The sequence below is a fragment of the Salvia hispanica genome, chromosome 3 (genome assembly GCF_029641045.1).
Source record: "Salvia hispanica isolate PSC_SH4W2 chromosome 3, Shi_PSC_v1, whole genome shotgun sequence".
Classification (NCBI taxonomy): domain Eukaryota; kingdom Viridiplantae; phylum Streptophyta; class Magnoliopsida; order Lamiales; family Lamiaceae; genus Salvia; species Salvia hispanica.
Window position 1 is genome coordinate 13,602 of NC_142694.1, and position 135,825 is coordinate 149,426.

General features: G+C 37.9%; 21 protein-coding genes, 2 non-coding genes and 3 pseudogenes across 52 annotated transcripts in view; 16 read left to right on the plus strand and 10 right to left on the minus strand.

Moving 5' to 3' along the window:
• Nucleotides 1-1,591: 1,591 nt before the first annotated feature.
• Nucleotides 1,592-5,919, minus strand: LOC125214078 (DEAD-box ATP-dependent RNA helicase 52C-like). The gene is made up of 6 exons (XM_048114955.2): nt 5,136-5,919; nt 4,669-4,752; nt 3,127-3,369; nt 2,722-2,874; nt 2,522-2,638; nt 1,592-2,301 (listed from the first exon to the last, which is right to left on the minus strand). Exons 1-6 carry the CDS (start codon nt 5,571-5,573, stop codon nt 1,798-1,800), a joined length of 1,539 nt encoding a protein of 512 aa, XP_047970912.2. The 5' UTR covers nt 5,574-5,919; the 3' UTR covers nt 1,592-1,797.
• A 1,468-nt stretch (nt 5,920-7,387) lies between these two features.
• Nucleotides 7,388-9,942, minus strand: LOC125213692 (uncharacterized). Of its 3 annotated transcripts, none has more exons than XM_048114371.2 (2): nt 9,419-9,942; nt 7,388-7,625 (listed from the first exon to the last, which is right to left on the minus strand). In XM_048114371.2, the coding sequence occupies exon 1, from the start codon at nt 9,878-9,880 to the stop codon at nt 9,434-9,436; it is 447 nt and encodes a 148-aa protein (XP_047970328.1). In that variant the 5' UTR covers nt 9,881-9,942; the 3' UTR covers nt 7,388-7,625; nt 9,419-9,433. The 3 variants fall into 3 exon arrangements, with proteins under 3 accessions (XP_047970328.1, XP_047970329.1, XP_088924237.1); XM_048114372.2 differs by having other exon boundaries at nt 7,388-7,628; XM_089068111.1 differs by lacking the exon at nt 7,388-7,625 and adding an exon at nt 8,929-9,228.
• A 203-nt stretch (nt 9,943-10,145) lies between these two features.
• On the minus strand, nt 10,146-15,888 carry LOC125213691 (uncharacterized). 2 transcript variants are annotated; one of them, XM_048114368.2, is made up of 7 exons: nt 15,718-15,888; nt 15,512-15,644; nt 14,622-14,725; nt 13,937-14,078; nt 13,718-13,858; nt 10,816-11,760; nt 10,593-10,715 (listed from the first exon to the last, which is right to left on the minus strand). In XM_048114368.2, the coding sequence occupies exons 1-7, from the start codon at nt 15,756-15,758 to the stop codon at nt 10,707-10,709; spliced, it is 1,515 nt and encodes a 504-aa protein (XP_047970325.1). In that variant the 5' UTR covers nt 15,759-15,888; the 3' UTR covers nt 10,593-10,706. The 2 variants fall into 2 exon arrangements, with proteins under 2 accessions (XP_047970323.1, XP_047970325.1); XM_048114366.2 differs by having other exon boundaries at nt 10,146-11,760; nt 15,718-15,887.
• A 466-nt stretch (nt 15,889-16,354) lies between these two features.
• On the minus strand, nt 16,355-38,698 carry LOC125213454 (Zinc finger, C3HC4 type (RING finger) family protein). Its single transcript, XM_048114012.2, has 13 exons — nt 38,188-38,698; nt 36,799-37,525; nt 30,119-36,102; nt 27,481-28,955; nt 26,995-27,258; nt 25,853-26,064; nt 24,826-25,097; nt 21,014-24,059; nt 20,814-20,946; nt 18,545-19,059; nt 17,554-18,453; nt 17,051-17,233; nt 16,355-16,802 (listed from the first exon to the last, which is right to left on the minus strand). The coding sequence occupies exons 1-13, from the start codon at nt 38,520-38,522 to the stop codon at nt 16,605-16,607; spliced, it is 14,244 nt and encodes a 4,747-aa protein (XP_047969969.1). The 5' UTR covers nt 38,523-38,698; the 3' UTR covers nt 16,355-16,604.
• Nucleotides 38,699-40,782: 2,084 nt separating this feature from the next.
• Nucleotides 40,783-44,112, plus strand: LOC125211200 (Transducin/WD40 repeat-like superfamily protein). Of its 3 annotated transcripts, none has more exons than XM_048110914.2 (14): nt 40,783-41,046; nt 41,142-41,204; nt 41,291-41,343; nt 41,652-41,732; nt 41,828-41,901; nt 42,019-42,101; nt 42,307-42,413; nt 42,641-42,769; nt 42,855-42,916; nt 43,005-43,057; nt 43,230-43,314; nt 43,402-43,468; nt 43,548-43,658; nt 43,855-44,112. In XM_048110914.2, the coding sequence occupies exons 1-14, from the start codon at nt 40,874-40,876 to the stop codon at nt 43,938-43,940; spliced, it is 1,227 nt and encodes a 408-aa protein (XP_047966871.1). In that variant the 5' UTR covers nt 40,783-40,873; the 3' UTR covers nt 43,941-44,112. The 3 variants fall into 3 exon arrangements, with proteins under 3 accessions (XP_047966871.1, XP_047966872.1, XP_047966870.1); XM_048110915.2 differs by having other exon boundaries at nt 42,726-42,769; nt 42,869-42,916; XM_048110913.2 differs by having other exon boundaries at nt 40,784-41,046; nt 42,641-42,783; nt 42,869-42,916.
• Nucleotides 44,113-45,748: 1,636 nt separating this feature from the next.
• LOC125213120 (uncharacterized) lies at nt 45,749-49,066 on the plus strand. Its single transcript, XM_048113486.2, has 4 exons — nt 45,749-45,911; nt 46,457-46,681; nt 47,025-47,930; nt 48,186-49,066. Exons 2-4 carry the CDS (start codon nt 46,580-46,582, stop codon nt 48,984-48,986), a joined length of 1,809 nt encoding a protein of 602 aa, XP_047969443.1. The 5' UTR covers nt 45,749-45,911; nt 46,457-46,579; the 3' UTR covers nt 48,987-49,066.
• A 709-nt stretch (nt 49,067-49,775) lies between these two features.
• LOC125213119 (MND1-interacting protein 1-like) lies at nt 49,776-53,663 on the plus strand. The gene is made up of 3 exons (XM_048113485.2): nt 49,776-49,932; nt 50,023-51,783; nt 52,907-53,663. The coding sequence occupies exons 2-3, from the start codon at nt 50,068-50,070 to the stop codon at nt 53,423-53,425; spliced, it is 2,235 nt and encodes a 744-aa protein (XP_047969442.2). The 5' UTR covers nt 49,776-49,932; nt 50,023-50,067; the 3' UTR covers nt 53,426-53,663.
• A 777-nt stretch (nt 53,664-54,440) lies between these two features.
• On the minus strand, nt 54,441-59,188 carry HMA5 (heavy metal atpase 5). Its single transcript, XM_048113484.2, has 5 exons — nt 58,698-59,188; nt 56,020-57,381; nt 55,696-55,950; nt 55,511-55,633; nt 54,441-55,435 (listed from the first exon to the last, which is right to left on the minus strand). Exons 1-5 carry the CDS (start codon nt 58,995-58,997, stop codon nt 54,524-54,526), a joined length of 2,952 nt encoding a protein of 983 aa, XP_047969441.1. The 5' UTR covers nt 58,998-59,188; the 3' UTR covers nt 54,441-54,523.
• Nucleotides 59,189-64,594: 5,406 nt separating this feature from the next.
• LOC125213116 (multiple C2 domain and transmembrane region protein 7) lies at nt 64,595-69,243 on the plus strand. Of its 3 annotated transcripts, none has more exons than XM_048113483.2 (3): nt 64,595-64,787; nt 65,238-65,311; nt 66,024-69,243. In XM_048113483.2, exon 3 carries the CDS (start codon nt 66,094-66,096, stop codon nt 69,106-69,108), a length of 3,015 nt encoding a protein of 1,004 aa, XP_047969440.1. In that variant the 5' UTR covers nt 64,595-64,787; nt 65,238-65,311; nt 66,024-66,093; the 3' UTR covers nt 69,109-69,243. The 3 variants fall into 3 exon arrangements, with proteins under 3 accessions (XP_047969440.1, XP_088925398.1, XP_047969439.1); XM_089069272.1 differs by having other exon boundaries at nt 66,040-69,243; XM_048113482.2 differs by lacking the exon at nt 64,595-64,787 and having other exon boundaries at nt 64,925-65,311; nt 66,040-69,243.
• A 651-nt stretch (nt 69,244-69,894) lies between these two features.
• On the plus strand, nt 69,895-71,535 carry LOC125210897 (xyloglucan-specific galacturonosyltransferase 1-like). The gene is made up of 2 exons (XM_089067033.1): nt 69,895-70,183; nt 70,277-71,535. The coding sequence occupies exons 1-2, from the start codon at nt 69,895-69,897 to the stop codon at nt 71,533-71,535; spliced, it is 1,548 nt and encodes a 515-aa protein (XP_088923159.1).
• A 1,816-nt stretch (nt 71,536-73,351) lies between these two features.
• Nucleotides 73,352-76,600, minus strand: LOC125216059 (AT-hook motif nuclear-localized protein 5-like). The gene is made up of 5 exons (XM_089066322.1): nt 75,565-76,600; nt 75,064-75,131; nt 74,792-74,923; nt 73,995-74,156; nt 73,352-73,905 (listed from the first exon to the last, which is right to left on the minus strand). Exons 1-5 carry the CDS (start codon nt 76,055-76,057, stop codon nt 73,672-73,674), a joined length of 1,089 nt encoding a protein of 362 aa, XP_088922448.1. The 5' UTR covers nt 76,058-76,600; the 3' UTR covers nt 73,352-73,671.
• A 2,438-nt stretch (nt 76,601-79,038) lies between these two features.
• Nucleotides 79,039-85,681, plus strand: LOC125215093 (serine/threonine-protein kinase BSK7-like). Of its 6 annotated transcripts, none has more exons than XM_089067856.1 (12): nt 79,039-79,257; nt 79,430-79,543; nt 79,723-80,151; nt 80,229-80,449; nt 80,648-80,783; nt 81,273-81,406; nt 81,503-81,608; nt 82,790-82,875; nt 83,696-83,884; nt 84,219-84,371; nt 84,802-84,915; nt 85,028-85,681. In XM_089067856.1, the coding sequence occupies exons 3-12, from the start codon at nt 80,070-80,072 to the stop codon at nt 85,271-85,273; spliced, it is 1,467 nt and encodes a 488-aa protein (XP_088923982.1). In that variant the 5' UTR covers nt 79,039-79,257; nt 79,430-79,543; nt 79,723-80,069; the 3' UTR covers nt 85,274-85,681. The 6 variants fall into 6 exon arrangements, with proteins under 6 accessions (XP_088923982.1, XP_088923983.1, XP_047972361.1 ...); XM_089067857.1 differs by having other exon boundaries at nt 79,737-80,151; XM_048116404.2 differs by having other exon boundaries at nt 79,892-80,151.
• A 345-nt stretch (nt 85,682-86,026) lies between these two features.
• Nucleotides 86,027-93,319, minus strand: LOC125215092 (glutamate--cysteine ligase, chloroplastic-like). Of its 2 annotated transcripts, none has more exons than XM_048116403.2 (16): nt 93,167-93,319; nt 92,420-92,766; nt 91,793-91,943; nt 91,451-91,558; nt 91,068-91,160; nt 90,685-90,768; nt 90,495-90,563; nt 90,357-90,427; nt 90,171-90,239; nt 88,986-89,079; nt 88,812-88,901; nt 88,644-88,724; nt 88,339-88,431; nt 87,071-87,151; nt 86,849-86,918; nt 86,027-86,522 (listed from the first exon to the last, which is right to left on the minus strand). In XM_048116403.2, exons 2-16 carry the CDS (start codon nt 92,755-92,757, stop codon nt 86,434-86,436), a joined length of 1,581 nt encoding a protein of 526 aa, XP_047972360.1. In that variant the 5' UTR covers nt 92,758-92,766; nt 93,167-93,319; the 3' UTR covers nt 86,027-86,433. The 2 variants fall into 2 exon arrangements, with proteins under 2 accessions (XP_047972360.1, XP_088923981.1); XM_089067855.1 differs by having other exon boundaries at nt 93,152-93,309.
• Nucleotides 93,320-93,716: 397 nt separating this feature from the next.
• On the minus strand, nt 93,717-95,630 carry LOC125215384 (5-amino-6-(5-phospho-D-ribitylamino)uracil phosphatase, chloroplastic pseudogene; annotated as a pseudogene). Of its 2 annotated transcripts, none has more exons than XR_016136805.1 (2): nt 95,416-95,630; nt 93,717-95,122 (listed from the first exon to the last, which is right to left on the minus strand). The product of XR_016136805.1 is annotated as a 5-amino-6-(5-phospho-D-ribitylamino)uracil phosphatase, chloroplastic pseudogene, transcript variant X2 (transcript). The 2 variants fall into 2 exon arrangements; XR_016136804.1 differs by having other exon boundaries at nt 93,717-95,278.
• A 605-nt stretch (nt 95,631-96,235) lies between these two features.
• Nucleotides 96,236-97,811, plus strand: LOC125212306 (uncharacterized). The gene is made up of 2 exons (XM_048112432.2): nt 96,236-96,542; nt 97,123-97,811. The coding sequence occupies exons 1-2, from the start codon at nt 96,298-96,300 to the stop codon at nt 97,706-97,708; spliced, it is 831 nt and encodes a 276-aa protein (XP_047968389.1). The 5' UTR covers nt 96,236-96,297; the 3' UTR covers nt 97,709-97,811.
• A 1,068-nt stretch (nt 97,812-98,879) lies between these two features.
• LOC125215281 (T-complex protein 1 subunit gamma) lies at nt 98,880-103,835 on the plus strand. Of its 2 annotated transcripts, none has more exons than XM_048116654.2 (13): nt 98,880-99,064; nt 99,445-99,506; nt 99,824-99,896; nt 100,100-100,167; nt 100,270-100,339; nt 100,846-100,914; nt 100,993-101,064; nt 101,193-101,266; nt 101,657-102,319; nt 102,397-102,522; nt 102,848-102,952; nt 103,033-103,107; nt 103,378-103,835. In XM_048116654.2, the coding sequence occupies exons 1-13, from the start codon at nt 99,040-99,042 to the stop codon at nt 103,564-103,566; spliced, it is 1,671 nt and encodes a 556-aa protein (XP_047972611.1). In that variant the 5' UTR covers nt 98,880-99,039; the 3' UTR covers nt 103,567-103,835. The 2 variants fall into 2 exon arrangements, with proteins under 2 accessions (XP_047972611.1, XP_047972612.1); XM_048116655.2 differs by lacking the exon at nt 98,880-99,064 and adding an exon at nt 99,097-99,291.
• A 243-nt stretch (nt 103,836-104,078) lies between these two features.
• On the plus strand, nt 104,079-109,071 carry LOC125215280 (ASI1-immunoprecipitated protein 3-like). 2 transcript variants are annotated; one of them, XM_048116653.2, is made up of 9 exons: nt 104,348-104,472; nt 105,041-105,147; nt 105,354-105,416; nt 106,064-106,783; nt 106,892-107,026; nt 107,492-107,572; nt 107,874-107,933; nt 108,089-108,175; nt 108,558-109,071. In XM_048116653.2, exons 2-9 carry the CDS (start codon nt 105,097-105,099, stop codon nt 108,828-108,830), a joined length of 1,470 nt encoding a protein of 489 aa, XP_047972610.1. In that variant the 5' UTR covers nt 104,348-104,472; nt 105,041-105,096; the 3' UTR covers nt 108,831-109,071. The 2 variants fall into 2 exon arrangements, with proteins under 2 accessions (XP_047972609.1, XP_047972610.1); XM_048116652.2 differs by lacking the exon at nt 105,041-105,147 and having other exon boundaries at nt 104,079-104,472.
• A 2,225-nt stretch (nt 109,072-111,296) lies between these two features.
• LOC125212206 (homoserine kinase-like) lies at nt 111,297-112,452 on the plus strand. The gene has a single exon (XM_048112302.2). It carries the CDS (start codon nt 111,331-111,333, stop codon nt 112,438-112,440), a length of 1,110 nt encoding a protein of 369 aa, XP_047968259.1. The 5' UTR covers nt 111,297-111,330; the 3' UTR covers nt 112,441-112,452.
• A 1,604-nt stretch (nt 112,453-114,056) lies between these two features.
• On the plus strand, nt 114,057-116,462 carry LOC125212205 (uncharacterized; annotated as a pseudogene). Its single transcript, XR_016136733.1, has 2 exons — nt 114,057-115,850; nt 115,931-116,462. The product of XR_016136733.1 is annotated as an uncharacterized LOC125212205 (transcript).
• A 1,008-nt stretch (nt 116,463-117,470) lies between these two features.
• Nucleotides 117,471-117,542, plus strand: TRNAD-GUC (transfer RNA aspartic acid (anticodon GUC)). Its single transcript has one exon. It is a non-coding gene; the product is annotated as a tRNA-Asp (tRNA).
• Nucleotides 117,543-117,600: 58 nt separating this feature from the next.
• TRNAV-CAC (transfer RNA valine (anticodon CAC)) lies at nt 117,601-117,674 on the minus strand. The gene has a single exon. It is a non-coding gene; the product is annotated as a tRNA-Val (tRNA).
• Nucleotides 117,675-118,035: 361 nt separating this feature from the next.
• Nucleotides 118,036-120,847, plus strand: LOC125213809 (uncharacterized). The gene is made up of 5 exons (XM_048114553.2): nt 118,036-118,549; nt 119,031-119,097; nt 119,546-119,594; nt 120,199-120,243; nt 120,509-120,847. The coding sequence occupies exons 1-5, from the start codon at nt 118,310-118,312 to the stop codon at nt 120,573-120,575; spliced, it is 468 nt and encodes a 155-aa protein (XP_047970510.1). The 5' UTR covers nt 118,036-118,309; the 3' UTR covers nt 120,576-120,847.
• LOC125213806 (dynamin-related protein 4C pseudogene) lies at nt 120,598-123,853 on the plus strand (annotated as a pseudogene). Of its 2 annotated transcripts, none has more exons than XR_016137149.1 (2): nt 120,598-120,738; nt 121,728-123,853. The product of XR_016137149.1 is annotated as a dynamin-related protein 4C pseudogene, transcript variant X1 (transcript). The 2 variants fall into 2 exon arrangements; XR_016137150.1 differs by having other exon boundaries at nt 120,600-120,738; nt 121,751-123,853.
• A 2,144-nt stretch (nt 123,854-125,997) lies between these two features.
• LOC125213808 (cycloeucalenol cycloisomerase) lies at nt 125,998-129,913 on the plus strand. Of its 4 annotated transcripts, XM_048114552.2 has the most exons (10): nt 126,005-126,137; nt 126,312-126,336; nt 126,411-126,553; nt 127,077-127,160; nt 127,470-127,511; nt 128,067-128,177; nt 128,255-128,446; nt 128,574-128,671; nt 129,111-129,290; nt 129,565-129,913. In XM_048114552.2, the coding sequence occupies exons 2-10, from the start codon at nt 126,330-126,332 to the stop codon at nt 129,566-129,568; spliced, it is 861 nt and encodes a 286-aa protein (XP_047970509.1). In that variant the 5' UTR covers nt 126,005-126,137; nt 126,312-126,329; the 3' UTR covers nt 129,569-129,913. The 4 variants fall into 4 exon arrangements, with proteins under 4 accessions (XP_047970507.1, XP_047970508.1, XP_047970509.1 ...); XM_048114550.2 differs by lacking the exon at nt 129,565-129,913 and having other exon boundaries at nt 125,998-126,137; nt 126,273-126,336; nt 129,111-129,517; XM_048114551.1 differs by lacking the exon at nt 129,565-129,913 and having other exon boundaries at nt 126,001-126,137; nt 126,289-126,336; nt 129,111-129,517.
• Nucleotides 129,914-130,395: 482 nt separating this feature from the next.
• Nucleotides 130,396-133,974, plus strand: LOC125213807 (transcription factor GLABRA 3-like). 7 transcript variants are annotated; one of them, XM_089068565.1, is made up of 9 exons: nt 130,396-130,692; nt 130,820-130,984; nt 131,420-131,674; nt 131,824-131,920; nt 132,036-132,050; nt 132,141-132,197; nt 132,288-133,112; nt 133,185-133,610; nt 133,730-133,974. In XM_089068565.1, exons 2-9 carry the CDS (start codon nt 130,860-130,862, stop codon nt 133,799-133,801), a joined length of 1,872 nt encoding a protein of 623 aa, XP_088924691.1. In that variant the 5' UTR covers nt 130,396-130,692; nt 130,820-130,859; the 3' UTR covers nt 133,802-133,974. The 7 variants fall into 7 exon arrangements, with proteins under 7 accessions (XP_088924691.1, XP_088924690.1, XP_088924689.1 ...); XM_089068564.1 differs by having other exon boundaries at nt 130,831-130,984; XM_089068563.1 differs by having other exon boundaries at nt 130,396-130,680; nt 130,764-130,984.
• A 433-nt stretch (nt 133,975-134,407) lies between these two features.
• The window catches only part of LOC125210700 (uncharacterized), a 2,348-nt gene continuing 930 nt past the window's right edge, over nt 134,408-135,825 (minus strand). The window contains exons 2-6 of the mRNA XM_048110274.2: nt 135,721-135,825; nt 135,233-135,608; nt 135,017-135,148; nt 134,754-134,929; nt 134,408-134,668 (exon numbers count right to left, since the gene is read on the minus strand). The exon at nt 135,721-135,825 is cut by the window's right edge and continues 146 nt beyond it. Of these exons, the coding sequence (XP_047966231.1) occupies nt 134,545-134,668; nt 134,754-134,929; nt 135,017-135,148; nt 135,233-135,608; nt 135,721-135,825 (913 nt within the window). The 3' untranslated portion in view covers nt 134,408-134,544. The remainder of the gene's footprint in view (nt 134,669-134,753; nt 134,930-135,016; nt 135,149-135,232; nt 135,609-135,720) is intronic.

The following is a 135,825-nucleotide window of genomic DNA, read 5'->3' on the forward strand; positions in this document are numbered from 1 at the left end:
CAGCTGCCTTTGCCGTTTTTCAGAAAAACGACGGAGAGATAATCCAATTTCGAGAATGCCCCACTGTTACCCATGGAATAAGGCTTCCAAATCCTCCTGGAGTGGCCAATTATCACGAGTAACGAGAAAGTTATGGCCCTTTTAAAATTCTAAATAAATCCATAGGCAGCTGCCTTTGCCGTTTTTCAGAAAAACGACGGAGAGATAATCCAATTTCAAGAATGCCCAACTGTTACCCATGGAATAAGGTTTCCAAATCCTCCTGGAGTGGCCAATTATCACGAGTAACGAGAAAGTTATGGCCCTTTTAATATTCTAAATAAATCCATAGGCAGCTGCCTTTGCCGTTTTTCAGAAAAACGACGGAGAGATAATCCAATTTCGAGAATGCCCCACTGTTACCCATGGAATAAGGTTTCCAAATCCTCCTGGAGTGGCCAATTATCACGAGTAACGAGAAAGTTATGGCCCTTTTAATATTCTAAATAAATCCATAGGCAGCTTGCCTTTGCCGTTTTTCAGAAAAACGACGGAGAGATAATCCAATTTCGAGAATGCCCCACTGTTACCCATGGAATAAGGTTTTTAAAGCCTCCTGTATTGGTCAATTATCACGAGTAACGAGAAAGTTACGGCCTTTTTAATATTATAAATAAATCCAAAGACGGCTGTCTTTGGCCGTTTCTAAGAAAAACGACGGAGAGATAATCCAATTTCGAGAATGTCCAACTGTTACCCATGGAATAAGGTTTCCAAAGCCTCCTGTAGTGGTCAATTATCACGAGTAACGAGAAAGTTATGGGCTTTTTAATATTCTAAATAAATTCAAAGGTTATGCCTTGAGCCGTTTCTCAGAAAAACGATGGAGAGATAATCCAATTTCGAGAATGTCCAACTGTTACCCAAGGGATGAGATGGTTAAGATGGAGAGATGCAGGTGATGTCTCTTTGTTATGAGATGAACTGAAAAGTATAGTGGAGCCTATGAATAGTAAAGAGATGGGATAATTAAGAGACGGATAAGAGACAAGGATGCAGATAGCCTTATATGTCTAGTTTGATTTTAGAAAAGATTGTTGTATAGTTATCCCAATCTTTGTTTATATGGAATAGCATTAAATATCATTCTGGCAATAATTATTATTACTACTACTTGCTTAGAACAGGGAAAATAATCTTATATGAATAGGGATAATAATCTTATGTGAATGGAAGGAGACGAGACGATCGAGGAGTGTTTTCTTTCTTTATGTCCAGTTCGGCCTATCGGATGTATTCAATTACCTAGAACAATGCAGAGATTTATATGAGGAACAGTCATAATCATATGATCAAAGCCCAGACTAACCAAAATAGAAAATATTGCGAAGAAACACAAGACACTCAACACAAGTATACATAAATCATATGAGGAACAGTCATAATCATATGATCAAAGCCCAAACTAACCAAAATACAAAATACAGATATTTATATTCATTATGTCAAATGGCCCAACTAAAAATATCGAATTCAAAACTGCAATAAAAATATAACAGAACATTTAAAACACTTTTAAATAGGGACAAAACGGGCCGTATGAAAAGGGAGAAAAAAAAACGATAATCGGATAAAGACACTTCCCTGCCATTGCCTCAAAAACCATAACATAATAGTAAGTAGCACTCCTACATAGTTTGATTCAAAAATCACGTCAAAACATTCAAAAATTCTAGGGAATCTAGACTTGAGCATCTATGCATCTACTTAATTATGTTAATATGAAGTTCATCAAAACAGGGGAAGCAGTGAGGGAATTTAATAATCCCAGCCGCAGGCAGTCACCCCACCATACGAATCAGTAGCATATGGTGAATTCAATGTGGTTGCCCCACCTGATGAAGAGGCAAAATGATCATCGTATGGCGCTTCCATAGAAGTGCCATATTGGCTAGAGCTGTCATCCACAAAGCCGTTGTTTCTGTAATAGTCATGGTTGGATGACCGATTGCTGCCCTCACAAGATCTCTGGGCATATTCAGTGAGCCAAGTGGGGACTTGCTGGCTAGCTTCTTGCATCAATTCAACGAGCTCTTTTGCAATGGGCAAGTTCTTGTCATTAAAGAAGGCTGTTGCAAGACCAGATTTGCCTGCCCGGCCAGTCCGTCCTATCCTGTGAACATAGTCGTCAATGGCTCTAGGCAAGTCGAAGTTTATGACATGAGCAACGTGAGGAATGTCCAGTCCGCGTGCAGCAACGTTTGTTGCTATGAGGATCGGAGTGTAGCCCTGTCTAAATGATCTCAATGCACGCTCTCTCTCCTGAATCCAGGGAAAGCAAATGATGGAAATGACAGAAGATTTCAAGAATCAACAGACATAGTTCAACACTCAACATTCAAGCAGAAAAAATACCTGACCTGCATTTTTTGAATTAGAGGAAACTAAAGATAGGACAAAATTGAGAAACAACGCAGAAAGAGTTGCAGAAATAAGTCAACTCAGAGATATTGAGACCCTATAAGAAGGGAAATAGGCTTACCACTTGCACTTTGTCGCCATGGATAGCAGCGGAGCGGTAACCTTGCCTGCACAACCAACGTTCCAGTGCATCTGCTCCTCTCTTCGTCTCTACAAAGATCAGTGTCAAACCAGCACCCTGGAAGAGGGCAATGTCATATACATAAACAAAGATGATGTATGGAAGCAAGAAATAAGTGCAGCTCAACAGCTGCACATTACCTCAGTGATTTGGGAAGTGAGAAGATTAATCAGATACTCTCGTTTCTTCATGTCAGGGACATATTCAACTCTTTGAATAATGAGAGTGGTGCTAGAACCAACCTTTCCAGCAGCTAGAAATATGTAGTTGGATAGAAAATCTGATGCAAGCCTCTGAAAGAACAAGTTTAAGTGATCAGAACCAAATTAGGTGGAAGAATCATAAAAAAAAAATAATCAATCCTACACTATAAAGCAGTCAAGAGTCTGTCATCCTCCTTTCCATGTTCTAGTACAAATTTATGTCACTTCATTCAAATATTCTTAGTTTATTATAAAGAAACAAGTAGGATTCAGCTTTGCTAGAATGAAAAAAGTCCATGATGCCTACAAAAATCACTCTACAATACATTCTTGTAGACTGACCTTAATTTCAGCTGGAAATGTTGCACTGAAAAGCATAGTCTGCCTTGCACCTGGTGGAGGCATCCCCGACTGCTGAACAATCCTGCGCACTTGGCGTTCAAAGCCCATATGAAGCATCCTGTCAGCTTCATCCAATGCCAAATACTTGACATTCTTAAGGGACACTCGCCTTCTTTCGATCAGGTCTACAAGTCGGCCTGGAGTAGCAACCAAGATGTCCACACCCCTTGCCAGATTTTGCAACTACAACAAGCAAGAATCATAGTTTCACACAATTTAAGAGAGTTCATGAGGTTGAAATTATGTTATAAATCAAGTTCAACTATTATTTTTTGGTCATTCTATAAGATTGATCATTGTACGAATGAAAAGTTGCTATATAGATATGCGTATAATTTATTCCATTTCATGTCGACCAGAGAAATATAATATGGTAATGCCTTTTACATTTGGATCAACAAACAAGAATCATAATCCTACAAAAGTTATTATTGCATGAATGTTACAATTGATATTCCAATTTTTTTCTCATTCTATAAGGTTGGAGATTATTGCATGAATGTTAAGTTGCTATGTACATATGCATGAAACTTATTCAATTTCTTTTCAAGCAACAAAAGTATGATATGATAATGCCTTTGATTTTGAGATGTGGATCAATAAACAAAAAACATAATATATGGAATACTCTAAAAGAGTTGTAATAGTCAACCCACAAGAAATGGAAATATTAGCGTAAATGAGAAGTTTGTATGTAGATATGCTCATATGCATATAATTTATTCCCATTCCATTTCAACCCACAAGAAATACAATATGAAAACGCCTTAGATATTTGGATCAACAAACAAGAATCATAATTCTACCAGAGTTGAGAGAGCTTGTCATGTGTTAGAAATGATGTTATAACTGACTTGTTTCTTCCTTCTTTTTTTGGTCATATATAAGCCTGGCTATCATTGCATGAATGAGTTTGTTATATTGATATACATGTAACTATTCCATTTTATATCAACAAACAAAGATATAATATGATAATGGCATTGAGAAGACTGTTGAAAGATTGGAGATCATCAGCAACAGGTTTGTTGAAAGATTGGAGATCATTGCATGAATGAGAAGTTTCCATGTAGATATATATGCATGTTATTTTAATTCATTTCATTCAATCAAAAAAAACATAGTACTAATATGGTACTGTATGAGATTTGGATTCACCCTACATGTTTAAAACATCAAATATTACCACCATATAATAGTTACATGAACACGTCAAACACTACAATAAACTTATCAGTTTTAAAAATTACAACTAAACAAATTGAAAAACACATTTCAAATAAATAATATAAATACAAATTAAAAATAACAAAAGTAAAGCATGGACTAAATTGATGTGAAACATAAAAATAAATAAAGTGCAAACTGAATCATCTTCGAATTTCAAAATCTCATAGTCGTAGACCAAAAAGAGTTTAGATTTTTTCTGAAAGGCAGACTCTAAGGAACAACTCTCGCAGAGAAATGAATAAGGCTGTAAACCTGTTGAAAAATAGGAGCTCCACCATAAGCAACCACCACTTTGACTCCAGTTTGATACGAAAACTTTTTGGCCTCCTCATCAATCTATAATACATCAAAGCCAAAACAACCAAAATCAAACATGTATTAGTCACTAAAATTTCAAATTGCTCATAAAATTTGAAACGGAATTATATGGAAGCACAAAACCCCAATTTAATAATTCTTGACAGTTTTATAATGTGGCAAAAGGCTATTCAACACTTGCATTATCATTAAAACATGATCTGTTATAACGTGAAATAGGATTTCGGTAAAGTATAGACAAATTTTTGTGAAATGAATTTGGTGAGAACGAAAAAAGCATGAAGGTAGGTAGCAGAATACCGCAATCAATGATCAACAGAGCGAGAGAGGTTTAAATGAAACAGAGACTTATACAGTACTAACATATACTCCAATGTGTGTGTAAAATAGTTGAAGTGGACCTGACAGGACAGCTCCCTAGTGGGAGCCAGAATGAGCGCGACAGGGAAAGCCGTAGCGCCGGCGGAAATACGGCGTATGGTCATCCGCGTCTTATCAACCACAATAGCGTTGATAATAGGGAAACAGAAGGCGGCAGTCTTCCCAGATCCCGTCTGAGCACACGCCATCAAATCCCTACCGATCATGGCGACCGGAATGGCGTGGCTCTGGATAGGGGTCGGCTTCACGTAGTTGCAGCGCCGTATGTTGTCGTTCAAGGACTTGGCCGAGAATCTCATCTCCTGAAATGACGTCACCGGCGGCGGAATGTCCACCCCTTCGGCCTCCACAGGCACGCTGCCTTTCTCTTCTTCGCCAACATCCAGCTCGTCGAACTTGTCTGCGAGATGGGAGGGACCGAAGCCGGGTGCCGGATCGGCGAACCATGGCGAGGACATAGCTGTGTGTTTGAAAAAGAGAGAGAATGGTGTGTTTGAAAAAGAGAGAGAAGGGTGAGTGAGTGTTGTATTTGTGAAATGAAAAGGAAAAGGAGAAGAGAGGGACAGAGGGATGATATATCACAAAAACGGCATGTGTGTTTTAGTGCGTGGAATATGGCCTTGTCGTTATTATTGGGTGAGAGAGAGAAGGGGGTGTGTGTCTGTGTGCGTAGTACGGACCTGGCTACAGAATCACATCACTCGTCATTTTATGGGGAAGAGACGAAGATTGATCCAGATGGGTAAATGAAGAGTTCCAATTCTCCAGCGGGGAAGGATCCCCTGCTGTGGTGAAAACCACAGCAGCCAGATGCTGTGTGCCAAAACGCAAATTTTTAATCACTAAACGGCAGCAAATTTGATATACTATACTATTCCTTTTATCTATTACAGTAATTCATTAATTCCCCACCCGCCCACCAAAATTTATTCTTTAATTAGAATTCTTTTGTTAATCCTTTTAGTTAGTTATTTTATTAATAATATATAGATTTTATTATTTGATGTTCCAACAAAAATATTACTACTACAAGAAAACAAGTGTGTTGTGGTTAACAGAAATGTAGTACTATTTCTTTTTCGTTAATATTTTTATCCTTTTCTATGGAATATTTTTGCTACTTATTTTAGTTTTAACTCACTTTACAGATGAATTTAAAGTATTATTTTACTGCACAAACAAATAAATATATTCTATTAAAAGAATAAAAATAATAAAGAAAATAAGTAAATTTTTGTTAAACTACAGTACACACTTTTTTCTTTTAATATTTTTTTATAGAATACCTTTAATATTTTAATAATAAAATCTACATAAAGTTATATTATTAAAGTAACCTATAACTAAAATTAAAAGGTTTTACAAAAAACATTTAGAAATCCTAATAAAGAAAAATATTGTACGTATCTTTAAAGTATATAAAAATAAGATGTAAATGGATTAATGAATAAAGTTTTGTGGGCGAGGATTAAATGAATTGTACTCCACATCATAATGCTGCCGTTTAGTGAATAAAAATCTGCGTTTAAGCGCACAGCATCTAGTGCTGTGGTTTTCACCACAGCAGGTGATCCTTCCCCTTCTCCAGCAACGTTTCAATTTATTTTCTTTATTCAATTATTCAATGCCTTTCATTTCTTCCTTCACGCAGAATTAATTTTTTTAAGTATACAGAATGGAGTACTTAAAATTAAGAATATCTTGTAATGCCTAGTATTGGGTTTTGACACTAATGGCTTCAGAGCCAAGAAGAGATGATGCTCAACTGGCTGCAGACGAAGAACAAGTGTTGAAATTGGAACTGGAATTAGAGGAAACGGCTCAAAAATTACTCGACTACCGAACCACTCTCCCGGGAAAACTTAGCTCCACCATTTCTTCGCTTCTTCAATCTCAAAGGCCTGTGCTTCCATTTCCGGACTCGGATGCTGGCGTCAGCCAAGGTTAGTGATTTATTCTTTTTGGAGAGATTTATTCATTTATTTTTGGAAAGTTAGAAATAATAAGAATAATGTTTTACTTTTTTGATAAATTACATATAGACATGAATTTGACTGATTCTGGATGCAGGTTTCGGTGCTATTGAAATTTTCATTTTAAAAGATTTATGTTGTCTGGTTTTTATTGGATACTTTTCGGTCACCAAAAATGTATAAATTATCAAGCTGGTAAGTTCAACCAAATACCCTCTTTATCTACAAATTCTAATGCATAGAAGTTGCACATACATACTCCAAAATTCATGTTTAAAATCCACAACTTAATCAACACATTCTACCCAAATCACTCTTTTACCCAAGTAATATAAATGAGTTGAGCAAATCAAGTATACAATAATAATGCAAGACAATCCAATAGTTCACTAGTGTTACCTACCATATATATTAATGTCATTTGAATCCAAACACAGCTTCTACCATATAAAATTTTTAAATGATAAGTTACAGGGTTTTTAAATGACATCACAGCTTATTGGAGAGTGCCAAGGCCCCAAGGCATCCAAATGCTTCCTGCTAAAGAAAAGAAAAGGTTATAATTACAAATAATACTCCCTCCATTTCCTAAAAATAGAACTTTTCTTTCTGGCAAGTTTACTAAAAATAGAAATTTTCCATTTTAGAAAATAGACCCCACAATCCATTAAAACTAATTCCACTGCCTTTTCTCTTCCTGTCTCATACTTTACCCATTTTTTCTTTTCATCTCTCTTACTTTACCAATTTGCACTAAAATCCGGGTGTTTTCAAAGTTTCTATTTTTAGGAAACGGAGGGAGTAAGTGTAACAGATTTGGCAACAAGATGGGCCATCTGAATTTTCCTAATCTTAGAACATCTGGATCTGGAAAGCAAGAAAAAAACTACTCCATAGTTAAGAATTTGAAAAGATGCAGTCACAGCAATGAGTTCTCCAACATTAAGGAGCATCTATAATCTCATTGCATAATGGGTGATGGATTGCAAGGTTGTTAACATTAAGCAGCACCAGCATATATATGCCCATTGCATAACCGAGAAGGATTTTATGCTTGTTACCTTTCACACATCAATCACGAATTAATGAACCGATTAAGCAATAGTTGACAATGACACAGTTAAGCTGGCAAGAAACTTAACATCATCACAACTACTAACATCATAGTAGTAAACATAGAGGAGTGCTTTTGTTGATAACCTTGTGAAATCAAAATTTTGCGCCCATGATTCTGTAACTCTACTCTTACAGTACGTCATCCAGAAACTGTGCGTGAAAGTAACTACAGTATAATGGAGCAATATATAGATTCGGATTCCACAATACATTATTATCATCAGCAAACAATTACCCATGATGCATAAGATTTTTGCAATGGCAGCATATAAGGAGAATCTTAATCATGTATTACTAAAAAACGAGTTTTATGTTTTTCAAGAACAAATTTCTACTCAATTCCCTCTTAAAAGTAGAATTAAAACAAATCAGAATTTTAGTGTGCTTCTCACCAAAGATATCACCACTTCCAATAAATTATTTTCAGTTTCTGCTCCAAAATGTCCAAAACCATCCAAGCATATCAATGACCAGTGTCCAAAGGACAATTCTTTAAAACAACAAAAACACAAAAAAAATTGCTTTATTAAAAATAATAAAGACAAGACTCAAGAGTACGGCTCAAATTTGACCATGGTTATCCTATAACTTGTCTATAATCTCCGGCTGTACAAAAATGTTGGCTACAAGTGTGCACAAAGATGAACATGTGTAAAAAGGTATATATGGAGATCAATCAGCTCATAGCACAATGCATTAATGCAATGTGAGCATCTCACATCCATTAAGAACAAAAGTTGGAATGCTATTTGAAGGGACTCAACTTAAATTTAACAATTTTGGCAATATGAGTACGAATGTCAAAGTAGTTGCTTATACAACTAATGTCTCATTGCATTAGGACTGGAACCCCAACTCGATGGGTTTAGACCCTTTAGGCCACCAGTGTTACATTTAAGTTGAGCACATTGTCAGTTGTGAAACAAATACTAGTAGTAAAGAAGTTTTGCAATCGCCACATCAATCTTTCACCATTTCTCAACATATAGTACTCGAATTATGAATAGCTGCTCGAAGTAAAGACCTGAAAAACAATCAATAACATTCATGCTAGTCGTTGTGAACAACAGATACGGCAACGGCAGGAAAAATAGACTAAATACTTCTGATGCATGTGTCAAAAGAAATTGCTCAATTGAAACTCAATAATAGCAGATATCGATTCTGCTAAATCGAAACTCAATGATACGAACAATAAAGGAGTTAGAGATGACCTAGATTATCTCTCTCTAGGAGGAGGAAGAGCGGCGGCCTTCGCAGGGCGGCGATACGTCGAAATTCTTCGAAGGATACTTGGCGGTGACCATACCAACCTCGAACACCAAATCCTGGCCATTGGATCTGATGCCAGTGATTCCCCACCACTTGAAGAACGCCCTAACGCTGATACCGTCGAGCTCGGCGATCCGATTCCCGTCGATCTTACCAGTAATTCGCTTGGAATAGGAGGCCAAGTAGTTATCCGGAGGCAGCGTGACGCGGCACTTATCGCCAAGCAGTACCGTGAAGGCGCCGGAGGTGTGATTGAGGGTGTAGGAGTCGATGTCGGCGGGGAGAAGGCCGACGGGGAAGCCGTAGTTTATCAATTCGTCGTGGGCAGAGGTGGCTTCGGACGTCGTTGAGGCAGCGGCGAGGAGAGAGAGGCAGAAGATGAGGAGAATTGGAGATGTCGCCATTAATGGAGGCCGGGGTGAGGACGTGTGGTGGTGGTTATTTGACAACGTTGAAGCTGAATATCAAATGCAAAAGGCCAAAGCCCAAAAGCATTATATCTAACTGCCACCTCACTCCTTGAAAATCCAATTTTGTTAAAAAGTCATAAACATATCATTTAATTTTTGAATTAATCTGTGTGATTCATAGTAAGTACTACAGTTAAAGAGGTATAATTAAACGAGCTATTCTACTACCGCGAATCATGTAGATATTAGAATTTGAAACTATTAACGAATCAGAAATCATACCATTTCAAACTCAACACAAACCATACAATCGTACAACTAACATTACAGCACTGATCATAGTTACCAAAGAATTACAGTAAGCAAAACTTCATAAATTTCTATTCAACTTTTTTTGCAATATCTATTTCATGCAAATCCAGTACTCTATACCTAAGTTCACTCTACACATCGAATACTGTTAGCAGTTACAGCTTTCTTGTCCTTGCACGATGAGATTAAAAGTTAAGAACACTTCCTCAAGTTCCATTACCTCTCTTTGTTCATCTACCCTTTAGAGCCGCAAATCTAGCAGCTAGATCATCATAATCAGGTAACTTGGGATGCACATGCGTAGCCTGATTATCGGGCTGGAATGTGTTGGATCGTGCAAAAACCTTCTTTGCTTCTGGTGGAGCAGCTTGTTCAGGAGGAAGAGAAACAGACCTAGCAGGAGTTGGAAATGCTTCAAATTTACTATCATGCATATGCTTGATTTGATCAGAAGATGATTCACCCCCACAAATGATTTGATGAGGAGGCTGGCCCAACATTTTTTTCTTCAACTTTCCTGCATCATAACTTGTTGGTTTCTTGCTGTAATGCATCAACAGTTTATCTATCATTTTTTCTTCATCATCTTTTATGTGGTGCTCATCATCAAACAGTACCTGCAAGCCCTTCCTAGAATGATCCTTTCTCCTGCTACTTGAGCTCTTATTCACTGCCTTAACATCTTCAAGAGTATCAACGGCATTGTTGTTGGATGATGATGATTTATGATGTTTCCTTCGAATTGATCGTGGCTTTGGTAAGGGAATTCTCTCGTCTTGATAATCATGCTCCTTTTCAAGCCCATAACTCTTTACACTGGCAGGAGCAGCATTTTTTTCATTACGGTCACTGTGATCTGATTCTGTATGGGGCCTGCCCGAGCAGTCGTTGACATAAGGATTAGACAGAGAATCCTTAGAACCTCCACTGAGTTTATGTTTATCTTCTTTCAGCTTTACATAAGGAGGGCGAGTGGCACTCTGATTTGGTTTGATGTATGGTGGAGGCAGGCTGTAACTTGAGCAAGATTTCAACCTATCAGAACCTTCATCCACTCCTTTCATCGTTGAGCCCACTGAACCATCGCTACTGGAATACTTAGAAGACAAAATGGCATTTTCAGTTTTACCAAGCTGTTCAACACAACCAGGAAAAAAGTTTGTCTTCTCACTGAATAATGTTGCTACACTTTCTCCTTTCCTTGAATTAGGGATACCATTACTGGCCCTTGAGTATGTACTCTGAGCATTATTACCCAGTATCTTCCCATGAGATGAATTGTTCAATCTTTCTGCCTTAAAGTCTGCATCGCATGTCTCTGTAGGATATGAAGGTTTATTTACAGTTAACATGTGCCTTCCACCATTCAAATTATCATCATCGCCTTGCAAAGTACTCCCTCCATTCTTCAAAACTGACTTTTCTCTATACCTGATTACATCCTTCGTTCTAGAAATTTGATGATCACCTTCATCTCTTCTCCAGATTTTACCTTCTCCACCGCAGCTTTTTAATCTGCTTTTCTCCTCCAGAAGCCCAGGCCTTTGTTTCACTACATCCACCTGAAAAAATGTACATTCAGTAGTCATCATACATGATCCATATTTAAATTGGATGTTTTTTCTGTTGAATTATAAATTATAAAAAACTATTCACATATGCTTGGTAAATGTCACAACAAGTTATAGTCATCTTTGAGGAAAAAAACTTGTCAATCTAACGAATTTGGTAATTCATGTCTCACTAGTATACAGTACACACGACCAAATTTAAGAGGGGGGAATAAAATGCCCAGATTATAGAAAGGGTATTGGTCCCTAAAACCATGAACTTTGGCCAAATTTGGTATTCCCACAAACTTTAAAGTTGGTCTTAAATATCACAAACTAAACGTTACATTCCTATGTGTTATTTCCAAACCCAACACAAATAAGATATATTCAGCGAAAAACTATTCTACGTGGGCAACCGTGAAACATTTATGATATTTTAGACCACTTTTTTAAGTTCAATGGTAAGTAGGATAAAAAGCCACATAGAAAACCACGTTGATTTATTAGTACCAAGCAGGATAAAAAATGAACATAAGTTAGTCGATATGGTGATTGGCCTGCCATTGGAAATAACAAACAACAAACAAAATGTAAAGTTTGTAATATATAAGACCATTTTTAAAGTTCGTTGGAAATACCAAAAATTTGGCAAAAGTTTATGGATTTAGGGACTTATAGAAAATATGCATTAGCATTATCTAAGATGATTTTCACAAGTAGAAATACCAGCTAGGTGGCTTCATTATAGCAGTGAGCTAAAAATATTTTCCAGAAATAAAATCAGAGCTCCCGTGTACAAAAGTAAAACACATAATGCAGGACTGGCCCTTATGCCAACAGATGTTATACTGGGTTACATCAATTTCTTTCTAACTCCATCATAGATGATTAGATGGTCTATATTCTTAGTAAGTTACTGTTTTTCGTTTTGCCTCATTGATAAAGCTAGGAAGAGACTGCAGCATCCTAAAATTATTTTTAATCAGGATAGGTCCCTCTATTCTTAAATTTGGTTTTATTGCGAGCCAGAATCTCGTAAGAACAACTTTAAAGTAGTTGAAACTTGAAAACAATATTACTGACCAAAGGAAAATAATCAGAACTTGCAACGTAAATGCCAAGTACTCCTTCTGTTCCATTAGTGTTGGATCATATTCCTTTTTGAGCCGTTCCATTACAGTTGGGTCATTTTCTATTTTGGCAAAATACAACTCACTTATCTCTCTTACTTTATTCACTCTCCTACTTTATTCTCTCTTCTACTTTATTCTCTCAGAACTCTCCTATTTTATTCTCTCTCATACTTTATTCTCACTCCACTTAACTTATTAAATATTTATTTCTTAATCTCCATGCCAAAAGAAATGCTCCAACACTAATGAACGGAGGGAGTATAAGTTTCTAGACAATCTTAAGTGCTTAGAAGAAACTCTCAACCCAATGTAATACTGATCTGGTAGTCTGGTACTTCTTGCTAAAACCTCCTATTCTAATAATAGCCACACATTTCAAATATTAACAAGTTCAGAAAGATCAAGAAAGGTTGACAGATAATCCAAAAGTCTAGCTTGGGTGCCGAGTTCATCGGACATCAAAATAGCAGTACAGGGCTTCTCTTAATGTAACAGCCTTTGAGGTTACATGACTTACATCATTTCAAGATAACTAAACCACTAGCTTTATATGGTAAAAATAGTAAACAGATCAAAAAATCAGTGACATCCAACATATTTTAATGATGCAGACATAATCCAATAAACAAGATGTTTGAAGATGGCAAATTAAATTCCAAAATTCAATCCTAATGAAAGACTTTTATTAGTGCAGGTATCCTTCAGATTCTACTATTGGCATGCCACCTATAAAACTTCAGAGCTGAAAGAAGTTAAAGAGGTTATGATATGATTTTTTTTCTTTTACATGTTTTCCAATTCTTACAGAACATTATTAATGATTAAAGTTTTACCTGTGAAACCACTGAAGGAGCAGCCATTCTCTGTTCAAATCCCTTGGAGTCCCACTTAATTGAGAACTCTGAAGCTATGTCTTGCAACACCTGCAGTCTCTCTTCTTTTGGAGGAGGCCTCAAAGACATTTTCTCAACAAACTAACAAAAAAGAATCAAAGTTGGAGATTCAATATTATTATGACGACTACAACCTTTTCAACAGAATTAGGGCATTACCTTCTGATTAACAAAGGCTTCTAAACTACCATATTTCTGTTGAAATACATCTCTAAGATCTCGCAGTTCAGGAAAATCAGAGAACCTTGCAGCAGCATACATCAGGGATGCAACAACCTCTCTACATTCTTCAGGACATTCCCTGTAAGTAAGTGCAATATCTTGCTCAGTGATGCAGCATGAAGCCACAGAAGAAGTAAGCCGCATTGCTATAGTCATCATCCATTCCAGATATTGTCAGTGATTAGCAAATAAACACATTTTCGTGGTTACTTAGCATAATCTTATAGACTAGTATAAATATTAAAAATATAGTTTAGCTGAAAACTTGGAAGACTACATGGAATCTAAAACTATAAAGACAAGTGACCACAAATATCATGGATTGAACAGACATCTCAGCTTACGTTTTACAGACAAATATAACATGCAACTGTTTTATGTGCGCTTGATATTCCAATCAATATAGTTTAGTTAAATTCTAAATAGATTGCATCATGTCGTCGATGCCCTAAACATGTTCTTGACTTATTTTAAAATTATAGCACTAGTTATATCATTGCATAAAACAAAATAACTGGTTTGCATGCTTTTGACTAATTTTAACCCAGGAAGCATAATAGCCACCACAGTAAGCAATATTTAAACAAAAAACAAAAGAGTTAACTGTATGTGATATACATACCCTTGTTTCTGCATTCTTGAAAGTTGCTTCAATATATAGTCACAAGATTTCTCAACAAAGTCATAGCATGACAAGAGATTCATTCCAGAAAGAAACTCTTCAGTCTGTTTGACATGTTAAAAAAGTACCAAGATAAGACTAATTTAAAGCATGAACCATAAGCAGCCTGTAGATCGAATACACAGTCACCATGCAGCAAAACTAACTATTACAATATGAAATCGGAATCTAATTACGTCCATGGTTCACATAGTCAATCAAGTTCCATGTAATTAAATTACACTACTATGGAAATCACAGAATGAACCAAAGACAAAAACTATATCTACTTATTTCTGATAGCAGTTCTTCTCTTTGCTTGCAATCTAACTGGTTGTTTCTTGCTACTTGTCACATCCATTTCGAGCCACTAAAGGCACCAAACAGAACTACTGTTGCTAATGTAATGCTTTATGGATTTTAAAAACTTGCTCATCTTCTTGGTAGTCTATCAGTCTAAATTCAATTTCATCTATGCTTCTCGTCACTCCATTTGACAGCATATTCTCGCTTCTCAGGAGACCTAATTTTTGATCAATCACCATCAAACTAGGAGCTCCTCGCAGAATGACTCTTTTGACTTGGGACTCTTTTCACGACGACCATTGCTGGGGTGCTCGAATCAGAAAATAACACATAATTATTGCTAACAAAGGCACATACAGTACACTCACAAGTCACAACTAGCTCATCTACCGAACTAATTAGAATTATTTAGGTAAACATATATGGAAAAAAAGTGTATAAAATAAATATATCTTTCAATAACCCCACACGAAAATCCAGCCAGACGAAGAATGTGCATCCATAGAACAACCAAACAAATGAAAAAATAGAGAAAAATGATGTACCCTCCCATAGGCGTTGATATCAAGGCCATTGGAGAGTAGCTTGGCCAGATCTTCATTAAGGAACCTCTGCTTCGCCTCCGCTCTCCGCCGCACCACCGCGATCCTCGCTCCAGTTGCTTTAATCAGAGATTTGCTGCACACAGCAACATAAATTGAGCTGCGACAACAACACTCAATTTAGAAGAAGAGCAAAGGAGAGATCGTACCATTTGACGCTGAATCCACGGCCCAAAATTCCGTCGAGCATTTTGAATCTGTGATATCAGATATGTTTCCGTTGAAAATAAGGTTGTTCAATTTCAAAAACAGGAGTGAAGTCTAGATGTTTTACTTTTAGTCCAAGAAGATCAGGAAAATGGGTCCGCCATTAGTAATTTTCGTTATTAAAATATGTTAGTTCAAGTTACAAATACAAGTGGTAGAGTATTTGTCTTTTATTAAGCGCATTATTGTTCGGCCCACGAGAATTTTTTATTTAAATACTAAGGCAATTGCTTTGCTCCCCTCTTTGGGCCCCAATCTATCCAGTGTACTAGTGACTCTTGAGGCCAAGCACCCATTGTCATATTACAAATGCTTAAAAGAATTTTCTTAATAAAATGCCCTCAATTATGTTTGCGTTGGGAAATCAGTCTCCATCTATTTTTGGAAAAAAAATAAAAGGAGATTTTTTTATAGGACAGTCCAAAAAGGAAAATGTCCTTAATTTTTATGAGATGGGAGAGTAGTTAATTACTATTTGCTTTTATAATTCAAAACATACTTAATAACGCAAGAATAGTTTAGCCTTTTTTTTTTTTGCTCAACATTTTCTGCCCCAAAATGTAGACAACGATGGCAATGTTTAAACGCTGTAAAACATTAGCTGCACATGCTCTTTATCACCATAAATATAGTTAATGCAATATACAATTTTAACACTATGAATTCTATATGGAGTACAAAATTTTGCAAAAGTCGGCACTGCAAACGCAGCCGCAAGACAAAATCCCCCTAATATTACTTCAAGCAGACGATATGACCACTTAATAGAAGCACATGGAGTATATCATATATTCATACAAGAAGACAGTACCCAATTTAGCTCATTGAATCAAGGTCGAAAGATTCTCATGGTTTTTGATACTTGGAGGCGACAGAATGGACACCTTGAAACTGCAGAGGAGCATGTCCTACACAGTACATGCCCACAAGGAATCAACGAAACATCGACTTCACTGTTTAAACACACCCGGCATGACCATGCTGCCTTTGCTGTATCAGCTTCTTTGGTAGCCATGTCAGACTTTTCCTGCATAGGTAACGCCAAATAATTAAAAAATCAAACTAATGTTACGAAAGTCGAGTGGCATGAAACCTAATAAGTTGTATAACAACACCGATCTATCAATTAGCAGAAGCTACGTGAGAAAGGGAAACCAAATCAATATAGTAAAATACTTCCACTAATCCAACAAATATGACTAAAGAATATAGAAGGGAATGTTGAGTTTTCCCATAATAATGATTGCCATTTTGCAGAGATGGAAAGATAAAAACCTGTTCAAGCAGTAATGCAGCCTGGGATTCTTTAAGTTGTTCTTGCAGTGTTAACGATGTCCGTAATAGTGTCTGCTTTTCAACATCTAGACTGATGCCAGCTGATGAAAGCATCTCATGCACAGCTTGGACGAATTCGGCTGCTGATACTCGACCACGCTGGAGGTCTTGTACAGGCTGTGGCTGCCAGTGATGAACATGACAAGTAAAGAATAAATAAGCAGTCCAAAATCTGAAGTTAAATTATAGAAGCTGGTCCAGACATGAACTACACAATGATTTCATGGTAATGTAAGAAAAAAAATATATGCATTTCAACAAGATGCATCACTTGAGTGTCATGACTGCTTCTCATAGCAGTTTCACCAAGTCAGGGGAAACATCATCAATTATTACATAAGCAACTGCATCCTCCTGAGCAGATTACTCCTAGGAACATAAACTTTTACTGTATTATATATGTTTCCTCTTAACTTAGGTTCTTTATATTCGAGCAACCATACCTGAGAGGAGCTTGTCTTAACCCCCGAACTTTCTGCCTTTTTGTGTTCATAAACCATTTTATCTCCCTCCTGTAAGATAGCTGATGAATCTTCACCACTATAAGAAATATTCTTAAACGAGAATATGTTCGAAGAGATAACGGGCTCGGTAATCCCTGGTGAAATTTCCAGCATAAATCTGTAAAGTGCTTGTCCTGCTGATGGCTTGACATTTTCTGGTACCCTGCCATACTTAAGTCTTTCTCCATTTGAGGACCTCCAAGCCACTATCTCTCCCTTATAGAAAGGTCTTAGAGGATGGAATTGCACCCGAGTAGCATCTTGAGGAAGTATCTCTTTACCAAGAAAAGTCTCAATTCCACCTCCAAACTCTGCACTTCTTGTGTGAAAACAAAGTTTCAGGACATCATGTACTGCAGTCTCGGAGTACTCAGGGCAAAGAAATAAAGATCCGAGTGGTAATGAAACTGGTGAGTCTAGAATGCGACTTATCACTGCAGAAACTAGATCTGTAACGGCTATATAATTTGGTGGTTCAGCAATTAAGACTCGTGTTTTGAACTGATCTATGAAATAGAGGGCCCTATGTTGCAATGTTGCATCCCACTCTGGAAGAACAGAACTCTTAGAAACAAGGGTGATGTTCACAGATTTTGGAAGCAATAAGAAACGGGTGTATAAGCATTTGACGAACTTCAATCTTTCTTCAATAGATACCAAAGTTTTTTGGATAGTCTCAAGGTTTGGCCTACCGTATCCGGGATGGCTACTAACTAAGGTAGTTAGTATTCTCCACACTGTCACCTGGAATGATTCACTCAGTAACTTACGCCGGATGGCAACAAGCGAAATAGAACCGATACACTCCAGTTCACACAAGTCTTCACCATTGTCCAGTTCCTACAGAGGATGGACATCAGACATTGTAAAGTCGGAGATATACATTTTGAATTAACAGGTTTTAAAAAAAAATCTTCAAGAAATTTTGTACCTCTTTTACGACATCTGACAGCCTTTTGATACCTAGGGCCTCAGACACCCTCTCTGGAAGATCTTGGTGAACAAATCTTATTCTGGAAGTGTCAATATGTTTAACATAATGGGAACCACGAGAGTCAATATATACACATGATTTTGCATGGACCAGCCTGCACCCATCATCAGGAACAATTGCTTCAGAATCCCAGTTGGAGATTCCTGGGCTGTTCTTCTCATCACAAATGAAATGTAAAGTTTCCAGCGCAGCACGGAATTCATTTGGATTCAGACGCTGATAACCATAAACTCTTTGAAGATCTGAAAGAAGATTCCTTGCAGAAGCAACAGAAAGTGAGTCTTGAAGGCCCAAATCCCGGAGAATCTTCACATAAGGGAGATATGCCGAAGGGAGCTCAAATGCAAATGGAGAAAGATTTATAGTCAAACGGGCAAAAAGAGAGCTTGCTTTCACGAGGCGGGTACCATTTGCCGCAGGCAAGAAAGCTACTTGCTGCAGCTTTGTGATATCTAACAATGCAATGACAATCAAAATTGATTAAACTGATAGTAATAAGGGATCAAGGAAGTACAAAAGGTTCACAAAATCAGATCATCTCCATATATAAAACAAGGCATTTGCTAGGAAAATCAAATATTTTTGACATAATAGAATAGAACCAGTTCCATAACTGTATATGTAAAAATACTATTCCCTGCATCAACAAAAAGTTTGCCACATGGCGGATGGCATGGGTTTTAATAAGATGGTTGGTAGTGTGTGAGTGGAGCAAGGGTGATACGGACCAAATATCCGATCTACAAATAACAACCGAGGTAGGACCGGATGACGTGCCCCAGACCGAAGAGGAGCAAAGCAACACAGAGGAAGAGGCTCAGCTCGAAGAGGAGCAAAGTGAGACGGAGGAAGAGGCCCAAACAATCGCCAAAGATCGGCCCAGACGCAAGGCTTCTCGACAAGTTGTTGGAAGGATTAGGTTTCCAAATAGAGATGTATTTTAATCAAACCTTGCCTTGTTTACAAGACTTGATATCAAGTCTAGAATAGATTTATTATTTAATTTTATCTTCTAGAATCCATTAATCATCGAGAAATAAAGAATAAAACCTTTTTTTCTAATCCTTCAGCTTTCAAAAACCCTAGCGCTCAAACTAGGTTTCTGTTTTCCTCATATTCCTACAAATCGTATGCTCTTATTTCTGATAGGTAATCAAAGGCCTATCAAGGGGTCCCACTTTAAATGTGTGGTGGATATGGTGAGTTGGCAATTTTTTTTGTGGACAGACTGAAAATGAAATTGATTGTGTTAAGTTTTTCATGGACAGAGGGAGTAATAAACAAACAAGAAAAAAGAAAATAGTTTTTCATGGACTGAGCATCAAGGCTCCTACTAACTACAGACTGTTATCTGTTGGCATCGGTTAGCTGGCCATCATGCTCCTATAACTTAAGTAATTCAGCTACATCATATTTCAAGATATCTTGAAGACTTGAACAAAATATTAGATCAAGTATAAGCACTCATGAAACAAAGAAATGATAAGGGTCTTGAAATACTTATTCCAAGAAATAGACCTAACTTGATCAGTCTTAGGCAACACTATTTCATTTTTCCAACTCTTAAATGTAGCAAACTCTGCAACACATTATCGGCCTTGCATTGAAGTGCTATATCAGCCCCTGGGCCTAGGAAGGTTTCAGACATTTACAATACAGCCATAGAACTGTCAGAAGAGACACAATAGGTTTCATACACTTATCCAGGAAAACGCATTCATAACATATTCTAGCGATTAACTTTCCCCATAACATAGTTCCTCTTTTGGTTACATATCTAGAAGAATCAAGGTCAGCACACAAATTATCCAATAATCAAGCTTATTTTTAAGCATAAAACAGGTTAAGAATACAAGTGTTGCAATTTTTTCATATAACCCAAGTGTTAACATCTCACTCAATGGTTAGATAAGGTCTTTCCCAACTGCAAGAAACATACAAAATCATTGACACATTTGTATTATGCTTATGAACATTTTGAAATATAAGAAGGCACCGGAATGAAACTCTATGAAGTTATTCTTTGTGAAAGGTTCAAAGTAAAGTTGCAGAAGGTCCTTCAAAGCTAAATTGATTCGGTAGTAAAATCTGAGATTACTCTGCATACACATCTTAAACACTAGTTCTAGAATGGACATTGCACACAAATACACATCTTAAACACTAGTCCTAGAATGGACATCTTCCTAGATGGCTTTGAAATTACCTGAAGAAGAGAGGGAGCTCCAAAATTTGTCCAGATACCTCAAAATCTCAAGTGCAGCTTCATCAACTGTTTTAATACCTGATATAGCAGGCCAATGAGCAAGGGTATCCTCACCACCATTTCTTCCAATAACCTGCAAATTTGGGTCAGAAATGTTAATCAAAGTTATAAGTTCAAATCACTATCATGAATATTCATACCTGAAGGTGACTAAGTACACATGAGAAGGCTGGAGGACTAGACAGCTGAAGTGGTCCCCAAGCATACTCAGGGGGTACAACACTCTGTATTGAAAGGATTGGAGCACAACTCCAAGCAAGAGGCCAATCCTTCATCAGTATAGCTTCAGAGTAGGAAGAAAGCACTCTATTCCCACTTCTTTTGCCACCTATATTTGGGAATCCTTTTTCAGCTGGAATACAAGCAATCTTTCCAAGGAGATTGCAGAAGTTGTTTCCATAGAGAACAGCAAAATTAGAGAAAATTGTTTTGACCAAAGTTTCAGCCAACACCCAAATCTCAAAAGATACTTCGTTCTTGGGATTCCAAACACTTAGTTCACTGGGAACCTCTGCATCTTTCATACATTCAACTCCAAGATACTCCACTCTCTTTGCACACTCTAGAATAACATCTGCCTCAGTAGAAGTTCGGAGACCCGCTTTCCGCAAAATCTGAAGCCATCCATCAGAAATGAACCGCTCTCCTGGAAATTTCTCCCTCACACCAGAAAATACGGATGTCAATAAAGCATCACCAGGGTCAAATAGATCTGGGGGTTTACAGAGGTTTTCAGACTGTTCATCAGCTGTTTTGACAAAATTAGAGACTTTCAGCACCTCAATTACAGATGAATCTGATTGAAGATCTTTCCAGTTTGTATACAAATATATCATGATATCCTCCTTCTCAAGCCGAGGTTTATGTTCAAATCCAGGCAATCCAAATTTTATAAGAATCTGTTTATCATCAAATTCTGGAAGTCCAAGTGCTCGAAGTAAAGAACTTTCAGTAGAATCGGCAGACTTAGAAAGACAACTATCTTCAGATGGTTTGAGAAATGTTTTTGAAGAGACCATGCAAAGATCCTCATTTTCCAATTGGGTATATGTCCCACGAACTGTTCTGTAAATGGGAAGATTACGTAGCACTTCAAGTTCTTCCCTTCCATAATCAGAACCACTAGAAGAGAAATCAGAAGAAAATAAACTGAAGAGCTGATCTCGTTCAGATTCTGAAAAGGATGTAAGTTGAGGAAAATACCCAGCTCGTTTAGCTGCTACAAGTTTGGATGATATAGTCCGCCCTAATGACCGCCCCTCTAGTGGCAAACACTTCAATGAAGTAGCACAATCCAGGTAATTAACATCAAAAATGGGAATATTATATTGATTAAGCAGCGAAAACAACCAAGGGTACTTCTCATCTATAATTTTATATGACAACAGATATTCTTCTATTTCATGAGAACAAGAAGAATAGTCAGATTGACCAGCTTCAGGTAGCTCTACTTCAGGAGTAGTATTAGAAATTGCCAAATCCCTAATAGGGGGAGGAACGAAGACAAGATGGCGTTCTCTCACACGACACAAGATTGGGCGGCCAAGAAAAGCAGGAATAATGGGCCAATCAGAAAAAAGAGAGAGGTCTTCGGATGAGCTACCGAAGATTTTCCAGAAAAGTCTTATCCACTCTGGAGAAGGACCTGCTTCACAAGCAGAACTTGCTGATCTTTCCCATGAAAACCAGGGTGCATTTTTTGAGTCAATTACATGATTTGCCCAGTTTTCATGAAAAACAGATGTCATCTGGCTTGAAAGCAAGCGAAGAGAGAATGCTTGAAGTTTTAAGAATGATTGTATAGAGCAGTTAGAAAAAATATTCTGTAGCACTGGTCTCTCCACCACTTCTGCATGAATAAACTTCCCAGCTAAAGAAGTAACCAGAGACTGTTCCTCCTTATTTCCAATATAAACCTCAGTAAACCCCAATTTGATAAGACTGTTTTTTGCAGTTGGGCAAGGTAAACCTTTGATTTCAGAAGATATCTGGAATAGCCGCTGTTCCTCACTTGTACTCGAGCCATGAGGCCCATATATAGTATGTCCAGTCAAAGGGTGCCTGTACGATGAAGAATCTCCTCCCCTGCCTATATCTTCAACAACACCACGTCCAAGATCAAGTAGAGCCCTCCCTAAGCTTGTCATCATTTCAATTGGGTCTCCTCCAGAACCAACAGAAGTGGCAGGGGAAACCCCATGATGCCTACGTCGACTGGTTCCTGGTAAAGCAGATGGATGACCGTCTTCTTTCTGGCTTACAGAACCAAAATCAGGAATCTTCGAGTCCCTTGGAGTGGGGAGTTCATTGGATGCCTCCACAAGTTGGATATCAGATAAACAGTACTCAAGTACATCTATATAGGTGTCAATCGACCAACTGCCAATAGATGGGGATGAAGCCCGGAGAAGGTTCCGGACCATCTTTGGTTTGATTTCTCTTACGGAAAAACCTACCGCCTGGATTTCAGTCACCAGCTCCCACGGGACTGAAAATACAGGATAATGTTCCTTGACAAAAGCACAAACAGTGGCAGGTAGCAAATTCTCACCCACTCCATTTCCAGGTTGTGAGAGAAACATACCATCTGCTGCCTTCACCAAACTTCCAGAATATAACTGCCAAACAGGAAGTTCAACAAGTCGAGAATACAATGGCCTAATTACTTGTTCAATTAGATGTTTCCAGTCTGTCTCAAGAGGGTTAGGAGTTCCATCTTGACCATCTAGATGTTGCTTGAGCAGGTTGTTCTGGCATGACCTAGGCCAGAACGAATACATTTCATCCCTGTAAGATCTTAAACTCAAACTCACAGTGTGGCCTAAATTTGTTTCAAGAATAGAACCCAGAGAGTCTCTCCGTAACTTTTGCATCTCAACTATCAACTTGATATAAGAGTCACGAACACAAGACATCAGCTCTATGTTCCAAGCTTCAATCAACTGACTTCCAGCATCGGATTGCACCCTAAATTCTCCTTTACGCTCATGGGATATGAGAAGATACCGACCCCGATTATGGCGCACAAGAAAAGATCCCACCACTGTTACTGGCATATTTATAATGCTTGATAGAGGAAGAGGGGACATGATGGCATTTGATGGGTGTTCGTCAATAGGCTGACCATTTCGTGATATGTGAGCTGCAACCCCAGCTACAGGTGTGAGGTTGTATGCAAGATACCTCCTGCATATACAAAACATTATCTGTTTAATAGCAAATATAATCGAGGACATGTGATCTCAGTGGAAAATCTATAACTTAAAACACGAACCAGCTTCGAGTACTTTTAAGTACATCCAAAATGAGGCTTATGAAATGCATATTCATGGTTCAGATTTTTAGAAATGTATTAACAGTATCTGAATTTCTAAGTTTGTACCACCATGTATTTGTACTGAGTGCAACAATCTGTTATGAGCGAACCCTGATTAAAACTTCAAATCAAAAGACAATAGTGTTTACATCCATTTACTAATTAAAACAGCAATTATTATCATAACCCTAAAAAATATTAAGATATTTACTTCAGAAATCACTTGCTAATACATGAGAGTGCAGAATCATTCATTTATTAGTATTGCAACAGAAATATCCATGATGCCAAGAATAATTGTTTATGGAGAAGGAAACAGCACAGCATATTAATAAAAGATGTTCGAGAATCAGAGATCAACATGGTCGGGAAAGAAAAGCTAAGGCAACCAAGCAACTCTGCACCAGAGAAAAGGTCAAGAGTAGTATGATTGTAAAAGGTAATAGGTGAAACATATCATTCGAGTTGAGACATACTAAATTGCCACTACCTTCCTCTGCTACTTCTTACACCCATCAAGAAACCACATTTGAATCTATGATGCGGTTAGAGTAGTAAAGCAGATGTAACACAGATGCTTCAGCATGCATGTTTTGCAGAATAAGGATTATTTTAGTTTTTCATCAGTTGACATACCTATCTAGTGCCATATTTCTTGTTTGACCAGAACCCATGCTGAGCACAACGAGCCATCGATCAACAAATCTCATCCCCCCTTTATTCAAGTTTAAGTCCAGAACTTGCAATTTAATTGCAGCAGTAGAGCTTCCAAATATACTTGAGAGTTGGAATTTCTTCCACTTCTTTTCTGAAAATGGATTTCTAGCAACAGCAGACAAAGGATCAATATCAATAGAATAATCAAGGCATGGTTCTGGGCTTCCATCTTCCCATGTTGACAAGGATACCTGCACATTATTACCTTATTTTCAGAAGACTGAAGACATTTGACACTAAATAAATTAACTGTCCGTTACCAATTTTTTATTCAAATTCAACTTAACAATGAATTTTATTCTGCAACAAAGTTCCTTCAGTAATGGCAGTAAGAAAATTTGTAGTTAACAGACTTTTGTGGGACAGGTGTTTCTCTCCTTGGATGCTGTTATAACTTAATCTACTTTGCCGGTATCTTTTTCACAGTAACTTGCATTCAGGAAGGGGTTAATACATCAGTGGACTGATTCGGGCTGTTCCTCTCAAGTTTAAATACCCAGTAACCCTATTGGAAAAGAAATCAGAGCTGAAAATATTCCAGTTTATAATACTTCAGTCACTATTCCTTCTCATGAACCTTTCAGATGTATTTCTGACAAGCAAATATGTAAAATGTTTCAATGAATGTGCCCCATATGATAACAGTTTGATATTTCAATCCCTGAAAGTTCCTATTTCCTTTTCAGCTTCATTATGTAATTCGGTCGTCTAAGGATTTAGTAGCCATTTGTCCTTGGATGAATATTAGATGGTTTAATTTGCTATATCCATCTGGTTAAGTTAGTCTTTCATATCTTAGGACTACCCCCCCCCCACCCTTATCTCAGAGTCTTTCTATCTTCATTTGATGGATATTGTGAGATTTATTTTCTATGGCTACTCTGTCATTCTTATCTTTCTTCACCATATTTATCTCCAAAAACAGGTCAGGTAAAACTGGAATTACCTGCAAAATTGACTTCAGATATAGAATTGGTTTAGAAGCATGCTCCATGAACTTATCAAATATCCTTGTTAGACGAGAGTCAACTCCATCTTCCATGCATTTAGATGAAAGAGGCAGGCGTATAACAGTGGAATCAGCTGCTGACCATGGCATATTTTCATAAATCATCATTGGACTAAACTGGTCACGAAATCTCTCAGTCAATTTGGTACCTATATAAGAAAAGGAATATCACCCTACTCTCTCTTTACAGCACCGAAAGCAGATATGCGACAAAAAAAACACTGAAAACTTGTCTTTATCATAAAAGAATTACAAAATCAGAATGCAATAAAAATTTATTAACTCTTCAATTTTAAATAAGCTCAAAATTATGATAACAGATTCATTACACCCCACAACTGAGCCACACTGCCCTGAATCTCGACACCTTCTCTATATGTTGTACCCGAGTCATCATGAATGAGAAGGAGCTAGTGCTCAAGAAACAATTTTTAAGATGCCCTAAATGACTCTGCCACTTAAACAACAAAAGGAGCTAGGGGTCCAGAAATAAAATCCTAGTCCATAGCAACTAGGGCTTTGGAAACATAATCCCACGCCACCCTTTTAGTCCAAATTTCCAACCCTAAATAACTGAATCAATAAACGAAATTAAAGATAACTATGAAAATAAAATAAAATAAATAGAAGTATCAGGAATGGTCACAGATGAAATGAATGTGAATGAGGATCATGAGGTAGATGAGCTTTGGCTGGTACAAAAGGTTTGTTGGGACAAGGGGGTAGCAATAGCTGGTGGGTGGTGTCAAAACGTGTGTGCAATATAAGAAAAAAAGGGAATCAATCTGACATAGAAGAGAAAATACAATAAAGGAATATACTAACTTGAATTCAGTCATTTCCCAATAGATATTTCTATTAGTCTAACCCTGAACCCCCTGCCCCAACTTAGAAATGGTTTGACCCAAATTATCAATCCATCAGAAAATGGAAATTAATAGAAGAACAAATATAGCGCTAGGCAGCAGCGCATTGCTCTTAACTTATCTAAAATCACAGTATCTAATGGACTTTACATGGGCCATCTAAGCAACTAAACAAAGCAAAAACATGCATGAGGTCACAACTAACGTATATACCTCTCAGGGGAAAAACTTTCGCAGAAGGTGAGTGTGTTGTGGATGTAGCAATTACTACACCCTGAGGATCAAAAATATACAAGAAGCCATCAGATATCACTGATGGCAGATCACTGATGGAGAAACAGCTAAGCAATCCCAACCCATAGTTTACAGTATCACCCCTCAGACTCCATGGTGGAAGAAACTGGAGACTAGCAACTTCATCTCCACTTAAGCTGGCTCCCTCTAAGATTGCCACCAATGCAGGCCCTTGAAATTCAGCTGCATAGGTTCAAACTTAGTCATGTGCATAGAAAAAATAGTCAGAGAAATATATAGCCTGAAAAATCTAATAGCTCAAACCCAAACAAGATAGAAAGGAACCATTAAAGCTGCGTAGAATTTTAGAATCCAGTTTGCTGATACATAATTGCTTGCCACACATCAATTATAGTACTATTTATTGGCATAGATGGATCAAAGTAAAAATTCATAACAGATTACCAAGGTTGTGCTGCAACAGAGACTGGCGTGGATGTTCCCTCTTGTCAAAAATGAGGTGAAGCTTTTTGGCTTTGCAACAATCAGCCAACTCAAGCAAATCAAAAAGAAGAAATTCGTAGTCGCCATGTGATTCCAGTAACTCAAGTATCTTGCTATAAGCCATGCATGGAAAATCTTTAGTCAATTCTTTACTGACTAAAGAAAGAGAGCGAAGTGATTGAATGCCCAATCTGTTGGCAAGTTCAAAGCTGATGGAGGAATGAACAAAGCGTTTACCAGCAAGAGAATTGCTTTCCATCCATGGTGCATCATTATACACAAGATCTGCTGAACCCATAAGCACTCCAGTAGAATCTGGAACCAGTATCAAACCGGGATTTTGTAGTCCAGACCCTTCCACGAAGCTATCTGCAATTGTCTCAAGGACACATTGGACAAAATTCAACTGATCAATTGAGAGGGTGCCACCTTTAACATCATTATGTAGCCGTTTCAGAACTCTAATATAATCTGTAACATCAAAATTATGTCTAACTCCTAATGCTAAGAGCAAATCCTGGAATATTGATAGCTCAGATGGTACCACATAAATGTAAGGACTAAACTTCACAGGTGAATCAAATGCAAGCACATCCGGCGCCACAAAATCATCTCCAATCCAAACCCATTTAACACCAGTCAAGGAAGACTGAAGAAGTGCCAGCTCACCAGACTTCATATAATTTTGCAGCTGTGAATAAATCAATGGTATTTTCTGTCTCAGTTCTGCATCATGATGCAACCTGAGCTCATCATAGGTGTTAGCTAACCCCACTAACTGGGCAGACAAGATATCCACAGGCAGTGGATCCAACCAACCAAGCTTGTGCTGTAGGTATTTAGAACATTCACCATCCAATATATGCAACTTCGCGGACACCACCCACATATGTGATTTGGGCCTGGTAGTAGCTGGTGCTGCTATAGTCTGAACTGAGGCTAACCAGGGAAGAGCCTTGACTGGCGGATCAGAATATACTGGACACCAGCTGATACACCGCAGACCTAACCAAAAATCTTCACCACGCATATCACCAACCAAGTTGTTGGCTATTGAATGAACATTTAAAGACTTAAATAAGGACTCCACTGAACCAGAAATAGACAAGTCCTCTTCATCTCCAGGAGGTGCACTCTCTTGGTATTCTGTAGTATCAGCGGTATGCTCACTCTTTTCTGCATATGACAGTTTCAGTGACAGTGAATTTAAACAAGAAAGCAGCCTCCTCGCAAATAATAATGCCTGAGAGTCCAGAGATTCGTACAACATGGAGACCGACCTGGCACAATCAAGCAATCCAGCTGTATCCAAGGTTTTCTTAAGCCCAAGAGTGACCAAAATTTCCAAGATTTCAGGGTCAGAGAAATTCTCTGAGGGGAAGAAAGCTCCGCTATGGAGAAACAAGTTAAGTTCAGTAACACGGGGATCATAAAGCCTGTGATAAGAATGTGTTAGAATCATTATGTACAGTGTTGGATCAAAATGTTTAGATCACAATACTATGATCTGCAAACAACAATAATGCATCCCATTCTTCCCTACATCATGACCTAGTTCATTGTTTGACCAAATGCAGAGGGTGTCCTTAAGTTCTGGAACACCATCCATAAAATCAAATCAAAACAAAACCTATATAAAGAGTCAGAAGTAGGAAGTTCCATCTATTGCCATTAAAGCAGTCATTTTCAGAAACAAGAAAATCTAGACTTTAAGTATTGCTACTAATATACCTTCTTTCACAACATTCTAGTGACACATTAACCGTGAAATCTTTAGACACTTACTCCTCTAAATGTCAAACAGCAGCATTGGAAAAACTTATATATACTCATTACTCCATATATATTGGGGTGTGATGATATGCTAAAACATCTTTAATATGCTAACTATAACTAAATAGTAGCCATTAGATCATCAAATCAAGGCCGAAGATGATCAAGCCCTGAGTATCAATACTATGAACAAAAAGCATCAATAAGGGTATTAATTATTAATGTCAACTACCAACAAATTAGTTATAGCTAACTATTTTCTGTCTCTTAAAAAATGTCTCAAAACTTTGAATTCATATAACTATATCGATTTAAATTATTTTTTGACACTAATATCTAATTAAAGGTAATTTTATAATGATTCTAGCGATATCCTAATTGCATATTTTCGTGAATTTTAATATACTAGATAAGCAGTTTAATATCAACATAGCTATCATTATATGTCAATATAATCCATGTACCATGTCAATATTAAATTGTGTTGACATACACATGTCATATCATGTCATTGTATTGATATTTTTTTTAATAATTTGAGAGAAAGTTTACATTTTTGGATGAGCTTATTTATTGTGGACACCTCAAAATGGAGGGATGAGACTTTTTTCGTAGACAGGGGGGAGTATAATGTATAAGCCTGATGAAGTTGTCCTACAGATGTAATACTCTGACATTTATAATAGATGAGATTGATTTGTTAAACACATAACATAGATATCTGCAACCACCATTCAACTGAGCCTGGCAAAAATGCAGTCTTTCGAGTCACTACTACCCAAGCATTTAAATAAACCTACAATTAGCAGCACATCAAGAAACATACCTGAACGGCTCTCTCCAAGCTCCTTCAGATGACTGAACAAAAGGAATAGCAGAGAATGCTTCTTTGCAAGTGTTATCCTCCTCAATCAAGGATCTCATATCATGTAAAATATCTAAGAGAAGATCCTTTTGGGCGATGAGTTCAGATATCTGAGGGATTACATAGTTTTCATAGAAATGCAATCTTGATGGTTCTTCAATACCTAAGTATTTCTTCAGGATTGTTCTTTCTTTCTCTGAATCCAATTTCACAAAGTCCTCATCCAAAAAGCACTCCCGTGCAAATTCTGGCTTCAGCCATTTAAGAGATTTTAAAGGTACAAGTTTCCTACTCTTAAACGACTCAAACATAGGTATCTCCTTGATAATATTGACATGAGAGTCGTCCATTAAATCATCAGAAAACCATCTTGACTGAAGAATAAAACTTCTCATCTCATGCAGTCCCCCATCTGTAGCATGACTAAAGAGATGCCCAACACCATTTAGTCCACCGGCGACTGCCATCAGTGCATTTAGAACACCCATTGCTGTCGAATCCTGTACATAAACTTTCAATTGCGGATGTTCAATTGTGAGATCGCGCCTCAGGATTAGGCATCCCGCTCTCTGCAACAACCCTGACATGTTTTCACTCCACCCACCATCTCTGATTACTTTAGAATTTTCAACAAGCTGCATGAGACGACTATCTTCAACTGGCAAAATTGGCCAGTTAGAAAACAATGAAAGATCTTCACAAGATGATCTCAAATAGCTCCACAGTAACGTTATCCATTCCAAACTGGGATGAGCTTCATGGCCAGGAACCCAAGTCACTTCCTTAGCATTATTCCATTCTACAGGAACTAGCCTAGGAAGAATATTTTCAAGGAGTTGACAGGTCAGAAAAGAGAGATTAAATTCTTCGGTTTCAGCAAGACAACATAACTTATCATAGAGATAATCGGAAACTGTGCAGTCTACCAGTTGATGAGGAATAGAGTCCTTCAGAAGACTGTATCCATCTCCCCTGTTTAGATAAATTTGTTCTGCCAGCCCTCTTCTGTCCAGTTTTGTAAATGCGCCACTTGAAAGTGGTATTAATGGTAACCCACACAAACTCTTTGAGGCAACTGGACTTCTAAGATCGAGAAGGCAGTACTCAAGGGTTAAGATCATTGAACTTTTATCTTTGAATTCACGTGTCTTACGAATTAGAAGTGTTCTCAGTAATTGAGGATTCAGGAAATGAAGTGATGGGCAAATTTCCATAAATTTGTTAACTATCTCCTTTGGAACATCAGCCACAGGCAAACCTGCATCAGATAATGCTTCTGCAAGTTCCTGTGATTTTTCAAAATTGTGATCAGGAAAAATTGCTTGCTTGGCCGAAATCCACTGCCCTCCTCGGGCCTTTGTATATAACACGCGAAGACCATTCTCAGAGACAAACTGGTAGAGCTTCTGTACTAGTGAGGTCCAAGGTTCAAACCCTCCAGTTTTTGGCCAAAAAGAGAAGAATAAATCACTTGGGCCAAACTCCAGCGCAACTGTCTCAAGAAGATGACCATAAGCAGGAGCTGCAACTTCTTCAATGAGGTACATGTTCCAGTCTGCACGGATCTTCCCATCCCCTACCATGTCATCACCAAACCATATATCCCTCCGGTTTGAAGACAACTCAAAATAGGCATTTATGTGAACTGGAAGACCAGTGCTGATTGGAAGTGGTAAAAAGCAAAAAGCACGGCCATCAAAATTAGAAGTGGCTTGCATAGATGTTTGAAGGATCTGCAAAATGTCACCAGTATCAGGAAAAGATGAATCGGAAACATCCTCACTACCGCCGCTTCTATTTTCAACCTCAACAGAACTGACAGGTGTTGCTATACAGACCCAGGGAATAAACTTGCACAATTTCTTGTTGGAGGTAGAAAATTTACCCTTCCTGTGGAAATTACCTAAGGATTCACAAGTTAACCACAAGCATGACCTAGAACCTGAAAGGTTCTTCTCAGACACCAAAAGCTTCTGAAATCTCCATGGAACATCCGTTTTGATGGATTTGCTCAACTTGTTAAAAAATTGATCCATAGACAATCTATCCCGTTGGTTCTCATGCATAGAGTTAAATATCTGATGAAATGGACTTTTTTCAATTTCAGGCTCATTAACACAATCTTTGCGAACACAGTGCAGTAATTGCATTTCACTATCAGGCCCTTCTTTAACATAAACAGATATAGTCTTCACATTGCGCAGAAAGAGAAGAGTAGCAGTAACAACCTCCGTGAAGGAAGAAAAGAGTGATAGGACATCAGACGGTTTATAGACCTCTTTTTTTATTTGGCTTCTAGAGGCAGCATTAGTTGTCCTAAGAGCAAAACGGAAAAGAGTGCCTGGAAATGGATGCTGCAGATCACATCCAAAGTGTAGAAATGGTGAAAACTGATCAGGAAACTGCTCCAAAATTTTTCTGCCTGCAAATTTAATCCGGAGCCCAGGGTGGCTTGGAGATATTCCAGGCAAATTGCAGGCATGAGGATCGAACATGACAATATTTTCTCCCGAAACAAAAGTTGGAATATCAGTGAAGTGATAAACGCAATTAAAACCAAGACCAAATCTTCCAATTGCAAATGGTTTCTCTAGTTTACTTTCTTGGCCTATCCGGGAAACAGCATAAAGGTCTTGTGAGGTAAAAACAGAGTCATTGAAACAATACAGTGCTGGGCCTTGCCAATCTCCCATTTCAGGCGAAAGAAGAGATGATGTCCCATAATGAGATTTATCCAATAAAAAGGTCACATTTGAAGCTCCTGCATCTTCAGCATTTTGTACCAGCTCAAAAAGAACTGCAGGCCCATCAGCATACATTTCCAGTATATGTCTTAGTCTGGTTGTCAATGCTTCATGCTGCCCAAATGCTTCAGCAGCCCCAGATAAACTCAAATTCATCGAGTCAGCACTCTCTGCAAGCAAAATCCTTCGAAATGATCTTACCCCAAGCTTTTCAGCAATATCATGAGAAATATTACCGTGAACAAATTTATGAACAGCTTGTTTTGCACCTAAAGACATAGCGGCACTGCCGAGTAATCTGTCAGAGTTATCAGACTCAAGCAACCAGGGTGCATCATTGTAGACTAAATTTGTGGCGTTGACAAGTCTGCCTGATACATCTGGAAGGTATATAATAGTATGATCTTCACAGAAGTGAGCTTCAGCAAGGTGCTGAGCAATAAAAGTAGCAGCAGTAATTTCCTGAGAATCCAAAGGAGTTACTCCCTTCTTAGAGGCCATTCTATTTAATATATTTGCATAATCAGAAGGCTGCAAATATTCCTGAATTCCCAGATCCAGAAACAAGTCACTGAAGGCAGCCAAATCAATAGGGATGACACGGATGTAAGGGGCCAAATGAAGAGGACCATTGAGGACCACCTCATTCGAGGTGGCAAATCCATCTCCGACCCATATCCACCGGCAACCTTCTAGAATGGCCTTTACAATGTCAATTTCATCAGAACTAAGCAAGCGCATCAAGAGAGAATATATCTTTGGCATTGCCAGAGCCAGTTCTTGCCGGAGAATGGGATCAGAGACCATCTCATTATTTTTCCCAAGCTCAAGCAACTGAGCAGCAATTATACTTCCTCCTGGAGGGTTAGACCAACCAAGTTGATAGGATAATGCAGACGAGGAGCATTCTCCATCTAATATCCGCATACTTGCAGAAACAAGCCACAAGTCCGTGTATAGTCTTACAACCTTTGGAGGCGCCACCAAAGATGAAACAATTGGCCACGGTAATGACTTGTATGGAGGAGAGATGAGAACTGGGCACCATGAAATCAACCTGAGCTCATTCCAGAACTTTTCCATGTCTGATTTGAGATGACGGTATTTAAATGCATTCGAAGCTCTTACAAAAATTCTACTGACTGTTCTTTGCTCACCCTCTGACGATTCGGAAAGCCACTTTACTGCATTGACCTCAAGATATGAAAGAAGTATCTTTCCCCTTGAATGAGCTTTTTCTTGATTTATATGCATTAAGCGTTCCACATGACGAGCACTTTGTATGACTGCGTCAAAGGAAGCAGTTGTCTTAAGACCCAGCCCTTGTAACATGTCTAAGACACTTGATTCCTCGAAATCACCAGAAGGAAAACAATCAGAATCTTCTAATAAAGCATACAATTCCTCATTCCTTGGATCATACAGCATGGCAGGACTTTTTAGGGTGCCACTTACAGTTGGCACAAACTCCAGATTTCTCAAATGTTCTCTGAACAATGTATCCTCCATACACAAATGTGGTAGCTCCTGAAGAACTGAAAGCATGATGTTGTTGCGAAGATCACTTTCCAACTGCCCTATTCTATCAAAAACATTCATCATAAAAAACCGTGTCTTCTTCATTCTTTCAATACCATAATATCTCCTTAGCAACTCTTCATCAGTGCTCGAGAAATTAAAGAGAAACTCTCCAGAAAACAGGCACTCTGGACAGTCATTTGGGGGCAAGAATTTATTAGGGTTTACTAAATCAGCATACTTGAAATTTTCAGCAGATTCTCCATCGTAAACTCTATAAATAGGAAGCCACTTGCTACTCTGTATATGAGAATCATCCAATTGCTTTCCAACAAACCATGCAGGATTCAGAAGAAACTGACGGAGCTCATCTTTTTCATCTCCTTCCAGACACTGAAGAAGTTGAGTAATATTATCATTAGAAGACACATCATATATTGCATCCAGAACACCTGCAGCATCAGCATTGTGCACATATTTCATCAGACCAGGGTGTCCAATGCAATAATTGCTGTTCAGTATTTTGCATCCCACCTTGACAAGGATATTTTGTAATTTCTCCGACAATTTTTCCGCATTCAGCAATTTATTTTGCCTTGAAGGCCTATACAAATGCCCAGCAACTGATGGTATTATAGGCCAATCTCCAAAGGCAGATAATTCTTCACATTGTTCATAAAGGTAACGCCAAAAGAGCGAAAACCAAGAGAAACTAGGATGAGAAGAACTGGAACTCGGACTCCAGAGAACCTGAGTTTTATATTTCCATTCTGCAGGTACTAGTTCAGCATATATTTGAATGAACTCATCCACAGTAAGAACAACTACGTTTGCCCCTGAGACATTTGCTATCGATGTAAGTCTGTCATGCAACTTTGTGGGTATACTCCTATCAATAATTCTATTAGAAAATTGTTGAAGAAGCATATATTCCAGCTCATTACAAATAAAATACGTAGTGCCTTCCAAGGATCTGGATAATGATCCAAAATTACCATCAGCCAGTGGAAGAAAAGGCAGGCCAGATGCATGAATACCAACATCTGTGTCAATCAAGTCCTCAAGACAATACTCCAACAGCACAAGTTTCTCTAGTCTGCCAATTACATGTAAATATCTGCACTCTCTCAAATACTGACGCACAGAATCAGGAGTAACAACTTTCTTATCCCGGACCGATTTGCAACTTAAAATCATCTCAAACAGGTCACTAGGCAAAGAAACAATAGGCATCCCAAGCTGGACAAGAACATCATAAATTTCCTTAGTTCCAGAAATCTCCATGTCATGAAAAAATGCTTCCTTAGGTAAAATCCACTTTCCACCTTCAACATCTGAATATAAGACTGGTGAGTCCCAAATACTTTTGTAGATCTGCTCAACTAACAAAGTCCATGGCTCTTCAAACGACCCAATCGGCCACAAAGAATAATAGTCTTTTGTTGAACGGAGGAGTTCTCGTCCACTAAGCAGCAATTTACCAAAACTAGGTGCTACAACGTCTTCCAACAGAAGCCTGTTCCAAATAGAACGAATCTTACCAGATCTGTCCATGTCATCGCCATACCAAATTCCACGTCGATTCGAAGAAACCTCAAAATATCCATTAATTTGAACTCGGAAACCAGTTTTTACCGGCAGTGGAAGAAAACAGAATGCACGCCCAAGTTTTAGAACATCATCCTGTAAAAATTCACATAAAAAGTGTATTCCCTCAGGACAAAGAAGAGTCTCAAAAGTTGGGAAATTTTTTTTGGTGGCGTGTGAACTAGCACTATGTTCATTTCCCCTCTCTTCCAAGGCATATCCAATAACAATTTAAGAAAATCTTTTACAAGCTCGAAGCACAGAATTACATAAAAGTATACATAAGCATAAGCATAAGATGAAGAGGTCAGCACATTAGATCATTGAGGTTCTTACTTCTTTCTTTTTTTTCTTAATTTATATACTTATAAATTCTGGATTAGATATATAAAAAGCCAAAGTTAATCAAAGAGGTATAATGAAAATGAGCAAGCCACGAAACAAAAGTACAATCTATCTCTTGTAACTTTTGTACATAAAGTCATAAACTGGAAATTTAAAACTCTTTGGTCTTCAAAGTTCAGAGAGCGCCAAAGCTAAAATCTGTAACAGCCCAAGGGTTAACTTTACCGACCAAAGAATTCAAGATATTCAGCAAAGGCTGTCACTCACAAAAGTAACAATGCACATGGCTATGTTCATAATTACTAACATCTGGGTATATGCATAATTAGACATATATGAGCAGCTATAAGTGTACTTATAAGGTTGACATAATTAGTGTGCGCAAATGGAATGGTGCAGAGAAGTAGCATAGTGTCATCCAAGGCCTATTGAGTGAGAAGAAATTACATTGAGTGAATCATCTGATATACATGCTGCCACCGATGCCCAAGGCAACAGATGCATGTCATAGTCCTTTGCTGCCTTAGCGGCAAATGTACCAATTCTACTTGATGATGAGGCCATCATTTGCACTATATAGAACTTATGGGCTCTTGTTCTTGGAACATCTCCAATAACAGCTTCACTCAAGAAATCCAATGAGAAAGCACCCATCTCACTATCAAAACCGTGGTTCAGTTTAGAAATTCTTTGAAGTGATTGGCGATGCCACAACACATTTTCATTTGCAGAACTGATAGAGCAAGAGTACATTTTCCTTGGCTCCTGCATCCCTACATCCCACACATACATTTCTATAGACAGAACACATTTAAGAAAAAGTAGGACGAGGATTCCTTCCTCAAAAAGCTGAGCAAACATGGATGATATATCTTCTTCGGGATAGGCTTGCTTTGAGAGCTTACTATTTGCAGCCTGGTCTGCTTCCCTTAAAGGAAAACGAAATAAAGTTCCATGGAAAGGGGTTTTCATGTCACAACCAAAAGCACAATATGGTAAAAACTGATCTGTATACAGTGAGATAGCTGAGGAACTAACATAATCAATTCTCTTCCCAGGATTAGCAGCAGAGACATTGGGAAGATAAACACCTTGAGGGTCAAACAGAACAATGTGTTTGCCGCTTACAAAAGAAGGCAAGTCGGTCAAATGGTATACCGAGTTGAAGCCCACCCTAGAAAAAATATAAGAATTAAACAGAAGTTAACTCCCAAAGATCACCTCTACAAACACCAATAGATCCTGGTAATGCTTCAAACATTGACTCCCTCACCAAATTATGTATATCATAATGCGAATGGGAACGGTGCACACTATAGAATCACAGTCTAATATGATTAGAAAAAACATAAATGCCAATACAATACCTGCATATGTATGATGCATCATTTATATCATTTTAGAAAGTGAAACAAATTAATGAATCAATTTGCTGTTTGCTTAATCTTAAGAAAGGATATAAAGGATCCCAATGATACTAGGTGTGTTTTGAATCCTTCTGGAAAGTTCTTATGCAACTCCTTTGTGTTGCTTTTTCCATCATTTCTATTCAAACCTTAATTCCCCTACCGTACAAAATTAATAGATAAAACCACAATCAGCACACAAGCAAACTATCCATGAGCAAAGTTAACAATTGATGAGCTAGACTATCCATGAAAATTTGATTCTATTTTACTTTCTAAAACTCAATGCTTACGATTCTGAATTCATTCAGCATCACATTCCTTACTCCCAACTTCACATATATGCGATAAACGATAAACACAGACCAAATAAATCACTCCACATGCACGGCCACATTATAAAATAATGCAAAAAAGAGGCAACAATTACCCAAATCGACCGGTCTTCCAGGCCTTGTCATGCTTAGTGCTGCCACCAATCCGCGAAATACTAACGAAGTCCTCGTTAGTGAAAACGGCGTCGTTGTATACGAGCAGTGCAGGCCCTTGCCACTGCGCGAGGGTGGGGGAGAGCAGGGAGTCGACGCCGTGGGTGCGGCGGTCGAGGCAGAGGCGGACGGTGGTGGCGCCGGCGTCATCAGCGTTCTGAATGAGCTCCTTGAGGACGGTGGTGCCCTCCGGGTAGTTGAGCAGAACCTCTCTGATCCTACGCGTCAAATCGACCTTCTGCCCGAAGTCTTCCAGAAGGACCGGCTGCGGTTCCATTTCCCGCCGGCGATGTATCGTCTCTTTGTTCGGTCGATCGATCAGTCAACTGCCGATTGGGATTTCCATGGAGTCGGTGACCAAAAAAAAACGAGTTAGTTACAACCAATGGACAATTTTTCCGAGATGGACTATTTTTTTTCTAGTGGATTGACGTCACTGTTTTCAGCCGGCAAGCAGCGCCTTCGGTAGGTTTCACGCTACATCCCTTAAGGCTTAAGTATTAGTCAAGATATTATTAACATATGATTTAGAAGGAATAATTCTTGTTAATAATTTGTTATATGTAATTTTGTTTTATTATTATTTATATTTAAAAAGATAATAAAATTTAAATTAAATATATTATATATTTAATTTTGAAATAAAATCTTGCAAATCAAACAGTTTCATCCTAAGATGCAAATTGCGAATCCTAACCCCAACCTGGCTCTAACCAGAGGGAACAATACAACATACCATGGACTTGAATTTTGCTATCAAATGGGTTAAGCTTACTAATATATACTCTATCCGTATAAAGATAAAAGTTATAAATAATACTCCCTCTATTTCAACTAAGTTGATACGAATTTTGCTATCAAATGGGTTAATGCAAAGATTGATTCATCATCCTAGATAGTATCCAATCTTACCAAATAAGCTTACTAATATATACCCTATCCGTCTAAAGATAAAGTTATAAATAATATTCCATCTATTCAAACTAAGTTGATATAAAACTTTTGAGCACGGAGATTGAGAAATTGTGTTGGAAAAAAAAAGGAGAATGAATAAAATAGGAGAGATAAAAGAGAATAAACTAGATAATGAATAAATTAAGATTGATTGGAAGTTTTGTTTTTTTGTCATAAAAGGAATACGAATCAACTTAGTTAGGACGTCCCAAAAAGGAATACGACTCAACTTAGTTAGGACATCCCAAAAAGAAATACGACTCAATTTAGTTGGGACGGAGGTAGTACGAGTTTTAATGATAAAGTAAGATAATGTGGTGGGAGACGTGTTAGTGGATTGTGAGGTCTATATTTAGAATGATGTGTAAGGATAGTATTAGTTAAAACTTAAAACTTTACATTTTTATACTTAGTCTAATTTTGGTGGACAATCCAAAATGATAAACTTTTCTATTATTTTTTAGACGGAGCGATTAATTTTTTCTCCTAATAAAAAATGTTTGTGTCATAACTTAAACACTCTCTCCGTCCTAAAAAAATAGACTAGTTTTACTAATTTTTGTCGTCCCCAATGTAAACACTACAACAAAAAAATTGTTAAGGATATTTTATAATATTATTAAGGACGTTAATTTGTGTTTTTAAATATACCATTTGTGTTTCTAAATATACCACCAACGGTTCAAAATGCGTCATTTTCATGTGATACGATCATGGATGTCGTGCATCGAAGTTTTCAAGTGCAGCTGGTTTCAATCAGTACTCGGCCTATCGAGATAACGTTCAAACGCTCTGAAAAGGCCACCAATGTCTTTGTCTTCAAAAGAGCTTCGTGTGAGTATCTTGCACGCTTCGATCAGAGTCTAGTGAAAGGAGTTGTGATCGTTTTACGAAAGCTTCGCATTGCAGAAAGTTGTGACCGGGTGTCAAAAAACAAGCATCCAAGGGTCAGAAGTATCACCCGCACATGTGACTTTTAGCCGACAAACGCCACCCGATCGGGTGTCAAAACATAGACATTCAGGGGTCAGCGGGTGACTCGCCGCCAATAAAGGCCACCCGACCGGGTGTCACACGTTTTTGCTAGTTTTGTAGGTCCTTTTATTGGGATTGAAGCCTTAACTATAAATATCACTTTAATTCATTTTATAGTTGGTTGATTGATAAATTGTGTATCTGTTTAAGAGAGTTCTTCTCCACTGAGGGTTTATCAATTCCTCTGTTCTTCCTTTCGGGTTAATCTTGGGTTTATGGATCTCAACATACACTGATCTATATCATTGTGTCCTAATTAAAATTAGAGGACGCAAATGGAAGTTTTCTAAAAAAACAAATGATTAAGTTAATTTGTCTATAACGTATGAACCTTTCTTTTGCATTATAATTATTGTTACTTTTATAACTTTTATGAGAAAAATAAATAAAAAAATGTAAGAGGAATATCTCTTGTAATCCTCACTCCATATGTATTAAACTTATTATTTCTAACTTAACTATGTTTGTATGAGGAAATAAAATTTGAGGCCAATTAAACCCTAACTATTTTTAATTAATGTTAAAGCTAATTTACCGCTGGTAGCAACATAGACTCAGAATTTACGCTCAAATCTTCAAGTAGGCCTAAGCTGCAAAACTAAGTGTCCAGTAGCCGCATCCTGCAGCGGCGGAGGATTAATGGCTGACGAAGCGCCGGAGCAGACGCCTATTAGTCCGGAATGCGCGGAAGACGTTGTCAGCAACTGGCCGGCGGTTCAGTACGACGTCTCTCCCTACAAAACCTACCATTTCTTCCATCAGTTCAGAACTAACGAATCCAACCCCAACAATTTTCTCAAAGGCGTCAAATGGTAATCCTCCTTCCAAAACTTTGTAATTTTGTTGAATTTGGCGGCTTCGCACTTAACATTTCCTTGGGGCACTTTATGGTTTCTTCTATTGGTAGGTCGCCGGATGGTTCGTGCTTCCTGACTTGTAATGAAGACAATACCCTCCGAGTTTTCAGTTTGTAAGCTTATTGGCTAATGTTGTCTTCTGTTTTCTTTGGAAAGCTGCTAAATTTTATTTCCTTTTTTCTTCTATCTTTTTTGTTAGACCTTATAATGACATTGGAGATCCTGATGCTCCAACATCCACGCCTGATTCTGGTAATGTGCTTATCTTGATCGTAAGAAATTTCTGAAAGTTATGTTGGTAATTTTGTGCAATAGTGTCCTGGTTTCTAAATTATGGTTTATAGAGAAGGAATGTAGCTTGCTGAGTGAGAATAATGAAAGTTTAAACTTAGAGGTTGTTTATTTGTTCAATTGTAGAAGTTTTTACTTCAGTTCAATTTTACAATTTGTCGTACTTTTGGATACTTGATGATGGAGCTCACATTCTCTTGATGATCTTTCAATCCAAGGATTTTGCATTCCTGGGGCAAACCTCCCTAATGCATTCAGTTTACTTGCAGATTCATACGGACCAAATGTTGTTGTGAGTGAAGGAGAATCTGCATATGACTATTGCTGGTACCCATACATGTCTGCTTCAAGTACATCTTCACGACATGCTCTTGTTATTCCATTATATTATATTTTCGAATGTGTCAGTCACCATATTCAGCATATTGATTGTTTGGTATTCCAGATCCAGATCTATGTGTATTCGCAACATCTACTCGGGACCATCCTATTCATCTTTGGGATGCTAATTCTGGACAGGTGTGTTCTAGTGGTTGTATATATAATTGTTTGTGTTTTTTTTATCAGAGTTATGCCTTTTATGTATGTTTGTGTGTAGATAACAATAAACAAGTATTGTCGAATTGTGAATATCAGCTACGCTGCACATATCGCGCCTATGATGCTATGGATGAGATCACTGCAGCCTTTTCAATTGGCTTCAACCCTGGTGGAAACAAGTAAGCACAAACTATAAGGGGATGATATTTGATTCCAATTTAATCACTAGTTAGGTAGTAATAGCATTTCCATTGGGATCCTATGCTTGCCTTGTCTTTGTTGGTTTTAAGTATTTTTCTTATGATAGTCCTATGTCTTTCAGGAACTTCCATTTTTTACACATGTAGCTATATTGTATTTTCAAGATATTGTTATTCTCATCAGGATATTTGCTGGATACAACAAAGCTATCAGAATATTTGATGTTCATCGCCCTGGGAGAGATTTTGAACAACACTCAACTGTCTTAGGAAACAAAGAAGGCCAATCAGGTGATTTTACCTAATTTACAGATTGATGGAACTTTGGAATGCATTGCACCAACTTTGGTTGACCCTTCAGTACACTTTTATTTCACTTTATGAGCTCGAGTCTTTGATATGTTATTTGTTGCGATCTATTTGTGTTTAACGGAGCTGTAGCTATGTGGTGTTGTGCATTAAATAAATTTACTTTCAGTGGGATTTATTCTACCTAGCTTGTTTCATCTTATGGTCAGGTATTATATCTTCTATTGCTTTCTCCCCCACTTCTTCTGGTATGCTGGCTGCGGGTTCTTACAACCAGACTACTGCTATATATAGAGAAGACAATATGGAACTGTTGTATGTGTTGCATGGCCAAGAAGGTGGGGTTACACAAGTAAGTTGGTAGAGCCAGCTTCTGTCGTGTCATGTTTCCTTGAGTTCCTAGAAATGCTAAATCATTCAAAGCATGTATCTGCCAGGTTCAGTTTTCTAAGGATGGAAACTATCTGTACACTGGGGGACGGAAGGTAGAGTGCCACCTCTTTTAACCGCATACTAAATTACTAATTCAAAATTAGATGGGCCTTTGATGGATGTTTTCTCAAATAATTGCAGGATCCACATGTCATATGCTGGGATATTCGCAAAACTGTTGATATTGTCTACAAGTAGGTTTCCTACTCCTCTCTAAGTCCTCATACTAAAATTGGGCATTTCACTGCAGAACACTATGGGCATCATTAATATCACAAGTCCAGCTGTTGCACTGGTCTGGTCTTGAGTTAATTTTCTTTCACTGTTCTTTTATTCGTTACTAACTTCTCTTCTGTATCTGGTTAGACTTTATCGATCAACTGAAGGCACAAATCAGAGAATACAATTTGATATTGAGCCTCTTGGTCGATATCTTGGAACTGGTGGCCAGGTACCTTTTTAGCTTCCAGATATCTTTCCAGGCAATTGATTCAACAACAGTTAGGCCTCTAATTTTGTGCTTGTTCTTTTTATCAAGGATGGTCTGGTACATATCTATGATCTTCAGACTGGGGAGTGGGTATCAAGCTTTCAAGCCGCACTAGGTTCAGCCATATCCTCTTGATCACAAATTATATTTCACCTTTTTGTACTCCATTAATTAATAATCTCTTCATTGCGTAGACACTGTGAATGGGTTTGGTTTCCACCCCTTTCTACCAATGGCAGCCACTTCATCAGGACACCGCCGTTATATAGCTATTGATGACTCCGAAGAGGATAAAACTTTGAGCGGTAATAAATATCTTGATGACTATGAATGATGCAAAGCTGTACCTGTTCTACAATCTACATTTCCAGACAGTCATATTTCAATGCATTCACTTCTTTTCAGTGTTTCAGTGTCTTTGCAGCTTAATTGATATGATGAGTTATTTTGTCTCTGTTTTCACATATACGTTGCCAATATCTTTGGGGTTTGTTATGTTAGGTGATGAAAATTGTGTGTCGATATGGAGCTTTTACTCTTCTGGAGGTGGTGGTGCAGTTGAAGGTGTTGCTGATGTTTCAAACTGATCCTACCGGGATCTCTTATTGCTCGACTATGGAAGAATGGAGCTACTTCATAACTTTATTGTAACATCACATCCTCTCTTTGCATCTTTGTTTATGCAAAAAATTATTCAGTTTCTAAAATGAACTCGACTATGGAAGAATGGAGCTACTTCATAACTTTATTGTAACATCACATCCTCTCTTTGCATCTTTGTTTATGCAAAAAATTATTCAGTTTCTAAAATGAACGAATTCATCTCCGACAGATGAGCAGAAAGCGATTGGATTGGATGATAAAAAATTCCAGATCAGATTAAGCTATTTCAAGAGGAGTGTCCTTCATAAAAGAAACAAAACAGCACCTGAAATTTCTTTGTCAATGCTGCTTAATTTGATGTAGTCTTTCAATTGTTATAGTGATCTTAGGCCATGTTTGGTCTGGGATTACAGATGGCAAGGAAAAATGGTTCGAGCATTATGAGTCCTTTGAATAAGATTCCTAACGACTTAAATATCAAGATTTTAAATTTTATAGATTTAATAATCATAATAATAACAATAATTTTGATAGCATAATATTGTTTTTTTAATAAAATATTAATTACAAATAATTATAATAATATATTGTTTTATTTATTATTGTAATGATAATTCAAATAATTTAAATAAGATTTTCTAATTTATTAGTGTATATTATTATAATCATAAGTAAATATATAGTTATAATTATTTATTGATTTTATAGTTGAATTAAATTTATAATTTCAAAATTGCATTAAGGCTTTGTTGATTAATTATTAGTAAAATAGTAATAATATTACTCCATTATTTATTATATGATACAAAATTTAAATAATTATACTATCATTATTTAATAAGATAATAATTATAATAACAATTATAAATATAATAATAATAACAATTATAAAAAAAATAATAATAATAATAGTAGTAGTAGTAGTAGTAGTTGTAGTAGTATAAGATTATACTCCACTCTATTAAAAACCTTAATATGTAAGAATCCAGAAACTAGCAAAAGAATACCTGATTCAGAATCCTGAAAAGTTATACACTCCCCGTCCACGAAAAATAGACCACATTTGCGATTTTTTTATCCACGAAAAGTAGACAAGTTTGAAAAAGGACCCCAAACTTGCTACCTAACACAATTAAACAATACTAATAATACGGACTCCACTTTTTACTTTTTTCCCTTTTATCTTACTTTACCAATTTCACATTAAAACCCATGTCATTCACAATGTGGTCTATTTTTCGTGGACGGATGGAGTACTATTTTCATGTTTATGTGAGTGGAATGAGTTAGTGGAAAGTGAGATCTATCTATCATTTATAGTAAAAAAGTGAATCAAAACTCCTAATGACGAACGAACGAAAAATGGTAAACCGGGACTCCTAATGGCGGACGGAGGGAGTAGAAAAAAGGGTAAAAATATGTTTGGAAAGTGGATTTTTTTTTTTAATTAATTTTAGTAAAATTTTTATTTTTCAAAATAAAAAAATTAAAATCAAACAGTCATAATACGACTCCAAACACCAGTGTGCCACGTGGGGTGCGCTAGCTCGCCAACTCCCTCTCTCCGGCGAACCTCCACGAGACGAGCTGCCTGCAACATTGTCTCGCCAAGTCATGCACGAGACGTGTTGCGAATGCCCTAATGGTGTTAGAAGGGAGTATAGGTTAAAAACAGCATAAAAAAACAAAAAGAAAATGAAGAATGACGTGGCAGGCTGTGTTCCCATAAAAATGCTGACTATATTTAATGGGGTTCCCTTAAATTTAAATAGCAGCCTCAGAGCAGCACACGCTGTTACAAAATCTCCATATTCTTGATAATATTGTGTGGATAAGATTGCTTTCTTGCATCTGCGACTGCAACTCTAGTGAGATCTCTCTCTCTCTACCATACAAATGTACAACACTCTGTTTTCACGTCCGTATTTTCACTTCCATGCAAATTGCATCTTCAGGTACACCTCTCACACACAACCTTCAGTCGTCAAGAATTGACTTATCTTTTTTCTTTCTTGCATTTCTTGGCTCTTGCGATGCAGCTAAATTTCTGGGGTTTCTGTTTATTGATGAATTAATGCTTGCTCAGTCCAGATTCTCATTTGCATAATATATCCCCTCGTGTGGCAACCATTAAAAGTATGAACAGTTGTTTATATGATGGATTTGATAAAAAATCAAGCTAATTCGTTGTTTATTTGATGGATTGATCACAGTCATTATTAAGCTCGACATGTCATCTTCCTAGTAAACAATAACGATTGGGAGTGTGAATTTTGCTACAAACCGAATGGTGCTAATATTCAGGCATTTATAGGCAATTAATCCCTATATGAATCCTCCTGATCATTCACATTGTGAAAGCATCAGTGGGATTAGCCTAACTGCTTTCCTTCGACTTTGGGGAGGAGTAGTTATTTTTAGATGCAAGTGATTCCATTAAAGGAGAATTTATCCCTGTCGTCAAGAGTTCTTTGATCAGCAATGGCTTGTTTCTTTGTAGGATTTCTCCAAAATGAGAACCATCTTTTACTAGGATGCTATGGCATGTACAACTACAAGGAACTAGCATGCAAAATCAGCCAGAAAGGGTTGCCCATTTTCTTTCGGTAGTCAGATATAACTGATGGGCGACTATAGTAAAGAAAGTATTCAGTCAATGGCAGTTGGAAAGCAGCAAAATGAGGCGATGACGGGCAGCGCCAAAGCCAGGCCATCAAACAAGACAGTAATATTTCATTTCACAAACTACTTATCTCATTGAAACTCTTTGTTCGTTATTTATGCTATGCAAACTTTAACTTGTGTTAGTCTTGTGGAAGGGTTGGGGCAGATCTAAAAACTTTATCATTTGCAGCAACAACTCTAGTTTATCTACAATCTCTTTAGTCTTGTTATAAAATCAGAGACGGATTTTGTGGGAATTTGGATGGATGCCTAAAAATCGTTTGAACTTAGAGAGGTTTGGAAATAGGATCCATTGAATTGATAAACTAGTAAAACTCATTCATCCCTTTGAATGAAGCTATATTGTTTTGACATATTTCATCCAGTATGTGTTGCTTTTGCAGGGGCCTCATACCAAAGAGAAGCAAAATCGTTCTTTTTCAGCTCCTATAAGTTCACATAATGAATCTCTCTGCCTGTCCTGCTTGAGTAATAACAGTTGCCAAACAGTTCGCTCAAGAACTAAGTTGATGAATGTTCTGATAGAGAGAGGAAAGCCTCGCGAAGTCCATGCCATTTTCAAAGCTTTAATCGAAGAGGGACACAAGCCCACTCTTGTAACATACACTACTCTTTTGGCTGCTCTCACGCTGCTAAAACATTTCAAGTCCATTACTTCTCTCCTTTCCAAGATAGAACACGATGGACTTAAACCCGACTCAATATTCTTCAATGCAATGATCAACGCTTTCTCTGAATCTGGAAATATGAAGGAGGCGATAAAAATATTCAAGAAAATGAAAGAGAAAGGGTGTAAGCCAACAACCAGCACCTTCAACACTTTGATTAAAGGATACGGAATTATAGGTAAGCCTGAAGAATCTCTGAAACTATTGGATTCCATGTTACAAGAGCATGTGAAACCCAATGACAGGACATACAATATTCTTGTACGAGCTTGGTGTAACAAGGGTGATATAGAAGAAGCATGGAATATTGTGCAGAGAATGATTTCAGCTGGACTTAAAGCTGATGCTGTGACATTCAACACCATTGCAAAAGCCTATGCCAAAAAAGGTGAAACTAGCAGAGCTGAAGCTATGATTATCCAGATGCAAAATGCAAAGCTGCAACCGAATGAGCGAAGTTGTGGCATTGTCGTGAATGGCTACTGCAAGGAAGGAAACATGACTGATGCTTTGAGATTTTTGTACAGAATGAAGGATCTCAGAGTGCATCCAAACCTTGTTATTTTTAACTCACTTATCAACGGATTTCTGGAAAACAATGACCCTAGTGGGGTTGATGAGGTAATGTATTTCTATGTTTTGTTTTACCATAGATGTTCCTATTATAGAAACATTTTGCATGATTACTCCACCAGTGGAAAACATAGATTCTTCATAAAGTATATGTCTAATGTGTGGATATCATGGGCGTTTCTGTGATGTTTTATTAGATATAGTTGCTCTATTAAGTTGACATCATTTAAGCAATGGGTATGCTGCATTATCTGTCTAACCTTTACTTTTGATCTTATGGAATTCTGTAATGTTCTGTGACAGATGTTGTCATTGATGGAAGAATTCGGTGTAAAACCTGACGTTGTAACATTCAGCACCATCATGGATGCCTGGAGTTCCACTGGACTTATGGACAAGTGCCAAGAAATATTCGATGACATGGCTAAGGCGGGAATAGAACCAGACATCCATGTATACAGCATCCTAGCAAAAGGCTATGTGCGTGCTGGGGAACCCGACAAGGCAGAGGGACTCCTGACATCCATGGTGAAATCGGGGGTTTATCCTAATGAAGTAATCTTCACTACAATCATAAGTGGATGGTGTAGCGCTGGAAAAATGCAACATGCTCTCAGAATGTATGAGAAGATGTGTGAAATGGACGTCTCTCCAAACTTGAAGACTTTCGACACTCTCATATGGGGATATGGAGAAGCGAAACAGCCATGGAAAGCAGAGGAGTTCCTCCAAGTTATGGAGGAGAAAGGCGTTCCTCCTCCGGAGAAAACAATACTACTCGTTGCTGACGCGTGGCGATCCATCGGATTCTTGAGCGAGGCTAAGAGGATCACCTATGCATCAAATGGTAGCAGCAAGCTTAAGATCCCTCTTGAGCAGAATGGTTCTCATTCGAGTAATCTGGGAGAAACACTCGTAAGCCATCGAAACGGGACAGTTGCTGCTGCTGGCCTGAAATCATCAAGATATTCTTGTAGATGCCTACTGATCAATCCTGTTTTTCTTCCTAAGGTGAAATTGTCGGCGGTATGGAAGATGCAGGTACAGTTCCAAGGGCTAGATGCAAATTGTAGGTACACGAGTTCATGTAAACTAGTATTCTAAAATGCCATACATCAAATTCAAGACGTGCATTTTATGTTGTAAAAATTGCATTTATAAAAGTTCACAAGTTCACTTGATTATGTTGGTAGTTTGTGTTTATCTTGTACTAATTCTTTCAACGGCAAAATCAACTAGTTGGAGTTTCATTAATTATTTTTTCAATGCCTGCATCAATCTTTTGGTAGTTTGTGTTTATCTTTTACTAATAGAAAAATTCCAGAAAAAAGGGACTCAATTTGCAGGTCTTTCGGAATTTGAGATTAAATTCGCAAATCTTTCAATCTATTAATATAGCGAAATTTTTTTCACTCATGGAAAATAACAAATCCAAAGTTAAGTTCGTGATATTATTTGCCGATGATCTAAAATTGGGACAAAACCTCAAATGTTATGTTACCAAAAAATTACTCTAATTTTTATTAAAATTTCATACCACAATAAGTATAATATTTTATGGATCTGAGTGAATAGATAAAAGTTAATATTCAGTTGAAATTTAAAAAAATTAATACTCCTTCCGTTCCAATTTGGCAGTTTCAATTTTTTATTTTATTCTGTCCCATTTTAACAGTCCTAATTAGAATATTTCATAAATGTTATTAGACCAAACATTCTACTTATATTTTATTATAAAATAAATATGTAAAAGTGAGACATTCCACTATTTTTTCACTAATTTTTCTTTATACATCTTGAAACACGAGCCAAACTCAAATAGGACTCTGTGGAATAAAGTGAGTAAACTCAAAAAAACGAATCTTTTTAGGAATCCTTACTCGACCCGAACCCGTCTCATTCGGATTATGACCCGTATCCGGCAAAGAGCCCACTCATTTTGGCAGCTGCTACAAATTCCATTTCTCCTAAAGCATACCTTCTCCACCACTACCGCCAAGCAAGAAATCTCTAGCACACTAATTTTGATCGCCGGAATAATCGTTTTACGGTAAGTCTCTGCCGCCAGATTCTCGGTTTTTTACGTACACGTATCCGTGTCTCTATTATTATTTATTTATTTATTTCCGCTTTATTGTAGGGTTATAGTCGCTGGTTGATTTTATTGATTGAGGGATTTCGTGTGATGGGCTGTACTGTTAGAGAGAAACATATCCGTACTAATCGGAGGACCCGATCGGTTAAGGCCGAATCGGATCATTCCAGCACCATTAACACAAATGGTAATGTAGATAAATCTGGGAATTTGCAAGCGGGGATTAGACCTAAAAATTACCACATGGCTCTGAATGCTCTGAAGCAGAGCCCGATGTTGATGCCAGCTGCAAATGCGAGCTCTGTGTTTGAGGATAATGGGTGGGGTTACTGCACAGAGGAACAATTGGAGGAGATACTGCTGAAGAATTTGGAGTTTTTGTATAGTGAGGCGATAAATAAGCTTGTTGCATTGGGTTATGATGAGGAGGTGGCACTGAGAGCGATTTTAAGGAACGGGCATTGTTATGGTGGGATGGATGTTTTGACAAACATTTTGCATAATTCTTTGGCTTATCTGAATAGTGGTGGCAGTAATGAGGGGAATGGTGATGAGCCTGAGCCTGAGCCCTCATTTGTGGACTTGAGGCAGCTGGAGGAGTATTCACTTGCTGGAATGGTTTGTTTGTTGCAACAAGTGAAGCCCCATCTGACCAAGGGTGATGCTATGTGGTGTTTGCTTATGAGTGATCTCCATGTTGGCCGTGCCAGTGTGATGGAAATTCCAGTTTTGCCATCCCCCAGTGGAGGTGGGAGCAGTAGTATTAATACTGTCATTGGGAGTGGGATTGAGGGTGTCTCCGCAAGTGGTGGTGGGAGCCCAGAGGGAGTTATTAGTAATGGGGGACCTGTTGGTGTTGCACCTGCACTCTGTAGGTTTCATGGTGGCTGGGGATTTGGGAATGGTGGAACATCAGAGTTTCCAATGCACGGAATGAACGGATTTTTGTCTTATGCATCAGAAATGGCTTTGCAGAGAGAGATTGAGTGTCCAAAGAGATTTAACCTCAGTCCATCAATGAAGAACCTATTGAAAAGAAATGTTGCTATGTTTGCTGCAGGATTTAGGGCAAATTCTATACAGTTTCACAGCCAATCACAGGCCTGCCCCAGTTCTTTATCTGGTGGGAATACATCTGGTGGGTGTGGTACGACACCTGCAGTTGCAGTTGGGGACAGTGATGAATCCCAGTATGCAAAGAATCAAGATGTAGTTAACTCAGTGATGAGCAAGTTTCAGGACTTGAATCTTGATGAGAATAATGAACAAGTGTCATTGGATCAAAAAGATGAAATGATCCTTAGTTTGATCCATCAGATAAAGGACTTAGAGAAACAGGTGAAGGAACGTAAAGAGTGGGCTCACCAGAAGGCAATGCAAGCTGCAAGAAAGCTCAGTCATGATTTGACCGAGCTGAAGATGTTGAGAATGGAGAGAGAGGAAACTCAGCGCCTGAAAAAGGGAAAGCAGACCCTTGAAGACACCACCCTGAAGAGGCTGACTGAGATGGAGAATGCTCTAAGGATGGCTAGCGGTCAAGTTGATCGTGCAAATGCTGCTGTTAGGAAGCTTGAGACCGAGAATGCAGAAATTAGAGCAGAGATGGAAGCATCGAAATTAAGTGCATCTGAATCGGTCACAACCTGTTTGGAAGTTGCAAAGAGGGAAAAAAAGTGCCTTAAGAGGCTTCTAGCATGGGAGAAGCAGAAAACTAAGATGCAGGAAGATATTACTGCAGAGAAACAGAAGATCTCAGAGTTACATCAGGAATTGGCTCAGATTGAGGTAGCCACAAAGGAAGCAGAGGTATGCATAGTGAAAAGAGCTTTTCTAAAAATCAATCTCTATCCATATTATTTCTTCATACAGGAAAGCTGGCAAATTGTTATAGCATTTGATTTCCCTAAGCGTGCTACATGACAATAGGTGATGTTGAATATCCATATACCATATGTAATGATTTGATCATGCTCGGTGCACCTATATCCACTGAGAAATATTACTAACATATTCACATACAGATTTCTCCATATGCATATTAGTAGCATACTAGCATATATTCATGGGTACGTGTGACACTGTGTGCAGACATATTCTTATATGCTAAAACTATGTAATTTTACTTTGCTATCGGACTCTTTGGGAGAAAGACTCTTGGCACCCATATTGAGAACATTTATGAGTCTCAGGGTCATGCATCTTGCCTTTTAGGATCTTAGTGTGATCTAATTAGAAATTGACATTGCTGCTAGAATTCTATCATAAAACCGACAACTTTTTCTTGGAGTTAAGTCTTCAATTCTTTTCCTGGAGCAATCGATCTGGTGAAGATATATGTTGTTTGATTATGTATTCTATGGTCTATATAGCCCTGCAGTATTAAGATATTGTTTCTTCTATGATTATCTTATAATTGTTTTACTAGGGATGGCACTGAATGTCATAATTGAAATCCATTACATTGCCTGTAATGTATTAGCAATATTTTTAATGATGTCTTTGATGTAAAACTAAATGGTTCTGCATGCTTCAGTTTTACTTAGCTTACATTATGTTGCATTTTATGCTAAATTCAAATCTTCTGCTATATGTTGGGCTATGCCTATTACATCTTCATTGTTTAACTCCATACATGTTTCTTTCTTCAACTATGCAGTTAGCTGACTTGTTTAAGGAAAGTTTTTTTTGGAATGGGTTGGTTTCTGATTTTACCAAATATAACTCCATACATGTTTCTTTCTGCATTAAAGTGAATAATCATCTATGTGGTTAGCTAACTTGTTTAAGGAAAGCTCCTTTTTCGGAATGGGTTGGTTTCTGATCTTCTCTTACCTAGAAATGCTGTAACTTGTTACCCCATTTACTGTAAACTTGGGCTTATTAAAGTTAGTAGCAAATAATTTTGTGTGTTTGAACTTCCATATGAAAGGCAAAGTGGAGGCAGGAGCAGAAGGCTAAAGAACTAGTTGTCACACAGTTGGAGGAAGAGCGACGCCTTAAAGAAGCTTCTGAGTATAATAACAAAAGGAAGCTTGAGGCTCTGCGGCTAAAGATAGAGATAGATTTCCAGCGCCACAAAGATGATCTCCAGCGCCTTGAGCAAGAATATGCTCGCCTTAAAGAATCGGCACAATTAACCGAGGTAGAAAGTCAGGCCAATGGTTTATGGACAGAAAACTCTAATGGTGTAAATTCCCGAGGAGAAGCCCTTGCAAGGTTGCTGCATGAACTCGATCAATTTGAAGACTCTTCAGAAAAGGAGGTCAGCTGTGATAGGGAATGCATGATTTGCATGAAAGATGAAGTTTCTGTCGTTTTTCTTCCTTGCGCCCATCAAGTGATATGTGCAAACTGTAACGACAACTATGGGAAGAAAGGTAAAGCTACATGCCCATATTGCTGCGTTCCAATTGAACAAAGGATTCGAGTTTTTGGTGCAAGCGCATAGATGCAATACCAAATGTGTCATGCTGAGGGAGCTCTCTAAAGGAACACCTATGCGCATCTTTAATTTAAGCTGGTATATGAGCTTTACTGGTTTTCTTCCCAGAGATCTGTGTATAAATAAATAGCATACTCTTATGCGGCTTGTGCATTTGCTACATGATACTCTCCCACCTTATGTGGGAAGCAGACTATTATGAGCTCTGCAATTTGCAGCTAATACATGTTTTTTTTAAACGTTAGATCAATACCTCAAATATTTAAACTTTTTCCAAATTCTTTGCTTAGTTAATTTTACTAGAATATTCATTATTGTTATAGGATTGGTGTTGTTGGGTATAACTAATGAATGCAGTTTTACTAGGATTGTTATTTTGTACAGTATTTATGTGCTACCGCTATCCAAACATCTTCATTCAATCTTTTTTTGTGCTTATCACATGCATTCCAACTGGATCTTTTTCAGGACCGAATTTGTGTACAAAAGATTTATCTGCTTAAATTCTTTTTATGGAGTATATAAAAACTTTCTTTTGCAGCGTCACAAATTATAGTTGTTAGAAACAAAACAACTACTCTAGCTCAATGAATATCTAAAGTCAAGTGCAAAAACCAAATTTAGGTATTTACACTATTACTTGTACAAAAGTATCATGACTTCCTATGAATAAAAGCTATCGCTCTTTGATTGGTGTTAAGTTTGCTCTTCCGATGGTTTCAAGGCGCGAAATATGCTATGTACATTAATGCGATACATAATCATATTATGATTTACAAATATGTTGCTCATATGTTAACATCAACCTACTTATATGTGTTGCCCGATGTTATACTCATCTATAAGTGTACAAACGTAAAATATCGTGAAAATTTGTGCATGCCAATAATAGAATATTCACAATTGTATATAGTAGCTCATTTTGCTAATTTGGGTAAGTGAATTTGGGACACATCACCCACACCTCTTCCACTATGCCTTATTAACTTATTCCACTTACTTTTCTTCATAATTCTTAAAATATACCAAGTCAAAACGTAACATTATATCAAGGATGCAAATACTAATTTACAACATAAGACACCAGTAGAATCTAAGATAGAGTTACAAATTAGGTGTTTGTTGCATTGCGAGAGCATCAAGAACCTTTGGCCTCTTATAGTTCTTCAACAACAGAGAGCTGCAAACCACGCTAACTGATGAGGCCGCCATAGCGGCGCCAGCCAGCCACGGCGGCAGGCGGAACCTAGTCCAAGGGAAGAGCGCCCCTGCCGCAAGCGGAATCCCTAGAGTGTTGTACCCTAATGCCCATATATAATTAAGCCTAATTCTCCAAAACGTTTTCCTGGAAAGATCTATAGCAGTTATAACATCCTCGAGGTTGCTCTTCATCAACACCACGTCCGCAGCCTCGATCGCAATATCTGTGCCCGCACCAATCGCCACCCCCACGTCTGCTGCCACCAGCGCTGGTGAGTCGTTTATTCCGTCACCCACCATGGCCACCACATTGCCTGCAGCCTGTAGTTCCTTCACCTTTTGTGCTTTGTCTTGAGGTTTAGCTTGTGCGAAAACAACATCAATTCCCACCTCTTTTGCAATCGCATTCGCAGTTCCCAAATTATCACCTGTCATAATTATACTAGTAATCTTCATCGATTTGAGAATGGAGATGGCTTCTCGGGCCCCCGGTTTCAATGGATCGGACACAAGAAGAATCCCATGCACTTGTCTGTCAAACGATATCAGAATCCCAGTTTGGGCCAATCCTTCGGCTTCCTTGAGTTTCTCTTCAACATCTGTGGTGATATCGACGCTGTGATCCAACATCAAGCTCTTGTTTCCGATCAACACTTGTCTTCCTCGAACCACTGCCTTCACGCCCTGCCCTGTTATGGCCTCAAAGTCGCACGCTTCCGGCCATATCGGGCAGCTGCTTTCTTCTTCATTGTCTTGTTGCCAGCACTTTTTAGCGTACTCGACTATCGCCTTTGCTAATGGATGCTCGCTGTTCACCTAATCAAGAATGTTTATCTGAGAGTACAAATTCTTGACATACTACTCCACTATAATAATACTCCATGTACATACCTCGACAGCAGCAGCAAGAGAAGTAAATTCTTGAATGTTGATGTCTTTCAAGAGATTGGCATTGACTACGACCGGCGCCCCGATTGTGAGAGTTCCTGTCTTGTCGAAGACTACGCAGTTTACCTGTTGAGAAAGTGGAGTCTTGTTAAAAATTCTAAATGAGACATGAATTCTCTTACTCTTACCTTATGAGTGTTCTCCAAAGCATGCCCGCCTTTAATGAGCACGCCTTGGGAAGCACCAACTCCAGTACCAACCATGACTGCAGTTGGAGTCGCCAACCCAAGCGCGCATGGGCACGCTATCACCATCACCGATATCCCAAACTCAAGCGCAAGCTCAAACCCATCCATTGAGCCAGGAATCCAGGATTCAGGATACCCCTTCAGCTTCCCTGCCCAAAACCAACCAAACCACGTGCTTATCGACGCAACTATAACCTGCACCATTCAAATCAATATTATGCCACGCTCAGTGCAGCTAGTGGACTAAAGGTACAATCGACATACCAGGGGGACGAAGAATTTGGAAATGAGATCCGCGAATTTCTGCACTGGAGCTCTGGCTAACTGCGCTGATTCAACCAGCCGCACAATCTGCGCTAGGGCACTCTCCGATCCCACCTTGGTCGCTCTAACGTGAAGGACTCCGTTCGCATTCAGCGTCCCTCCGATCACTGCGTCTCCCTTCCCCTTCGCCACCGGCTTCGACTCTCCGGTGATCATGCTCTCGCTCACATGGCTCCGCCCCCACACAATTACCCCATCACACGCCACTTTAGCACCAGGCACGATCTTCAACACGTCGTTCTTCTGCACCAACCGACTATCAATCTCCTCCTCCTCCCCCTCCGCCGTCATCAGGGTCGCCGTCTCCGGCGACAAATCCATCAGCTTCTCTATCGCCTCCGACGTCTTCCCCTTCGCCACAACCTCCAGATACTTCCCCAACAGAATGAACGAGATCAGCATCGCGCTTGTCTCGAAGAAATCCGTTGATTCAAAATCATCCGAACTCGCAGATCTGATGGCCGAATAAACCGAATACAAGTAAGCAGCGTTCGTCCCCAACGCGATCAAAACGTCCATATTCGCGGCTCTCCGCTTCAAAGCTTTGTACGCGCCGACATAGAACCGCCGGCCGATGATGAACTGCACCGGCGTCGTCAGAGCCCACCGCACAACCGTCCCCACGGTGAGCATATTTACGATTTTGCCCTCCAACACGCGATTCACGCCAGGGACGTACATTAACACCATGGACGTGAGGAACACAGGAAGCGTGAAGAATAAGCTCCATAGAAAAGACGTGTAGTATGCTTTGATTTCAATTTGGCGATCAGCCTCTCTTCCTCCCTTTCCGGAGAAGATGGTCACCTTCACATCCTCAAACGACTCAATCGTTTTAATAAAGTCTCGAGGCCCTACGAGATCGGGCTCGTAGGAAATCGAGAGCTTGCTGAGCTCAGCGTCGAAGGTCACCTCTTCGACGCCTTGCAGAGCCCCGAGGGACTTGCCGATGAGGGTATGATCAGGGAGGCCGTCGAGGTGGAGGTGCACAGTACACCTGTCCTCGCCGGTGGTGAGGAGGACGCCCTCGAAGCCGGTGTCGTGGACAAGTTGGAGGATCTGGGCGCAGTCGACAAGGCGTGGGTCGTAGTGGACTTGGAGGTGGTGGGTGGAAGTGGAAGCTTGTGCGACGCCGTGTAGGGATGATAAGTAGTATTGGAGGGTGATGGAGCAGGAGATGCAGTTGAGGTTGTTTATGAGGATTCGACAGATGAGATGGCGGTTGCCGTTGTTTCTGGAATCTTCTCGTATCAATGTGGCTTGGAATCCTGCGTCTTCTATTGCTTCACGGATCTCTTCTTCCTGCATTTCATAAATAAATTAAATCTTGTTTTTCTACCACCATCAAACATTTTCTCCATTCTTAACTAATCTACAAAACTTACACTTGCCTAGCAACGCACGCACACCATATTCTTGCTATTTACTGTATCATTATCAACCTCCACATTATTACTACTACTATTATTATTATTTAGTAGCATTAGTTAATGTTTTCAATATCCCGAAATGATAATCATTTATAAAATGTATATGCATTGATTAATTTTAGTACTAGTATTTATAAGCATGTTATATGGGCTGGTAATTGAAAAACTATTAGTATAAGTTAAAACGAGGGAAAATGTATTGCATGGAAAAAATCTATGTAATTCGAATAAAGTATCTAGCTTCATATAAAAAATAGCATACTAGAGTAAAGTATATATATATTTTTTTTATCAAAGATAAACACCCATATAACAAACCATAAATTGTAATGTAGACTAAGTTAATATGAATATGGAATCAATAACCCAAACTCCAACTTTATCATAACGCCAAAAATTAATATAAATGTGGTGAATCATTGACGATTTAATCAACGCTACATTATACTTCCATAATGTAGTACTCATCAGTTTTTTTTATCTCACCGGGTTAAAGTGAAGAAATTTGAAGTGAACTTGACGACGCCAGATATCGTTGTGGACAGCACAATTTTAATTGGAATTCTTAGTGTCATAACTTTTTAGAAGAATAAAAAAATACGAATCTGTTAAAGAAAAATAGTAGTAAGAAATAGAATTTGGTACTCGAATTTACGATATCCTATTTATGTAATTTAGAGAATCAGTGCATATTTACTTTTCTTATCTTTATATTTTTTTACCTTATCTTTATATTTTTTTTATCAATACTCTATGTATGGCATAAGTGTATGATTATGTTGTCTTATGGAGTAACAAACAAATCATAACACTACGTGTCTACGTGATATCCAGCTACTAGAAAATTATACTACCACAATTAAGATTCCTGTTAGTAACTATATATATAGAGCATAATATTACCAAAACATATTCATATATTACCTTAAAGGCCAAACAAAATTAAACAATTAGCATCATGGAGTAATATGTTATACGTATAATACACTAGTCTAATAGGAGACGTAGAAAGAAAAAAGTTATTAGAGTATTATGATAGAAGATCGAAACTTTAATCCTTTTTCAATCAACACATAGTTATAACAAGGCTATTGATGCATATGCGTTAAAAGTTATAAACCCTATCAATTTTTAATCTAATAAGCAACGAGGTGTATGTTTCAAATCTGAGTGATAAAACAAACTTACATTGACAAAAGCGGGGCAAAACACGACAAGCGAACGGTGGTTCAAGGCATCAACGGCGGCTTCCTTGATCCCGGGGAGGCGCTTGACGGCCTTCTCGACTGAGGCAGCACAGGCGGAGCACGTCATGCCGGTGACGGAGAAGAGGGCCTTCGCCTCCAAACCCTCCATGCATTTTTCTTCGTCCGATGAGAAGCTCGTGCTCTTAGGGTAACTCGGCATCGATGGATACAGCGGCTGTGCCGACAAGCTCCCGTTTTCATTTCTTATGCATGCCGTTGACAGCAGCAGCTTCCCCGCCATCTCTCTCTCTCTGCAGAGTATATGTATTCTCTCCTCACTTAGACCTATAGTTCTATTTTTATAGTTAAAATGTCGAAAACTTAATTAAAGATTATGTTTTTGGAAAAAAAGTAATGGTCCTGGTTGAATTGCGTTTTAAATCAGAATCATGTTTTGAGGAATCGGTGTAGAATCACTTTGGGTTAAAGTGTTTGGTTTGGAGCATAGAATATTAGTTAAATTACTTTATAGAGGAACACTATCATTTTTATAGAAATTATTAGTGTTCTTCTTTGAAAAAGATATCTATATATATATATATATCTTAAGCTGCAAACTTTAATCCATTATGTAAAGTGGATAATAAGTTTAAAACAGGCCTTTGCAATTGCAGTTTGAAAAAATTGTGTCAAAATTGAATCTTTTAAAGTATTCAGTGATCGATACTAGTATATTTGCATTTAAATTTATATACAGTAGTAGTAGTATTTAAAGCCAACCTAGAATTGAATTTGATTAGGGGTTGTTTTTAGTGCAATTGATTAATTTTCACACAAGTAACTCTTATCTGATGCATATAGTATTACGTATATCGATGAGCTAGATGATATAGTAGTGAGAATAAATCAGTCGAATTTCTGAAGGTTCGAAGACAAAAAGAAATTATTGAGGTTTTCTGCTTAGACTTTTCTGTAGTTTATGATTCCGTTTGAGATTCAACATCCATATATATTTATATGGACAAGACAACACACAGAACCCCCATGATTATCGCTCTCCATGCATATAAAATATCATCTTTTCTGCTATGAGTTGTTGAGATCTGGATTTTGACATTTTGTTTTTCCATACATTTCCTTTTCTATTTTATGACTGAATCTCCATTTTTATTTTGGATTTTATAAGTTTGGAAGTTTCAATTTTGGATAGATTGCGTCTTTCGTGAATCTCTTGAATTCAGTGCTTTAAGTAATAAATTTAGCATAGATTAAAGTGTTTAAATTAATGAATTAAAAATAGATTGGTTAGGGTTACGTTGTCAAAATGAGTCCTAGGTTTGTGAAGTAATAGAAGATATTTGAGTGAGCCTATATTGTTTCTATCTAAATAGTACTACTACCAAACTTCATATCACCATATATCCAACTTAAAATATACTACTCCTACTACAATCGATAGTAAAAATATACATATATTTAGCAGAAAAGACCCAATAATCTTAAAGTTTGCTTCTTTTTTGGTTGGTGGGTGGGGGGTGGGTGGGAGGGGAGGGATATTGACAAGAGATTGGGCAATTTATTTCAATTGCTAGATATATATAAAGTTGTTCCTTGGCTTAATTAATCTATTGTGCATTTCTACTTCCCAAAATAACATTGTATTTCAAATATGCCATGAATGATTCTTTCCCTAAAATAATACTCCATGAAGCATATCGTATATAATTTGTCTTTCGGATAAGTGTATAGAGATGATAACAAAATTGAAAACAATACATCGAAGAAAGAAGAATGGGAGAGATTGAGGTTGCAGTTTATATCAGCATAAAGTTGTGGTGGCCACCAATAACACTTTATGATTAATCATGCACCTTAATATTAATTTTACTAAAAAGTTCAATTATTGGTCACACTCTAGAATTTATTTTTGGACAAGTATGATAGTGCTTGTCATTGTAATTATGCAACGAATTGGACCACGAGTGATACCAATATACATAGAGGCAATTAAAATTTGGGAATAAGCTAAAGGTTGATTACTTTCATGTATTGTTAAGGTGGATCACTAATGTTGCATTATATCAATATGAATATTTTGACGTTTTACTCGATAATTTGATTGAGTCATTAGGGAAAATTTTGCCTATAATTAAAAAATGATGAAGGCTATCTTAGTTTTGGCAAAATCCATATAGTACTTAGCTAAATGTGTTTAGATGTGTCAAAACACTCACCAATGCATGACCGACAAAGTATAGTGATATTGAAATCAAAATGGATACGTCACAAAAATCGTTGAAGCAAACGACACAATTAGTTGCTAATAGAAGGGAGAGTAGAGTGAATTATTTAAATGCCTAAAAGAAGGCTTCTTTATTTTAGTGGGAATTGATAAGCTCCCATTCATATTCAAGACAATGATTTGATCCCTTTTTACTACTTTATTAGGCTCACCTAATGTTATGTCCATGGATCAAGAGAATTAGTATTACAATGACATTACAAATAAATAAAGAGAATTACGTGGACGGGACAATTTTTTTTTTTCTCTTTCTCTCTCTTTTCTTCTTCTTCTTTTCTTTTCTTAATGCGTGCCCACATTTCTAAAGCAATGAAATGTGAGTACTCATTAAGTAGGATTGAACCTTGTATCGTGTACGCCCGCGATATTTGAAAAGGCAAATCGATCCAATTTTCTACTTTGAAAGTGAGTATTATTAATATTGACTGACGGTATGAAATCAAGAAAATAATTAGTATATACTTAAAAATTACCATTTTACTTGTATATAGTTCTAATCAAGGTCCAGATTCGTTGAAAGACTTGGTCACATGAACTATGGAAAGGCGGATGCAACAAGGCCTAGCCACACTCGATTAAGATATAACCAAGAAGGAAGTTGTGAAACTCAAATAGAATCTCGAAACTTGAAGACATTGCTAAAAGTCGATGCCGTGCCGAATTCCAGAGGACCACTCGGCTGAGTGATCTGCTGGGAGATGGCGAGTTAGAGGCCATCACTCAGCTTACCCGAAACTCACCCGGTTAGGTAACAACATATTGAAGCTGAAAGCATCGCTCGATCAATAGTTTATGCCACAATTAACCATCCGGCCCGGCCGGGTACAACACTTTTTAAGTGTGATTTTATTCCTTTTTCAACAGATTTCAATGAGACTAAGCTAAAACTATAAATATTTTTTGGTGGTCTTTTGTATGGAGTTAAAAGGATCAAATTTACAAACCCTCGTATGTTTTCTCTCATTTAAAAAAGAATATATCTTTTCAATATCTTTTTTTAAGGTTGCTTATACAATTTTCAATTAATTACGTAAATACTAGTATATGTTATCTAGTAAACCGAGGTAGATTGTGGAGCTAGAATGTAACTAAATTTTAATGGTGAAAATTGCATTGAATTGTCTTCGTTATTTTGGAGGGGCTAGGTTTCGCTTCACTTTTATTCAATCTTTTAGATCTGTCTTTTTGTGGATTAGTTTAGATCAATTTTGTTTTTTGATAATACTCTGATTTACTACAATTAAAACACCACTAGTTGATTATTTAGTATTTATTTTAATATATTTCTGATTAAATATTGTAATATGACACAATATTCGTAATGTGAAAGATGATACTCCATATGTTTTTTTATATACATTTTGTCAGTTACTGAATAATTACTTACTAGGAGAACTATTTATGATAATAAAGTAGTATAAATGTATAATATCTTAACACGTACGGTTTAGGATTGGTCAAATCAATTTCTATAATTATGATATAAAGTAAATCTATATTTTCAAGATTATGGAAAATGTTTTGGATAAGTTCGGAATTATTAATTTTAGGGTTTGATTAGGTACCCAGTAGTTTTATATATATACAATAATTAGTCAATCGTATTTAGCCATACGCCGATTGTGGATCAAAAAAATGGATTTATATAAATTTTGTTAAATTGCCCCAATTTAAATAAATAGTTTTAATTGGCTTGTTTAAATAAATGAACTATTTCAGAAAAATGGGAAGATAGCAAATAGACGGGCTTACTCCAAAATAGCAAATAAAAATCCGGCCCAAAGACATGTCAGACCCAAAACCAACTTTTAAGTTGTTAGGCAAAAATTGTAAACCTGATTTCCAAACTAAAACTAAAGTAGAGGAGTACTTCTGTCCGCAATTAAATGTCATATTTAAGCCTGTTTATTCGGCTGGTTCCGATAGTTAACCGATTTTAAATTTTCATACATCCTAGAACTGAAATCTGAATCGATCGGTTCTGGTTTGGAACCGGCCGGTTAAGAACCAGTCGATTCTGGTTTCGAACCGGAACCGATGTTCAATTTTAATTCGAATTTATTAATAATTTTAAATAATTCAATAATAAAAAAATAATAATCCTACATATAGAAATATAACAAATCATACCTAAAAATTCAAATAAATACACAAAAAATACAAACTTAACAATACAATATGGATAAGAGTGATGCCAAGTGTAATAGGACTAGTTTATGCTAGCAATATTTTAATACTACAAAAATAAGAGTTCTAAACTTTAGCAATTTTTTTAAGAAATGAGTTTTAAAATTGAATTTCATTTTCCCTTTTTTGGCTAAACAAATATTCATTGGAATTTCCAATGCTAATTGATCTTGTTGTGACTTTTTGGTTAATAACGGAATAGTTAATAATTTATTCACAAATAGGTTAAAATCATATGTTAAATGAATTGTTACATAAATTTGTTATAAAGTTAAATTTCTATCATATGAAACGATATTGTATTTGTATAAGTTCTTTTGGAAATTAAAAATAAACTTACGATGTCCTACTCATTGTAGTTAGTTCATAAAAAATGGATTAGGGAAATAATTCTATATTCAAAGTATCACGGTTTAAACATTTTAAAATACTTCAGAAAACAGAGCTCGCAAATCTAACGTTTAAATCTAAAAATCACTTAATGTTTCAATTATTTTACTTTAATTCAAAATTAATTCAATTAAATTAGATTTATTAGTATATTAAATTATAAAAAATAAAATTGAATTATAATCCGGTTCCGGTTCGGAACCGGAACCGGTTTTAGATAAAAAGTTGGAACCGGTACCGAAATCGGAACTGGATTTTTCAGTCTCGGTCCTCAATTAACCGGCCGGTTCCGGTTAACCGAGAACCGGAGAACCGTTTAAGCACCCCTAGTCACATTTTTCCTTTTTCATCTTTTCGTTAATAAATATCTCATTTTACTTTTACTATATTTGCTAGGTGGACCCTATATTCCACTAATTCATTACACTTATATTTTATTATAAAATCAATATATAAAAGTAGTCTCACATTTTACTAACTTTTTTATCCATTTTAGTATGTAAAATCAAACAGTTTCTTAAAACTCGTGCCAGTCAAATATGAGACATTTAATTATGGACGACTAGAGTATTAAAATTATGTATGAGTTGGTCAAATGTTAGAGAGCTAAATTTAAAGACTGCATTATGAATTATTCGTAACTAACACCTTTGACTTTAGATATTACTTTTCCAAATGCTTGCTGTTACATGTATTTCTTCGATAGAGTGATACATTTAAAAAAATATATTATTCTCTGTATTATTCTTTATATATTTAGATGTCGTTTAATTGACACGATTGATTATTATATTACTCCATCTAGAATTAAATTCAAATAAAAGGATTATACCTAAGAAACAGATATTGGCAAAATGAAAAGTGAAAATTCGGCGTTGCTAGTGTCTTTTTATATTTCCTATTTTTCATTTTATTATTTCTCCAACTTTAGTACTATCTCTATTAACAAAGTATTTAACAAAAGAACGTCTCTATTAACAAGAGTGCATTTTAACATAAAACAATTAAGGTTCTCAAGCAGAAATTCAGAGAGCTTTAATGCTGCGTGATGTCGTCCCATACCCAATCATTTCACCTCCCTCATCCTGTTTCTGGTGGATTTTCGAAGAAAACCACATTCATTGCGAGCTAAGCTTCCTCCATATTCTGCTAGCTCCGAGACTAGTCAACAAGGACACCACTTTCTTCAAATTTAGGCGCTTAATTTCCCAGGTTCTGAATAAAAACAGTTACTTGTTTTAAGATTAAAGGAAAAGATTCAATTTTTCTCAGCTGAACAGAGCACAAGCCCGTTTTTTGCGTCTTGTTTTAAATCTTTCAGAATTTAATTCTTTCTTTTTTTAAAATATATTCTTTTGAAAAAAATCGCCCTTTAGTTCATTGCATGTGTCTTTAGCATTTTTTAAGGAAAATCTTAGCGTCAGTTCACAAGCACTTGTATATATTTATTTCTTTCAATTCCAAGAATATATTTGTTTATGTTATAGATCTCTGCAACACATGCATTGGCACATGCTTATGCTAAACAATTGACCCAAATTTTGCTCAATTTTTCCCTTTTATTTGTACTTACACTTCACTTTAGAGATGTGGCTTTTCCCTTTCCTCTAAGATTCATTTAGATTTTGTTAAAATTTGAGCTGAGCTGATTCTTGTCTGCAGCAAAGAAAGGTTCTTGGTGACAGTTGAAGAGATTATCTGATTTTATATTTGCATTAACGTTGGATTGATTTCTGGTAAGTACGATTTCAATTGAAAGTGATTTCATTTCTTGTCTGTATTAGGCTTCTTTTATATGTTATGATTATTAATATTAATGCTTGTGGGCCTGGTTGGATCTTTCTGTTAATTGTTTTTGCAAATATGTTTGTATGTTTGTCCAAAACAATCGTTTTAATCACTTTGCGCTTTATGTAGGAATCGCCTTAGACAATTCATTATTATGTCTAGATTATTATTTATTACACTTTACTTGGCTTGATCTGCTAAAAAAGTGGAAAGATAAGTGTTTGATGTCTCTTCTATAGTTCTTGCTTATGATGCCTTTTCTTTTTCTTTTATTTTTGGTCTTATGGTGTGACTGTAAACCCCAAGAAATTGGATTTTGTTATTAACTTATACTAGTGTTTGATCTAACAATGATGTTCTTTTTTTCAGTAACATGGTGATCAAATAAAAATGGACTATGTTATATGATATGTGTTGTGTTATTTGCAGTAAAACTCTTAGTGAATTCTGTGTAGATTCTCACTTTCATGTATGACTTCTTCTAGATTAAGATTAGTAGTACTATTCCTCTCAAGAAAAGGAAAGAAGGATAAGATTTTTAAATTAGTCCATTCCGTTTCAGCTACTGATTTGTAATGTGAATTAGTTCAAGTGTCTGACTAGCTTAGGTTGTTATTTCCATTACTGAAGTTCATTTCTGCATCTAATTTCACATATCAGTTCATTTCTATTTCAGGTTCCTGAAAACCATTTCTCTGCAGTAGTTCCTGATAGCTCGGTAAGCAGCACGATGACTGTTGGGAACCTAAAGCTCGGGGTAGATGTTGTGAGTGCTCATAACCTTTTGCCCAAAGACGGGCAGGGTTCTTCTAGTGCTTTCGTAGAACTTTGCTTTGATGGCCAGAGATACCGGTCCACAATCAAAGAGAAAGATCTTAGTCCCGTGTGGAATGAGACTTTCTACTTCAACATATCTGATCCTGCCATCCTCCACTCTCTGGTTCTTGATGCTTACGTCTATAACAATGTCAGAGGCATCCAGTCTAGAACCTTCCTTGGAAAGGTTACCATCAATGGGACTTCCTTTGTACCCTACCCTGATGCAGTTGTCTTGCATTACCCTCTGGAGAAGCGTGGTATTTTCTCACGTGTTAGGGGAGAGCTCGGGCTCAAAGTTTACATCACGGACGATCCATCAATAAAGTCATCCGTCCCTGTTTCCATGGCTGAGGAATCCCATTTGTTGTCAGAATCAGGTCACAGACCGATATCAAGCTTGGGCCATCATCACGCGAAGCATGAGGCGGCAAGGCATACGTTCCACAGTATCCCAAAACACGTTGACACTGAAGAGCATACCTCTCTAACCGAAGAGCCTCATCACGTTACAAAGTACATGGGTGATGAGATGAAGGCTCCTGAACCAATACCTCCGAAGCTTGTACACATGCACTCGGTATCATCAACACAACCTGTTGATTTTGCTCTAAAGGAGACGAGCCCTTTCCTTGGCGGGGGAAGGGTTGTCGGGGGAAGGGTTATCCGAACTGACAGGGCAGCCGTAGGCACCTATGATCTTGTTGAGAAAATGCATTTTCTGTTTGTAAGAGTTGTGAAGGCACGTGAGCTTCCTGCCATGGACGTCACTGGAAGCCTAGATCCCTTCGTGGAGGTGAGGATCGGAAACTATAAAGGAATCACTAGGCACGTCGAGAAACAACAACATCCTCTTTGGAATGTAGTTTTTGCTTTCTCAAGGGAAAGGATGCAAGCATCTGTGCTAGAAGTTGTTGTTAAGGATAAAGATCTCTTAAAAGATGATTTTGTTGGTTTGGTTCGGTTTGACCTTAATGAAGTCCCATTGCGAGTTCCACCTGACAGTCCCTTGGCTCCAGAGTGGTACCGTCTTGAAGACAAGAAGGGCGAGAAGATAAAGGGTGAGCTGATGCTTGCAGTCTGGATCGGCACTCAAGCGGATGAGGCCTTCCCAGATGCATGGCACTCTGATGCAACTACACCCATTGACAGCTCAGCTGCTGCATCAGCTCTTATACGCTCCAAAGTCTATCACGCACCACGCTTGTGGTATGTTCGTGTTAATGTCGTTGAAGCCCAGGACTTAGTGCCAACGGAGAGGAACCGGTTCCCTGATGTCTATGTAAAGGCACACATAGGAAGCCAGGTCATGAGAACGAAACCAACTCAGGCTCGGAATTTCAACCCTGTGTGGAATGAAGATCTGTTTTTTGTAGCTGCTGAGCCTTTCGAAGACCATCTAGTTCTCACGGTCGAGGATAGAGTGGCTCCCGGAAAAGATGAGATCATCGGGAGGGTTATCATCCCGTTGAATATGGTCGAGAAGCGTGCTGATGATCGCATCATTCACTCTCGTTGGTTCAACTTAGAAAAGCCAGTTCTTGTGGATGTTGATCAGTTGAAGAAGGACAAGTTCTCAAGCAGGCTTCACCTACGCGTATGCTTAGATGGAGGCTACCACGTCCTAGATGAATCGACTCACTATAGCAGCGACCTCCGCCCCACGGCCAAACAGCTCTGGAAACCACCAATAGGTGTTCTAGAGCTTGGCATCTTGAACGCTGTTGGACTTCATCCGATGAAAACACGGGATGGGAAGGGCACATCAGACACGTACTGTGTGGCCAAATACGGCCACAAGTGGGTCCGGACTCGTACCATTGTGGACAACCTGTTTCCCAAGTACAACGAGCAATACACTTGGGAGGTCTTTGATCCAGCCACAGTCCTAACGGTTGGTGTTCTAGACAACAGCCAGCTAGGTGAAAAGGGCTCAAACGGCCACAAGGACCTAAAGATCGGGAAGGTCCGGATACGAGTCTCCACCCTCGAAACAGGAAGAGTTTACACACATTCTTATCCACTGCTGGTCCTACACCCTGCCGGTGTCAAGAAGATGGGGGAACTGCATCTGGCATTGCGTTTCACGTGCACGTCTTTCGCGAACATGCTCTACATCTATTCAAGGCCTCTCCTCCCTAAAATGCATTACATCCGGCCGTTCAGCGTGATCCAGCTGGACATGTTGAGGCACCAGGCTGTCAACATAGTGGCAACGAGGCTAGGCCGGGCTGAGCCACCCTTGAGAAGGGAAGTAGTGGAGTATATGTCCGATGTGGACTCACACTTGTGGAGCATGCGGAGGAGCAAGGCGAACTTCTTTCGCCTGATGTCCGTCTTCAATGGGCTATTCGCTGTCGGGAGATGGTCCGGAGATATATGCATGTGGAAGAACCCTGTGACAACTGTGCTTGTCCATGTGCTGTATCTCATGCTTGTTTCCTTCCCTGAGCTGATCCTACCAACTGTTTTCCTCTACATGTTTCTGATAGGGATATGGAACTTCAGATACCGGCCGAGGTATCCGCCCCACATGAACACGAAGCTCTCGCAAGCAGAGGCAGTGCACCCGGACGAGCTTGACGAGGAGTTTGACACGTTTCCCACGAGCCGCAACCCGGACTTGGTGAGGATGAGGTATGACCGGCTGCGGAGCGTGGCTGGACGGATCCAAACAGTTGTTGGGGACATTGCAACGCAGGGCGAACGCCTCCACTCGCTGCTGAGCTGGAGGGACCCTCGTGCCACGGCCATCTTTGTCACCTTCTGTCTCGTCTCAGCCGTGGTGCTGTATGTCACACCGTTCCAGCTTATCGCTGCTCTGGCGGGGATGTACATGATGAGGCACCCGAGGTTCCGGTACCGCCTCCCGTCACTGCCCGTCAACTTCTTCCGGCGTCTTCCAGCGAGGACGGATAGCATGTTGTAGTTCCTTTTGCATAATCATGAATTGTGTTGTTGTCTACTCCATTTACTACTCCTACTATATTTGTAAAACTAATTTTCGTGGTGCGAGGTTATTACATTAGCACCTTGAATTGTGAAATGTATTTGGTTAAATTAATCATTCGTATAATTGTCAATTGTCGGCGACCATAAAAAAACCCTAAACTTGGCTCAAACGACCAATACAATAAACAATGTAGTTAGATGAGTATGCATATGCCAGCCCGAATAGGATTTACTTTTGTTATTCAGCTACTTCGATATTTATGCAAGATTGTGCCTAATCTTTTAATTAGTTGAAGCTAATATGAAATCTTAAAATGAATCTTATTAGGAGCAGTATATATTTAGCTACATTCATTTGTGCACAATTATGTAATTAAGTGCCACGCAGAGCATCTTTTTATATTAAATGGTTAGGTGCATTTAGTTCCCCCGAAATGGATCTTATTAGGAGTAGTACTATATATTTAGCTACATTCTCATGCGAATTGATTATTTGTGCACAATTAAGTAATTAAATGCCACGCGGAGCATCTTATTATAATAAATGGTTAGGTGCATTTAGTTCCCCCAGCAAAGTACAAATACAATGTAAACATAAGTTGAAATCCAAGTAGTTGTAATATTATTAATATCTAGTCAATTGTTCGTGTTAATAGTCTACGACGTGCTTCCATCTATCCATCCACATTTCTAGTGAATCCCACTATTAAAGCACAGAAGAAAAAAAGAGTATGAGTGATTCCACCAACTAGGAGTATCAAAAATGGGTGTTTCTGTGTGTAGGAAGAAGAAGCAGAGAAAATCAGAAGCTAATGAGCTAGGTTTCTTTGAAAAGCTTATGGTGAAGGTGCCAACAGCCATTTTCATGCTAGCTTTCATCTACATTTGGTCTTCTTCCACCACCATCCTCTCCGGCGACATTGTCCACCTCTGCGTATCATCTCGGAAGCTCAACAATCTCTATTGCCTCTCCGCCGGCGCTCAGCCCAACTTTCCTCTCCTAAAAAACGACTCCTCTCCTCGGCCGGATATCAACATTCCAGTCCCTACAGGTAACAGTGCCGGATCGGATATCAACATTCCAGCCTCCACTGATAAGGATATCAGCATTCCAGTCTCTACTGATAACAGTGCCAGACCGGGAGAATTGAACAGCAAGAATATTACGAATAAGGTTCTTGCCTACACAGAAGTCGAGGAGCAGCTGAAGCTGCACCGGTCATGGAGTAGGAGTTCGAATCCGACAACATGCCAAGGAAGGGGGATTTACGTATACGACCTTCCATCCAAGTTCAACAAGGACTTGATAGGTCAGTGCAACAGCATGCTCACGCCGGGGGTCGACTTCTGCGGCTACCTGACCAACGGTGGGATAGGAAAGGGGGTCGAGAGCCTCGGCAGCGCGTGGTACAACACACACCAGTATGCGCTGGAGCTCATCTTCCACGCGCGTGTGCTTAACCATCCCTGCAGAGTGTATGATCCGACCAACGCGAAGCTCTTCTATGTGCCCTACTATGGCGGCCTCGACGTTTTGAGATGGCATTTCAAGAATGTTACCAACGCCGTAAAGGACTCGCTGGCGCTGGATTTAGTCCGGTGGCTCGAATCGCAGCCGTCGTGGTACAGGAACATGGGGAAGGATCATGTGTTCGTGCTGGGGAAAATCACGTGGGATTTCCGAAGACCAAAGAAATATACATGGGGGACGAAGCTGCTCGACTTGGACGAGATGCAGAATCCGATGAAGCTCCTGATCGAGCGGCATCCGTGGCACGCCAACGACGTCGGGATCCCCCACCCGACCTACTTCCACCCCCGCACCGACGACGACATCGTCTCGTGGCAGCTCAAGGCGATCAGATCCACCAGACATGCAGTCGTCGGATTCGCCGCCGCGGCGAGTATCCGCTCGATGCTGATCGAGCAGTGCGTGTCCGCTGGAGACGCACAATGCAGGTTCCTGAACTGTACGTCGGGGCGTTGCGACCGCCCTAACGCGGTCATCGGGCTGTTCACGGCGGCTGAGTTCTGCTTGCAGCCCACTGGAGACAGTCCCACGAGGAAATCGGTGTTTGATTCGCTCATCTCCGGTTGCATTCCTGTTCTGTTTGATCCGATGACGGCATACTATCAGTATCCGTGGCATCTACCGGAAGATTGGGGGAAGTATTCGGTGTTCATCGACAAGGAAGAGGTCAGGAATAAGAGTGTGAATGTGGTGGAGAGGCTGATGAAGATTCCGGCCAAGGAGAGAGAGAATATGAGGAGATATATCGTGTATGAGCTCTTGCCTGGATTGGTTTATGGCGATTTCGATTCCAAATTTGTCAAATTTCAAGATGCCTTTTCGATATCCGTAAATAGTCTTCTCGAAAGAGCTACCAGATTGAATGATTTGTAAAAATTCTGTTTATATAAATCATTTTTGTCTATTTTTTACCCATATTCACTTCACCATTGTAATTATCTTCAATCTTCGTTTACGAAACTGTAAATTTTAGTTTTAACAGCGGAACCAAATGGCTACCCAATCGAACCAACTTCAGTCGATTCATGATTTCACTTCTTCTCATAGTACTATTATTGGTGTTGCTCCTCTGCGCGATTTATAATTGCTCTGGACTTTTTTGTTTTTGTTGTTGTTGCAGTTGCTTCTTTAATTGTTTAGTTGAAGTTGATTAACTGTTTTGTTTATAGTAGATTGGTTTGGGGAATTGGTGGAATTCTTAGGTCACTTTTTCATTTAAGTGCTATATTTTCAAATTTTATTTTGGGGAAAAAGTTATTTTGGTGATGTATTATTGTATAAACTTGATGGTTTTAGGATGCTAAAGGCGATGATATCAATCTATATACATACAAGGGCAAGGTGCATCACAATGGTATGCTTTGCTTAGTGATCTAAGATTCATGTCTGGTTATGAAGTGAGAAACGGTTTTGTTGATTTTCTGAGTATGATGGGGTGTTTTACGTGTTATCTGCTTGATGCTCAGGATCGGAGATACTGGCATTTCCATGCAATCAGTTTGGCTCACAAGAGCCTGGTACTAATGAAGAAATTCAGGAATTTGTCTGCACTCGTTTCAAGGCTGAGTATCCCATGTTCGACAAGGTAAAGTTCATCAATGAACGTATCCATACATGTTCAAGAGTACGATTTGCAAGGACTGTGCAGATTATATGCATCCCTGCTCGGAGACTGTTGATAACATGATATTCGTTTGTACCACTCGACTAGTTCTTTCAGTGGGACTGAAATCATTCTTTTGTATCGATGAAGGTGGAAGTGAACTGTTGCAATGCTGCCTCGATATACAAGTTCTTTCAGTGGACTGAAATCATTCTTTTGTATCCTATGAGTTTTCATATGTGATTTTGTCTGAAAAAAGCTTCAACATTTTCAATATGTATATCATTTGTATTAATAAGTTTGTAAGATGTTTAACTTACTACATGTATCATGTTATATGAATAAGGTCAGAATTGTATGATGCTCTGCTTTTATCAAAGAAGGATTTCTTGGACTGCATGAATAAGTGTCGAGTAGATCTTATGAAAATTGATCATTTCGAATAGGATAATTCATATACTCCATTTGAATAAGTAAATAACAAAAATCGCAATTTTGGAAAAATTTGATTTATGTCGTGCTCGTGCTTAACATAATTTGAAGACAGAATGATAAGTTAACTTGTTGAATTGTTACATAATATTGTGGAGTATAGTTTGATTGAGGTGTAATTTTGGGATTAATCATAATATTTCATATCTCGACTTACTGTGTTTCAAAGAAAATGTTGCTAACAAGTAGATATAAATAGGACTTTTACCATAATTACAGATTTTTAACTGAAAATGTCAAGGTTGGGCACAACATGATTATCCCAAAAAATAACATTAATTAAACTATAATTCATTCAGAAAAATGTTTCTAACAAAGAAAACATGGATTTTGTACCAAAGTTCGAGACTTGTTGAATATAAAATTTCACGAATTTGAGTTTCTTTTAAGATATAGTAGTACTACTGCATAAAATAAATTTGAGGGTTTTGCCCTCAGATTATCTAAAAAAATGAAACTCCAAGTGAGTAATTATCATTCCAATATATTGGATTTTCTTCTAAACCACAAAATATCCTAAAAACAATTAGAGCACAAATTTAATCCAAAGGCAGATTATTTACAGCAAACTCAACAAAACACACAGTGAGAGTGTTAGAGATGCAATGCCAAAGCTGGAATTCCAAGGCTGTCAAAAGGTTTTACAATTCAAGTTAGGTTTATAGCTACAACAATGGCCACAACAAGAAACAAACCCCACCAATTTTACTAGGAAAAACAACACAACCTATAAAGATGTCAATCCACCCTTTCTCTTTTTCTCACTTCCAAATTCTCCATCCATAATTCTACTAAATCCTAAAGATAATACTACAAAGGATGAACTTGTTAGCACGAAACTAGCTGCCTGGCGCGCTTCATTTACAACAACACATATATACAAAAAAACTTACATGTGCTTATTGCTGTCCCTCTCATCCACGCATCAGGTCAATATCCGTCTGGGGATTTTTTACTTCCGCCCGAGCAACTGGCGGCCAAATACTTGTTGTTCCAGTGTTAGGTGTATAGCTTTGAGTAGCAGCTGCAGTTATTGGGGTCAACGACTTTTCTGCAGGTTTCTCAGGCAGATGTTTTTCATCTTCAGCAGCTGGCTCAACCTTGCCCTTTAGCTTAGTACCACCATAAACAAAACTGCATGCAACAACCTGCACAGACGATTCCCGACAAGTTAACTCAGGGCTTATTGCAGAAAGGAGTTGCGAATTTTCTAGTGGAAGAACTGCATGGACTATACCTGTACTGGGTTCGCTGCCACAAGTCTACCACCTATCGCGCCCCCAATGATGTGCCCGTCAGGACTGCAGACTGATATGCTTATTCCACCAGTACGATTGCGAGGACCTCCGTTTTCAGCAACCAAGTAGGACCCTGATAAGCAAAGTATCTCGAAACGGCCCTGACATAAATGAAAAGCCAAATTAGCTTCTTGCAGACAAAGCTGCCTAAAGCAAAGATCTTGTGTGAGCGGGAAAAACAGGAATCTTGAGAAAAGCTCATGAAGATGATCGAGGAAAGACAAAGATATTTCGGAAAGTATTCAGGTCAATATCTATCAGGCCACCAGATAGAGTGAGTCAATTGTCATAATGGCTTAAAAAAGCTAACTTTTTTAAAAGCATGATCCTCAGAGCACGTTTATTGAATAAGTTGCTTATACAATTGGCTCTTGAGAATCGTATACAACATTTAACAAAACATGAATAGTTAATCAGCAAAAAAATAAATCATGCAAAACGATGATATCTTTCATAGGCTGAAGTTTGAACAGAAGGAAAAACTATCAGTTCCCATTGGACACAATTTGGTGTAACATCATTCAGCTATTAAAGAACCGCTGATGTAGTAAATTCTGAACTGCTAATCATCAAATATGATACTTTAAGAGCATTACTATGTAAAAGAATTTAGAGTGATATCTGTAATTCATCATCTAGAACAATAACACCATAAGGCAAGGAATTTAGATGTGGATATCTCTTTAGCCAAGATTACTCAATGTAAATAATGAACAGATCAAAGGTGCTTCAAAACCTCATAAGTAACAGTGCTATTAGAAGTTGTAGGTTGGCGGAGTGTAACTGCAGAAACTGATCCGTTTGCAGACATAATGCATAGAGCTCTTGGCCGCTGTTGTGCAAATGCCAGAATTTTCTCTGCAACATCCTGCTAGGGAGAGCAATCAATAGTAATTCTCTTGCAACATGCTTAATATGGTAAACAACATAAGATGTACAGAAACTCGAAAGCATAGTTCGTTAATGGCCAGAACAGAAATGATTACAGTAACTCGAGATGAAATATACCTCACCGACGCCGACATGCAGGACATGAGGTGTAAAGGCTAATCCAGCTGAGTTGTTCATCCATTCACCTAATCAAAGAAAAACCTTAGGCTCAACAAGATACCATCTAGATGACTGGGGGGTACAATCGACAATTCACATTGATATCCCGGCAAAAGTGGAGCAACGTTTTCTCGTGGAGTAGGGGTAGTAATCAATGCATCATCAACAATATATGGAAATGCAAAAATAGTGAAGAATGAGGCACCATGATCATGAGATCAGTACACCTATTAGGGCCACTTTTAGTAGATCACAGATAAGAATCTAAATTGGGTAGTGAAAGTAACACTGCACAAAAATCATGGAATACAACCTAAATCTTGAATCTATAGTATCTGTTTTTTCATCTCTTTCTAATCATATGACACCATTAATCTCTGTATAGATTGCAATAAAAAAAGGAAATGTGAAAAGAACTACAGTCCATAGAACAAGTAATCAACTAGAACAAGAAATTACCAAGGGGAGCAAGCTTCTGCTTCCATCCACTGCCAGGAGGCCGGCCTCGTCTCGCCTTTTCCGCAGGGCTGACCACCAAAGAGGAAGAAGGCTTAGGTGCAGACATAGGGGATAATCCTAAGCCTGTGTTAGCTCCATCCGGGGCATACTTCCTCGGCCTACCTCTCTTCTTCTTCTGCACGGGCTCGCCACCTGGCAAAGCAACCATGATGCTTCTGCCGCGAGGGAAATTCTGAGATGGGTTCTCAACATGGAATGATGAACTGCTCGCAGAAGCATCAGCACTCCCTGCATTGGGCTGCATCTGAATGCTTGAGTTTGCAAGATTCTTGACAGCAGGGGAGGAGTGCATTACACCAGGCTGCGGGACAGGGGAGGCGCCACCGCTATGAACAGTATGGCCAGGCCCTGAACCACCAGATCCACCAATTCCCCCTCTATGAAGGTAGTATGGTGCAGACCCTTGCAATGCCATCCCTTCTCTCCCATCCATGAGCAAAATTCAAACTAAATTATTCAAAATCCGCAGTCAAAGCACTACCACTCCTAATATAATAACTCCACAAATCTGAAACCGACGAAATAACACAAAACCCTAACTGCAAATGAGGAACATGCACTACAACACATAATTGTAACATAAAACCTAAAAAATGTCGTCACGGACCAAACCAACAGAAACTACACTGGGCTCAACCTACAAAATTGCAGTAATGGAAAGAAAAGGGAACTCAAAAGACTGAAAATTGACACAAATGGACTGCCAAGAACACACATCTAAGCTCATTCTGAAAAATGTGGAGAAGATCCCCTGTCCACCAGCTACTCAAATGACTTAGCTCAGAATTCCCCACTGATAAAAGAAGAGGAGACAACAATAAATGAAACCCTAGATTTAGAATGTGCAAGAAAGGGAAAGAGAAAGAGAAGAAGATAGAGGGGCAGAGAAGTTTTGGGAAAGAGGAGGGAGGAGGGTAAAGACAAAAGTGAACATGAATAGAAAAATTTGAGCTTTTGAATTAAAAGGGACTATGACTCTCACCCTTTTTTTGTTGTGTAGAATTGAATTAAAAGGAAATGAAATTCAAAGGGATTGAAGGGGGCTTCACACTCCAATGGAGTACAGTTGGGTGCACCTACATACCTAGATGTCCTAATCAGATGAAACACAAGTTGCAACTGTGCTGTGCTCTCTCAAGTGTATATTCAATAATTTCTTTTTACTTCCTCATTGGTCTTTGACCAGATTTAAATTGATATTTAGTGCATTAAGTGGGTATTGAATTAAGTAGTTACATGAGATATAATAAGATGGATAGGTATAAATTGAATTAACTAAGGATAAAATAAATGAGATTTAAATGTTTAATTTTTGCCAAAAAATTTTAAATGTGATACTTAAATTGGGATGACAATACGAATTGCTTATTGTTTGAATAAGGGAGTAGAGTACTAAGTAAGCGAGTAGTAATGTCACTGCATGCATGATTTAGTTTATAATTTAATTTCTCACTTTGCTACGTTTTAATTTTAAATTAACAACTAGTGTTTTTTCGTGTAAAAAATATAGTATTTGACTCAACTCGGTTTGACTAATTTATGGTGGATTAAATCTGGATTAGATTAAAAACATAAATAATTTTTTACTTCTTAGATCCTAGAGTAAATTCATCACCTTTATATATCAAATGCTTTAAATATTACTACTACTTTCATTAAGAAGTTTGGACTACTGCATGTCAAACTTTACGTCTAAGAGCATTCACTATGACCTTATTTTTTATTATTTCCTCGTTAGCATCTTATTTCACTTATTTTTAGAATCTATCTCTCTATAATGGAAGAGTCTATCTCATTTTTCATTTCATTTCCACATCATCAATATTTGTACTATATTTCAATTTTAATTGTTCACTCAAATAAAATGCGAAAAAATGTAGGTTAAAAAAAAAAAAACGATGATAGGGCCGATCATCGACCCTCTCCATAATGGATGGACGATCAAAGGCCTTATGGGATTGGCCAAAGCCGATACAACGGCTCTTTGGGGTGATGGTGGGAAGGTGGATGATCGGCTCCTCTCCCATAATGAGGGGCCGATGGGGGAGCCGATCATAGGCTCAATTTATCGGCCGCATTGCGAATAACCTAAAAGAATATTCTCCTATAATAGTAATAAGACTTTTTGTTTAATATGTGCATTGTTTTAGATAGGGAGTACTTAATAAATGTCATTAAAACCAAAATCATCCTAACCCATTTAAAACTCGTTTTGACCGGCTCGGGACCCACATAACATCCAATTTGACCGATATTACCACCTTAATAAATTCACCAACTTTTAACACTAGTACTATTATTTCACAAACATTTTACAATTAAAAATAAAAGAAAATAATATTGGTAATTAATAAATTTTTTTAATAATTTTCTCGAGTGTAAGTGTTCCCTAAATTACGCGTATTGGTGAAGAAATTGGAGTGAGTCAACACTTTCTTGATTAATTTAACGTCATAATCACTTTGCTTTTCGAAAGTCAGACAACCATGGTAAAGGGTCGAGACTTTGTCGATTAACAAGACCCATTCAAACATGAATACATCATTATAAGTTGAATTAGAAAATTATATTGTAAGTTCAGATCCAAAATCTTAGCAATAAAGTGAAACTATTACTTTATCAAATACTATGAAAATAGAAGAAGAATGTGAATCAAATGATACAAATTGACCTCATTATAAAAAAAATGCACAATAATTTAATCGATGCATGCATAAATTAATATTGAGATAATAATTGAAATATCATTGCCATATAGAGTTCATATTACGTAAGATTAAAATAATTGGGCTGTTCCTAATTACCTGCTGGACTTTTTTTGGGTGATATTTGGTTCTTAAAATATTTGGGCCCAATTGAAATTCATAGTGGATCTGTAAAATTAATGTGGTCCTTTATAATAGTGGGCCGAATTCTCATTACGTATTTGGTTTTAGTTTAAGTGCTACTAATATACTGACATTTATGAAAAATACAATCATTATGTTAATTTAATTATTATATTTAAAAGTTGTCAGATTATTACTGGTAAAAAAACATTTTAGGTAACTTTGCAGTATAACTAAGAATTACATCCAATGCATGATTTGTTAAACGTAACTTACATAACTATGATCGAGCATAGTTAATTAATTACTACAAATTCTAAAACATTTTTTATATCCATTAGTAATCTTGAATATCATATTTTAAATGAATTACGAATTCTAACACATTTTGTTATCCACTGTAGCCTTGAAAATCATATTTCAAAATCACAATTCTATTATATTCATATTATGTTATATGATATTAATATAAATATTTTGTGATATCTATATTAGAAAAAGGAACACAGAAAGGCAACAATGAATATTATGTCGGTGGAAATTGTTGTAGTAATAAAAAATCACACCTCTTGACGCCCTAAATAGATCTACACACACCACACGCACACATCTGTATCTATTGTATATCTATCATTTATGTTCACCTGTCTCTACTTCTTCCCCGAATCATTTTCTCTCTCCGATCTCCCTTTTTGAGCCTCACCTCACCTACACATGCATATGCAAAAACAAATGCATACACAAATTTAGCATCAACTACTTTCGCTTCTGCTGCTTGGACTAAATCAAGAAACCTCTTTTTTAGGTTCTTCCTTTTTCCTGCTTCATTTATGGGGTTTTTATTCAGATTTTTGTGGATGATGTGTTCTATCTTTGTTTAATCTTCGATTTCCTGATAATGGGTCTACGTTGGTTTTGTCTTGGGATAAGGGTTTGTGACATTGACTTTGATGGCATAGTGTATTTACTTTTCTTAGGTGAATTACTGAGCTGAAACAGCTTAAAGAGGAGCTGCTTTGCGCTAAAGTAGGGATTTTTGGATTCAGGAAATGTTGAATTTGGTGCCTCGAGTTGACCAAGATTTGCTAAAAGTAACTTCCTTGAGATTCAACTTGTCCAATTAACTTGCATTTGTAGTGTTTGTGAATAGTAATGAGATTCATCTTATTTGGAATAGGACTAGCTGAATGTTTGTTTTTTTACTTGCAAGACTTCAGTAAGACTCAAGTTTACTTTCTAAACATTCGACGTTTGGATGACTTCTTTACAGTTGTTCTTTTACAGGCAACTCCTGGCATGCCAATATGCTGCATCTGTTCAAATGCATGCAATAATGCAATTGACTTCTGACAATTCTGACTTATTGTGGAATCGAAATATGTAGTTAATTATATTAAGAAGGTGCGTTTTTTTTTATTCGTAATTCTTCATGTTTGCAGGTTTGTTAACTGAGGACACTAAATCAGCATTGGCGCTTGGGCACTTGTATCAAGTGTTACGTAAATGCATAGTGGACGTGTGGAGTCCTAGTCTTCGAGGAACAGAGTTGTAGTTTTTGCATAGTGGAAGATTGAAATTCCCTATCTGTTCGTATTTAGTTTTATTTGTTGTATTGGGATGGGTTGTCACTGTTCAAAGCTGACCTTGTGTTGTTTTAGTTCAGAGCATAATGGACCTATTCATGAAGCCAATAGTGCTGGTTAGTCCAAATAACTCTCTATTAGTACTTTTTATTGATTCTCAAACACCAACTTAATGTTTGTGATGATGATGCAGAGAACGAGGAGAAAAGTGAAATTGGTGATTTACCTACATTTCGTGAATTTTCTGTTGAACAACTTAGGGCAGCTACATCTGGGTTTGCAGTAGAGAACATAGTTTCTGAACATGGGGAGAAAGCTCCAAATGTGGTTTATAAGGGGAAATTGGATAATCAGAGGCGGATAGCCGTCAAACGTTTTAATAGGTCTGCTTGGCCTGACGCGCGTCAGTTCATGGTGAGAATGGACTCCATCTTAATGGAGATCCTTTTTCATGATGCTCTTTTGTGTACTTGACTTGTTTCAGTGATAGTATGTTATACCGCGCGGCGCCTATATTTTGTTAGGATATATTCTTTGATTTCCTAGAGATTCATGGCATTAGATATGGACTGCTACAGTTTCTGCAATTTAACATTACTTTATACACTTCAGGAAGAAGCAAAAGCAGTTGGCCAACTGCGGAACTACAGATTGGCTAATTTGCTTGGCTGCTGCTGTGAAGGTGATGAGAGGTTACTGGTTGCTGAATTTATGCCCAATGAAACTCTTGCAAAACATCTGTTTCACTGTAAGTACATTTTGATTGATGCTAAAGACTTGAAATGCTTCTGTTATGCCCAGCTTAGTGCAGTTATTGGGGCCCGGTCTTTAGATAAGATAACTAGATAAGCGTGTAAGGGTTTACCTGGCATATTCTGCTGGGTGTGACCAATCTCACTAGGGCTACTATAGTTCAGCCTCTTGCCACTGGCAGTTGAAGGCTGTTGTCTCCATTGTGGAATGTTGCTAGCACGCCTCTTACAAGTCAAATAAGAAATCTTGACCTATTAATGCCATGCTAGTGTCTAAACCATCTGCCTTACAAATGATATTGGCTTAAGTGGAGTAATTACTTTTCGATATATGTAATGCTAAAGACAGTCTGGTTGGCTAGTTTGGATGTATAATTGAGTTTATCGGATCAAATGTGCTTTAAGTTGTGAACGATGTGATCCCAATTTAGATATATATTCAGTCCTTTGTTCTATCATTATTCAATAATTTTATGTGAACTCAGGGGAAACACAACCTATGAAGTGGGCAATGCGATTAAGAGTCGCTTTATACATTGCACAGGCTTTAGAATATTGCACAAGCAAGGGTCGGGGACTTTATCATGATCTTAATGCCTACAGAATTGTCTTTGATTACGTAAGCTCCAAGTTAGCATTTGTTCTTTTCTTTTACTTCTCAGTTGTCTGCATTTTGATAGTGTTTCTTCCTATTGGGTTGTTTTGTATCTTATAGGATGGGAATCCCAGATTGTCATGTTTTGGATTGATGAAGAATAGTAGAGATGGGAAAAGCTACAGTACAAACTTGGCATTTACTCCACCAGAGTACCTAAGGACTGGTATAATATCTCATCTAGAATGAACTACTGTTACCTATAACGGTTTGTAGCAATAATTTAGGAATTTCTAGAAGATACCATTTAGCTTGCCCACAGTAATGTGCTCATGTCTAAACTGTGGATTGTGATCGCAATTCGGAAATAAAGGTCAATTAGTTAGCTCAACAATGTTGCATTGTTTTGTACTTGAAGCTCAGTTTATCTAGTGCTACAATGCAACTAAATGATCATTCTTAAAAGCAAAAAATTATGGCTTATATGCAAAACTATGTCATACTGAGCAATTGTGAGGTTCACTTAAAGCTTGAATTATTGAAACACCAAAACTTTTTTGAAGATAGGCTGCTTTGCTTTTTCTGTATGAGAGATGTAGAATTGTTTACTGCCTGTTATGATTGTATCATAGATTATTTGAACTTTTGAAGCTATGTAACATGAATAAGTAAAATTTTTGTTCAGGAAGTCTGCATTTGGGTTATTACTTAGTACTATATGGCCGTAGGTCAATACTGGTCGACATGCTGGGTCTTACAGAGTTAGTAGATGGAATTCTTGAAAGAATAAGTCATCACCCATCATAGTAGTATTCTTCATCCCTGACATTTTGGATAGCATGATGTTTATTGTGTTACGAAATACCAATCATAGATGTAAATGAGTGTACAATGCAATATAAGCATGCAACACCACAATATTGCAGACCTGGGGATTAGCTAATGCCTAATAAGTCCATCATAGTTCCATGTCCTGAACATGTGATATGCTTGAGAGAAAAATAATGTTAATAGAGATCCACAACATCGGTTTTTGTTAGATTATGCCCCTATGGCTTTTTTCGGACGACATTTGAAATCTTATCTGAAATAGAAACTGTTTTGAAATCTTAGTTGGAATAGACTGTAGCCTTTCTATTAAAATAATGGGGATATTTATAAATTATTGTTTATCATGCATATTGCTCTAAAATCTTGGATTATATTATAATACATCTTGAAACCTTTTCTACTCAGTCTAGCATTCACCACCATACTGATACTGTTATTTTGTTTCCAAAAGATTTATGCGCTGGAAGTGTAATTTACAAATTTGGAACACTTTTGCTCTTGTCTATGTTATCTGAATTGGCACTCTTGCATTTTAGGATTTGTTACTGACAAACACTGACCTTCTGTTTTTGTTAGGAAGAGTTACCCCAGAAAGTGTAATTTACAGCTTTGGAACACTTTTGCTTGACCTTCTAAGTGGAAAACACATCCCACCAAGTCATGTAAGTGTTTTTGTGCTGACCGTTTTGAAATGGCATAATGACATATTCTAGTACTCCCTCCGTCCCAAGGTATTAGACCAACTTTCCTTTTTGGGATGTCCCAACATATTAGACTCGTTTCCTTTTTTAGCAAAAAGCATCTATCTTATTTTATTCTCCACCTACTTTTTTCTCTCTTCTCTCCCCTACTTTTTCCCTCTCTCATACTTTACTCTCTCCACTTTAACTATTTAAATATCAATTCCTTAAATCATGTGCCCAAAAGAAGTGAGTCTAATACTCCGGGACGGAGGGAGTACTATTTTTTGAAATCACTTTATGAGACATTTTCTAGTAATCTAGTTTTTGGAAAAGAAAGTTCTGGTTGTCACATTTGAGCTCAAGAGTCAGGACCATGTCATCTTGTATTTGCAGTATAGTCCTCAAATTGCACACAATCACCTGCTGAATGGTTAGAGTTAAAACTTAAAATTATCCTATCAGGGTTTGTAAAATTTATACTTTTAGAACCACATATGTACTAGTACATTAATAGTCCCAGAAAGGTTATTCCAGAATCCAGAATTGGAATTTTGGATTGTGAGGGAAACATTGCCAGTTGAAACATAAACATTCACAATGTCAGTTTCACCCTAGGAAACCCTGTCTGCCATTTATGTAAATGGAACGTAAGTCATTTGATGGGCTGTACACCAAGCTGTCCATTAATTTGATTGTAATATAATTCATCATTAATTATTACTGTATTTCTTAGTTCTCAGTAGATTGTGATTAAGTTATTCAGTCATGTTGACATTATTATTTTATATAACTGGTGCAGGCCCTTGATTTGATTAAGGATCGGAATCTTCAGATGTTAACGGATTCTTGTTTGGAAGGTCAATTTTCTAATGATGACGGAACAGAGTTAGTCCGCCTGGCTTCAAGATGCTTACAATATGAACCCCGTGAGAGACCAAATCCAAAATCAGTAGTTGCTGCATTGATTCCTCTTCAGAAGGAAACTGAGGTTGGTTAATTTCTAGAAGATATCATAAAATCTTTTCATTCATTGTAATTGAAATAAGACGTGCACAGGACATAGTTGTACAACACTTTCTTGAACATTTAGAGTCCTCAAAAAAACTGGGATGGGCGATATTAGAGACGTTGATCATGTGCTGAATAATTGCTATGCGCTTCTTAGAAAGCAACTCATGCAAGCATGTTGATATGGTCTCATCTTTGTGGGATAGAAATGCACGAGTCTTAAATTCCTATTATTGCAGGACTTGACTCATGTGTATATTTTATTTGCTTATATGCATGGAAGTTATAGGTTCTAATGTTCACTTCTTCTGCAGGTTCCTTCTCATGTTTTAATGGGTATTCCTCAAGGTGGAGAGGTAGTGTCCTTGACACCCCTTGGCGAAGCATGCTTAAGAATGGATTTAACTGCCATTCATGAGATATTGGAAAAACTTAGTTACAAAGATGATGAGGGAGCAGCAACTGAGGTTTGCTTCTTGATAATTAACAGGAATTTACAAGTTTCTTCACTTTTTCATCTTGTACCTTGTATAATTGATGCACTCTGGTGAAAATCCCAAGGAAAGCCTGAATACTTTCTCTACACACACTCCTGCACTCTGTTTTGTGTACTCTCAACTATTTAATCAAACGTATATGTTACTACTAGATAGTTGAGAAGATGGAATTTGAAACCATAAACAAATGTTAAAGAGTTTCTTGTAATTATGAAATTCCATACTACTAGTACATTTTATGGTTGCATATTTTGTGTAGCAGATCATGAGAATCGAAGTTTCCTGATTGGCATATAACATTATATTTCTGAATTTCTGTTCATTTTAAATTTCCCTTCTCAACTGGCAACCAGCATTCTGGACTCTCCTAAATGTAACTAACTGTTTTCCATGTGTGCAGCTTTCTTTCCAGATGTGGACAAATCAAATGCAGGATACATTGAACTCAAAGAAAAAGGGTGATGTGGCTTTCCGGCATAAAGATTTTAGGGTTGCCATTGATTGTTTCACGCAGGTAAGAATTTGCATTTCCCTTTGGAAATCTTTTATGTATGTGTGTGGCATTTTAGCATCCCCCAATTGGTGTATGAAGCGTCATATCTCCTATTCCTGTGTCATTTATGCAGTTTATTGAGGTTGGAACAATGGTCTCCCCAACTGTTTATGCTCGCCGAAGTTTGTCACATCTCATGAGCGACGTGCCACAGGAGGCCCTCAATGATGCAGTGCAAGCACAAGTTATATCTCCTGTTTGGCATATAGCTTCGTATTTGCAGGCTGCTGCTCTTTTTGCTCTAGGGAGGGAGAACGAGGCACAGATTGCACTCAAAGAAGGCTCCATACTCGAAGAGAAGAGAAACGGAACATCCTGAGAGGCAGGAAAACGTGTTGAGGGATTTTCAGGCGCTGAGAGGCATGTATAAATGAGGAGGGACATGGTTTAAGGAGAGCATCATCAAAGTCAGAGCAACTTATTAGAGCGTAATGTTATCATTGGCATCCAACGGGATTGTGTTTAGTACATGATTGGATGGGCTGTTTCGTTGGGTTGATGCATCGAATGCTTTGGCTTTGCAGAAGCAAGGCAATATGATTGTGTGGCAGTGAAAAGGGATGGATCACCATGTTGATAAAGAGACATGCTATATTTTCTTATTTGTATTTTGTCACACTCATTTCTTGTTTGTTGGTTTTTAGATGATTTTATTTGCTTCAGTATATTGTTTGTATTTGGCATTGTTAAACGAGTGGTTGAAAATTATTTGAGCCAATTATCTTTATACGATCTTGTTTTAAAACTAGAGTACAATTTTCCTATGATTCCTGAAGGCATTACATGTCAATTTCATTGGATAGTCAATCAAAATGATGTCATGTTTTCTGTACACTGTTAGTATTGATTTACATTAGCTGAGGAGAAATCATTATGATTTGTTGGAAATCATCTTAAACAGGCCTGAACTTTGCATCCAATCATGCTGCTCACTTTTGCCCTTATTGTGTACTTAATGGCGCATTATCAAACCGATGTGGACTCTAGAAGCAGCTGGATCAACAACTACAAACTCATACATTGTTTCCATACACTCTAAACACAATAATCATAAGAAATTAGAAATTACTCCTAAAAAAAAAGAAAAAGGAAAGTCTTGCATAGCAGTAGTGCGAGTAAATTGTTCATGAGAAATCACAACAGATGAGAAATGAGATACAGAGAAGACGGCCTTAGAAGTAAGATATCTTCATCAGAACTAATCCTAACTTTTTCTGTTCGGTTTCATATCGGAAAAGTACGCTTCAGAGTTCTGAGGTACTTCAGTGAAAAGTTTCAACTTCCAACTGATTATTTAGCACGCAAGGCTCAGAAGTACCTGAGGGGAGGCATGTCAAACTGTCCTGGTCTGATCTTGAAAAAGACTGGCCAATATGCGAGGTTGCTCCAGAATGAAAAACTACTATGACATCAATAACATATCCATGTCACCTTGAAAGAGGCGCGGTGAGAAGCATGATAAATATTTTCCGACAAACTCTAGTAGAGCAACTCATCAAATACAGGATCGACACTTTGTCCCCACTTCTCATGGTACAGAGCAAGGAGTTTTTCAGCTGGAGTTATACCTGCATTACGCATTTTCAGAACAAACATCAATCCATTTTGGTCTTAAAGGAACTCATTTTAGGTACAAACAACGGGTAAGGAGTAGGATGTTTCAAAGAAGATTTCATAATATAATAGTAATTTTGTCAATATTTGATAAGGTGAGAAGTAAATTTAAAAGGAAACCAAGAATTAATGCATGAAAAGTAAGTTTATTTGCAAGGCACCATCCATCTTGTTCGCAATGAGCTGTTAGATATCTAGCACGTCTAACTCAGTAAATTATAAAAAGATAAGACCAAGGGATATTTGACCCTAGAAGATTTTTTTGACCTTCGCTGCTCACCTGTATTAACAACTTCAGTCACCTCATTTAAAAATCCAGTTTCCTTGTAACCTCTTCTTTCCAAGCCATCCTATGAGAAAGAAACACAAAGATAAACAGTGGAAAGGAAGACATGATGGAAGATCACTCCACCTACTCATGTCCCAATAACCGAGTAAAAGCTATACTTATGTACAATCAAGCAAACTGGGATAAGACAAAATGTTATTATTATCAAGTCACCTTAGCAAATTTGACTACTTCTTGTGCGACATGCTTTAGCAGGCCATCCCTAAATGGCGTCTTTAGCCCACTCTTTGGGACCTACAACAGAAAATTCAGTTAAAAGGGGTGGATCTTCATGCCCAGTATAAAAGAACCTTGCAAGTTCAGAAATGGTATTGCAGGATAATATAAGGTATCTCAACCAGTTACTCATCTTCTACCACTAAAGACAACATAGCTCCAGATTGCAACCATCGAGAACCCAAATAGATAGGTAACCATACTTCAATACAGATATGTTTGCTAAAAAACTCCTTTGTATGCTTTACTCAGCACTACAAGTTGCAGAAAAAAGGGAATAAAAAGGGTGAAATCCTTAGTATGGTCTAATTCTAATGACTGCTGATGTAGAAGACCGGACTCATCATATGAAGCCAATTCTGGATGGAACTTCATGCACTAAAAAGCTTGTATATTGCAGCAGGCACGTCACACATGCATGCAAAGAAGCGCATGCACATGAATATCACCTCTTTATACGAATAAAATTCCCTGATCCTAAATCCAAATAGTCATTTTTGCACATTTTAGTTACTGTGAAATTAAGCGATGAACTCAGCTACTAATAAAGTTAGATTCTGTGCATTGCTAGATGTACTTGTTAGCAGCTGCAATCATTAGAAAGAGATGACACTAATGGCCAATAATGGACTCATATAAGTGTAAGTATGCAGAAATATTAGAAGGAAAGTAGCAGTTTCAGGAGCTGAAAAACTAACAAATTAGAATTGATTAAGTTATTAGCAACAGAGAAAAATCTATATGTTCAGAAAGTTGGGGTTGTCAAGGAGTGTCAAGGAGTTATTAGCTAAGGAATGTAGCATGGCTTGGGCTTATATCTCTCATAAAAACTAAATCCATTTTCGTGGTGATTACTCTTCTCCCCATTATTTCAACACAAGTCTCTTTTTATTTGGCAAAGCAGACCAAATTTTATCTCAGAAAATTATTGCTCTAACCCAACATTAACCAATTCTGTAAAGATATTTCAATCAATTGGAATAAGTTATTTTGGAATAGCAACATTAACTGAATCAAAATCATAATAACCTCACCACTGAGATACACAAAAGTCTTTTAACTTATTCATAGTCAATGAACCAATAAATTTCTATCAGCCAAAACACACAATTCAGAACTCAAGGAATCATCTTCTTATATAGGAGTAGTACTTATGGTACCACCAATTAAGATTACCATCACAGTCAGCCTACTGATCATGTTACCTTATTTCTAAGCATTTGTCTTTCCTCTGGAGTCCAATCTGCTGTCATGTCCAGAACATTTTGTAGAGAGACCTCATCATACAAGAGACCAACCTGAAAGTCATATTAGTACAGAGATCTGTAAAGCAACCAATATAGTGCTAAAGAAACCAATTAAAAGAAGCGGGAATTTTTAATCAGTAAAGTTTTATTACAAATACTAGAAATTCTTATGTTCGCTATTTTCATAGTTCGATAAATGTAAGTGTCTAAACCAACATAAGCAAAAGAACAAGATAAAATACTGTGCAACTAAGAGAATATACCCAAAATGCTGGTAGGGCACATAGTCGCCTCCAAGGTCCTCCATCAGCACCCCTCATCTCCAAGTATCTTTTAAGCCTAACCTGAGGAAAGATAATAACTGAAATTAGTACAACTGTGTGTGAACATGACTGCCAAACATTTTTTGCTGAATTGATCACAATACGAACCTCTGGGAATATTGTTGTTAAATGATTCTCCCAATCATTAAGAGTTGGATATTCACCTGGAAGACAAGGAAGTTTTCCAGCCAAAAAGTCCTGTAGAAGACTTATCAGAGACAAATACCTGGCAAAATTACAAGAAAGAAATCTATACAGGAAGAATAATGTGGAGATAAATACCCGGAAGGACATTCCAGCACAATCAATATACTTTTTCTGCCGATAGACAAAGTACATTGGGACGTCAAGAGCATATTCTACGTACTGTTCAAACCTGTGCCAACAAACAAACACTCATGAAATACAAATAGTCCATTAATATTGTAATTCATATACATGTACTCGAAGTTCCTAAGGATTTAGTGACAACATAAGAAAACTTTAAATAAAAAACGTCAAAAGCAGCCAACTAATTTGAACTTTTCTATTATGTTGTGTATACTTAAATAATTAGTTAGATATGCATCTTCCTGCAACATTTTACTAACTAAAGAAGTAAAGTGATTATCTACAAAAGATAACAGAAATCAATTAGGGAGACGTGCCAGTACTTGTGGACTGATAACATAAACATACAGCTAAAAATAGCTGGTTAATAAAACAGCAACATTATTGTCGAAATAAGGCCTTCAAAACTTCACTCTTTGCAGCTGGAAAAGTTGCTGGTGAATTTTAATTTTAGCCAATAGAAAACAAGAGGTTATGATGCTCAGTGTCAAGAGGCGTAATTTATTCCATAGCATAAATCAATTTAAACACGGTAAGGGCTTAGAGATGACCACATTAGAAAAGGTCAACCAGAATATACAAAGTCAATTGTTAATCAAGTTTTACAAGAATATGTCTAGAGATTATACCGAAATGGATCTGGTGTCAAGGGTAGTAAGGACAGTCAGTATATTATTGTTATAAGAGTGTAATTAGATACTGCAGTTGGTACATGCAAGAACAGGCCAGTTCCTCAGCTTTTTGTTAAATCATGGAGTCAAATTCACATGCGTACAAGTCAACAATTTCGGAACATTTTCCAAAATAAAACTTGGAGTGGGTGGAGGCATTGCAGCTGTAAACAATTATGATTGATGGAAGATATGCACATAGCAAGATCAGTATCAAGCACAAGCATTCAGATAAAGTGGAAGAAAAATGTCCATTGTTTTCGAAATATTTTTTGATGCAGTGAGTCTTTATACGTACATGCTTCCTGAAGAGCAAAGAAGTTTGGATTAAATGCTTTTACTAAAAAGTGTGGGTGTAGAACCCTAAGTAGAACTAGTACTGTCTTTATATGACAGCAGAGTGTCAGACTATTTCCAAATTTCCAATAATAAATAGTAGTAGTTTTTTCATCACAAGGGGACTTACCCAAAGGAGTCGTCAAAGACAAAAGGAAGCATTCCAGCTCGGTTATTGTCGGTGTCTGTCCATATTTGGCTGTGCAGAAATATGAAGTATTATGTGAATCAACTTCTTCAAAGCCTAAAATTAATTACATATAACTAAGGGTAGTAAAAAAACTGAACTGTCACAATCATGGAAAAGCATAACTACCTTCTCATGCTAAGATAGCCATTTGGTTTCCCTTCAGTGAATGGTGAATTTGCAAATAATGCCGTAGCTATCTGTTTAATGAATATATTAGATCTCATGTAATTAAATGATTCCTGCAAAAGATAAATGCCAACTTACAGGCTGTAAGGCAAGACCAGCCCGGAACTTCCTTATCATATCAGCTTCAGAATCAAAATCTAGGTTCACCTTTATAAGAGAAAGAGAAACCAACACCTGATTACGCATCTAAGGAAGACTAAAAGAAGTACGTTGAGAACTAAAAGTATAAATAACAAGCTGTAGATGAGAATTAGGGATTACTCGTCACCTGGACGGTACATGTTCTAAACATCATATCAAGTCCCAGTGACCCAACTTTGGGCATGTAATTCTTCATAATTACATATCTTCCCTGAGAAAATTATGTTGTCAGTATAGGTAGAAACTCATCAGATCTTACACAGTAGTCAAACCTTCCACGAATGGACAGGTCCATATTGAAATATGCAACAGACTAACACACAGCTGAAGGAAACAGATATGTCAACTCAAGAAAATAAAAAATCAATGTGCAATGAAAATTGGCTCTCAGTTAGAACTGCCATGAAAACCCACATAATGCATAGTTATTTACAATGCAACTAGAGCGAAAAGAGAATACACCCCTCAATAAAATTGAAATTTATATTTATAAGTTCATATAGATGTTACCTTGGGCATTATTGGTATGTCTTCTCGTCTCCGCGTGGGCTGGAAGCCAATTCCTAAAAATCCAATCCCCATCTCCTCTGCAACAGCCTTAACCTGTGCATTTCATAAATCAACTATTATCTGTTGAAGTCTGATTTGGCTGGTTAAATAGAGTGTCCACAACCACAAGGGACTAGGCATGATTTACTAGTCTGTGGAAAGCTTCTCTTGTTAAGGCACATTTACAATTCTGACTAAATCTATTTAAATTGTGATTAAAAAATTTTCTGAGTTCATGATAGGAATTGATTCTAGATATTTATTTTCCCACTCATTCTGGTTTATCATCACATTAAAACGGAACAAACTTACCAGATAAAATAACTCAGAACAAATCTACAAACCTGATAAAGATGAGAATTGACTTCAGCACAAGTTTGATGCAGAGTTTCAAGTGGCGCACCACTAAGCTCAAATTGGCCACCAGGCTCAAGCGAGATACTTTGTTTATCCTGCCAGTTACAATGAACTTAATCAATCAGTGTGTTCTTAGCACCACATTTGTCAAATATGGGAATAGACTATTAACTTGGAATCTAAGGTCTAGCAATATGTGTCAGATAGAATAGGAGGTTATATTAACAATTGTGTAATGTTACATGGACACCAGCGTGTATAGCATAGACAAAGCATTGTGGAAAATGACCATATATTTTTTCAGGGAACTGAAGAGATAAATTACATACTTGCTTGAGTCCAATAATGTTTTCACCTTCCATTATTTTATCCCAGTGAAATCTCTCAGATATAACGTTAAGAAGCTCTGCTATCTGTTCATATCTCATGGGGCTTAATGATCCAATCTCAAACCCAAACTTTTCATGTTCAGTGCCTATCCTGTACAAGCCAATGATATATACTGTGTCATCAGGTGTCAGATCTTTATTAACATAAGAACCATTAAACTATTAACTAGAGATACAAATCCAAACTGCTGGTTGGAAATAGGAAGTGATTAATCAATAACTGGTGCTGGGTATTCAGGCCCAGTGCAAAGGCATGGTAAGGAACAAATGGCCATTATCACATAACAGCGTCCAAGAATAATAATCTCAGATTAGTGGAATGTAAGCATGACCTTTCCAACTACAGTATAAACTGGAAAGGAACAATATGGCTAGCAATTTCAAGTTTAACCAGCTGAAAGTAATTGAAAAAAAAAAAACAAATTTTAAAAATAATCCCAGTAAACTGGTTGTTTCACAACAAAAGCAGGAATAGCAACACTAGATTACATATTGAAACCAGAGGGTATTTTCAAAAGAACAAGATGCAATCAATATTTTAGTACCAAGAAAAGCTATAACTCCAACCTCCAGTTTTCCTTAGGCTTGCAACCCGAAGCAAGGTAAGCTACAAGATCTTCTTTGGTAAGTGGCTCGGTTGAGATAACAGCATCTTCTGTAGGAGGACTTGCAGCAACAGTTACCTGGCGCTCTTGCCTCCATCGCACTCCAGTGCCAATAGAACTTGAGCTTGGTTTCACCTTCAGGGAACTCCACAAAGGGTACCGCATACCTAAGGATGTTTCATTTCTACGGGCTGAGTCCACTGTTTTGATAAATCTAATAACTCCACTGCACCTTGTTTTACACTTTATAACCTCAGAATGAATGCTGTGAGATGAACCAGGATGGGACATCAATGTCATGGCTGGAAGCTGCAGTGTCAATCACAAAAACATAAAAGACCCATATATTGAGCTTGAGAAATATGTTAGTTAACATTCAGATAGACAAGTTGCTATACAGTGTTAGTGTCTTCAGCGTCAGGACAGATACTCAATGTACGTTGCAAACACAATTATATCATGAACTAGATTTACAAAATCTTCAGCTGCTGCTCACTCATTTCTAGCAGCCAATCATACAATTGAGAGCAATCCGAAAAAAATTTCAAATATAGACTTGAACTGTTACGAAAATGCTGAATTCCAGTAATGCATTCTCAAACAGACTTCAATTGATGCCGAAAAAGCCAACAAAAAAAAAGGAAAATCCACAATCGGTATATGAAAGCTTAGGATCAAAGGTAAGGAAACATGCTGAACAAGACAATACCTTGAATCGGCTTCAGATACACAGAACAAGAAACACAAGTCCTCTACAATGGAGTTGGCGTGTTTGATTTTTCAGTAGAAGAAGAATTTAGTAAGCACCAAGCAGAGACTGAAAAGATGAAAAGAATGGCGGAGGAGGCACGGGGTGCAATGATGTGCGGCACCATCCACTCTTTTGCCGTGGTCCGTTCCATCTGCATCTGACACGTCATCGGCCTACCTAAATTTTGATTAAATTCCTTTTTCTATTTTTATGTTTTGTTGTCAATTTCATTTTTTTTCTTGACCAAATTTATTTTTCAATTTTGTTGTGTCCACTATAATATTTAAAAGCATATTTTTCTCGAAAATAAGTTCGCTTTTGAATGTAGAACGTAAATTTAATTTTCATTCCACTCAGAGATTGATTATACGCAACATTTTCGCTCCAATTAATAGGTTTCTTGGTGTACGATTTTGCTCAAATCAATAGGTTTGGTTTAGGACTAAACACCAATCAATTTATCATACTCCATAATCCATATACTTCAGAGAAAAAGGAAATACAGATATTTGAAACAAGTATATTTTTAATTATAAACATACTAAATAGTAGTAGTACATGATAGTGCACATGGTAACCCAATGTAGACTACCTTCTGCATTTCTAGACACTTTTCCTTTGCACAACCAACCACCCTTTGTAGTTTGGCCTATAACACATGACCAAGAACTAGAACATCCTGTACATTTGGGAAAAATATCACCGGAAACCATCATACACACCTACTGATGTGGACGGAGGCCGGTCATCTTCAGTCGAAACCTCCATCTCCTTCTCTGGCTCGAGCTCCACTGCCTCAATATCAGCAAGGTTCTTCAAGTCCACCACCGTGAGCTCATCAAGGTGCCGGACCACCAGGTCAGCTGCCCCGAGCTCGTACATAGGGTGCTTGCTGGCAACAGCAACGCACTTCATCCGTGCATCATGTGCGGCCTCAACCGTTTGATTCGAGTTCCCAAACACTATACACCGTTCGGGTATAAACTGCAGGAGCTGCGCTGCATACATGAACATCTCCGGGTCAGGCTTCCCCCTGTAGACATCCTCAGCAGTGACGATGACACTGAACGCTCCTTCAATCCCAATCACTGCAATGGCCCTCTCAAGAGACTTTCTAGGCCGGGTGGAGACCAACGCAACGGGCACCTTGTGATGAACCAGAAGGTTCAAGAACGCCTGGGAGCCAGACCGGAATCTGTACATACCGCCCTGCAGAGCTTGGTGGATCTCTTCCTTCCTAGACCCCATCCTCTTCAACACCCCGGGATCCCTAGACCAGCAGAGAACCTCTGCTATAGCCTGCTCGTTCTTCATCCCTTCTATTCGTCTAAGCATAAAGGCCGGTGGTGGCGATTTCCCTTCTTCCTGAGCAAGAGTCAACCAAGCTTGCTTCTCGAGATCCGGATTGTCCTCAACCAGCACCCCTTCCCATTCAAATATAGCACCTAACCAACCACAACCCATCCTCTCCTGTCGAAGCAACGGGTTCTTAAGGGCAGGGTTATCAGCCTTGTTTTCCGGTGGCCACAGCCCCGGCCGGCTATCCACACCATAGTCAATCCCGGGAGGCTCTCGCTCTTCCTTGCGATATGAATGTGCCTCTCTCGTCAATTCTGCAGCCTGAGCCTTTGTCAAAGACCTAATCGGCTTCTTAACATGCCAGCTTCTCACAGAAGGTGAGAGAGCATATTTCCTATTCATTGACTTGGTAAAAGACAGCCAATTATAGCTACTAAAAAATGGGCGGTGCCCTAAGAGAGATGTTGCAGCTATTGAATCCACCATCATTTTGTAATCAGCAGCAGCCTAATTCTAGTATTTGGCTTCGCAGATCAATCCAAGTAAGTAATACTAAAGGCAGTTTTTCAAACCTAATCGGCCCAAATCCCTTCAAACACAATGATAAATTGCTTGCTGAAATCACCAAAAACAGAAACCATATATGATCAAATCTGTAAAGCTTCCAACTTCACCAATATTCCATCAAATTGAACATCCCAATCGATGAATCAAGCTACGCCCCACCCAGCCAAGATAATCAATTACAAGAATAGAGACAGCCCTAGATTCCTATAGCACGAACAGAAAACATAAAAATGGGGAGTATTTCTTATACATGTAGAAAAACAGAATGATTTCAGCTAATCCGAGCAGGAAACGGAAACAATCGAGATTACCTATTCTACAAAAGAAGAGAAGATTCAAACCTGTGTTGGGTGGTAGGAATGAGAATGCTAAACTGTTTCCATACGGATCCTTCGAATTTATTATCTATGATCGAATATAGAGTAGTATTAATAAAACTGAAAATATATTAGTAACAAATTCGGATTTATGATTAATCAATATCGTTTAGTGGTTTTGAGATAACTAATTGGACACGGCAAAGACTCATAAATGGACGTGCTTGCGATATCATCAATTAACTACAACTCCACTTAATTAATTACTGCAGAAAATAGAAATGTTAAAATCATTTTGCATGACATTTAAGATGTTAGATAGCTAGATTCTTCTAGGCGAATCAATGGACACAAAATAATAATCCAAGTTCACAAAATTTATTGGGACAACCTTGTGACACGTCAATATTGTCAACGTGTCGTTAAGTGGTAGTTGAAACGTGTAAGAAAAACCAAGTTAGTATGTATAGGCTTAGATATAGTGTTCAATTTAAATAAAATATGCATGCGTCAAAAACATCTAGAATTTTTCGAAAGTGTGGGAGTTATCAATTTGTTTGTATTTAACTGATTTTACATGTGTGAGAGAGAAAATTTGAGATTAATTTAAAAAGGTATATGTTGGAAATAATAAATGATAGTAGTAGAATTATTTGTATGAATTGATTATTGTTTATAGATTAAAAAAATTAAATGAGGTTGAAGAATTTTCACTTTACTCGTCCTTTCACTTAGTCTTTCGGCCCATTAAAGTATTTGACATACTGTATCAATTTTGGGCCTCGTTTGGCAATGTCCATTTATAACCCGAAAACACAACAAAGCCCACAAACTGTGTTGAAATTCCGCCCACAAACTGTTTGTTGAAATTCCTTGTGCATCACAAAGTTTAGGTAGAGCCACGTGATGGGAGGGAAGAAGAAGGGCTCCGATTCGCGGCCGCGCGGTTCCATGACGCTGAGAGAAGAATCGACTGGTAAAAAACTCGGCAACGTGAACGCCAAAACCATGTGCAAGATCGATCATCTCAAAGACCTAGCATTGTGGGCGGCCTCCGTTCCTTCGCTCGCCGCTTTCTTCGGGGAGCGCCTCTCTGCCACCAACGAAGCACTCGGCCTTCGCGGTGATCCTTCTAATTTTGTTTGTGAAAGGTTAAGTCTTTAGCGTTTTTCTGCATTCGATTTTGTGATTAGCTTAGATAGTTAAAAATAGTATAGGCTAATATAATTGGGGAAAATCATTGCTTATTCTTATCAAGCATTTAGTTGTCCTCTTAAAAAAAGGATACTTGTGTTTCTAACTTGACTGACTTGTTTAATAGTAGTACTACTTCAAATGGGAGCCTAATTGTGATCTCTTATATGTTGATGGAAAATTGATAAAGATTGGATATGACGGTATCTAACAAGTTGAGAGTCATGGTAAGATATGAAGAGACAGCAGCAAGTCTAGTAAAAACATAATTTTCTTGTGTTTCTACTTGATAAATCCATGTGTTATTTTAAGTTTGGAGCATTGTTTAGAAAATAAGTAGTAGACTACTAACTATAGATCATTGATTTACTATTCAAGTTTGATAGAATGTGTTATGTATACAGTGTTCAAGTGCTCGTGTTTCTTTCTCCTAGGAGTACTTCTCTTAGACTGTTTATGTATACATTTGAAATCGACTGATGAGGTTTACGTATTAGTAACATTAATGGCTCACAACCATGATTTGTTGTTCAACAGATGTGAATCTATTCTTCAACCTGGTAACAATTGCACTGTTCGGATTGAGAAGAACAACAAGTTGAAAGGGAGGCATAGACGAAAGAGATCAAAGGCTATAGTACAGAACAATATTGTTTACAGATGTCACTTTTGTTCTCATCAAAATATGATGAGAGGAACACCAAAGGGCTATGTCAAAGAGATATGTCCACCAAAGCCTAAACCAGCACCGAGCTTTAAAAAAGTGCGAGAGAACCACCCCAGCTCAGGAAATGCTACAGCTACTGTCGAGTGCATAGGGATGGACTCCAGTGCTCTGTTGCCTTTAGATGGACAGGATCTCGAAGAAAGCTCTCTGGCCACTCCATTGCCCAAACCTGGTCTCTCTTTATTGGATTCGAAGCGGAGGAAAAGGAATAGGTCCGGTGTAAAGAACGTCGATGAACCTCCAATTAGCTCAGCTGCAGCAGATATGGAGAAGAGCACTCAAGCTTCAAGTAAGAGAAGGAAGAGGACGTGGACGAGTCTGAAGGAGATTGCTGAGAGTGGTGGCCAAGATGCTGGCACAAAATTCACAAACTCAACTGTTCCATTCTTTATTTAGTTAAGATGGCACACTTGGAGTTGTAACATTTGATTACTAATTAAGCAGTCGATTTGATGATTCCAATGATTATTTATTAGAATCCCAATTTTCTTTCTTGTTATCCCAATTCCCAACTATCAATAACCTTAAAGATCTGAAAAGCTAAGGAAATTTTGACAATTTATCTCTTAGCAACCTTTTATATTATCAGCATTGCTGCCGGTTCACTTGATAGTTGTGGCTATGAATAAATAGTTGAAGTATTGTTAATGGAAACTAAAGTTCATTTGGTTTTATATACTCCCTTTTGTATTGATAATCCAAAAAAAAATGTGACTATTAACTGTGGCGGAGGCGCGGAGCTAGTATTATTTTGATAAAATTCATTTAAATTAAGTATTCCTTTGGTTCCATCATAATTGAGTTTTTTTTTCTGTTGCCATGAAATTTTAAATATATATGAGTTATCTACCTTACTAAACATTCTCTAATAATTAACTCGCCCTCCTTTCATACATTATTCTCTCGGTTACTTTATTCCCTTTGCTTTTTTTTTTCTCTCTAATCAACACAATAAACATAATTTTCTCAATTTTCGTACCGAAAAGAAACATCTCAGCTATGAAAGAATGAAATTAATTTAATTTGAAGATCAGATTTTTCTGCAAGTTTAATTTGAGATTTCCATTGAAAAATTATCCAAAAACTAAAAGTTTATTCTAGAGCATATGCTATAAACGTTCTACGGAGTATTATTTTTATTCAGATGCTGTTAACATTTTGTTTATGTGGAGTACAAATGTTCAATCAATATTTAATGTTAATAAAAAAAGATTTATCATTATTTTATATTGGTAATTCGTCATTGTTTCATGTTTTATATGCCGTGTAGGTAAAGAATTAACAACGTTTAAACATATATTTGTTTCATGTTTTATATGCCGTGTAGGTAAAGAATTAACAACGTTTAAACATATACGACGGAATATATCAAATTAATTTGCAGATAAACTTTTTGCATAATTTATGCAAACCAACATCCAATATAAAACAAAGATGACACATTTCATATGAATTGTGCAATCATCCCCCTCCCCAAAATGAATTAGTATAATTAGAAAAACATTTCTAATTTCTGAATCTTGTGACGCAGATTAAAATTATTAGTAGGAGAATACCAAATTACCAATACTACTCTACAATATTTTGATAGGGTCCCGCACACACCCAAAACCCTTGTTCAGCTTTCCAGGGTTTTCCAAGAAGCGCCTTTTCCTCCATTTGATTCCCATCTGAATCGATCTTCACTCCTCCCTTTCTGATCCTGCAATTTCAAATCCTAAGTCGAGATGCATGCTCCAGTCCTCGTCCTCAGTAACTAACTCATTTTCGCTCTTCTTTTACGTATTTTTGTTGATGTGTCGATTTGAGTAATCATTGCACCAATTCCTGCGCTTTCGATCGATTCATACTTGAGCCTAGGGTTTGTCCCTTCGGAGACCTCTGTTCACGACATTCTGTAGTCTGTATTCTCTGGACTCGGATGCATTGTGTGTTTCACCTTGGATGCCTGTGCTTAAGATCTTTCATTTCTTTTTGATGTATGTTTTGAGCTAAAGCTCCCGACTTGCTTGTATGGACACTTGAGTTAAATGTTTTCAATGTATGACAATATATGGCATGCTAGAGATACCGCCTTTCCTCTTATATTTATACTCTTAATTTGCTAATATATTGTGCTTTCTGTTGAGCAGAAGATTCGTTGAAGCGTGAGTCTGGAAGCAAGGTTCACCATGCTAATATCCAAGCATCCAAGGTAGTACTGGTTTCAATCCTCCTTTTGGCCATTAGCTCTCTATCTGATTGCATCCCCTCATCCCACATTTTTAATTGGCATGGTTGTAAATTGCTATTGAATTTTCATCCTATTTCGGTTCACCCCCGCACAAGCCACCACACTCAGACTCAGTACCCCCTTAATTTAAAGAAGGTCTATGCAAAATATGTATGACAAATTCCTGGGAAGTTGATGGATTGTGCGTGCTAAATCTTAGCATCTACTGATTTTGAAAGAGCCACACTTGTTTTTTCACTATTCTCTCTAATTAACTCTGACTACTTTGTGCTTGACAGGCTGTCGCCGATATTATTCGTACTACTTTGGGTCCACGATCTATGTTGAAAATGCTGCTTGATGCTGCTGGAGGTGGTCTCTCTAGTTATTTTCTATTCAACTGCTTGTGAATGTAAACTGGGCGTGAAGATGAAAAATCAATATTCTGGATCTGTCATTTATCAGCTTAGTGAATATAGGATCACGAAGGAGTTTCATTTCTAAGTAATGACATTCTAGATATATCTGTCATCTTATGTCTTTGTACTCTGAAATGCTTTTTTTGATATATACAGGGATTGTAGTGACAAATGATGGAAATGCTATTCTTCGTGAGCTAGATGTTGCACACCCAGCAGCAAAAGTATAGTCTTTATTTCCATGTAACTCACAGATGTAGTATTCTGCTGATTGATACTCACCTTACTGAACATTATCACTTGGTTGCCTCTTTCAATGGTGACAGTCGATGATTGAGCTGAGCCGAACCCAGGATGAGGAGGTGGGAGATGGGACAACATCTGTGATTGTCCTTGGTATGTCCTAAATATACTTGGAATCTCATGCACATTATGCATAATCTTTATGCGATATAGAAATGGAACTCACGTGAGTGCGTTTATATAGTTAATTTACACATGCATATCCAATGCTGCAAATGTGTCTAGATTCTGGTACTTGTTTGTATTTCTATGCTGGTAAACATTCTACTTCACCCCACACACGCCCTCAGTCACAAACCTTTATTACATGGGGCTTGAGTTCGGGAGTACTCCCATCTTTTGATATCTTTACAATTTTGCAGTTTTTCCTTTGTGCAATAAACCTACGCCTTTTAGGTCGCTTGTGGTTCAATGCAGAGGTCTCCAAATGAATAAATACTAGAAAGATTACATTTGGAGACTTGTAAATATGCATATGGAGTACTATATATGCACACATTGTCACATACACTCAGATATTCATGCACAAGTACATTTTTAAAACAAATACTCCTCTGACATTAACTGATCTCTTCCTCTTTGAATAATCTTTGTTGAAGCTGGAGAAATGCTCCATGTTGCTGAAGCTTTTATTGACAAGAATTATCATCCCACGGTCATTTGTCGTGGTAATAATATTTTCTATTAAATCCTTAATATATGTTGCAGATATCTATGCTGACAAGTTTCTTTTAATTGTACTGCAGCTTATAACAAGGCTCTGGAGGATGCTATTGCTGTGCTTGACAAAATTGCGATGACTATAGATGTAAAGGACCGTAAGTTCATTCCACTTATTTTCATTTGCCTGTAATTGTATATCACATGCCATATTAACTTGACTAACAAACATATGGTAGTTTTTATTTAACCAAGCTCTAATTCTAGTATTTTTCTCATTTTGCAGGAGCAACAATGCTTGGGCTTGTCAAGAGTTGTATTGGGACAAAATTTACCAGTCAATTTGGAGATTTGATTGCTGTAAGTAATTTAATAATTAGTTGCTGCCTGGGTTGTAGTAGTTGTATCTTCTCCTTCTCAGCCTTTATCCTGTTGTATGGAAATGGATTTTACAATTAGTAATCTGTGCGCTAGAAATGCTAAATTTAGTAAAACTTATTAGCGAATTCAGGGTTTGTTTGGTTTGGAGTTCTCTGGTTGCATTTTCTTTTGTTAACCACCTCTAGTGAGTTACTTGGTTGATTGATTTTAATACGCAATTGAATTAATTCCTGTATGAATGTTTTGAAATTTTAAACCATAGGTTTGAACTTGAACTTTAAAATGCATTTGATTGATATTTTTTCGATATTTCATTTTATATTGTTACTCCACGATTTTTAAAATGACATTATTTGGTGAGACTGTCAGGACTTGGCAATTGATGCAACAACCATAGTGGGAGTTGAACTCGGCCAAGGATTGCGTGAGGTGGATATCAAAAAGTACATTAAGGTGGAGAAGGTTCCTGGGGGTCAGTTGGAAGACTCAAAAGTTTTGAAAGGGGTCATGATTAACAAGGATGTTGTGGCACCTGGTAAAATGAGAAGAAAGATAGTAAATCCACGAATTATTCTTCTTGATTCTCCCCTTGAGTACAAAAAAGGTGAGAACCAAACCAATGCCGAATTGTTAAAGGAAGAAGATTGGAGTGTCTTACTGAAAATGGAAGAGGAATACATTGAGAACCTGTGTGCTCAGATACTGAAGTTCAAACCTGATCTAGTAATAACTGAGAAGGGGCTGAGCGATCTCGCTTGCCATTATTTTAGCAAGGCTGGTGTTAGCGCAATCAGAAGGCTCAGGAAGACAGATAACAACAGAATTGCTAAGGCTTCTGGGGCTGTAATTGTTAACAGACCTGATGAATTGCAGGAATCTGATGTTGGTACTGGTGCTGGACTTTTTGAGGTAAGGAAAATAGGTGATGAGTTCTTTGCTTTCATTGTTGACTGCAAGGACCCAAAAGCATGCACAATCCTTTTGAGGGGCGCTAGCAAGGACCTGCTGAATGAAGTGGAGAGGAATCTGCAGGTATATTTGTTGAGTTTAGCGTCTCAGTACTGGTTACTTTTACAATTGTTGATTCTAAATTTCTCTGTTCTCTACAGGATGCAATGTCTGTTGCAAGAAACATAATAAAGAATCCAAAACTTGTTCCAGGTGGGGGTGCTACTGAGCTGACTGTCTCAGCTATGCTAAAGCAAAAGAGCTCATCTATTGAAGGCATAGAAAAGGTAAGCAAATTCACTGAATTTTATCTGTTGGTTGCTCTTTAATTAGTCTCAAACATTCAACTTCACTTTCAATTAGGTTTGTAAGCTCTACTGAGTATGTTATGTGAACATTAAATGATATCTTAATGTACAATCTGGATAGCATTGTTTTCAATTTTGTACTGATTGCTAAAGAAGTTCAAATTTTGACCTTGATAACTATTCGATCAATCTTGTATCATTGAAATGGATATGACCATTAATATAATTCATCCAAGTAACTCTTTCTCTACTATTCATCCTGATGTAGTATTGACATTCTCGTTTGATGCTTGAATCTGAACAGTGGCCTTATGAAGCTGCTGCAATTGCATTTGAGGCTATCCCAAGAACTTTGGCTCAGAATTGTGGAGTCAATGTGATTCGGACCATGACTGCCTTGCAAGGGAAGGCAAGTTATCCTTATTATGTATGTTCTGAGCAAGCTTCAAGTTATATGTGCTTATCTATGTATTTCTCTTTCTTTTTTAGCATGGAAGTGGTGAGAATGCTTGGATTGGCATAGATGGAAATACTGGTGAAATTACTGACATGAAAGAGCGTAAGGTATGTTTTGGGGTACCTCTCTTCCTTTGCCTGCCTATCTATGGTACTTGATTTACTACCATCTTTACATTTTTTGGGGGCAACAGAAGTAGCTCAAATGTTAAATCATGAATAATGTGATTGGAAGAGCCTCTTAGATCTATAACTTACTAAGCTTTTTTACTTTCTACATATTAGTTTTCTTCATAGTAGTATATATTATATCCTCTGTACCATCATGAATGCATATGTCAGTGAACCTTTTACCATTTCATATTTCCCCGTGTATAGATATGGGATTCATACACTGTGAAGGCTCAAGCATTTAAGACTGCCATTGAAGCTGCTTGCATGCTCTTGAGAATTGATGACATAGTGAGTGGCATCAAGAAGACGCAAGCCCCTGGAACCCAGGGTCCGTCAAAGCCTACAATCGAGCAAGAAGGTGATGCAGACAATGAGAATATGATTCCGGAGTGAGGAAGTGCTGGTGAATTGTAAATGATTTTCAATCAAGGCTGGTTCTCAGAAAAGAAGAAGGCGACATTGCTATCTGCTGCTGTTTTGGTTGGATGCAGAATGCATCGTCTTTTAAACCCCATGATCAAGTTTAGGTTGAGTTAGTGTTGATTTATCTCCTTAACTATTGCCCCTTGGCTGACATGACATATCATTATCAATGTGTTTTTCATGAATTTTGTCTTCGGACCTAAATTTTACTAATGTAATTGTTTTCTAGTTTGGAGTGAGTGATTTTCGTCTTTCATCAGTTTTATTTTTGTAGTCCATAAATTTGTGACAGTTGTTGCAATTTTACCAAATTGGCATGTTGTTTACCTGGATTGAGATTTGGTTTATTTATTTTGATAAAGCAATAAAGCAACACATAACATATTTATAAGTTAGGAATAGTAGTAGTATTTATAAATTAATATTCATTGTTTGTGAATGCTCTAATTTTAATCTAATGATAAATGACTCTCAAATCTAAAACATTTCCCATTCAAGTATATAAACAAAAGAGGGTCCGATTCAATTTCAAAAACTAGAAGAATACGCCAAAATCGAATGAGGAATCGACGGCAGGTGCCTACTAGCGACGACGACGACGAACTGCCGCCTCGAAACTCGACTGTCGGTGTACGGAAGCGCAAGAAGTTTCACCTCCCCCCTGACGAGGAGGAGGAGGAGGATGGTAAAATGACGGAGCGATACACGAAAAAGAAGAAGACGAGCGAGATGCCTGATCCCGACCCCGAGAGTGACACCGAGGAGCAGGAGGTGGAGGCGCAGCCGGTGGGGGAGCCGATTAGGTTCTCGGGAAAAGGGAGAGGGAGGAGAAGTCATTTCGACTCCTTCGAGTACGATGGTATTCAGTATCAGCTGGTCAGTTTTGCTGCTCTATTTCTTTTCTAGGGTTTTCACTTCAAATTGCATTACTTGTTTTTGGCTCTATTTTCTTGCTTTTGATAGAAATGTAAGCTCGAATCCAATTCACCGGCTTAGGTTAGGTCGTGCCGAGATTTTAGAAACAAAGCTGCTACAACAATCATTCAGAATGATCACTGACAGATGGATTTTTATCACGCAATCACATTTGGTTATTTCAATTGTTGATATGTGGGAGACCAACCAGTGCTGTATATCTAGATATGAAGCTGTGTACCATTTTTTGAGTTACAACTCACACTCACCTGTGGTGACTCAAACGCCTAACCTAGTGGTTGGAGGAAAACATTTTACCAATTGAGTTGTGCTTTGTCACCGTGTAGATAGTTGTGTACCATTATGCCATAGTTATTTTACTCATTTGTGATAATTATGTGATGACCTGTACAATATGACTTGTATGACGTGCCTTTTGTATCAACTATTAGCTTGCTTCTGTTTCCATTTGTGATTTTGAGAAATGATGATACATCTCCCTTCGTTTCTCTTTAATTATGTGTCTCAGATGGCTAGTTTTCCTCCCATGTGCCGTCTTATGTTCTTTGGTGGGAGTTGACGAGAATGGATACATGCATGCATGCTATACAAACTGTTGTAATCTTATTTCTGCAGGTAGGTGTAAACATGAGTGTGTAAATCCCTGGCGCATATAGGAAAATAGCATTTCATGATTGGTTGATGATTTTTCGTCAATCTTTTGTTTGCCACAATTCAACCCCCATTGGATGTTATAGTTGATGCTTGCTGTAACACAAACTAAGCTTACTGATGTATTGGCTTAGACCTCACGCTTTTTTATTTTTATATATTATCTTTAGGAGGATCCAGTGCTTTTGGTCCCTGAGAAAGGAAATCAGAAGCCTTATGTTGCCATTATAAAGGTAATCTCCTGTTCTCTCACACACACTCACATGCACACAGAGAGACACAACTTGTAATGACTATATGGTGTGTATACTGTATTGTGTAGGAATGCTAAGTACTTCATGATTTTTGACAAGTGTTGTATAATAGTTTAGAGATGTTTTCGCATTCATGTCCTTCAACGACCTAGTGATGAGTTCCAGGTTTTGGCACTGGGTGCAGTTTAGCAAGTTAATTAACTCATTATTGTTTGTGGGTTGTGATGAGAGTCTTTTAGATTGAGTTATCATGTTAGAAGTTTAAAGATAAAGTTTGAGTCCCCTTAAATACCTTTTATGACTTTTACCAGAACATTTTTAAGGTTCAAGTGACGCAATCTCTTTGAATTGTTTTTCAATTGGTAAAGGTAACTGATTCATAAAACCCAGAACCCCTTGGGAGTATTCAGAACTTGGAAGAACAAGTAGACAAAGGAATAAATATCAACATTATTCTGATCTTATTGGCTTCTTTGACTTTATTGCTTCTTATGCTTAAATTGATTTTCTTTAGTTTGTTTCAAAAAATTAGTATTTCCTACATGAGGTCTTTAGGAGTATCATTTTAATGTTGTATATGCTGTCCTTTTATGCCAGGTGTATTAAGTCCTTGATTTGGTTTACAGGATATTACTCAAAAACAGGATGGGAGGAGCATGATGGTTACAGGGCAGTGGTTCTATCGTCCAGAGGAGGCCGAAAAAAAAACTGGGGGAAATTGGCAATCACAAGACACTAGGGAACTGTTCTATAGTTTCCACAGAGATGAAGTGCCTGCAGAATCTGTCATGCACAAATGTGTTGTGCACTTTATACCTCGAAATAAGCGAATTCCTGACCGCAAAGAACACCCTGGTTTCATTGTGCAAAAGGTATATGACACTGAACAGAGGAGGCTCTTTAAGTTGACTGATAAAGACTATGAAGATAACAAGCAACACGAGATTGATCTCCTTGTTCAGAAGACTTATGCACGACTTGGAGAAATACCTGACATTGAGCCTGAGGATGCTAATATGGATCAAGAAGACCAAGCTAAGGATAGGAGACTTTTAAGGAAGAAGAATGTTTCACCTTTGGATGTTTCCAGGGAAGATGAAGGCAACAAATCTTTTTCTCTCAAAGCAGAAACTCCTGGAACTGCTCCTGCTGGTGCAACAGAATATTACACCATTCTGTCAAAACTTAAGATGTTGACTGGGGAAACACAACGTGATAAGTGGCTGGAAAAGCTTCTTCAGTCAATTCAGTTCATGTGCACTCCAGCAAACGGTAAGCAGAACAATGAGGAACAAGGTGGGATCAAGAATGGTGGCCCAGATCAGAGCAATGAAGTCGCGAATAAGGTTATAAAATTGTCTGAAATGTGAAAATTACATACTACTAGAATGCTCTTCTGTTATATCTCATGGTCCTGACTAATTGATGTTTTGTCTTCTCTATATGTTCTGTAGGGTGATGTATCATTTGACTGGCCTGATGCTGCTGTTGCGTCTGTGGCTGCGCTTGAGAAAGCAGCACATGAAGCACTCTCTGCAGATTTCCAGAAGTATAACCAAAAGATGCGTCAATTAGCATTCAATCTTAAGGTCCCTTGCTGGTTTCCATTGTTTATTTTCAGATAGCTCAACATACTAAGCTTTTGAGTATCTGATGATAACTTTTTGCTCAAAACTTTGGAAAATAACTACAAAAAAGTTTTAATATTAATAAAAGTATTGTGGTTTCTTCACTTTTTCAAGAACAACTTCAAGATCCTAACGTCTTTAATTTATTTCATTTGAAACATTATTTTTAAAGGGGCCAGAATCTGTTTACCTTTCTGAACATATTGAAAGAGATTATAAATCATTTGTAAAATGCTGGGGGGTGGGGGGAGGGGCACTTGAATGGTATTATAAGCCGTCAGATGTCTTATCAGGCTGGAAAATAGTCTACAAACTTATCAAGCACCCTCCTGATATATATTCCATTTTCATCTTATATTTCATTATACATGCAAATCTTCATATTGTCTTCTGTTTATTCTTTAAAATTGTTTATTGAATGTACAGCATGTTGTACTGGCACGTCGTCTTCTGAGCAAGGAGCTGGAACCTGCTCAAATACTTAATATGTCACCTAATGAGTTGAAGGTTCTTGCTTGTTCCCCCTCTTTGTGTAATTTGTCAATATTTTTGTTCCTTGAAATTTGTCTTGGGCTTCCTTTCATTTTTTATTGCACTTTGCTGCATCGTCTTCCTTATGAACCATCCTCAATACCCCCTCCCTTGTCTCCAAAGAAATAGGAAAGAGAGGAACTATTTGAGTTGGCGTCCAGCATGTTCTCTGAAATTTTATTGCTTCAATCACGCAAACATATAGCAAGATCTAGCATCTCTTTTATTTAATGAAGCCAAAATTTAGTTTTCAAGCACATACTTTGACTTTCCTCAGGAGGGTTTAACAGCAGAAGAAATTGCTAGGAGAGAGCCAGAGGAGACGGGGCGCATGCAGGTTCCTACTCTTATATAATTGACTGCTGATTAAACACCATTCTTACTAAAAACACAAAGATCAGTTTTTTGATCAACTTTATGGATTCATCCTTTTCATTATTTTTCCTGGTGACTTTTATGCTATTTTGATTGTTGTTTGTTTTTTGTGATCAGATGACGGATGCTCGTTGTAGAAGATGCTCGGCAAAGCAAGTGGGTTTGACTGATATTATTCAGACTGGGCATGGTGACCGCTATCAGGTTTTTTAGCTTAGCTTTTATAGTTTATTTTTTGTGGATATCGATATGCTATTGTAGTAGAAATTTCATTGATATAGACTGAAACTCAAAGTGTTCTAGTATATGGATTTAGAAAAGTAGATGATTAAGATGTGATTCATAGTTCACAATTCACAATTCCTCACATGTTAAATTTTGTAGGCTGATATTGGTTTTGTCTAATGGTTACATGAAACATTGGTAATAGCTTGTGATCCAGCAATTGTTGTTTCCAAACCAATATCCCAAAAACCTGTGGATGGATAACATTTCTTTCAATTAACCCTGAAAATATTACCATGAAAAATGTATAAGGGAAGAAAAGGAATAATTGTTTCCCCATTTGTTCATTTTGTGTCCTCAGTTGGAATGCGTTTCTTGCGGCAACACTTGGTATGCTTCGAGAGACGATGCTGCTACATTGACCATAGAAGGGCCTAACTCTGGCAAGACTGTCGTTGGTACTGCACCATTGGCTACTGCCAAGTTTGAAGATGTCGAGAAGGCTTTGGTTAGCCTGCATGTAGCTGAGGAAGGAATGAGCGACGTGTTGAAGAAAAACACGGAAGCATTTGTTCCAGTGCTGGAAACTCAGCGATCGTACAAGGAAAGTCCTGCAACCAACAAGGCCGAGTAAAATGCATGTTGTACATCCTCTAGTTGCTAGTATTTTGGCCGAATTTGTTCTTTTTTGTACAAGGTCTAGTTGCGGGCGCGTATATACATAGATATATCCATAACATAGTGATGTAGTACCTATTAACTGCTAATGATTTTGTATCTAGATGAAGAAAATGGTAGAGAAGACTGTAAGGTGACACTTTAACCGGATTTTTACACTTTCATATGCTAATCATATTAGAGAGTTGAGACCCTAAGGAATGGAAATTTGTCGTTCCATTTTGCAAGATGTGTTAACTTTCCTGTTTCCATTATTCCATATGCAATGGGAATTCTAAAAGAAAATTAAATTGAGAATATAGGAGTGAAAAATGGACAGGAATCTATAGGCATCATAACTCATGGCTCAGAGGAAAATTTTTGATTTGTCTTATAATAATCAAGAGACGGTGGCTTACCTAGTTCAGTTCAGTTCAGTTCAGTTCAGTTGGATCTCCCAAGTGTATCTCCATGCCAAATGGTCTTTATTTGGTCTTTCCATTTGTAGACCAATTGATGAGTACTAAAAATGAGTATGGTATTTGAAGCTTCAAACAAGAAGATGCTGCTTTTAAATGGAGTATTATTATAATCAATTTGAATATAGTCATATGCGACAGCAAGATCATATTTTCTTATGAAGATTTCGTCCTATAGTAACATGGATAATATGAAAATACTAATGTTCAATTGCTTAAAATGGATGTATTATAAGATCAATTATGCAAAGATGTAGGATTAAAAAATTTGGCTTCCTATTTTATTAACAATGCTGTAATACTTGTTTATCTAATTTCACTTTTACTTTAAAGTATCACAATTTATTATGGAGTAAATGTTTTTGGGTAGATTGTATAGTCAAATCTCATATGTGGTGACAAAACAAGTAGGGAGTATTCCGAAATTCTAATCTGTTAAACCCAAAAGGAGAAGAGATACAAATTCGGAGCTCAATAATACAACTTCCCTTCAACAATGGCTAGAATTACCATATGAGGAGCAGCATATCCGATCTAGCCACATCAAAAAAGAGAAAAGAAAAACTCTATACAAATCGTGGATGGTTTCAGCACAAACTCAATTCCACTTCAAATGAAGAGAGGCGCAGGGTGGATTCTGGCTTTAGCGCTGCAAATCGTAGCAGCCTTACAATCAGATGCCTCCACCACATGTTTTTCCACGCTCAAATTCTCCAATTGCTCCTTTTTCTTCACTAACCTCTCCTTCTGCCGCTTCTGCTGCACGTGCAACGCCGCGTAGCTCGCCCCCATGGAATACATTATTATCGCAGAAAAATCTCTATCTTGCTGTGTAAGTGAGTGCGTTGATTAGGGGTGAAAATGGGGGGATTTAAAGGGAGGAAGGGTGAAAGGAGGCGCCCATTGATAGGGAAATTGTGATAGTGGGCGTCTATTCTGGTGATGGGAAAAAGGCGGTTTAGATTAGAACACAGATAAGATTGAAATGGGGGTTTTAATCGTAGCCGCACGATTTCGGCCAACCTCTCATCGATGGATCATGTTATATTCCTAATTTACGCGCATTTGACTCTTAGATTTACATTCAATCAATGTTCAATTATTGGGGACAATGCTATATGGCATGTCCTTTTTTGTACTTCTAATATCTTTTGATTATTCACCTATTCTGATTTTATAATTAAATTATTGATTTTGCTGATAATAGTTTGATTTTTATAACTCTACGATACGTCTAAGATGACTTCGGAGCAACTTGCAACACATGAGCAAATAATCCGGGATCTTAAGAGAACATTGGGGATAGATGACTAGTTTTCCACCGGAATATTTTTTAGTCTTTAATTATGTAATTATTAATTTGTAGAATTTTAATTATGTATTTTTTATTTTCTAGGATTTTAATTATGTATTTTTATTTTTTAGAATTTTAATTATGTAATTTTTATTTTTAATATATTTTTATAATATAGAAATGTTTTTAGTAAGTGAAATATTTAAATTGAATAATAGAATGGTGGGACACTTAAGCTTATCCTTAACTAAGAGTATGGATGTGATGTGAGTGTTGTGCTCTTAGCTCAAGGAGTAAAACTCTGGACCCATCTCCATGCTCTTAAATAAGAACACGGATGAGGATGCTCTAATTCTGAAAAAAAGTAAAAACAAGAATTTACAGGGGGTGCTTTTAGCAATTATTCCCTCCGTCCTGGATAATTCGGGTCATTTTGACCGGGCACGGGTTTTAAGAATTGTAATGAAAAGTGGGTTGAAAAAGTCAGTGGAATGTAGGTCCTACCTTTATACATTAATTTTATAATAAAATGTGAGTAGGAATGAGTTAGTAGAATATGGGGTCAGTGAAAGTGAAGTGGGACAAATTATGTGGGACGAACTGAAATAAAAAACTGAGACGAATTATTTGGGACGGAGGGGTACTTAGTAAAATCAATAAAATTACAAAAGCCCATAGCCTTTTCAACGCCGCCGCCGCTCACAATGGCCACCGTCTACCTGAAGCTGACCACCATCACCGCCGCCGCCAACAACATTTCCCCATCCAAATCAAGATTCAATCCATCCACATCCGCACTCCCCAAACCCAAATCCAAATCCAAATCCAAATCCACCGAGCCCCTCCCCCTCTTCTCCTCCGTCAAATCCTTCGCCCCCGCCACCGTCGCCAATCTAGGCCCCGGCTTCGACTTCCTCGGCTGCGCCGTCGACGGAATCGGTGACCACGTCACCCTCCGCCTCGACCCCGCCGTCCAGCCCGGCGAGCTCGCCATCTCCCACATCTCCGGCGCCGGGTCCCGCCTGAGCAAGAACCCCCTCTGGAACTGCGCCGGCATCGCCGCCATCTCCGCCATGAAGATGCTCGGCATCCGGTCCGTCGGCCTCACTCTCTCCCTCGACAAGGGCCTCCCCCTCGGCAGCGGCCTTGGCTCCAGCGCCGCCAGCGCCGCCGCAGCCGCCGTGGCCGTGAACGAGCTATTCGGCGGCATTCTATCCCCGTCGGAGCTGGTGATGGCTGGATTGGAGTCGGAGGCGAAGGTGTCCGGGTACCATGCCGACAACGTGGCGCCGGCGATTTTGGGGGGTTTCGTTTTGATCCGCAGCTACGAGCCGCTGGAGGTGATGCAGCTGAAATTCCCCCAGGAGAAGAGCGTGTATTTCGTGCTGGTGAATCCGGAATTCGAAGCTCCGACGAAGAAGATGAGGGCGGCGCTGCCTCCGGATGTGACCATGTCGGATCACATCTGGAACTGCAGCCAGGCGGGGGCTCTGGTGGCGTCCGTGCTGCAAGGAGACCTAATTGGATTGGGGAAGGCGCTGTCGTCGGACAAGATTGTGGAGCCGAGGAGGGCGCCTCTCATCCCGGGGATGGAGGCCGTCAAGAAGGCGGCCATCGAGGCGGGGGCGTTTGGGTGCACGATCAGCGGGGCAGGGCCGACTGCGGTGGCGGTCACTGACAGCGAGGAGAGGGGTAGGGAGATTGGGGAGAGAATGGTGGAGGCTTTTTCCAAAGATGGGAACTTGAAGTCTTTGGCAATGGTTAAACAGCTTGATAGAGTTGGAGCAAGGCTTGTCAGCAGTGTGCCAAGATGATCATGATCTTGATGTGTAATTCATCATTTTTGATTAAAACTGCTCTGTTTCCATCAAATGTTGTACTCCTACTAGTTTTTTTGAATTTGGATGACATTTTTGGAACATGATTGTGCTTTATGTGTTTGACATAAATGTTGTATTGTGTGGTAAAGGTAATATTACTAATGATTAAGTAGCAAGACAGAGAAGTTAAGTTGTGCATTTTGTTTCATGGTGTAGAAAGTAGAAAACGGGAGGGATCGGGTGTGCTTCTGCTTTGGAAATGTTGTTCTGTGTCAAGATTCTGCTGCCCTTGTTGTTCTTGAGATCGATCGCTCCTCACTGTCGTCCAAAACCAACCAAATACTTGGGTAACTTTCTCCTCATTCATTGTTTACATGCACAAAATATCTAATCACACCTTCCTACACTTCCCTTTGCACTTTAACATGTAAAACAGATTCCTTTCTAACACCATTAATTACCGAATTAATAAAACAAATTTTAATCTCGTTTCCCAACACCATTCGGAGCACTAATATAATCTCTGCATTGATTCCCCATTACCCTCGGCTAGTAACCCGAAAATACCCCTTCTTGAAGACAAAAAAACAGATATCCTTCAAGGGCGTTCCCGTCTTCTAAAAGCCAACGTCAAAAATTGGTCACATTGTTAAAGAAATCACTCACTCCCACAAAAAGACATGGTATGTAGAGTCAAAGAAACTTGGTTCTGAAGTGAATAATATAACTAGGCCTCTGCAGCTCTGTCTCCCTCCTTCCTGTACTGTTCATCTGATCCCTTTAGCTCAAAACAAAGGCAATGTTGGTGGGCTGCTTCTCATTACTACTTTTCTTGATTCTTTGGTCAAAATATAAAATAAAAAAAAATAAAAAAAATCTTACTGGTCAAAGCTGATACCTATAAGGCTATAACTCTTACTCTTACACTCAAGTTGTTTGACAAATGGTGATTTTTACATTATCTTTTGTTAATATGAGACTGCATTTTTCTCATCCAAGCCTTTGAGCTGAAGAGGAGGAGCCAATGATTGCAATTTCATTGGGTTTTTTCTCTATCTTCAGTGGTTTGAGATCTGAAGTGGGGTTGGGGTATGTCCTTTTTCTTTTTGTAGAAATTATTATATCCTTTATTACTAATGGTGCTTTCTTTTCCTTAATCATCTGTCCCAATGTCAGACATTGTTGTGTGCAGTAAGATTTTGCTCCCCTGTTAGAAAGTTTCAGGCTTTCAATTAGGTCAGGGGAAAAAAAATTGGATCTTTGATGGCTTTAAACGATAATGAGTTCTAATTAGTTTTAATTTGGAAGATCCTGTAATCCGCAAATGTTGGATTCTTTGCTTCAAGTGTGAAATGACTTTTCTGTTTTTTCAGTTAAAAAAATGGGTGCAGAATTTGATTTTTCTGACATTGTTCTTATTAATAGTGTTGTTTTCAGAGAAGTAAAGACTACATGTTGAAATATTCCAAGATGCATTATTGGCATTGTGTGGCAGAACTCTTGATATGTGCTTGTTGGCATTCTCCATTTGTTGTTCAATCAATGTTTGTGAAGGTGGTTTTGCAGGAGGAGGATCTATGAATGAAGGGCTAGGGTGATAGTTAGTGACTATGGAATTTGACTTTGACAAATACTGTGTTATAGATGGGAGTCCTACTACTGTGCTTCCAGCTCCACGACGTCGTTCTAGAAAATCGAATAGTAGGCCCAAATGTGGGAATGAGCTGCGTAGCCTCAATAAAGAGTTCACTGAGATTAGGCTTAGTCGTTACCGTAGTGCATCGTGTAGAGATGTCCCAAAAATACCTCAGGAACGTTATCATCAACTGCTGAAGCGTGGCTCGGTGTATCAGAGCTCAAAAGAAGTGGGATTACTGAGGAGAAATGATGATGTTGTTCCAAGGAAAAAGATTGAGTTTTCAAGAGGGACATTCTCTGTTGGAATCATTGATTCGTTGTGAAGTTTGGATGAAGAAAGTCCCTTAGAAGAACGAGGTGTGTCCCTCTCCAAGCAAAGTACTAGCTCCTCTTGTAAGAACCACCAAGAGTTGCACTCTCGTAGCTCAATACAACGGTCTTTTGATCCTATTCACGAAAGAACTGCCTTGAAGAAACCTTCTTCCTCGTGTAAAAGCAAGAAGAAGCAATCCGGTTCTGCAGTTGATGAAACGGATGATGATAAGAGTTTTCAAGGGAGAGGTACTTTTCACAAGTCATTATCTGCGAAATTGGCTTTGCCTCATTCTCCTCCTCATTTAGATAGTGATGGCTCAAAAGCCAGCAGCACGAGGGGCCAACGTTATCCTGTCCTCAAAATGTTTGATCGATTTGTTAAATCCAAATCTCATAGAAGTCCTTTGAGTTGTGCCAAGGAAACTAGCTCCGAGGAAGTTTATGGGAGGGACATTGGTGTGAATTGCAACGAAACCTTTTGTAGATCTTTGCAGACTGATTTATCAAACAATGTTGGAATTGGAGATAACTCTCAGCTTGAAAAGAAAGATGTTCACAACCCACTTCCCCCGTCCTCTACTGCACACCTCCGTGGCCTTCTCAAGATGGAACGGAAGCAAGGGATGCTGTTCTTCGAATTCTCAGTGAATTCGCCAGAAGATGTCTACGTTGCAAACACGCGCAAGGTGGATAACCCTCTAACTCAGGCCTACACGTTCCACTCACTTCATCACAGGAGGAGCAATTCTAGTGCTTGGGGATTTCAAGAAAACAACAAAGAATCATCTATGGTTGGACAAATGCTGGTATCATGCTATCTATGTACAGAGTTGAAAGGTGTTGGAGCTTATGATGATTCTATGGTGACAGAGTTTGTGTTATATGATGTTTCCCATTCGCGAAGAAGTGTTTCCTCCCAAGATAGCTCTTGCTGCTCGCCTGACCTCGCTAAACTACCCCTAGTTTCTGATGAGGAAACGCCAGCCAAGACAAAGAATAAAGGGCAATCCAAGCATTCCCGCAACAGTGGTCAGTATGAACCTTCTCAACCCGTGGCAGCAGTTGAATTGCATCCGGGGCTAGAAATCGCAGCAATCATTATGCAAGTTCCATTTGAGAAGAGAGAGAGTTTCAAATTCAAGAGTGGGGATGGGCCACTTTTGAACATGATAGACCTTTGCCAGCTTGAGCAGGAGCACGATGTGGACTCAACAAACACTATGAATCCGGGGAAGGTGCACGTTGTGATCCCAGCAGGAAATCACAGTTTCCCAAATGCTGAAAGCTGTGGCCCTTCACCATTGCTCAATAGATGGAAGCTAGGCGGAGGATGTGACTCCGGTGGATGGGACATGGCATGCCCCCTCAATGTCTGTGGGAACCCAAATCTTCAGATTGCTGAGGGCCAGCCCCTCATTGACGCTCACCATTCCCCACAACTTTTTATCCAGGTAGTCTTCATTGATCAGGATTCTGCCATTGAAATTATAGTATTACCTTGCTTCTTTCAATCTCGTCCTTGGTTGTGCAGGGAAGAAAAGATGAAGCACCGGCGTTCACAATTAAGGAAGTCAAGGAAGGGAAATACGCGGTTGATTTCCATGCACAGTTGTCCTCTCTCCAAGCATTCTCCATCTGTGTTGCCATTCTGCACGCTGCAGATGCTGGACACGAGAGGAGCGAGCAAATGCTGCAGAGCGACTCTCTGAGGGTGTTCGCAGAGGAGGAAATAAAGCATCTCATAGATGCAATATCAGAGGAAGAGAAATTCAAGATGGAGCCATCCTTTGTGATGAATCCACCGTTCTCTCCAATCGCACGAGCATAGGCTAGTGCAACGAACCACAAGAGATGGTTCGCATCAACGGATGCTGTGGTAGCCTCATTAGGCCGAGACAATTTTCCAAAAATATACCCTACTATTTATATTGGTAGCTTCATTAGGTAGAGTCATTTGTATTCTTTGATGTTGTAGTCTAGTGATGAAGGCAAGTTTACTCACGGAAGGTTACCTCATTTGTACCTACCTATAGAATAAATGAAGCAGCCCTTGTACTTTCTTATCTTTCTATTATTTTTACATTTCATAGCTAATGATAATGTAGTTAGTCCACAATTTGTCATGTAAAGAATTAATATACAGAAACTATTAGATAGGAGTAGGCCTGTCAAAATAGAAATCGGGTATTGGATACCCAATATCCAACAAATCCGAAAAAGTCGGGTAATTGGATATCCGAAACTCGATTTTTCGGGTATCGGATCGGGATCGGGTAGTGGGAATTTTGGATGATCGGATATCGGATTACCCGATACCCGATCGGGTATACCCGAATTATCCGATTTATTTTTAAAATTAATAAATTATATTTTTTTTTATCATAATTAAATGTAATTTAATTTCTTAATTATAAGTGGATGGATGAAAGATATTAATATGTAATTTAATTTCTTATTATGGATGAATGAAAGATGTAATTTAATTTATTTTTTTAATTTAATTCTTATTTTAGAGGGATGAAAGATGAAAAATGTAATTTAATTTTTTTAATTACATGTGGATGGATGAAAGATGTTAATATGTAATTTAATTTCTTATTGTGGATGAATAAAAAATGTCAATATGTTATAACTTATGAATTTTGTATTTCTTAAAGTTTAGAGTTATTATTTTAAAAATTCGATCTATTACAAGAATTTGTATTTCTAAAAATTTATAGTTTTTTTCTCTTAAATTCGAACTACTACAAAAATTTGTATTTCTAAAAGTTTGTAGTTATTTTCCCTTGAATACTACTTCAACTTTGTATTAAATTTGAACCAAATCGTATATTAAATAAACTCTTAACGTTGTAGTTAATTTTCTAAAAAGATAAAAAAAAAAAAAAAAAAAAAAATCAAAATCGCAATCGCAATCGGGACTGGATACCCAATTTTTCGGAACTGGATATCCGAGTACCCGAAATTAAATTCGGATCGGGTATTGAATTTTGGGAATTTCGGATCGGGTATCCGCGGGTACCCGATTTGACAGGTCTAGATAGGAGTACTAGTGTAAGTATACACATGAGGTCGTTGTAGTATAGTGGTAAGTATTCCCGCCTGTCACGCGGGTGACCCGGGTTCGATCCCCGGCAACGGCGATATTATTTTATTTTTGTTTTCATTTTAACCAAATTAATGGAATTAAAAATGAAAAAATGTCTGAGCCCGGGTTCGAACCGGGGACCTCTAGTGTGTGAGACTAGCGTGATAACCGACTACACCACCCAGACTATACTCTTGTGTAAGATGAGACGCTTTTTTATTTGTTCATCCAATTGGGATGTAGATAAGTACTCCCTCCGTCCCCGATAATTCGATTTAGTATTCCATTTCGGAAACATAATTTGTCCTACTTTACTTTTATCATTTTTGGTAGTGGACCTCATATTCCACTAACTTATTCCTACTCACATTTTATTATAAAACTAATACTTTAAAAGTTGGACATATATCCCACCAACTTTTTCAACTCACTTTTCATTAGATTTTTTAAAATCTGTGCCGGATCAAAGTCTCCCGAATTATCTGGGACGGAGGAGGTATACTTTACAAACAAACTAGTTGAAACTTGAAACAGAAAAATGGGAATAGTACTTTAATTATGAAATTAAAATGAAATGATGAAAAATAATCCTCGAAATCCATCTTCCCCAGTCTTTTGCAAATCCAAATCCCTAAATCCGTCCCTTGTCCAAATACCCCAACGCAATCCGAGTTCTCTGTTGATTCGCCGTTGGTTGGCTGCATCGCTTCTTCAACAACTGCTGAATGCTGATGAGTAATGATGCTATTCCAGTTTATCCAATTTCGTGAAACCATTTGAGCTCAGTTTGAAAGCGCCACTTTCTACGCTCAAGCCTCGTCAATGGAGAACCAGGAAACGATTACCGCCGAAGCTTCAAATGCGGTGGCCAGTCACACTTTTCCTCGCCATGTCGGAGGCCAGGAAGATGCACAAGGCGATGAGTTGGCTGAGCCGGAGCCGGAGCCGCACGGTCGGAGGAAGGAGATTCTGAAAGCGCTGGAGGCAGTGGAGAGGGATTCAGCTGCCATAGCCGAGAGCTTCTCCTCTCTCTTCAGCTCTCTCCGCCAATCACTCTCACAGGTTTCTGCTTTCTGTAATTAGACATTCGATTCGTTCCTAATCGCAAAGCAATTTGGTGACTTCAAAAATCTCTATTTAGTTTTGATTTGCTGCCTGCGTGGTGATTTCACATTTCATTTTTGTGTTTAACTTTGCTCAATTGACGTGTGGAAGTATTCATTAGGGTTCTTGCTTGATTTCATTATCAACAACACATTATCGTATGACAAGCCTATCTTGTATTGAAGTGAAGGTCATTGATCAATGCTATTTAAAGATGTGCAGTTTTTTCTTGTTCTTGACACAATTTGCTCTACGCCTCATAATGCTGAAATACATTTTAGTTTTAGTTTATATGTTTCGATGTTCAAAAAGGCGTCACAAAAGTAATAAAAGCCAGTTAAATTAATTAGCCTATATGGACTTGATTCAGCCTGCAGTTTCTCCTGTCTTGTTCTAATATCTGGTGCAATTATTCTAATCAGGAGAATGTAATTTTTAGGCTACTGGCTCTACGGTTGAACACATGAACTGCTTCAGTGATGCAGCTGGACGCCTTCAAGAATGTGGTAAATTAAAGCTTAACATTACTTAATTAGGAAAGCAAGCCTTGTTATAGTTGTCCAAGTTATGTAACTTGTGTAAGTATTATCTTAAAATTTTCCTCTTGTCTCTTCATTTGTTACCCTCAGCGTGAGGGGTACCTTTTTTGTGAAAAAAAATCATAAGTACTATTTTCTCTGCTAGCTTTTCTTATGTTCTTCTCGAGGCATTAGTTCTATTGTGGAGCATTTATTTTGGATGGTAGATTAGATTGACAATAAGTATCATATGATTAAGTATTAGTACTCTATGTATTTATGCATCATTCAAAGTAAACACTCCGTTAAGCTCTTACTTAGGTTATTTCTGAGGCGTAAGGGTTCAGGATTTATGTCTTCTATGTTTTTCTAACATCAACAACTCGTGAGCTCTATATGGATCTTAAAATTGCCTTTTTTGGCTGTTGTACTGCAGTGCTTGATGCATCAACAAAGGGAAATCGATACATAAACTCTTGTCTGAGGTTTGGTTCTTGTTACATATCTTTATAGTAGTTCGAGTAGATGACTCTTTTGATGGATCATATCTGCACAATCGTGAACACTCGTTTGTGACTATTGAAGTTGGGTGTCTGATTTTAAACTACTAATCTAATATCTCTAAAGTCTAAACATATCGACAAGGACGTACTTGAGAAACTGTCTACTTGTGATTTGGGAAACCTCTTCAAAACTTTCATTCGCAAAAGTACAACCTACCCCAGAAAAAAAAACATGCTGGGAAGTGGGACTAGCTCATTCTTTTTACTTCATCTTATAAGTTGAACTTATAGCTGACGTCAAACTTTTGAATGATAACAAAACACCTCTTGTTTAGAATTTAATCTTCCATTTTGAGTTTTGTTATTCCTAGAGTTGTTGAAAAATCTTACGCCTTTCTATTTTGAGTTTAGGAAGGAAAACAGTTCTGAGTTTTTCTGATCCAAACTGGTTAAAACACACTTTATGGTCGGCTCCAGATTGCATCATTGATTCATACATTAAGAATATAGTGTTTCCTAAGCAAACCTTCTAGAATAATACTCACGAATTGTGGACCTGGATATTTTTTGTTATTACTTATTGCAGATTAAATGAAGAGATGAAAGACATGGATGCTCTCGCAACAAAATTGTATCCTTTGTTTTTCATTCTCTCCTTTTGTCTAAACTCCCTCATATAGGAATTTGTGTTGCAAATACTTATAAATCATTACAAGCTGTCATATTCACTGCATTCGTCGACACTAATGTAGGATCAGATCTAAATTTCCTCTGTCACAGATGGCCGAGTGCTAGTTCTTAGCCGTCTCCCATGATACTTTCTTCATGTGCGTATAAAATTATAGATTGTGATTTGGTGGAATGTACTTGTTTGCTTCCTTAAGTCTATATATCAGAAAAATTCTCAGGAGACATGTTGATGCACTGGACTCTGTGGTGAATCGAGTTGTTCGTTCGCCTTAATTGTTCGACATTGACCAAAAACAACTTCCTTGCTCTTATGGTCGTAATGAATTTTGTTGATGCACTGGACTCTGTACTGGTTTATGTTGTTTCTATCCAGTTACCGAAGTTGAGATGGCAAAAATTTCCTAGCTGCCAACAAATTAATAGTATTGCCTCCGCGGTAAGCTAGTTATATTTCTTTTTGGGATGTTCAACTATAAGTGAGTCATTTTCTTTTTTAACAAAAACTCATCTCTCTTAATTTATTCTTCACATACTTTCTTTCTTTACTTCTCTACTTTTTCTTTTTTACATACTCCGTACTTTACTCTCTCTATATTAACTATATAAATATCAATTTCATAAATCTCATGTCTAAAAGAAGCGTTTCACTTGTCTGGTACCCCATTCATCCACAAAAATAATTTCTTTTATTGAAATACTACATGTATCCTATTATAAGTGGCCCATTTGTAGCAATATCTGCTCCCCCGGAACCAACTGCGCTAAGCCCCTGCGGGCAAAATTTAATTTTAAGATTTCGGCCTCATTCTTTCTAATTTTTCTTTCTCTTACTTTATTTTCTATATTTTACTCATAAAATAATACTCCCTCCGTCTAAAAAAAATAGATCACTTTGTGTATGGCACGGGTTTTAATGTAAAATTGGTAAAGTAAGAGAGAGGAGAAGAAAAAGTAGGTAAAGTAAGAGAGATAGGGAGAAAAAGTGAGTAAAGTACGAGAGAGGGAAAAAAAATGGGAAAAGTATGAGAGATAAACTTTCAATTTTAAGAAAGTGATCTATTTTTTGTGGACGTCCCAAAATGGTAAAAGTGATCTATATTTTGTGGACGGAGAGAGTATTATAATTATGTAAAGTGTTCATTTAGAGCGGAGGAGGGAAGTAGTATATAGTAAATGTATGGTCAACTAAAGCAAAAGTTCCTTGATTAAGAAAACAGAGAAAAGTGAGGCTGCTTGTCCTTTGATTGGCGGGGAAAAAGCATAGACAAAACCAATCTCTTTATGGTTCCTTCCTACTAATGATAAAGTAGAGTGGTGTACTACATAATTCAATTTAGTAGTAATATAGTACTAGTGTATAATTTTCTATATCACTTGTGCTTCCCACTTCCTCACAAGTCACAACTCTCAAAAACCATAACACAGATCAATCATGTCATCATCTACAGTAGTAGAGTCCGTGCGGAGGATGAATCTCCTCAAAATCTCCAAACACGACCTCCAACAAGAGGAGGAAGAAGAAGAGGAAGAGGAGCATGAACCCAGTCACGACGCCCCCATTGTTTCCCCCTACAACGACCGGATTCGGCCGCTGCTGGACACGGTGGACAGGCTGCGCCACCTCAAAATCATGCAGGAAGGCATCCAGCTCCCCACCATCGTCGTCGTCGGCGACCAGTCCTCCGGCAAGTCCAGCGTCCTCGAGTCCCTCGCCGGCATCCGCCTCCCCCGCGGCGACGGCATCTGCACCCGCGTCCCCCTCATCATGAGCCTCAAAAACCACTCCGATCCCCGCCCCCACCTCTCCCTCGAGTTCAACGGCAAAACCGTCCAAACCGACGAGGCTAACGTCGTCGATGAAATCATGTACACAACTCAGGAGATCGCCGGCAAAGGGAAGGGCATCTCCAACACTCCGTTGACTCTCGTCGTCAAGAAGAAAGGCGTGCCCGATCTCACCATGATCGATCTCCCCGGGATAACTAGGGTTCCGGTCAAAGGCCAGCCGGAGGACATCTCCGAGCAGATCTCTGACATTATCATGAAGTACATCACGCCGGAGGAGAGCATAATCCTCAACGTCTTATCCGCCGGCGTCGATTTTCCCACCTGCGAGTCGATTCGGATGTCGCAGAGAGTGGACAAAACCGGCCATAGGACTCTCGCCGTCGTCACCAAGGCTGATAAGTCGCCGGAGGGGCTGCTTGAGAAGATCGTCGCCGACGATGTCAACATCGGCCTCGGCTACGTCTGCGTCAGAAACCGCATCGGCGATGAGACGTATGAAGAAGCTCGGGCAGAAGAGGCGAAGCTCTTCGAGAATAATCCTCTGCTTTCACGGATTGACAAGTCCATTGTTGGAATCTCTGCTTTGGCGGAGAGGTTGACGACCATTCAGGCCAACATCATCGTGAAATGCTTGCCTGAGATCGTGCGCAAAATCAACGAGAAGCTCTCGGCTAATCTGGAAGAGCTGAATAAGATGCCTCAGCATCTGAGTTCAATCAGCGAAGCAATGACTGCGTTCATGAAAATTCTCTGCTCTGCTAGAGAATCTCTGAGGAAGATATTGCTACAAGGCGAGTTCGATGAGTATCCCACAGATGATAATATGCACGCCTCTGCTAGATTAGCTGAAATGCTCAACAAATACTCCGAGGAGCTCCGATCTGCCAAATCCGGCGAAGGCAACGACAATTTTCTGGTTGATGAAATGAAGGTTCTAGAAGAAAGCCGATCCGTCGGCCTCCCCAATTTCATACCTAAATCTGCATTCCGCACTCTGCTAGCGAAGAAAGTGGAGGAGATATCGACGACGCCGTTGGATTACTCGGAGAAGATATGGAATTACATCCGGAGCGTAGTGATCTCCGTCCTGCTGAAGCACTGCGACAACTACCCGCAGCTGATCTCATGCACCAGACGAGCGGCGCAAAACCTAATTTCGAGGAAGAAGCACCACTCTACCGAGTGGATCTCCGATCTGGTGAAGATGGAGAAGCTCTCCGACTACACGTGCAACGGGGCGTACTCGGCGTCGTGGAACAAGCTGATGGCAGAGCAGAACGGATTCATGGAGCGGATCCGCGGCAATTTCCCGCTGGCGCCAGTGAGCGGGTTCGGGGATATCAACATCGCGCATCTGTGGGGCGTGAACGCGGATGTGGTGCAGGCCGCATACGACCTGAAGATGAGGATGGCTGCATATTGGGAGGTGGTGACGGGAAGGATGGTCGATAACATGGTGCTGCACTTAATGTTCAGCATAGGAAAGGTGGTGAATAAGGAGATGCAGGATGAGATAATTTATGAGGTGGTGGGACCACAGGGGAACGGGCTGGAGAGGATGTTGGACGAGCCACCATCGGTGGCGGAGAAGAGGAAGAAGCTACAGAGCAGCGTCGCCTTGCTCAAGCAGTCTAAAGAGATTGTTGCTAATATTATGGACAACATTTCTCTCGATTTCGATTGAATTTGAATCACTACTTATTTTATGCTTTGTTTTCCCTCTATGTTTAATCCGCGGAGCTAATCGACTCATCTTCTATTGATGTCCTGTTGTCTCATTTTATAATGTTCTAAATTATCATAAATTGTCTAAAATTGTCTTAAATTGCAAAGATGTGGATTATATATTTACTACTAGTATCATTTAATACTATCCATTAAGAAAAAATAAGAGTGACAATAATGAAATAATCATCTATAAATTGCCAATTGAGGGAGTACTACAGAGTTACTAATAAAAATCAGTTTTAATCAAATTATATTTTTAATTTTGAACAGCAGTTTTATAAATATTTCAAAAACTCTCTTTTTATGCATGTACGGTTCATATTATAAATTGATATAAAAATTTAATCATCACTAATTACTAGTATCTACTCCCGTGCGATGCACGGTTCAATTAATTTTACAAAAACTAATTTAATATATCACTTTATCATCACTCGAATTTGAAAACTAAAAAACTAAACTTGCGAAAAACTTAACATCTACAAAATATTTACAATAGACATATATATAGACTGCATATGTATTTGTTCTAAAGTTTTCATCCTACTTTTTTTCTCTTCTAGAATTCTCTACTTTTTTCTTATATATTCTATTTATTCCTAAATATTTCTATTATAAATTATCTTCAAATTTTAATTACAAAAATCAGGCTTATTATTTATTTGAACACATTCCGTACAATAAAAATACTAAAATAAGAAGGCGATGAAACACTACTCAGTTGACAAAACATTTTTTCTCAATTCAATAGGTTAGGAATTCAGATCATCACAAGAATTAATAGGCAATCTTTATTGATCATTTTTTCGGAAAATAAATAAAAGATGTGGTAAGTAGGTTTAAGATGGTTTTCTCAATTTCATATACAATTGTACTTCCGCAAGTTACAATTTGTATATTTAATACTCCTATAAATTTTTTTTATTAAATAGATGTATGAATATAGCAATAATTAAGTATAAAAATAAAATTATAATATAGTAAAATTAATCACAACTAATAAGTATAATGTCAATCTAGAGTAATTTAAGTAAAATGTTAAAATCAATTATGCAATTAGTATAATATTTAAAATTATATTAAAACAACAAAAATACATATATTGATTAAAACATTTTTGGATATAAAAAGAACAATCTTATTTAAAAAATAAATAGTAGTAAAATTTAATGTCTAACACCATAAATATGAAATTATTAATATACAATTTATAATGTTCAAAATATGGAAGCCATTGTCATTGAAAAATATAATAAATATAATCTACCTTCATATTTTATCAATCTCAAAGATCTACTCCGTCTGTCCGCTATTAAATGTCACATTTTTCCTTTTTCGTCCGTCTGCTAATAAATGTCTCATTTCTCTTTTACCATAATTGGTAGGTGTACCCTACATTCCACTAACTCATTTCACTCACATTTTATTACAAAACCAATATATAAAAGTAAGTCTCACATTTCACCAACTTTTCTACTCACTTTACTTCATAAAGTCAAACAATTTCTTAAAACCCGTGTCGGTCAAATATGAGACATTTAATGGCGGACGAAGAGAGTAATTTATTAAATTAAATAATAAATTCATCACATTAATCCAAGTCATCACATAAATCCATAAGAATTTGTTATATCATATATGTCTCATAAAAAAAGAATCATGTAAACCCTTCACCTATATAATTTGGTCAACTAATTAAAAAATGTATTGCTAACAAACAATTTATTAGGTATAGTAACTTATTCATATTAAAACATTACCCTCCGACTTCTCTTTGTACTCCAATACATCTCTACCTTATCATTTTTCCCGATATCTTTTAACCGCCTCCATCTAGCTCGGGTGCCCTTCTTCATCACCAGTTATCATCTCCTGCACACATCCTTCATTTGACTACATAGTATATAGTTATACATTTAATGGCATTAACATTTCACTTGGCTACATAAATTATAAACATAACTTATTAAGTAATATTCATAATTATTCCCAAAATTTATACATATTTAAAATATTGTCTAAAACTCGGGTTTTATATATGTATAGATAGATAGATTGGACTGAATAAGTAATACTTCACTTAGTAGAGAAAAAAAAGGGGGAAGAATAGATAAAAAAAAAATTGAAGAAAGTTAAAGTGGAATGTAAGAGAAAATAAAATAAGATAAATTATACTTACCTTTTTTCCTCACTGAGCTCTGCAGCCATCACCACCGGAATTCTCTCCCCCTCCATCGTGGTTTTTCTGCATTGGGTCGTTCACCAATCACGTGTGCTGGGCTATTGCATTCATCCGACCGACCTCCATTGGAATTTTAGGTAAATTATAGTTCAGAACGCCAATTTCAGGATATTCAATTTCAATCTGCTTCAGTATAATATAATAATACCCTAAATTAGCAGTAGGTATAGATTTTCAGTCTCTCACTACTATTTTTTACTCTTACTGAGAAGCACATCAAACTCACAGCTAAATCTCGCTCTTCTCTGCAGCCAGAATTGCAGACGGAAATGGGAGGTAAATTTCTGCTTTTTAATTGCTGATCGATATTCGTTTATGCGGCTTTGTTGAATTGGGGGCGAAATGCGTAGGTGGCGAAGTGGATCGCTCAACTTCAAATCTTTGGTTAGCTCATAACCCGAGCAAAAGATGGGCTGAACTCTTCTTTCTCATCTACACACCTTTTTGGCTCACACTCTGCCTTGGCATTGTCGTCCCCTACAAACTTTACGAGGTGTTTTGTTGATTTGCCTTTTCTTCATTGATTTAGTGCGGGAGGGGGAAAGGGAAACTTTTGATCCGTATATCCCATGAGTTTATTCGAAACTAGGTTATGAATTTTCTTTTTCATGTAAATTTTGAAAAGGTAATGGTTAGGATTCTTTTTCATGTAAATTTTGAATGTTTTCTGTTGGTGCTGAAGAATGATATGGTATTTCCTGTCAAATCTTAATAACATGGATACTGAGATGGAACATCCTAGATTTTGGAAGATTTGAAGTATAAAGCCTTCACTATGAGCTACGAATCATGTTAACTGGCCACCCATATAATTATTAGCGATGAGAATCATTTGATATCTTTTAACTTCAACAGTTAGTGATATTGAGAATCTTAATGGAGTATCTTTTAACTTCAACAAATAACTTTTCTTTATTTTGCTCATAGATGAACATGGTGCTATGAAGTCCTTGTCTTGTTGTTATATTGATGAGATTGTTGACTAGAATTTCTTAAATTTCTTATTCTTTTGCCAGAATTTTACAGAGTGGGAGTACCTCTTACTTGGACTTGTTTCAGCTTTGCCTGCTTTTATAATTCCAATGGTTTTTGTTGGAAAGGTGAGTTTATGGTTTTCTTTCTTGTGGTGAATAAATTCATTTGAGAATAAAGTTGTAAAGGTCAGTTTGATTGCTCTGCTGGCAGCATTTGTTGTACTGAATCTCGCATTGATTCGTTTGTTTCTATTATGAGTTATTTCTCCCTATCCCCTAGAAGATGTAAATTGTAAAGTCATGTTTAGAAACTTAGTTGTTAACTAGCGACATGTTTTATGTTAAATGCAGAAATCATGTGAATAAGGATATAAGCTTTAACATATTTCCAGCTCACATTGTAAAATTGTATTTATACCTCTTAAACTCTTTCAGGCAGATAGGAGCTTGTGTTGGAAAGATCGTTATTGGGTGAAAGTAAGTACTTATAATTTTCTGCCAAACTAATTGAGAGTTACTAACATTTATATGACTAATCTAATCATCTTTGTCTAATAATATGCTTTCACATGTTTCTGAGGAATTTCTTATCAAACAAGGTAATGTTAACTCGTATCACTTGCATGACATATAACCTGAGAATCAAGTTCCCATGTCAGATAAAAATCACATGAGATCCTTGTTTCAGAGTTTTTCCCAGAAAAATGTTGCAACAGAGCTATCTTAAGAATCAATTGCTTATCTTCCTTAAGAAATTGATATGATGCTGGGTGATGGAAGATTACGGATAACTCCTTTATGCTGAGCAGAATAATTTACTAGATTGTGACAAAACAAGTCATGTCCCATCTGTAAGCATGCAAACAAATGAGCTAACTTTTTATTTTCTCATACAGTATGCTTCAAAACAAAACGTTAATGGTTCATACGTAGATTTTTTGTTGTTCACTTCTGGTACATATCAATTAATAACTACTACGCGAGTTGTTTTATCTTGCATCTTGCTGTAACTAGAAATTTCTTTTCTTCCAGGCTAGTCTCTGGATCATTCTCTTTAGTTACGTTGGAAATTATTTCTGGACCCACTATTTTTTCACGGTATTGGGTGCCTCATATACATTCCCGTCGTGGAGGATGAATAATGTGAGCCCAAAAATCATATTATTTACATTTTTATTAATTCATAATAGTTGAAAGTGACCATGGAAACTGTTTTGCAGGTACCACATACAACTTTCCTTCTCACGCATGTCTGCTTCTTGTTTTACCACGTTTCTTCTAATATGACACTTCGCAGAATCCAGCATTCTGTCGCTCACTTGCCAGAAACAACACAGTGGCTGTTTAAAGCTTCCTGGATTTTAATTCTTTCATATTTCGTAGCATATCTGGAGACTGTAGCCATTTCTAATGTAAGTAAAGACACAAACAAACACTGGTATTTGGGGTTTAATCTTTATGCATTTCAGATTTTTATCAATATGCCATTTTTATATATTGATATTTTCTAGTATTAATCTTCTAATTGACTATGTGCAGTTTCCCTATTATGAATTTGTCGATCGAGCTGTCATGTACAAAGTTGGCTGCCTGTTTTATGCAATTTATTTCTTCGTTAGTTTCCCAATGTTTTTCAGGTAATATTTGCTCCTCTCTCTGTATATGTGTGTCTAACTTTTATTATGTGGCTGTAAATTTATGGGTGCTTGAGATGGCGTTGCTTGTTTGGAGTATGTGTGCTTTTGCGCCTACTCGTTTAGGAACCCAACTTTATAATACGGATATCTACTTATATATCATTAAACTCCTTCATGAATGTACGCTTGCTTACAATAGGAAAAGACTTTCACTTAGATTTTGGTATTGAAATTTGAAATCAGCATAGATGCATATGATGGTCTAACTGCTAAAATTTATTGCCTTTCTGATGTTAATGGTAATTCATGATTATTACTGAAGTTAAAAATAGTTGTTCAGTGCAAAATTAAGGACCTAATTTAGAACTCGAAGCTCATGTTATTGAAGTAGCAAACTATTATTGATCTGCTTATTTGGTTGGCATCATATGCAATGCAGGATCGATGAGGAACCAAGTGATGCTTGGGACCTCCCAAGAGTGGCTGTTGATGCTTTAGGTGCTGCAATGCTAGTCACCATCATTCTCGACTTATGGCGGATCTTCCTCGGACCAATTGTGCCTATTCCAGAATCAAAACAATGCCATCAACCAGGGCTTCCGTGGTTCCCCCTAAGCGCGTAAGCCTTGTTCATGCCAAGCACGTTCGTCCTTGTCGGACACATTGTTTAGCCCCAGACCTCCCAACTGCCCTGATTAAATTCTAATAGAACCTTCATTTCATTCACTCTTGGCTTCTTTGGCACATGACCAGCTCTTCTATAACTGTATTCAAATCTGCCAAAGTTTGTCACAGATTATATTCAAATCGTTTCCACTCTTCTATAGCAGAATCATGTTTGATTCATATCGGCTGACATTCTTACCAAAACACTCACTCATGATGTTTTTCAGTTAATTCACAAGATGTGGTGTCTTGGGCCTCCCTTAGGTTGTCGAAACGGGCTGTGAGGATATCGTGTCTTCAACGAGGGAGAACCTCGTTGAAATGCTAATGTCAAGTAGTTGCTAGCGAAATCTATGGTGGTGTTGTACTCCCTACCAACCATGGATCCCAACCAGGGTTTTGTCATCAATCAACACTTAATAATAGTACTACTAGAATTAACATTATAGTAGGGACATGAGTGTGACATTGAGTTTAAATAGTACTCCAGCACAAACATGTGTATACAGATGTAGGGACAAATTGATCATGTGACCACTTCACTATATGAAAACATCAATTTCTTCGACCTGTTAATATTGCTGGTGTGGGCATCAGTAACTAAACTGTTTTGTATAAAGTGCTGTCTGGAATACCAAAAAATGCACAGAACTACAAATTCTCAAATTTATTGGTTGAAAGTGTTTAATTCACTAGTCTAGCTACCTGTATTTAAATCCAGTAGTCGGTATACGGAAATCGGAATGATATACTACTACTACTATTTAAATTCAAGACACAAAATGAAAGAGAAAATATAAATTTTCACAAAATTGTTCCTTAAAACATAGTATGCAACAAAATAGAGCATACTAACTTGCTGTAAATTATGAAGTTAAACATGTCCTAAATATTCTAGTATTTAATTCAGAATTATCGATTTCTCATTATAAAATACACAAAAGTAGCCAAGTGTCTCTGAATGTAAGGTCATTTCTTGGACCACATTTCAAATCTTTAATTCTTTCCTATCTTATCCAACTCTGTCACTCACTCAGGTTTCGATCACTTACTGTAATTAGCACTTGCAAAAAGTGAAAATAATTTGGCCCATTTAACCTACTCCTCTGCACCTCATTTTCTCTCTCCACATATGCTACTTAAAAAGAGATTCCCTGTATAAAATTTGGGATAAAGGGTAATCATATTTCCTATGATACTTGTCACACGACATAGAATTATGCATGCATGCCGCAGGAACTATTCTTGAATCTTAACATGTGAAGATAAACTTGTTTCTCCGATCTTTGCCCCAAATGCCAAGATTGTGTTTTTATAGATGATGATGAGGGCTAAAATTTGAGGTGAACATAAAGGTCATTTTTTTAGCAGTGTATGTATGTAAATGGGGATGTGACTTTTTACTCTTCCTACATTTCAAGTGCAGCTGTCAAGCTCCATCTGGGAATTCTCTTCTTTTTTATTGTGCTTTTATATTTTCAGTATATGTTTAGGTGGAGAGAGAAAGAGAGAGTGGTCAATAATGGCAACTGGAAACCAAAACCAGAAAGAAATGCCTCAGAATCTAAGGACGCATCTTGCTCTTGCTGTTCAAAGCTTTCAATGGAGCTATGCAATTTTCTGGTCCGTTTCTTGCATACAACCAGGGTAAGTAAAGATCCAATTTTTACCGTGATTCCTCCCCACCCCACTACCAACCAATAAAATTGATTTTCTTCTTTATGCTTCTGCTGAAAAAATTCCTGCAATGTGAGGAAAACTGCCCTAAAAGTTTGAATGCAGTAGACATATGAAAGGAATCTCTAATTTCAGTCATGATTTTTCTTTTCAGTGTTGTTATATGTTTATGTTATGAGTTTGGCCTTCCTACATTGCTTGCATTTAGGCTTAAGTTTTAGAGTGATTATGTTCCACCATTCACTGTTTTAAAGCTGCTTGCTTTCTTCTCAACATTGCTTGAACAAAAGTTTTTTTTTTGTTACTTGAATTCACCTGCTTTGTTGGGATTTGGATGTAGCTTTGCTGGTGACTGCATTGTTAATGGTCGATTTTGAATCTTATATGCATATGTGACAAGTTTAGGATGCTGGAATGGTGCGAAGGGTACTACAACGGTGATATAAAAACACGAAAGACTGTTCAAGTAGCTGAGGTGGACATGGATCAGTTGGGATTGCAGAGAAGTGATCAATTAAGAGAGCTTTACGTGTCTCTGTCGCTCGGTGATACCAAACCTCAAGCTAAGAGGCCTACAACTGCATTATCCCCTGAAGATCTCACTGATGCAGAGTGGTATTTCTTGGTTTGTATGTCTTTCGTGTTCAACGCCAACCAAGGGTACCTATCTTTCCAGCTGAATCAATTTGCTTTTACTTCGATTTCTGGTTGATGGACGTGATTATGATGATCTGTGAGCTTGAGTCTGAAACATTAAGCATATAATAATATGAAAACTATATTGAATTTTGTGATTCTGAACTCTTGAGGTTGCCTGGGAGAACATTAGCTGCAAATCAAATGATATGGCTCTACAATGCTCACCGGGCTGACACCAAAGTCTTCTCTCGTTCTTTGCTTGCAAAGGTAAGCAGAAAACGAATCACCCCACAAAATGTGTATCCCGTAGAATCAATTGTGGTTTTAACCTCTTTTTGCTTCTTCTCAAATTTGATGGTTGGACGCGCATTGCTTTTATCAGAGCGCATCGATCAAGGTATTGATCTGAGCTCGTTAAAGTTTTCTCAGGTTCGAGTAAAAAAGAACATATTTCTAAAGAATCTATTGCATTGATTTGAACTTGCAGACTATTGTGTGCTTTCCCCATTCAGGAGGTGTCGTTGAGCTCGGGACAACTGAACTAGTATGCCACTTTAATCTTAGCCTCTGTGGTTACGTTCATCGAACTTATTTATTGTTATGATAACATGCAATGTCCACGCGATTTTTTAAGGTTCCAGAAGATCCAAGTCTGATTCGGCATATAAGTTCGTTCCTCAAGAGTCCTTCAGTGGCGGTTCCCCTTATTCCTAACCTTGTCTTCGACAGCAGCAGTTGCAACCCAAATGATCTGAATCTTGAACGACTCGACCATGGCCACATGCTCGAAGATGGTCTTGACCGGCTCATGGATGATCCATACATGGAGATATGTTCTCCATATAACTCTTCAGATGATTTTGCAAACAATCTGCTGAGAGATGAGTCGAATTTGGTGGAAGGTGTGGGCGGTGAGGCTTCTAAACTGCAAAGCTGGCCAGTAATGGAAGATGCAGTCAGTAATTGCTTGAATAATTCTGTGGATTCCAGTGACTGTGTCTCTCAAACAGAGGGAGAACCCGAGACGGTAATCCCACATTCGGATGGGAACAAGGAAAAGAAAAGCTGCATGCAGGAATGCAATCAAAAGACATCTTCTGAAGGCCAAGGACATGATGTTCATTACCACAGTGTTCTTTCCTACCTCTTGAAGAGTTCTCACCAATTGATTCTTGGACCTTACATCAGAAATGGGAGCACAGAGTCGAGCTTCGTTTGCTGGAAGAAGGTTGGAGTTCCGGGACCCCAAAGAGGAACTACTCCACAGAAGCTACTCAAGAAAGTGCTCTTTGAAGTTGCTAGATTACACCAAAGTTGCAGGGTTGAATCTGATAAACATCACATCTGTCCCAAATCTGATGAAGCCGATAGAAACCATGTCTTATCTGAACGGAAGCGTCGAGAGAAAATAAACGAGAGATTCATGATTCTTGGATCCCTAGTCCCATCTGGTGGAAAGGTATATGATCTGCTCTTCAGATTGTCCTGACTCATAAACTAAATTTCATGAAAACGAAACTCGTTGTTGCAGGGTGACAAAGTATCGGTGCTTGACCACACGATAGAGCACTTGAGGGAGCTCGAGAGAAGAGTGGAGGAGCTGGAGTCCTACAAGGAAGCAATGGAGAGAGGGTCAACCACACACAGCAAATCCCAGGATGCCATTGAGAGGACCTCGGATAACTACAGAGATGACAACAATTCGAAGAAGCCAGCGATGAATAAGAGGAAGGCCGGTCATAGGGACAAGACAGGACCTCGGTTGAGAGACTCCTCCCCAACTGATAACATAACCATCAGTGTCTCAAACAAGGTGGTCTTGATTGAGATGAGGTGCTTGTTTAAGGAGCACGTGTTGTTCGAAGTTATGGAGACGTTGAGCAAAATACACCTCGAAACGCAGACTATCCAGTCATCCACCAATGATGGGACTCTCTCCATCACTGTAAATGCCAAGGTCTACCATCTAAGACCATGAATGTGAAAGTTTGATGCATGCCTTACAACTTCAGTTGCATTTTGTTTAAATTATGAGCTGAAGCTATCTATGCTAACAGCTGATGCATGATTTTGCAGTGCGAGGGACTGAAATCTCCATCAGCAGTAGAGATCAAAGAAGCTCTTCAGAAAATTATCAGGAAGTGTTGAACATGTTAGACTCTGTGTTTGAGAACCTCTAATTACTAATTTAGCAGGTATAATTATATCTTTTCAAGTAGTGCAGTTTTTGTAACCTTTTTTTATGATGGACAGTAAATATTTCTAGTCATGTAAATTAATCTCTACTGGTATGATTCAAACTAGAGATTTGGATGGATAAACCAGCATAACTTTTAGGTGTAGAACAGATGATGAACTTAAACTCAAGAGTCAAAACAGCTTCATAAATTTTTGTTAATTTTTAATTATAATATAATTTGTGTAAAAGCTAATAGAGGTAAACTATTTTTCAAGTTTATTGTTTTAAGTGTGTACTTTACAGGTTTGCTTTTCCCCTTTTTGGGAAAAAGATATCAATTGAATAGTTGAATCTCAATTTCTTTTTTCAGAATTCTATGACCAACATTATAAATAAATGAGTAAATCATCAAATCCATGTCAGAGATTCTGAGTCAGAAATCTACAGAAATGATGTAGCCAGACATCCACTTTCAATTCTTTTGTACATGAGCCTTTTTTGACCATTAGTATTTTAAACAGAACCACTTGGTGTTCCATCAAGCATGAAAACTGAAAAATGCAAAAGAATCAATCTGCGAAAGAAACACTTTTTAATATACCACAGAAGTTGTCTGAATCCCTCAATCAGCATCTTCTCATCAAAATTAAGAGGTAAATTGCATATTATACTTCTGATACTAGTGAACAAAAAAATTGGATCATTTGATCATTCATTCCCATTCAATAGTTGATGGAGGCTTCGATGTTATGTCCATAAGAACTCGATTTACGCCAGTAACTTCGTTGCAAATCTTTGTGGATAGATCAGCAAGAAACTTGTGATCAAAGTCATACCTGGTTGTTGCAATAAAAGATATTCACACTCCATATTTGATAGAAGAGCAGAAATAGTTGTTAGGAGAGAATCGAATACGCATACCAATCTGCAGTCATTCCGTCATGACTGGTGACGGCTCTCAGTGCAATGGCATGACTGTACGTTCTTTGATCCCCTTGCACACCCACGGTTAGTACAGGCAAGAACACAGCAAAGGCTTGCCATATGTTGTCGTAAATCCCAGCGTCTTTGATCGACTGGATGAAAATCTCATCCGCCTGATACAGATTACCAGTCAAAAACTAGTGAAAATGCAAGCTGGCGGTATATATCATGTTGATGTGCAAGACAAAATTATTATATACCTTTCGCAGAGTGTCCAAATGGTCTCCTAATGTAACGTCACCAGGCACACGAACTGCAAGACCAGGCCCAGGGAAGGGATGGCGCTTCAAGAAGCCCTGTGGAACCCCCATGATTTTCCCCAGTTCACGAACCTGCCAAGCATTCACTTACATCAACAATACAGTAACAGCAAAGCACAAAATCAAATGCATAGAGTAACAACTTGAAACTCATACCTCATCCTTAAAGAGGAGTTTAAGGGGCTCAATGAGCTTCAATTTCATGTTCTTGGGTAGCCCTCCGACGTTATGGTGACTTTTGATCGTGTGAGAGTGATTCCTTCCGCTTCCAGGAGGAGGACAGGATTCAATCACATCAGGGTACAAGGTTCCTTGAACCAAATACACAGGTTCCTTTCCCAATTTTTGCTTCAATTCTTGAGCAAAAGAATCAAATATATTGATGAATTCCTCCCCAATGATTTTCCTTTTCTTCTCGGGCTCTGTAACACCCTTTAGCTTGCTGAGAAATTGCTCTGATGCGTCAACACAAGTAACTGGTAAATGAAGATCTCTCTCGAATGTCTCCATCACCCTCTCCCTCTCACGCCACCTATATAAGAATCGAAGAACGAACAAGAAAATTATAATCACAATAAACACAAAACACATCATATGATCATTTGTACACTTATTTAAAATGAATAAGCATCTAAAAAGAGCACCTCAATAATCCGTTGTCAACAAAAAGACAATGAAGCCTATCTCCAATCGCCTTATGAACAAGGGTAGCTGCAACAGTCGAGTCCACGCCACCAGATAGCCCACAG

Coding starts and splice junctions, on each gene's coding strand:
- LOC125214078 (XM_048114955.2), bottom strand. CDS start 5,573: ATGTCCTCGCCATGGTTCGCCGATCCGGCACCCGGCTTCGGTCCCTCC. Junction 3,370..4,668: donor GAGCTCCTATTTTTCAACAG/GTTTACAGCCTT, acceptor TGCTTGTTGTAG/TTGCAAAATCTGGCAAGGGG. Junction 2,639..2,721: donor TCACTTCCCAAATCACTGAG/GTAATGTGCAGC, acceptor GCCCTCTTCCAG/GGTGCTGGTTTGACACTGAT.
- LOC125213692 (XM_048114371.2), bottom strand. CDS start 9,880: ATGGCGACATCTCCAATTCTCCTCATCTTCTGCCTCTCTCTCCTCGCC.
- LOC125213691 (XM_048114366.2), bottom strand. CDS start 15,758: ATGCTCGACGGAATTTTGGGCCGTGGATTCAGCGTCAAATG. Junction 15,645..15,717: donor CGTGGATTCAGCGTCAAATG/GTACGATCTCTC, acceptor TGCTGTGTGCAG/CAAATCTCTGATTAAAGCAA. Junction 14,079..14,621: donor TCAAGAATGCAGAAACAAGG/GTATGTATATCA, acceptor ACTTACTTACAG/GGAATGTCCTGAAGAATGTA.
- LOC125213454 (XM_048114012.2), bottom strand. CDS start 38,522: ATGGAACCGCAGCCGGTCCTTCTGGAAGACTTCGGGCAGAAGGTCGAT. Junction 28,956..30,118: donor GCTTGGAGAGAGCCGTTCAG/GTATGTTTCTTG, acceptor TTCTTATCACAG/GCTTTATGATCCCCGTGTTA. Junction 20,947..21,013: donor GTGTACTTAGTCACCTTCAG/GTATGAATATTC, acceptor CCAAATTTGCAG/GTTATTGGAAGAAATGGTGG.
- LOC125211200 (XM_048110914.2), top strand. CDS start 40,874: ATGGCTGACGAAGCGCCGGAGCAGACGCCTATTAGTCCGGAATGCGCG. Junction 42,102..42,306: donor TTCAACCCTGGTGGAAACAA/GTAAGCACAAAC, acceptor TATTCTCATCAG/GATATTTGCTGGATACAACA. Junction 43,659..43,854: donor AGAGGATAAAACTTTGAGCG/GTAATAAATATC, acceptor TTGTTATGTTAG/GTGATGAAAATTGTGTGTCG.
- LOC125213120 (XM_048113486.2), top strand. CDS start 46,580: ATGGGCGACTATAGTAAAGAAAGTATTCAGTCAATGGCAGTTGGAAAG. Junction 46,682..47,024: donor CCAGGCCATCAAACAAGACA/GTAATATTTCAT, acceptor TTGCTTTTGCAG/GGGCCTCATACCAAAGAGAA. Junction 47,931..48,185: donor ACCCTAGTGGGGTTGATGAG/GTAATGTATTTC, acceptor GTTCTGTGACAG/ATGTTGTCATTGATGGAAGA.
- LOC125213119 (XM_048113485.2), top strand. CDS start 50,068: ATGGGCTGTACTGTTAGAGAGAAACATATCCGTACTAATCGGAGGACC. Junction 51,784..52,906: donor TAGCCACAAAGGAAGCAGAG/GTATGCATAGTG, acceptor TCCATATGAAAG/GCAAAGTGGAGGCAGGAGCA.
- HMA5 (XM_048113484.2), bottom strand. CDS start 58,997: ATGGCGGGGAAGCTGCTGCTGTCAACGGCATGCATAAGAAATGAAAAC. Junction 57,382..58,697: donor TTTGCCCCGCTTTTGTCAAT/GTAAGTTTGTTT, acceptor TATGAAATGCAG/GAAGAAGAGATCCGTGAAGC. Junction 55,634..55,695: donor CTTTGGAGAACACTCATAAG/GTAAGAGTAAGA, acceptor CTTTCTCAACAG/GTAAACTGCGTAGTCTTCGA.
- LOC125213116 (XM_048113483.2), top strand. CDS start 66,094: ATGACTGTTGGGAACCTAAAGCTCGGGGTAGATGTTGTGAGTGCTCAT.
- LOC125210897 (XM_089067033.1), top strand. CDS start 69,895: ATGGGTGTTTCTGTGTGTAGGAAGAAGAAGCAGAGAAAATCAGAAGCT. Junction 70,184..70,276: donor CAACATTCCAGTCCCTACAG/GTAACAGTGCCG, acceptor CCAGACCGGGAG/AATTGAACAGCAAGAATATT.
- LOC125216059 (XM_089066322.1), bottom strand. CDS start 76,057: ATGGATGGGAGAGAAGGGATGGCATTGCAAGGGTCTGCACCATACTAC. Junction 75,132..75,564: donor GCAGAAGCTTGCTCCCCTTG/GTAATTTCTTGT, acceptor TTCTTTGATTAG/GTGAATGGATGAACAACTCA. Junction 73,906..73,994: donor TGGCAGCGAACCCAGTACAG/GTATAGTCCATG, acceptor TCGTCTGTGCAG/GTTGTTGCATGCAGTTTTGT.
- LOC125215093 (XM_089067856.1), top strand. CDS start 80,070: ATGGGTTGTCACTGTTCAAAGCTGACCTTGTGTTGTTTTAGTTCAGAG. Junction 80,152..80,228: donor TCATGAAGCCAATAGTGCTG/GTTAGTCCAAAT, acceptor ATGATGATGCAG/AGAACGAGGAGAAAAGTGAA. Junction 81,609..82,789: donor ACCAGAGTACCTAAGGACTG/GTATAATATCTC, acceptor TGTTTTTGTTAG/GAAGAGTTACCCCAGAAAGT.
- LOC125215092 (XM_048116403.2), bottom strand. CDS start 92,757: ATGACATTGATGTCCCATCCTGGTTCATCTCACAGCATTCATTCTGAG. Junction 90,564..90,684: donor TTAGAACATGTACCGTCCAG/GTGACGAGTAAT, acceptor TCTCTTATAAAG/GTGAACCTAGATTTTGATTC. Junction 90,240..90,356: donor GGCTATCTTAGCATGAGAAG/GTAGTTATGCTT, acceptor ATTTCTGCACAG/CCAAATATGGACAGACACCG.
- LOC125212306 (XM_048112432.2), top strand. CDS start 96,298: ATGGGAGGGAAGAAGAAGGGCTCCGATTCGCGGCCGCGCGGTTCCATG. Junction 96,543..97,122: donor TCTAATTTTGTTTGTGAAAG/GTTAAGTCTTTA, acceptor GTTGTTCAACAG/ATGTGAATCTATTCTTCAAC.
- LOC125215281 (XM_048116654.2), top strand. CDS start 99,040: ATGCATGCTCCAGTCCTCGTCCTCA. Junction 99,897..100,099: donor GCTGCTTGATGCTGCTGGAG/GTGGTCTCTCTA, acceptor TGATATATACAG/GGATTGTAGTGACAAATGAT. Junction 102,953..103,032: donor TGACTGCCTTGCAAGGGAAG/GCAAGTTATCCT, acceptor TTTCTTTTTTAG/CATGGAAGTGGTGAGAATGC.
- LOC125215280 (XM_048116652.2), top strand. CDS start 104,155: ATGAGGAATCGACGGCAGGTGCCTACTAGCGACGACGACGACGAACTG. Junction 107,934..108,088: donor AGGAGACGGGGCGCATGCAG/GTTCCTACTCTT, acceptor TTTTGTGATCAG/ATGACGGATGCTCGTTGTAG. Junction 108,176..108,557: donor GGCATGGTGACCGCTATCAG/GTTTTTTAGCTT, acceptor TTGTGTCCTCAG/TTGGAATGCGTTTCTTGCGG.
- LOC125212206 (XM_048112302.2), top strand. CDS start 111,331: ATGGCCACCGTCTACCTGAAGCTGACCACCATCACCGCCGCCGCCAAC.
- LOC125213809 (XM_048114553.2), top strand. CDS start 118,310: ATGGAGAACCAGGAAACGATTACCGCCGAAGCTTCAAATGCGGTGGCC. Junction 119,098..119,545: donor TGGACGCCTTCAAGAATGTG/GTAAATTAAAGC, acceptor GTTGTACTGCAG/TGCTTGATGCATCAACAAAG. Junction 120,244..120,508: donor GATGCTCTCGCAACAAAATT/GTATCCTTTGTT, acceptor TCTATATATCAG/AAAAATTCTCAGGAGACATG.
- LOC125213808 (XM_048114550.2), top strand. Junction 127,512..128,066: donor AAGATCGTTATTGGGTGAAA/GTAAGTACTTAT, acceptor CTTTTCTTCCAG/GCTAGTCTCTGGATCATTCT. Junction 128,447..128,573: donor AGACTGTAGCCATTTCTAAT/GTAAGTAAAGAC, acceptor GACTATGTGCAG/TTTCCCTATTATGAATTTGT.
- LOC125213807 (XM_089068567.1), top strand. CDS start 130,712: ATGTATGTAAATGGGGATGTGACTTTTTACTCTTCCTACATTTCAAGT. Junction 132,198..132,287: donor AGCTCGGGACAACTGAACTA/GTATGCCACTTT, acceptor CGATTTTTTAAG/GTTCCAGAAGATCCAAGTCT. Junction 133,113..133,184: donor TAGTCCCATCTGGTGGAAAG/GTATATGATCTG, acceptor TCGTTGTTGCAG/GGTGACAAAGTATCGGTGCT.